The sequence below is a fragment of the Phyllobates terribilis genome, unplaced genomic scaffold (genome assembly GCF_046119375.1).
Source record: "Phyllobates terribilis strain yellow unplaced genomic scaffold, ASM4611937v1 Scaffold_1__5_contigs__length_1240528914, whole genome shotgun sequence".
NCBI lineage: Eukaryota > Metazoa > Chordata > Amphibia > Anura > Dendrobatidae > Phyllobates > Phyllobates terribilis.
The window spans coordinates 267,487,480-267,631,658 of record NW_027362761.1 but is presented as its reverse complement, the minus strand read 5'-3'; the positions used below and the strand labels follow the sequence as shown (position 1 = coordinate 267,631,658).

The following is a 144,179-nucleotide window of genomic DNA, read 5'->3' as shown; positions in this document are numbered from 1 at the left end:
TAACATATCTAGTTCTTTTTAATTGTGCCACTAGTACCAGACTAGAAAACCGAGACTAGAAATGCTTCTAGATACACTGACAAGCAAAAGGGTAACAATGTTTTGAACTTTTTACTTTCAGGCTCCATATCTCACCATCCAATACTGGTTCCAACGTGAAACTACCATCACTTTATAGACAATCATCTTGGCTATCTCATACATAAATTTAACCTTGTGACGTACATGTACGGTGCAATTACAGTGATACCAGATTTATATCGGGTTTTTATGTTTGGCAGCTGTCACACACTAAAAAATGCTTATTTTTTTTTGCAAAGACTAGTTTTTGCATCTCCATATTTTGAGAGCTATAATTGTTCCATACTTCGGCCGACAGATTCATGTAAGAGCTTGTTTTTTGCGGGACAAGTTGACATTTTCCTTGGTACCATTTTCGGGCACGTGACTTTTTTGATCACTTTCTATTTCGATATTTGGGAGGCAAAATAAACAAAAACCAACAATTTAAGAATTGGGGGTTTTTTTATGCCGTTCTTCGTGTGGTAAAATTGATAAGGCAACTATATTCTTTGGGTCAGTTAAGTTTACCATGATACTACATTTATATAATTTTTTTATGTTTTAGCGCTTTTACACAATAAAAACTATTTTATAGAAAAAAAATTTTTTTGCACCGCTTTATTCTGAGAGCTATAACTTTTTTATTTTTAAGCTCTGATGGAGCAGTGTGGCAGCTTGTTTTTTTGCGGGACAAGATTATGTTTTCAGTGGTACCATTTTTATTTACATACTTTTTGATCGCATTTTATTCCACTTTTTGTTCGGTGGTATGATGATAAAGCACCATTTTTTGCTTCGTTTTTTATTTTTTATTTTTACCGTGTTTACTGAAGGGGTTAGCTAGTGGGACAGTTTTATAGGTCAGGTCGTTCCGGACGCAGTGATACCAATATGTGCATTTTATTGTATATTTATTTTCTCATAATAATATTTATTTATGGGTACAATATATAGATTTTTTGCATTATTTAAAAAATATATATTTTTACAACTTTTTTTTACTTTTTTTTCACTTTTTACTTAGTCCCACTATGAGACTTCACTTTCTGCAGTCTGATCGCAGTTATAAGGTATAGCAGTGCAAGATCACTGCTATACCTTATGACTTGTCAGCCCTGCAGACACGATAGTTTGATCATGTGCAGTATATGATAAAACTATCTTGCTAGTGCCTGGCGACTGGATGTCGTCTAATCACCGAAGAATAAAGTCACTTAATCACTTTGACCGCATGAGGAACAGCGTAAAAAATAAATTAAACCAATTCTTTACCTGCTGCTGATTTGTTCATTCTGCCTCCCAAAAATTACACTAAGGCTCGGCTCACATGCATCCTGCGTTCTGCGCTGAGCGCTTACACCAGGGTTTCCAGGTAAATCTCTGAAATACGTGATTCAGATGGAACCCCCGGCAGAAGATTCCCTGTAATGAGGCTGATGGGGGCACCGTGGACGCCGTCTGGCCTGTGATCCAACAGTGTTTGTCTTTTTATTAGGCGTGCATAAAAGTGCCATCAGCCACAGTTTTGTGAACCTCTGAAAAAAAGGACACCGCTAAACAGAGGCCAGATGGAGTCGAGAGTAAGGCCGGTTTCACACGTCCTGATATTTCTGGTACCAGAAAAATCAGTAGTGGAGATATCCGTGTCCGTGTGCACCTGTGTGGTATACATGAGGCAACCGTGTGCCGCCCGTGTGCCGCATCAGGAGCACACGTACCAGTGCCTGGGAATCAGTGTACAGTTAGCGCTGTTCCCAAGCGCTGGGTGCTGAACGCTGCCCTCATGATTGTCCTCTGCCGGCGCTGCGATCAGCGCAGGCAAGGGATAATGTTGAGAGTAGTATTCTGCTTCCGCTGTGTCCTGGTGTATAAAAAAGAATAAAATAAAAAAATCTTTATACTCACCTGTCCGGAGATGTCGACCGCTGTAACCAATCTGACTGCTCACGTCCAGGAGCCGGGGAGAATGAGCGGGCCCCAGAGATGCACTCAGCGAGCGGTGTCCTATCACTCATTGAGCTCAGCGCAGCTTCGGGGTTCACTCATTGGAGCAAGTCATTCTCCCTGGCTCCTCTGCTTGAACGGTCAGGTGGATTACAGTGGGGGACATCTTCGGACAGGTGAGTATAAGGATTTTTTTATTTTATCATTATATTACACCAGGACACAGCGGGAGCAGAATACTACTACCCTCATCATTGTCACTTGCTCGCGCTGATTGCAGTGCAAGCAGGGAACAATGATGAGGGCAGCGTTCAGCACCCGGCGCTTGGGAACAGAGCTAACTGTACTCTGATTCACAGGCGCCGGTATATCAAATAAATTTTACCACTATCATGAAGTACAATATGTACTGAAAAAACAATCTCAGAATCAGTGGGATCCGTTGACTCGTTCCAGAGGTATTACCTCATAAAGTGACACTGGTCAGAGTTGTAAAAATTAGCCTGGTCTTTAATGTGCTTGTTACTTACAAAATTTTTTCCTACACTTAGGCAACCCTGGAAAAATCTAGAATCAACCAGAAATGCTAGCAAGGGATCACATGATGGCCAAAAAGACTAATGCAATACCAGTCTGCCCATAATATCAGTATGGAATGGAATGTATGTGTGTCTAATTCGATAATTTAAACAGGTGTGCCATAACAAACCTGCCCACAAACAGTAAGTACATTAAGTATAGAAAGTACATTTTAATCAAAAGAACTTGTAATAATAATAAGTTCCACAATTAGATGTGTTAAAAAAATGTTCCTGTGCTGAGATAATCTTACAAATGTTTCCCTGCATTATACTATTATTTCCTGTGTCTGACTCTGCAGAGCTGCTCCAGTTCATGGTCGGAGCAAACTACTGCTCCTGACCAGGTGGGAAACCATAACTGATAAATAAACATAAAGGCAAAGCAGTAGAGCATTGTAGCTGCTGCTTTCTCAGGTAACACATTTCCCTGCCTGAGGTAACACAAAAGTAAGTGTTTCTGCCATGTCTCCAGCCCTCTGAGCTCATCAAAAATCAAGACAGTGAGGTAGGAGCTGAGATTATGTTACTGACTTGATTTATGATAACTTCACAGGACTGGTGACATAACAGAAACACTCACTTCTGTGATGAAACAAAGAAAGGTGTTTCCTCTGGCAAGGAAATGTGTTACCTCAGAGAGTAGTTGTTGTGAGCCCCCGCTGTTCTGTTTGTATGTCCACTTTTCATAAGTTACTTCTGCCCCTTCCCCTGTGGTATGTGCTGACCTTGAACTAGAGGTGCTCTACATGGCCAGACACAGCCATTACACAGTACATACTAGGGGCACATTTATAAGATTTTCTCAGCACAGACACATTTTTTTATTATTTTGTAATACATCCAATTGTGGAACATATTATTATTCCAAGATCTATTAATTAAAATGTACTTGGTTCATGGGACAATCCTTTTAAATGTCTTAATTTAGTGTAATATAATTTGTTTGCAGATTGTTTGGTTAAAGTAGAATTATTCTCCCTGCCCAAAAAAGACTACGGAAAAACAAATGCCAAGAGGTAGGGACACCGTGAACAGTATTGTGGTGCACACAGTTTTTAAATTTGACAAGTAAAATAATTGAAATTTTTAACCTTTTTTGTATTTCATTTTAGTATTTATTCATTATTTTAATTATTCCTCCCTTAAAGGGAATCTGTCAGCAAGTTTTACTCTGTAATCTAAGAGCAGCATGATGTAGGGGCAGAGAGCCTGATTCCAGCAATGTGTCACTTACTGTACTGCTTGGTGTAGTTTGGATTATGTCTTCTCTCTGTTGCAGCTGTAGTAGTGGTCAGAATGTTGAGCTGTGTATAACCCTACCCAAGCCCCTGGTTGACAGCTTCCAGTGTACACTATGCATTGTCAGCAAGCTGCCAATCAGTTGTATGGACTGGGTTACACAGATTAATCTGACTGCGCTGTGATGGCTGTGACGCGCAGCTCCCCGCGCGTGCACAGTGAACCTGTGTTTAGTTCACTGCTTCAATGACTGTGTGTGCATGCGCACAGAGTCAGTGAAGCTGTGAGCTAAACACAGCTTCACGGCGCACGCTCGGGAAAGCCGTGCGTCACGGCACACGTGCGGGGGAGCTGCTTGTCACAGCGCACGCACGGGGATCCAAGGAACAATGCCCAAGCGCGGATTAAACTTACACATTGCACAAGCGCAGGTAAAGTCACAAACACACTGAGCAAGCTGGCTAATACAACAAAGTGCGCAAGCGCAGAATTAGAATTCAAATTGAGTGGGCAGCGACCAGCATGACTAAATACAGTAAAGAACACCCCTATGACTGAACGAGCAGGTAAGTTATAACTATATAAAGTGCTTTTGGCAAATGACTATAGCACTGATTTTCATGGAAAAAGCATGTTAGTGATGCACACTGGATCACTAATTGTGACCAGGGGACAGTTTACATTATACAAATTACATGACAGGTTCCCTTTAAATGCTAAATGCCAAGTAACTAAATGTAGATTCACACACAGAAAAAAAATATATGGCAACTGCATGCAGTATAGTTGTGGGGTATTTGGTTGCTAAATTGAACAAAGCAAGTGTTGACAAATGAGTGTTTTTTTTTAAGATTTAAAGGGAATCTGTAACCCCCTGGGAGATATCAGACCTCTACTATGTGCATACAGGTTATAGAAAAGTAAATCTATACATACCTATATGTCCCATAGTATAGGTCTGATTGCAGAGAAAAGTGTTTTTATCCACTCTGTTTTCCACAGGCTTGGCATCCGGGGGACGCCAAGAAATCCCCGCCTAACTGTTTATTATTCCCTGAAATCTCCGCCTCTCTGCTTAGTTACCATATTCCCCCACCCCTGCATGTCATAGGGCCCTGTGACGTGCACTGTGCTCCCTGACTCCCTAGGCATGCGCAAAGCGCCGCTCACATAGAGCGTGCTTTGCTTCATCCCTGCCCTGTCTCTCCATGCACTGCGCCGCAGGGTTCTATTGCGCAGGTGCCGGGGAGACACTGTCACTTCCCGGCGCCTGCGCAATAGAACCCTGCGGCGCAGTGCACAGAGACGGGGTCGGGATGAAAGCGGGCACGTATGCCCATAGTAGAGATCTGATATCTCCCAGGGGGTGACAGATTCCCTTTAAAGAAAAACAATAATACCCCACACCTTTATAAAAGACGGTACAAGAAAATCTAAGTAGGTTCATGTCCCTAAAACCAAGCATCTGTAACAGACTGTGTTGTTCATTTGGTGGGTATGGATCTAATATTGGACTATTACAAAAAGAAAGTGATCAAAACAAATGTTATTACAAAAACTCTTTTTGAGGTAGACAGTTGTGTTTAAATTTTTGGATTGTAAAGTTTTTTTGTCTTTTAACCAAAAAAATTGCTTGCCTGTCTGAAAAGCCATTAGGCACACTTTATGTGACACACAAGCCTTGGTTTCATGATTTTCTTTAGTAGCAATAGTAGTAGGATAAGGGTCACTTAAACTGTCCCTTTGTATTTGCAGTGTATGAAGAATAAAAATAAATGCTGTTAATAAAGTGCTGCTACTGCAATAAATACCGGATTAAAGAGGACCTTTCACAAAATTTTGGGTTATAAACTAAACATTCGCAAACATCTCTTTCTACTCATCTCTAGTAACTACCACTATATGGTCACTGTATAGGGGTAATATCAGTCTTATTATGTAGTGATATTTTTTTTTTCAGTAACAGCATTGTCATCAGCTGAGGTTCCCATTCACCCACTATAAATGGGGTGTGCCACCATATTTGTAAACATTATTTCCTAGGTTAGGGGCCTACTCAGATGTGTTTTGCTCCTCCCAGGATGAATCCATAGCTACGTCTCTACTATAGATACAATACATGTGGCAGCTTCCAATGTACAGTACAGACCAAAAGTTTGGACACACCTTCTCATTTAAAGATTTTTCTGTATTTTCATGACTATGAAAATTGTACATTCACACTGAAGGCATCAAAACTATGAATTAACACATGTGGAATTATATACTTAACAAAAAAGTGTGAAACAACTGAAAATATGTCTTATATTCTAGGTTCTTCAAAGTAGCCACCTTTTGCTTGATGACTGCTTTGCACACTCTCGGCATTCTCTTGATGAGCTTCAAGAGGTAGTCATCGGAAATGGTTTTCACTTCACAGGTGTGCCCTGTCAGGTTTAATAAGTGGGATTTCTTGCCTTATAAATGGGGCTGGGACCATCAGTTGTGTTGTGCAGAAGTCTGGTGGATACACAGCTGATAGTCCTACTGAATAGACTGTTAGAATTTGTATTATGGCAAGAAAAAAGGAGCTAAGTAAAGAAAAACGAGTGACCATCATTACTTTAAGAAATTAAGGTCAGTCAGTGCGAAAAATTGGGAAAACTTGGAAAGTGTCCCCAAGTGCAGTTGCAAAAACCATCAAGCACTACAAAGAAACTGGCTCACATGAGGACCGCCCCAGGAAAGGAAGACCAAGAGTCACCTCTGCTTCTGAGGATAAGTTTATCCGAGTCACCAGCCTCAGAAATCGCAGGTTAACAGCAGCTCAGATTAGAGACCAGGTCAATGCCACACAGAGTTCTAGCAGCAGACACATCTCTTCAACAACTGTTAAGAGGAGACTTTGTGCAGCAGGCCTTCATGGTAAAATAGCTGCTAGGAAACCACTGCTAAGGACAGGCAACAAGCAGAAGAGACTTGTTTGGGCATAAGAACACAAGGAATGAACATTAAACCAGTGGAAATCTGTGCTTTGGTCTGATGAGTCCAAATTTGAGATCTTTGGTTTCAACCACCGTGTCTTTGTGCGACGCAGAAAAGGTGAACGGATGGACTCTACATGCCTGGTTCCCACCGTGAAGCATGGAGGAGGTGGTGTGATGGTGTGGGGGTGCTTTGCTGATGACACTGTTGGGGATTTGTTCAAAATTGAAGGCATACTGAATCAGCATGGCTACCACAGCATCTTGCAGCGGCATGCTATTCCATCCGGTTTGCGTTTAGTTGGACCATCATTTATTTTTCAACAGGACAATGACCCCAAACACACCTCCAGGCTGTGTAAGGGCTATTTGACCAAGCAGGAGAGTGATGGGGTGCTACGCCAGATGACCTGGCCTCCACAGTCACCAGACCTGAACCCAATAGAGATGGTTTGGGGTGAGCTGGTCCGCAGAGTGAAGGCAAAAGGGCCAACAAGTGCTAAACATCTCTGGGAACTCCTTCAAGATTGTTGGAAGACCATTTCCGGTGACTACCTCTTGAAGCTCATAAAGAGAATGCCAAGAGTGTGCAAAGCAGTCATCAAAGCAAAAGGTGGCTACTTTGAAGAACCTTGAATATAAGACAAATTTTCAGTTGTTTGACACTTTTTTGTTAAGTATATAATTCCACATGTGTTAATTCATAGTTTTGATGCCTTCAGTGTGAATGTACAAGTTTCATAGTCATGAAAATACAGAAAAATCTTTAGATGAGAAGGTGTGTCCAAACTTTTGGTCTGTACTGTATGAGCAATAATGTCATCAGTGTAATGCAAAAGAAATCCAAAAAATGTGACCTTTTTGGGGGTACAAAAAAATTTAAAAACACTCATATGATTAGATTATTGTAAGCAAAAATACATTTATTTTTTTCTTCAGTTATATCAGAGATACCCATGAAGTCTCTGTCTAAAACCATTACTGATTTTTAGAGTGAAAGGGATCTATTAAACTTTTTTGATACTTCTAATAGATTTTATAGAATATCTGTCACAACACTCTAAGCAAAGGTCTAATCAAATCACCACTTGCCTAAGGCTTCTAAACTGTTTCTACTAGGGCCCCATCAGACAGACCAAGAAAAGATCTAGGCCTCAGGTTCTCAGAATTTTAATTATAAAATTCACCATTGTGATATTCTCACATACAGCTATGACATTTCAAAAGATGAATTTGAGTAATTTTCACTTATCGTCAATCCTGCATCTGTATTAAATTCTGTTGACATCCGCATAAATCAAGCAACTGATGTGTGGAAGTTAGTATATCCTTCACATTATACTCTTCTTCACATTATGAAGTCCACCCATGCAGCACTCACAAGTCAGTTGTTTTTTTATTTAGAATTAAAGGGAATCTCTCACTAGATAGAACCACTTAAAAGTTTTTCCATAACACTATATTTAAAATATCTGAAATCTTGCAATTTTCACACTGGCCACTAGACTTAATGCTAAATTTATACTTCGCATCCTTAACAATTACGTTTAGTTTTCAACGGTCTCTTTATCATTATAGGCATGTGTAGCACCCTGAGGATTCGGCTGCTACAGGGGTATTGCACCTCAACCCAGAGGTGTGATATTCCACTCCCGGGTAAGGATGGAGTGTGGAACTGAGCTCAGTTAGCTGCATGCACTACACACATCCCATTTCCGAGGGACAGACCGATGGTACTCCCACTAGAGAAATGTGCAGGTACGACAGTGTCTGTTCCTGGCTGGAGTGGGAGGGGGGTGGAACATCCCAGTAGTGTAGGGGCAGATAAGGGGAGCAGCCTGGGTAAAGCTAGGAGCTCATTGGGTGCTGGTCACCTGAGCTCACACATAGAGGGAGTATATAAGGTGGGAACCATCTTAGATCAGGGTCAGTCTGTCAGAGTTGAGTCAGAGAAGCAGAGCAGCTCAGCCAGCTCCAAGGCCAAGAGAGAGAGAGAGGAGAAAGAAGGACCCAGAGGGGGAGAAGAGGGAACTCCAAGAACCCAAAATTAGATCAGAGGGTGAAGAGTTGGTGTAGCACCCTGAGGGTTCGGCTGCTACAGGGGTATTGCACCTCAACCCAGAGGTGTGATATTCCACTCCCGGGCAAGGATGGAGAGTGGAACTGAGCTCAGTCAGCTGCATGCACTACACACATCCCATTTCCGAGGAACAGGCCGACGGTACTCCCACTTAGAAATGTGCAGGTACGACCGAGTCTGTTCCTGGCTGGAGTGGGAGGGGGGTGGTACATCCCATGTAGTGTAGGGGCAGATAGGGGGAGCAGTCTGGGTAGTGATAGGAGCTCATTGGGTGCTGGTCACCTGAGCTCACACATAGAGGGATATATAAGGTGGGCACCAACTAGAATCAGGGTCAGTGGTAGAGAACAAGTCAGTTGGAGAGGAGCCTGTCTGATGCAGAGAACAAATCAGCAGAGAGAAGGAAACAGCAGCCCTGGAGAGAGAGAGAGTGGAGCAGAGAAAGACCCAGAGGGGGAAGACTGAAGGGACCCAAGAACCCAAATTAGAGCACCGGGTGAGGAGTCAGCAAAAGGGTACCGGAACCCAAACTGGTGGGGGCAGAAAGCACACCCCAGCCAGAGACCGGAGACCGTGGGCAGCGTCTGCCACGGTCACCCATCACATCCACCCCGAAGGCACACCACATGAAGGGTCAGGGAACCCGAGGCCAAGGGTGTCCCAACAGAAGGCCCGAGGGAGCTGGACCTAGGTGGATCACTGGTGGGGACGGCTGAAGAAAGGACAGAGGGAGAGCTCAGGGCCACGCTCCGGACTTGTTTGGGGGTTGGCTGGATCCAGGACCTGGTGGACGCAGCACGGCTCGGGTGGTCACTAGCAGCTGGAGTGACCAGTACAACATCTGCAGTAAGTAAACACCCTTAACTGCACTACCCGACTCTGTCTTCATTGCCGTCTGCACTGCACCACCACAACCCCCATCCTCTGCACCTGTCCCCCCTGGGGCTATACCCCTCCCGTTGGGGGTTATCTCATCAAGCTGCGCACCCACCATCAGCCTCAGCGGACCCTGCTGCAGCGGCGGCCACAGTGACCGCATCACAACGGGTGGCGTAGTCGACACAAAAGAACTTTAGTAACATCTGTAGAACTGCCACATCACACTGAGCTTGACGCCCTGGGCACGGGACCGGGTCACAGCCGCTCGGAGACTACAACCCCCCATCTGATCCGGTGCCGGGTATTCCCCTCAAAAAGGAATATGTCCCAGGGGGCGCGTCATTGGCACAAGGGTACCGGATCCCAAGCTGGTGGAGGGCCCTAATCCTTAGCCAGAGACCGGAGGTCGTGGGCAGGATCTGCCACGACCACCCACTAAATCCACCCGGAAGGCAAACCAAGAATAGGGTCAGGGAACCCAGAGACAAGGGTTTACCAACAAGAGGCCCGAGGGAGCCGGCCTTAGGTGGATCCCTGGTGGGGAAGGCCGGAGAGGAGGACAAGTCAGAAAGGGAGCTCAGGACCACACTCCGGAGCTGCCTGGGAGTTGACCGAGTCCAGGACCTGGTGGACGCAGCACGGCTTGGGTGGCCACTGCTGTACACAGTGACCCGAGCAACACCAGTAAGTAAAACCCTGGAACTGCATTTTATGCCTCTGAGTCTCCTTGCTGCACCTTCACAACCACCATCCTCCACGGCTGACCCCCTGAGGCTATACCCCTCCCGTTGGGGGTTATACTACCGCAGCTGCACACACACCACCAGCCTCAGCGGACCATCTTGCAGCGGCGGCCTTTTGACCGCAAATCAACGGGTGGCGTAGTCGACACTAATAACATCTATAAGGACTGCCGCACACTGAGTTTGACACCCTGGGCACGGACCGGGTCACAGCCACTCGGAGACTACAACCCCCATTTGATCCGGCTCCGGGTATCCCTAACAACATGGCCCAGGGGGCGCGTCAACTTTGGCGTAGTCGGCAGGATCACGTGCCCGCAACTACCGGGTACTGCGTGCCTGAAGAAAAGTCTAAATGTACCGTAAAAAGAAGTCTCCCGCCAGTTCCGGAGGGTCCCCGCCATCGGACGCCATCTCGGATCATTTCCCGCCGGTTGCCCGCCATCTGCATCTTTTTCCCGCCATCCACGGAGTTTCCCGCCACTGGGAGACGATTCCCGCCATCTAAGAAGATTTCCCGCCCTGGCAGAGCGGACGCCATTATGGGCGTGCCAAAGGATGGCAAGAGGCCACCTCCCATCGTGGGCCAGGACCGAAAATGGCGCCAAAAGTGGAAACCGCCCCCACCAGCAGAGACTGTGATGCTTGAGATGTCCATCAGCGTGAGGGGACTGCCCCTGGGACTGACAATCACCAAGTTGCCCCGGGACCACCCTCAGTGTGGGCGGACCAAGAACAAAAGAGAGAAGATGGGTGCAACTTGGAGGAGTCTGGAGGAGACGTACCCGGAGATGGAGGGGGAGGCAGGCAGGACCGACCCAGCGGTCAGGAGCCTGCTGCAAGCGACAACCCCACTAGGCCTGGTGGAGATCCTGGCACAGCTCCCCCGAGACCGGGAGTGTGCGCAGACCGAGCTGGAGCGCCTCGCACGGAGGATGGCCCAGGTGCAGCGAGAAACGCTGACGGAGTGGAGCAGAGAGATGGCCCTGCAGGCAGGAACCCGCCAACGGAGCGCGCCACCCGAGACGAGGAGTCAGACCGCCTCTGAGGATGGCGCAGGAGGAATCAAGGCCGGAGACGACGCCGAGGAAGGAGCTAAAGAAACGGAGGCAGGTAAAGGGGACGTCACTACCCCGAGCCGAGAAGCCGTGAGCCTGCCCCAGCTCCCCGTCGCAGAGCCCGAAATTTCCCCTGCCGTGCCCGTCGTTGCACCGTCACCGCTCCCGACTAGGCCTCAAACAGAAGCCGCGGCCACGCCCCCTGTGACGTCACGCGCCTCAACCATGAGCGCGGCCAAGCGGGAGACGCCACCGGCCTGGTCGCAAGGCCGAGTACCCCCGGGCGCCGCAGTACCAACAGCGCCCTCTACCTCTGCCGAGCCACCGGCCTGGTCGCTGGGCCAAGTAACCCCGGGCGCCGCCGTCTTCACGGTGCCCTTCACCTTTAGGGTGCCCCAGGCCTGGTCGCAAGGCCTGGTGAACCCGGGCGCCGCTACCACCACCGCGCCCTCAACGTCCACAGCGCCACACCTGGGTGAAGACCTATTTGCCCAGCACACTTGCCCGGATGGGCAGCCCTTTGTGTGGCCACCGGAGTACCACCATCCCCGACTCCGGAAAGAAAGACCCCTGGATGAGCCCCTGATCCCGGCTCCGGCGCCCGCCAAGATCACCCCACTCTCGTTGGAGGAAGCGCAGTTTGCGTGGGACCCCACAGGAGAAGACCTCATCGGGTTCACCCAAGAGACCCGGGCGGCCGCAGCTGAGCGTGCGGAGTGCTGCCGGCAGCAGCTAGCGGTCTTTGACAGAGAAAGGAGAGAGAGGCGGGTCCGTGAGCAGCGGCTGCAAGTAAAGAGTGCAGAACAAAAGAGCCGGACCCGAAGGAACCCCCGTGCAGCCCACGGTCCCCGTGCCACCGGGACTGTAATTAAATTCCAACTGCAGCACGGTTGGGGCTTCATCAGAGACCATCACACCCCCGGCGACGTCTTCGTGACCAGAAGAGATGTCGAGTCCCACCTACCGGAGGGACACAGAGGTCGTGACCTTTACCTGGGTGATGAGGTCACCTTTACCCGGCACCAGTGTGCCAAAGGACCCTATGCACTTCATGTACATCGCCTGACGGAAGAGGAGTTGCGGTGTGAGGAGGAGCAAGAGGACCCGGACGGGTCTGAAGAATCTAAAGAAGGAGCAGGAGGACGCCGTCGTTGAAGTACGGTAGAGAGAGACTGTACATAGTTACCCGTCAGGGTATAAGAACTGTTCTAGTTAAAATATAGTCCCCGTTGGGACCAGCAGATTGAACTGAAACCCGTGTGTCCCTATTCCCACTGACCGAGGACTGAGAGCGGTCAATCCTCCCTAATACCTGGCCGAGGACTGAGAGCGGCCATATTTCCCTTGTATATAGTTGCGCTTCCTAAAGCGCCCCCTACCGGTTTTATAGGAAACTGTTTTCTTCCAAAAGAGACTGTCGCACTTTACCCGGTCACAAGTTGCACCGTGGCCGGAGGAACAAGAATGTTTCTAATGAGGAGTTTTATATGAAAAGTTTTATGATATATATATATTGTTTTATATGTTTATGATGCTTATGAAAAAAAAATTGTATGTTTTTGGATGTTTTGTTATTTTACAGCCCGAGGACGTGCTGTGATTTACCAGGGGGGAATGTAGCACCCTGAGAATTCGGCTGCTACAGGGGTATTGCACCTCAACCCAGAGGTGTGATATTCCACTCCCGGGTAAGGATGGAGTGTGGAACTGAGCTCAGTTAGCTGCATGCACTACACACATCCCATTTCCGAGGGACAGACCGATGGTACTCCCACTAGAGAAATGTGCAGGTACGACAGTGTCTGTTCCTGGCTGGAGTGGGAGGGGGGTGGAACATCCCAGTAGTGTAGGGGCAGATAGGGGGAGCAGCCTGGGTAAAGCTAGGAGCTCATTGGGTGCTGGTCACCTGAGCTCACACATAGAGGGAGTATATAAGGTGGGAACCATCTTAGATCAGGGTCAGTCTGTCAGAGTTGAGTCAGAGAAGCAGAGCAGCTCAGCCAGCTCCAAGGCCAAGAGAGAGAGAGAGGAGAAAGAAGGACCCAGAGGGGGAGAAGAGGGAACTCCAAGAACCCAAAATTAGATCAGAGGGTGAAGAGTTGGCACAAGGGTACCGGATCCCAAGCTGGTGGAGGGCCCTAATCCTTAGCCAGAGACCGGAGGTCGTGGGCAGGATCTGCCACGACCACCCACTAAATCCACCCGGAAGGCAAACCAAGAATAGGGTCAGGGAACCCAGAGACAAGGGTTTACCAACAAGAGGCCCGAGGGAGCCGGCCTTAGGTGGATCCCTGGTGGGGAAGGCCGGAGAGGAGGACAAGTCAGAAAGGGAGCTCAGGACCACACTCCGGAGTTGCCTGGGAGTTGACCGAGTCCAGGACCTGGTGGACGCAGCACGGCTTGGGTGGCCACTGCTGTACACAGTGACCCGAGCAACACCAGTAAGTAAAACCCTGGAACTGCATTTTATGCCTCTGAGTCTCCTTGCTGCACCTTCACAACCACCATCCTCCACGGCTGACCCCCTGAGGCTATACCCCTCCCGTTGGGGGTTATACTACCGCAGCTGCACACACACCACCAGCCTCAGCAGACCATCTTGCAGCGGCGGCCTTTTGACCGCAAATCAACGGGTGGCGTAGTCGACACTAATAACATCTATAAGGACTGCCGCACACTGAGTTTGACACCCTGGGCACGGACCGGGTCACAGCCACTCGGAGACTACAACCCCCATCTGATCCGGCTCCGGGTATCCCTAACAACATGGCCCAGGGGGCGCGTCACATGATAACAATGTTAGATTATACCTTTATGTACAGTAGATAACACACCATTCGCAATAGTTGATAGTCACATCTCACTTTCAACTTCCCTTCACAATGACCTTTGCTAAGATCAGAGCATGCCCAGAAAAAACTTCTATAGAAGTCAGTGAGTCAGAGCTAGTCTGATGCTGTCCATCCATGAGGCTCCTGAAAAGAACAGGAAGTATGAGCCTAATATTGAGCTTAGTGGTCAGTGTGAAAATTGCAAGATCTCAGATTTATTTTTATAGTGATCTGAAAATTAAAAAACAAAAACATCAAAATCTTTTTAAAAATACATGTACAGGGTATTTTTGCCTGAAACCCACCTAAAAAAGCACGAAAAAAATGACAAAAAAATGAATATATACAATTGAAACCAGAAGTTTACATACACTTTATAAAAAGACACATATGGATATTTTTCTCAATATCTGACATGAAATCAGAATAAAACTTTCCCATTTTAGGTCAATTAGGATTACCATAATTTTTAATATTTGACAAATGCCAGAATAATGAGAGTGAGAGAGAATGTTTTATGGCATTTTTATTACTTACTGCAAAGACAAAAGTTTATATACAATAAAATTACTATGCCTTTAAACAATTCTGGACTGCCCATATGATGTCATGTGTTTGGAAGCTTCTGATATGTTTTTTGGCAACATCTGAGTTAATTAGAGACACACCTGTGGATGTATTTTAATGCACACCTGAAACACACTGCTTCTTTGTGTAGCATTATGGGAAAGTCTAAAGAAATCAGCCAAGATATCAGGAAGAGAATTGTGGACTTGCACAAGTCTGACTAATCCTTGAGTACAATTTCAAGATACCTGAAGGTGCCTTGTTCATCTGTACAAACAATTATATGCAAGTACAAACAAGATGGGAATGCCCAGCCATCATACCACTCAGGAAGGAGACAGGTTCTGTGTCCCAGATATGAACGTGCTTTGGTCCGACATGTGCATATCAACTCAAGAACAAAAGCAAAAGGCATTGTGAAGATGATGTCAGAAGCTGGTAAGATTGTGTCAATATCCACAGTGAAACAATTACTGTATCAACATGGGCTGAAAGGCCACTCTGCCAGGAAGAAGCCATTACTCCAAAAGAAACATAAAAAAGTCAGATTAATGTTTGCAAATGTGCACAGAAACACAGACCTTAATTTTTGCAAACATGTCCTGTGGTCTGATGAACCTAAAATTGAACTTTTTAGGCATAATGACCATTTGGAGGAAAAAAGGGAGAAGCTTGGAAGCCTAAAAACACCATCCCAACTGTGAAACACAGGGGTGGCAGCATCATGTTGTGGGGTTGCTTTGCTGCAGGAGGGACTGGTGCACTTCACAAAATAGATGGCATCATGAAGAAAGAAGATTATGTGGCAATACTGAAGCAACATCTAAAGACATTAGGTAGAAAGTTAAAGCTTAGGCGGAAATGGGTCTTCCATAATGGACAATGACCCGAAGCATACTGCCAAAATGGTAACAAAGTGGCTTAAGGATACCAAAGTCAATGTTTTGGAGTGGCCATCACAAAGCCCTGATCTCAATCCTATTGAAAATTTATGGACAAAGCTGAAAAGGCAGGTGCGAGCAAGGCGACCTACAAACCAGGATCAGTTACACCAGTTTTGTCAGGAGGAATGGGCCCAAATTCCGACCTACTATTGTGAGAAGCTTGTGTAAGGATATCCCAATCGTTTGACCCAAGTCATTCAGTTTAAGGGCAATGGTATCAAATACTAATGAAATGTATGTAAACTTTTGACTTTGCAGTAAGTAATAAAAATGCCTTAAAACATATATTGTCTGTCTCTGTCTCTCTCATTATTCTGGCATTTGGCAAATATTAAAAATTATGGTAATCCTAATTGACCTAAAACGGGAAAGGTTTATTCTGATTTCTTGTCAGATATTGAGAAAAACATGCATATGTGTCTTCTTATATAGTGTATGTAAACTTCTCGTTTCAACTGTAGTATGCACAGCGATGTCAAAATGACTTGCTGTGCATATTTTCTGTCTTTTGCTTCAGGCCTCAAAAGCTGCAAAGAGGCTAAAAGAAGTGCCAGTCCATTTTTCTGGTGCTTTCTAGTGTTGCGCGAACATGCTCGGATAAGGGGTTATCTGAGCACGCTCGAGTCCTAACCGAGTATCTTCAGCGTGCTCGCAAAATATGTTCATGTCGCTACAGCTGCATGATTCGCTGCTGTTTGACAGCTGCGAGGCATGCAGGGATTTTCTGACAAACAGGCAATCCCTGCATGTGTTGTGGCTTTCTAACAGCCGCGAGACATGCAGCCGCGGTGACATGCACATATTTTCCGAGCACAATACACGGTTAGGACTCGAGCGTGCTCAGATAACCCCCTATCCGAGCATGTTCGCGCAACACTAGTGGCTTGGAAGGCACCACTACGTTATATATTGAAAGAAAAACACTTGCTGCATAGCCGCTACAAAAGAGATCAGAAAATACACTTTGTCTTCCTGCAGCATCTTTTGCATTAAAAACTATATGGTTACACCGGCATCTAAAAGACACATACCCTAAAGGGGTTTTCATGTTTCAGAAAGCCCTGGTTTCCTGTTACAGTTTGCTTTTAAGAAATGTGCTTTGCTCATCCTCTCTGGGTCCAATGCTGAGTCTCTGATGACATCACTTTGACATCACTGCAGCCAATCAGTTAGCTCAGCTTTAAGTGACTCATGTCTCTCAGGCAGAACTGCAGAGCTCACTTATTGGCTGCATTGCTGTAGAGGTGGCGTTGGTGGGAGCAGCATTGGAGACTCCGTGCTGGACCCAGAAAGAGTGAGTGAAGCACAGTTGTTGTTTTTTTAAACAAACTGAGTCTGGAACACGGTTTTTTTAAAACTGAAAACCCCCTTTAACGTAAAAACCTGCTTTCAACAATGGGTCATTTTCTGATTACATATTATCAGTGTTTTATTACACCTGCTGTATGCTACCATATTGCAAAATGGTCAATGGCATAGCAGATTCATTTTATCTATCCTACTTGTGAATACTGCTGTCATTTTTAGAGTCCATATCTAATTGATAAAAATACATTTTACCTAAGTCGTTCATGCTTTATATGAAGAACATTTGTATCCTCTTCACATTTGGTTGGATAGGAAAACCCACGCACTCCCCTGTCTATTCGTTTAGGTAATGCAGATGTTTATAAAAATTCTTCCTGCCACAAAGAAAAATTGACATCCCCCACTCTTTATCCTCTATCATTCACCCTCCTTTCTCCTTCTTCTACTGCTTTGGTTAAGATTTGACTGCTGTTGGCTCCCTCCTTCTGAAGTTGGTGCTGCCCGCAATGTGCGCAGCAATTTATCAGGATTCCACACTGCAGCCACACGTCCATATGGAACTAGTTCTGCTAGGATAAGGGGAGGGGACCAATAGGTAACTAAAGGGTCTAAGGAGGGAACTGCTGGCCTTTCCACTGGAGGGATCTGCTCAACATCAAATAGAGCACAGCTTTGCACATGGTTGCACTACTGTACTTTATACCCTTATTCATTTTTGTGTACGTGTTCAGTTCTTAGCCTTATCTGAACCAAGAAAGGTGGAGCATAAGACATTGAAAAGTCTTCACGGAACTGTGCGTTAGAAGTTTGATCATACTTGTATAAATGCTGTAAAATAATTCTTGATATGTTGTTGTTTTTTTTTCCTTTTTTATATTAATTGTTCATAAAATGTAACTCTTTCAGCAAGTCTTTTATTTATTCACAGCTGCCTATTCCTTTGAACCAATAGCAAAGGCAATTAGTAATCATTGTATAAATAGAGTGGATAACTGCTAGATATAAAGGAATATGAAAGAACATAAAATAACCCAAATACTACTAAAAGGAATATTACCATTGTGCATTTGTTAGAGAGAACTTGTTGCATTCAGGGTGTAGTCAAATCTGCAGCATCACGTCATATATCAGGAGATTGATGTTTAGTTGTCATTTACTGATCTAAATCTCCAGGAGATGGTCTAACTCAATGACTGACAATATTATTGGGCATTTATCTCTTAAATCTCCCCTTCTCATGTTCTCCCAGTTGTATATAAGAGTTGGCATTTGGGTAACAACAACTGAAAATATGTAAAATATAAAATAAGCATTACTCATTTATTTAATCCCCCCAACTCTTACACAGATGCTTTGGATGTCCTCACAGGTCTTTGCTTCTCTTCTGCAATGACGTGTTGTACATGTACGTAACCACTGCAGCCAATCACTGTACATCTTCGATATATGTTATATCTTTAAGAAAAGCAACTCTGTTCGAAAAAGTGAACAAGATAAAGAAAACAATTCCTCAATTGCTGTTTTTTTGTTCATTCTGTCTCCCAAAAATCAAAATAGAAAGCGATCATAAAATGCCATGTGCCCGAAAATATAAACATCAACTCATCCCACAAAAAGCAAGCCCTCACATGACCGTATTCTGAAATATACAAAAATTATAGCTCTCAAAGTATGGTGATGAAAAAAATTGTCTTTTTTTATAAAAAAAAAGTTTAGTTTGTGAAAGTAGCAAACCCTAAAAAACTATAGAAATCTGTTATCGCTATAATCGTAGTCACCTGAAGAATAAAGCACTTATACCGCACAAGAAACGGCATAAAAAATATAAATCAATTCTTGAACTGCTGTTTATTTGTTCATTCTGCTTCTCAAAGATCACATTTATCCTGCTCTCTGCGCTGAGCGCTTACACCCAGGATTCCATGTAAATCTCTGAAATACGTGATTCAGACGGAACCTGCGACGGAACAGTTCCTATAATGAGGCAGATGGAGTCATTTTGGGAAAAATATGCAAAGCTCTTGCAAGGGATGATATGCAGGAGTATATGGTAGAAAACAGAAATCAACATTATAAGTAGTAGCCAGCATGGCTTTACTAAGTATAGAAGTTGTTATAGCCCAATAAGTTTTATGAAGAGGTGAGTGGTAACCTGGACAGAGGGGTAACCATGGTTCAAGGCTGGTGTTGTGCATGCCTGTCTTAATGAATAGGTTTGCTGGAATATGATGTGCTTAATTCATTTAGAGGCACATGCCCCTTAGTGAATTAGGTGTATGCCTTAAGTGGCGTGCTCCACAAACATAAATGTACTCAATTCAACTTACAATCAGGAGTAAGTAACGATACTAAAGACGCATAACTTTTTGTGAATTTGACAGGCAGGCCATGCTACGTATCGGGGGTAGTTGGCCAAAACTGTCGTGTAATTGTCAAAGATTGCAATATCTTTGCGCAACGACTGAGTTCAATACAGGCTCAATACTGCACGCAGAGTGTTGTAGTGAATGACTGCTACTCTGAATGGTCAGTTATAAGTGGTGTATCCAACGGTTCAGTGCAGGGTCTACTCTTATTTAACTTATTTATTGATGCTAGAGAAGATAAGATTAATAGTGTTGTTTCTATCTTTGCAGATGACACCAAGCTATATAGGATAGTGCAATCCATGGAAAATATAAGTTACAAGCTGGCTTGGACTAACTGAGTGTTGTGAGTAAAACTCAGCACTCAGCAAAGTTATGTGACAACTAACGTGGTTTTTATTACAAACCAAAACAGTCCATAGCTATGATGTTTTAGTTCAAAATGGACCTTCATGAGAAAGGCGAACTGTGTCTGTATGAAGGATTAAAGCTATGTAGCGCTGAAGTATGGTGACAATATAACTCCCTCCTCCGCCCTCCACTGCCCCCTCCACTCCCCTCATCTCTGCTGCGGACTTTGCCACACACTTCAAAAATAAGATCGACCAAACAAGGCAAGTCTTTATTGTTCAACCACCACAACCCCTTTGTATACCAGACCAATGCCCTTCCCCTATAACCTCCCTCTCCAACATCAGTGAAGGAGAGCTTACTCGCCTCCTCTCCAAATCACACCTCACCACTTGTGCACTTGACCCCATCCCATCCCATCTCCTCCCCAACGTCACTACCACACTTATCCTGGCCCTAACCCACATCTTCAGCCTATCACTAATCTCTGGTACCTTCCCTTCTGCTTTCAAATATGCCACAATCATGGCTATCCTCAAAAAGCCATCCCTCGACCCGACCGCTATGTCAAGCTATCGCCCCATATCGCTGCTCCCATTTGCTTCCAAACTCCTTGTGCATCATGTTCATACTAAACTCTCTTCCCATCTCTCATCTCACTTGCTCTTCGTCAACCTACAATCTGATTTTCGTCCCCATCATTCCACTGAAACCGCCCTGACCAAAATTACTAATGACCTACTTACAGCCAAAGCTAACAGACAATTCTCTATACCCCTCCTTCTAGACCTGTCCTCTGCCTTTGACACAGTTGACCACTGCCTCCTACTACAGATCCTCTCTTCCTTTGGCGTCAAAGACCTTGCCCTATCCTGGATCGCCTCATAGGTTTCCAACCACACATTTAGCGTCTCCCACTCCCACATTACCTCCTCATCCCACCCTCTCTCTGTTGGAGTCCCTCAAGGCTCTGTCCTAGGACCCCTACTCTTCTCCATCTATACCCTTGGCCTGGGACAACTCATAAATTCCCATGGCTTCCAGTACCACCTATATGCTGATGACACTCACATCTACCTCTCTGGCACAGACATTACCTCTCTGCTGTCCAGAGTCCCAGAGTGTGAATCAGCCATATCCTCCTTCTCCTCTCGCTTCCTCAAGCTCAATGTGGACAAAACTGAACTCATCATCTTTCCTCCATCTCACGTATCTTCCCTACCTGGTCTATCTATCACAATAAACGACATCATGCTTTTCCCTGTACCGGACATCCGCTGCCTCGGAGTAACCCTTGATTCCGCCCTGTCCTTCAAACCGCACATCCACGCTCTTTCCAGCTCCTGTCGCCTCCAGCTCAAAAATATTTCCAGAATCCGTCCTTTCCTCAACCCTCAATCTACTAAGATGTTTGTGCATGCCCTCATCATCTCCCACCTGGGCTACTGTAACATCCTCCTCTGTGGCCTACCTGCTAACACTCTCACACCTCTCCAGTCCATTCTTAACTCTGCTGCCCGACTAATTCATCTCTCTCCTTGTTACTCCTCCTCTTCTCCCCTCTGCAAATCTCTTCACTGGCTCCCATTTCCCCAGCGTATCCAATTCAAACTACTAACACTGACCTACAAAGCCTTCCATAATCTGTCTCCTCTGTATGTCTCTGAACTAATTTCCCAATATTTTCCCTCCCGTAATCACCAGTCCTCCCAAAACCTTCTCTCCTCCACACTTATTTGTTCCTCACCCAATCGCCTCCAAGACTTCTCCCGAATATCCCCCATCCTCTGGAATTCTGTGCCCCAACACGTCCGACTATCCACCACATTCGGATCCTTCAGACGGAACTTGAAAACCCATCTCTTCAAGAAAGTTTACAGCCTGCTACCTTACCAACACTGGACCTGCACCTCACCAACACCGAAGCTGCTGTTTCCTTCCCCACCATCCTGTAGAATGTAAGTCCGCAAGGGCAGGGTCCTCTTCCCTCTGTACCAGTCTATCATTGTTTATTTGTTACTGTAAGTGATATCTGTATCTGACCTCACCCCTGAATTATTACAAAACACCAGTGATTGTCTTTCCGCCATCTCTAACATTATGTCTTCCCTCTGTCTGAAACTGAACTCATCAAAAACTGAACTTCTTGTGTTTCCTCCCTCCACTAACCTACTTATGCCCAATATTGCCATCTCCGTGTGTGGTTCCACCATTACTCCCCAGCAACAAGCCCGCTGTCTCAGGGTCATGCTTGATTCAGATCTTTCCTTCTCTCCCCAGATCCAATCACTTGCCCGCTCATGTCATCTCCACCTCAAAAACATTTCTAGAATTCGACCCTTTGTTACCTTTGACAATGCAAAATCTCTTACTGTTGCTCTGATTCATTCTCGTCTGGACTACTGCAACTCTCTACTAATCGGTCTCCCTCTTACTAAACCCTCCCCTCTCCAATCTGTTCTGAATGTGTGACGCCTCTACTCGGAAAGCCCTTTTCTTTACCCTGGGAGATGGGGGACTCGGAGTCGGGTCCTTTGATGGAGAGATGGGGTGCAGCCGTGGCCCGGACCCGACCCGTGCTCAGGGCCGTCAGATTAAAAAGGATGGTGTGGGCTTATCCGGGTTGAGTGGTGAGGGGCCACCAGTGCCGCTGCAGTCTGCTGAGGCATGGTGGTATGGCGGCCAAAGTTATTACTACTCCCCACAGGCAGAGCGAGGCCTCAGGGCAGAGGGACAAGATGGAGGGGGTAGTAATCCAGGTGGTCTGTTGCTGCATAGTGCGGTGTAGTGCAGAATAAAGAGTCCGGAGGCCATAGGGGTGAACTTCCAAGGCTTTACTCATGATAGAGATGGCTGTAGGAAGGCGACTCCCTGCTCCACGCGGAGTTCTGCGGTCACCAGAGACGAAGGGGGTCCGACAACCTCCGAGTAAGTCCAGCATTCAGTCGGAACCCTACACCAGAGTGTTCCTGAACTACAGACCGAATCCTTTCCTGTCCGTGTGTGTGCAAATAAGCCGGGTCTCCCTCTGAGCTCCTCTCAGAAAAAGGGCACGGGTGGCAGCGCCATTCCTTCCAATACCCGATGGGATCCTCAGGGCCTACCCGGGCTTCCCTGACCAGGACGTGGAGTAGCAAGATCAGGTGTCGGGGGCCGGTACCCCTTTTTGCAGCCTGAATCCCTCTAACTAGATCAGCATAGAGAGGACAGGTGGCGTACACCGCTCTGTCTGCATCGTCCCTGGGATCCATTTGCTATGGAGCTACACTCTTGAGCTCCGGGCCTTCTTGATTATGGTCCTTGACCGGGTTGAGACATTCATTATCTGCAACCTGCCCCTCGACCCCAAGGCTAAGGTACGAGGGCCGTGTCTCCGTCCTCTGCAGGTCCACACAGGATCCACGGTCAGTGATGAAGATCACCATGAAAATGACAGCCAAAAGACTATGAGCCAAGATGGCAATCTATTAAATATGAAATTATTAAGTGTAACTAAATTGTGAGTCCTCCACCCTCACCCACTGACTGGTTCCCCTAACTCTTGGTTCCCCAGTCTCCCTGTAACTAGGAGGGCAGCACCTAGTGCTTACTAGCCCCTCTGGTGGAGAAATGTGGTCTTGGATGCAAAGGTTGGGTCACGACTATCACACTGTTCTTACCTCAGAGGAGGAACACTACACTCCATTAGAGAAGTGCAGCATCCCTGTGGCGGTCGAACCCTCAGGGGCGCCACAAATGCAGCAGCCAGGATCATATTCCTCGCCAATCTCTACACCGATGCCTCCACCCTGTGCCAGTCATTGCACTGGTTAGCCATCCGCTGTAGAGTTCAATATAAACTCATCACCCTCACCCACAAAGTGCTTGATGCTTCAGCACCGCCCTACATCTCCTCCCTCGTCTCAGTCTACGACCCTACCCGTGCCCTCCGTTCTGCTAATAACCTAAGATTAACATCCTCAAAAATCCGAACCTCACACTCCCGTCTCCAAAACTTCTCACCTGCTGCACCAGTTCTTTGGAACGCACTACCCAGGACTCTTCATTTAGTCCCCAATACCCACAGTTTTAACGTACCCTAAAAACGCATTTCTTTAGACTGGCCTATCGCCTCACCTCACTTATCTAGCTATCCCTTTTTTTTTCCATACAACACTTCCTTCTAAATCAGGACCCTGGTATTATCTGTTCACACCCTCCCATGTACTTAACCCCTTAAGCCCCGCGGGTGGTTTGCACGTTAATGACCGGGCCAATTTTTACAATTCTGACCACTGTCACTTTATGAGGTAATTACTCTGGAACGCTTCAACGGATCCCCTGATTCTGAGAGTGTTTTTTCGTGACATATTGTACTTCATGATTGTGGAAAAAATTCTTCGATACCACTTGCGTTTATTTGTGAAAAAAACGGAAATTTGGCGAAAATTTTGAAAATTTAGCAATTTTCAAAATTTGAATTTTTAAGCCCTGAAATCAGAGCGATATGTCACACAAAAGAGTTAATAAATAACATTTCCCACATGTCTACTTTACATCAGCACAATTTTGGAACCAAAATTTTTTTTTGTTAGGTAGCTATAAGGGTTAAAAGTTGACCAGCGATTTCTCATTTTTCCAACAAAATTTACAAAACCATTTTTTTAGGGACCACATCACATTTGAAGTCACTTTGAGAGGTCTTTATGACAGAAAATACCCAAAAGTGACACCATTCTAAAAACTACACCCCTCAAGGTGCTCAAAACCACATTCAAGAACTTTATTAACCCTTCAGGTGCTTCATAGGAATTTTTTGAATGTGGAAGAAAAAAATGAACATTTAACTTTTTTCACAAAAATGTTACTTTAGACCCAATTTTTTTTATTTTCACAGGGGTAACAAGAAAAAATGGACCGCAAAATTTGTTGTGCAATTTCCCCTGGGCACGCAGATACCCAATATTTGGGGAAAAAACTCTGTTTGGGCGCACTGTAGGGCTCGGAAGGGAAGGAGCGCCATTTGACTTTTTGATTGTAAAATTTGCTTGAATAATTAGCGGACACCATGTTGCGTTTAGAGAGCCCCTGTGTGCCCAAACATTGGAGCTCCCCCACAAGTGACCCCATTTTGGAAACTAGACCCCCCAAGGCACCTATCTAGATGCATAGTGAGCAGTTGCAACCCCCAGGTGCTTCACAAATTGATTCGTAAAAATGAAAAAGTGAAAAAAAAACCACTTTTTCATTGTTACGAATCAATTTGTGAAGCACCTGGGGGTTCCAACTGCTCACTATGCATCTAGATAGGTGCCTTGGGGGGTTTAGTTTCCAAAATGGGGTCACTTGTGGGGGAGCTCCAATGTTTGGGCACACAGGGACTCTCTAAATGCAACATGGTATCCGCTAACAAATTGAATGGAAAATCGGCTCAAATTGTTAGCGGACACCACATTGCGTTTGGAGAGCCCCTCTGTGCCCAAACTTTGGAGCTCCCCCACAAGTGACCCCATTTTGGAAACTAGACCCCCCAAGGCACCTATCTAGATTCATAGTGAGCACTTGGAACCCCAGGTGCTTCACAAATTGATTCATAAAAATGAAAAAGTGTTTTTTTTTTCACTTTTTCATTTTTACGAATCAATTTGTGAAGCACCTGGGGATTCCAAGTGCTCACTATGCATCTAGATAGGTGCCTTGGGGGGTCTAGTTTCCAAAATGGGGTCACTTGTGGGGGAGCTCCAATGTTTGGGCACACAGGGGCTCTCCAAACGCAACATGGCGTCCGCTAACAATTTGAGCCGATTTTCCATTCAATTTGTTAGCGGACACCATGTCGCGTTTGGAGAGCCCCTGATGTGCCTAAACAGTGGAGCTCCCCCACAAGTGACCCCATTTTGGAAACTATACCCCTCAAGGATTTTATTAAGGTGTATAGTGAACATTTTGAACCCAGAGGTACGGCACAGAATTTGTTTACATTAGGTCATCATATTGAATAAGTTGTCATTATTCTTGAGCGCAAGTGCTCGCTACTTGAGTTTGCATCGGGTACTCAGGTATGCACCATGTACAGCGTGTGCTCGAGTGAAATGCTCGAGTCCCTGCTCCGCATGTTTCACGGTTATTAGACACCCAAAAAAAAACATGCGGGGATCGCTCGTGCATGGCAGGCAATCCCCGTAAAGTTTTTTGGCCGCGAAGCATATGGGGCAGAGACTCGATCATGTCACTCAAATACCCACGATACTCAATGCATACCAGAGCACCCGATGCAAACTCAAGTAGCGAGCACTTGCTCTCAACACTAGTCGCCATATCGTCATCTTTTTTTCTTACTTTTGAAAAAAATCCCAACCCCAGCCCTAACCCTAGCACAACCCTAACCATAGCACAACCCTAGCCCCAGCACAACCCTAGCCCCAGCACAACCCTAGCCCCAAACCCAGCCCTAACCCTAGCCCAATCCTAACCCAAGAGTTTATTTTTGACGCCGTTCCTTGTGCGGTATAAGTGATTAGACGACTTTATTCTTCGGGTCGGTGTGATTACAGCAATGCCAGAATCATATGGGGTTTTTATGACTGACAGCTGTCACACACTAAAAGACGCATTTTTTGTAAAATCTAGTTTTTGCATCGCCATATTTTGAGAGCTATAATTTTTCCAGATTTTGGCAGACAGTCATGTGACTGCTCGTTTTTTGCGGGATGACTTGACGTTGTTATTGGTTCCATTTTCAGGCACGTGACATTTTTTGATCGCTTTCTATTCCGATTTTTGGGAGGCAGAATAAACAAAAACCAACAATTCAGGAATTGTTTTTTTTTTTTTTTTTATTCTGTTCCGCGTGTGGTAAAATTGATGAGGTAGCTTTATTCTTCGGGTCAGTACGTTTACAGCGGTACCACATTTGTATCATTTTTCTATGTTTTGGCGCTTATACACAATAAAAGCTATTTTATAGAAAAAAATATTTTTTAGTATCGCTTTATTCTGAGAGCTATAACTTTTTTATTTTTCGGCTGATGGAGCTGTATGGTGGCTTGTTTTTTGCGGGACGAGATGACGTTTTCAGCTGTATCATTTTTATTTATATGCGTCCTTTTGATCGCGTGTTATTCCACTTTTTGTTTGGCGGTATGGTGATAAAGCATTGTTTTTTGCTTCGTTTTTTTTTTTTTTTTTTACCGTGTTCACTGAAGGGGTTAACTAGTGGGACAATTTTATAGGTCAGGTTGTTCCGGACGCGGCGATACCAAATATGTGTACTTTTATTGTTTTTTTTTATTTTTTTTATAATAATATTTATTGATGGGTACATTATATTTTTATTTTTGGTGTATTATTATTTTTTTTTTTTTTATAATATTTTTGCACACTTTTTTTTTTTTTTTTTTCCACTTTCACACAGTTTATACACTTTATTACTTTGTCCCCCTCTGGGACTTTCACTTTTTTTTTTCTGATCGCCTGCATGGCACAGGAATGGAGCACCATCCCTATGCCATGAAGGCTGTCAGAAGTGCACAGTGTGAAGATTGCTTGGAGATGCACTGCGCATGTCCAAGCAATCTTCCTGCTCTCTGGTGACCCGGATGTTGTCATGATGACATCGGGTCATCATGGCAACACCCGGGAAGCCTTTGCAGACTGCGCTGGAAGCCGGAAGAGGAGGTGAGTATCGCCGATCACCTCCCCTTGCCCCCGCAATGCCGCGATCGACTTCGATCGCAGCATCGCGGGGGTTAATGTGCTGGGAGCGGTGCAGGACCGCTCCCTGCACATAGTACCGGGTGTCAGCTGTGACAATCAGCTGACACCCGGCGGCGATCGCGCCCGCACAGCCTGTGTGCGTGCGCGATCGCGATGACGTACTAATACGGGTCTGGCTCTTAAGTCCCAGGGCACAGACGCATATTAGTACGTCAGATGTTATTAAGGGGTTAATAGACTTCTGTGTCTGTACTTGTTCACATACTGGTTGGTGACTTGTTCATTTAGCATTAGGTGATTGATTACCCTATTTATTACATTGATGGTTGATCGTACAATACAAGCAATTTTTACCATCCACCTTCCGTGTCTCCCCCATTTCCTCATAGATTGTAAGCTTGCAAGCAGGGTCCTCACTCCCCCTGGTATCTGTTGATTTATGTGATTATTGTTATTCTGTAATGTCTTTTATTGTCTGTACAAGTCCCCTCTAAAATGTAAAGTGCTGCGGAATATATTGGACCTATAGAAATAAAAAATATTATTATTATTATTATTATTATTATTATTAAGCCCTATACCCTTTAACCCTTAGCCTTGGTTGAACTTGCTGGACATGGGTAATTTTTCAACTGTACTATTCAACTATGTGTGAGAGTTCCTTAACTATGCTGGGTCAGCTGAGCATGGGTTAGGGAAGATGGAATTAGGTGTATGTGTGCTGCCTCCTGGTCTCTTAAATGGCCACTGTGCCACCAAGTTGCAGTACCGGAAGTCCCAACAAGGAGAAAACGCCAGTGGCCGTTTGACTAGTAGGAATGTAAGGTAAAGTAACACCCAGGATTAGAGATTTGTGACTGATGGCAGCCTTAACTGCTTGCCAGTTAATATACGGTTGGTAGTATCATAATGTATGAGGTGGGGTGCCCTCCAACCTGAATATAGCTTCCATTTCTTCCTATTTTCTATTTGTACTGCATCCTCATTTATTTTTATTTTTCTCCCATATTCATTAGCTACTGTCTGTCTGAGCCTCGCTTTGTAGAAATGCATCCAATGCCAGTGTGAGCTCATTTAAGCAATATCTGATAATGCACACTCCCAGCACATCTAATGATCTCTCACAACTGAGACTTTTCGATAAATCTTGGGATTTCATGAAGGTGGTGTGGTGGGGATCAGAGAACCTCCAAATAACTGGGGTTTTTAACTCGTGATCACAGCATAAATAAGGTCTGGAGCACATTCCAGGTTTCCTGATTCTTGGCTCATGTTGGCAGATCCATTGCTGTCTTTCATATTAAGTACCCCCATGAGAGATAGCTGTGGTTTTTTGTTTCTTTCTATGCCTGTCCATGTATGCTTAGTCACAAAAATCTTGAGGCAATCAGAAGTGATGATTGCTAAACTCCTTTGTCTATAAATTGTCACTGTCAGGCTGTATTAGTGGAAAGTTTTTCTCTGAAATATTAATTCGAAAAACAAAAACTTTTCCTTTATTATGTCTTCTCATAAAAAGGACTTTCTGGAACCTGTAAGATAAAGATCATACAGTCAATTCTGCATTTAAACGCAGACTACTTTTGTGCAGAAATATTTGCGCTCCACTGGTCCAGCATTCAGTTCAGTCCTCTTTGGCAGCCGGACCAGAGCACAAATCTTTTTGCTGAACTCTACTGCAAACCTTTGTCGGTAACTTCCTCAGAAAATTAAGATGGCAAGCTGACTAATTTTACTTTTGGTTTTCAGTTGTGTGTTTGGAGAGGTGAGCTCAAGATTGCACGTTACTGAATTATGGCATAATTGCAATTTGTTTAAGAAACTTTCCCAAAAAAAGATCAAGCAGAGAAAAATATATTATCTTTTATTATATAACAATGTCAACACAACCGTTAACAAACATAGCACAGCGTGTTTTTGGAGAGGGCAGGGATCCAATGCCCAAGCATGTTAGGAGGGTAGACTGGCATCAAGGTTCATGGGAAGTATCTCAAGTTTATCACTGCAAACTTAACAATGCATTGACGGTAAATATCTTTTAATAGACATGTTCTTTTGTAATAGTTTTTCAGTTAATACCATTTCATACTTAGTATGCCCAAGGGGTAAAGTTTATCCTGGTGCGCCAAGTCAGTGTAGAGAGACTTATAGGCCATGCAATGTTTCCCTGTGAATTTAATTACTATTTCCAGGCAATAGAGTTGTTGTCCTCTTTTTCTCTAAAGAGGCAATTTGCATATACAAAGTTTGGCCACAAGCTGTTAATAAAAGATGGGTGCCCACAAACAGAAAAAGAAAGCCGCCTCTCTGATTTCTCTGCATAAATACTCTTTTATTTCTTCATTCAAAATAAAAAAACATCACAACCACATGTAAAGCGATTTTACAGAGAAGACAGTGAGCCGGCTTTTTCATTTTGTGATTGTGAACCTGAGTAGCTGAGCACATGTGGATGATCAATGGCAGGTGTGGTGAGCTCTATGGAGACTTTTCCCCAGTTCATTAAAGGGGTTGTCCGGCCTTAGGGTACAAGTCTGCATTCACATTATGTGATTGCAGACTTGTGAATCCTCACATCACTCGCACTGCGTGCTATGAGGATTCTCCGGTGTCGGTGCTGGGAGCGGGCGGTCATGTGACCACAAATATGCGATTTGTATAACTCTGGCCACATTCCAACTAGACTTTATCCGACCTTGCTCAATACACTTGCATTGACCAAAGCCGTGGCCATAGAGGTGGCATGTGACCGCGTATATGCAAATAAAATCTTACGGTCACGCACCTGCTGCTCCTGGCACCAGAGAATCCTCACAGTGTGAAGTACGCACGATGTGAGGATTCACAAGTCTGCAGTCACATAGAGAGTCTACAGGCTTGTAGCTTAAGACTGGACAACTTCTTTAAGACTTGGGTTTTGCATGCCAGTCTTAATGAAGGCAGCATTTGAGTAGGATGTGCCTGATTCATAAAAAGGTCCTGTCAGCGGGACAAAAGTGGCCATTTTTTCTTTTCTTTTATTCCCACTTCTCCTCTGAATATGCTTTTTTTGATTGCTTGTTATTAATCCACCATTCGGTTGCAGAGATATGGGTCTTTTCATTTAGTGCTAATTTTTACAATGGGGGCGGCTATCAGGATTTTCTGAGGCGTATCTTTAGGCTTCTCTGCATTATTACCCTGTGAGCACAGCCCATTTAGTAAAGACCATAACAACTAGCACTAAATAAAAGAGCCATATCTGCCCATAAAAATGCATAATACTCAGGGAAGCAGTGGAAATAAAATACTGTGGTGGCCAAAAGTATTGGCACCCCTGCAATTCTGTCAGATAATACTCAGTTTCTTCCTGAAAATGATTGCAATCACAAATTCTTTGGTATTATTATCTTCATTTAATTTGCTTGCAAGGAAAAAACACAAAAGAGAATGAAGCAAAAATCAAATCATTGATCATTTCACACAAAACTCCAAAAATGGCCCAGACAAAAGTATTGGCACCCTCAGCCTAATACTTGGTTGCACAACCTTTAGCCAAAATAACTGCGAACAACCGCTTCCGGTAACCATCAATGAGTTTCTTACAATGCTCTGCTGGAATTGTAGACCATTCTTCTTTGGCAAACTGCTCCAGGTCCCTGATATTTGAAGGGTGCCTTCTCCAAACTGCCATTTTGAAATCTCTCCACAGGTGTTCTGTGGGATTCAGGTCTGGACTCATTGCTGGCCACCTTAGAAGTCTCCAGTGCTTTCTCTCAAACCATTTTATAGTGCTTTTGGAAGTGTGTTTTGGGTCATTGTCCTGCTGGAAGACCCATGACCTCTGAGGGAGACCCAGCTTTCTCACACTGGGCCCTACATTATGCTGCAAAATTTGTTGATAGTCTTCAGACTTCATAATGCCATGCACACGGTCAAGCAGTCCAGTGCCAGAGGCAGCAAAGCAACACCCAAAACATCAGGGAACCTCCGCCATGTTTGACTGTAGGGACCGTGTTCTTTTCTTTGAATGCCTCTTTTTTTTTTCCTGTACACTCTATGTTGATGCTTTTTCCCAAAAAGCTCTACTTTTGTCTCATCTGACCAGAGAACATTCTTCCAAAACGTTTTAGGCTTTCTCAGGTAAGTTTTGGCAAACTCCATCCTGGCTTTTTTATTTCTCGGGGTAAGAAGTGGGGTCTTCCTGGGTATCCTACCATACAGTCCCTTTTCATTCAGACGCCGACGGATAGTACGGGTTGACACTGTTGTACCCTCGGACTGCAGGGCAGCTTGAACTTGTTTGGATGTTAGTCGAGGTTCTTTATCCACCATCCGCACAATCTTGCGTTAAAATCTCTCGTCAATTTTTTTTTTCCGTCCACATCTAGGGAGGTTAGCCACAGTGCCATGGGCTTTAAACTTCTTGATGACACTGCACATGAAAGACACAGGAACATTCAGGTCTTTGGAGATGGACTTGTAGCCTTGAGATTGCTCATGCTTCCTCACAATTTGGTTTCTCAAGTCCTCAGACAGTTCTTTGGTCTTCTTTCTTTTCTCCATGCTCAATGTGGTACACACAAGGGCACAGGACAGAGGTTGAGTCAACTTTAATCCATGTTAACTGGCTGCAAGTGTGATTTAGTTATTGCCAACACCTGTTAGGTGCCACAGGTAAGTTACAGGTGCTGTTAATTACACAAATTAGAGAAGCATCACATGATTTTTCAAACAGTGCCAACACTTTTGTCCACCCCCTTTTTTAGGTTTGGTGTGGAATTATATCCAATTTGGCTTTAGGACAATTCTTTTTGTGTTTTTTCATTGAAGACAAATTAAATGAAAATAATAATACCAAAGAATTTGTGATTGCAATCATTTTCAGGAAGAAACTGAGTATTATCTGACAGAATTGCAGGGGTGCCAATACTTTTGGCCACCACTGTACAAACAAAAACTGGCCACGTTTGACATTGTGACAGGTCATCTTTAAGAGGTGTGCGCCTCAAAATAAATTAAGAGCATCTTACAATTGCTGTGCATATCCGCCAGAAATGTTATTCCAGCCAAGGGCTAATATAACATTCCTTGCGGAATTTACACCACTTTAGCATGATAAGTTATGATGGATCTGCCAGGTGGGCTTCACCACCCGCTGTACTGCCTCAGCTCTGTCCACTTGGGTGTAGCTGGCCGGCAAAGAAAAATTCAGTGACATTTCAAGGTGTTTTACATCAGATTTCTGGCAAAAACAACTTGGGCCCCTTGCTTCTATATGTCTGAAACTGGGTAGACTTTCGCCATTTGGATTTGTTATAGTCATCAAAAATGTAACAATGTTTTGTGTGTTTACCACAATTTGTTCACCTGAATTCCTCACCAACATACACTGTAGACTGTGTGTACATTTACGGCAGGATATGTAACTGTATTAGCCCTCTACCCATTAATAGAAAAAAAAACACCATAAAATCCCGGAAGACATAGTTTTATGATGAAATCATTTCCACTCTCCAATACAGCCTTACTGTGTCCAATATTTTGCTGACGTGTGTATAAACCCATAGGTTCCAGCCTCCACTATCACACAGTGTAACACACTGCAAACACCAATTATTCATGGCCGAGGCATGCAGGTGAATTCATGAAGTGCATGAGTTTTTCACTTTCGTATATGTGTATACACCATTATGGTGCAGCCTGTTGTGTGAAGTGCAAAGCCTATATATAGGCTCTTTCCAACAGGCTTATCTTTTTCATCAATTTATCACCCGTCCAACATTTCTTTCTGTCCTATTTGTGATCCTGGTGTCGGGAAAAAGTGAAAGACCAAAGTGAATGTCTGTTTAGAGAAGTTCAAGAAATAACAGTTCTTCGTACAAATCTTGTCCTTTCAACACATGTCCACTCTCTGTGGTCCTAGAGACAGTTTGCTTAGACTTTACCCAAAACTTTTGTCTCATGTCTGTTTTGTTAACTGTTATCATTCCAGTCTTGTACCATGCCCACTCCATGGACAGTGTGGTACTGATGTGGGGATAGGGTCCGTGGTACACCATGTGGGTAGATGAAGTCAGAGGACTGAAGTGATGATGCCTGTTGTAATCCAGACTGAGGAGCACATTGCCTCACAATAGCCTGATGAGAAGGTTGATGTTGGAACATTGTATGGGTATCGGCAGACTGTGAACTTCCATGGTTACCCAACCTGGGCATAAGTGAGCTGGAGGTAAAATGAGCAGAGAAGTGCTGGTAGGGCAATCGTTCCATAGATTGCATCCCTCCTCCTACGGTACAGCTGCTATAAGCGGGTACATTAGACCAACTATTACAAGAAATGTCTTCTATGCTTGAAACTTGTTCTGTGGCAGAAGTTGAATTAGCATACATGCAGGCCTGGCGCTGGGCAGACTCCGAGCGAAAGGGTGTTGAAGACGAAGAAGAGGAGGATGGCTGGGTGTACCCAGACCTGTAGTATGGGTCTTCTTCACTTGGAGACGTATCCATGTAGGGCTTCTTATAAGGATGCTCCGTTGATTCTTCACTCGCTGCAGAGAAAGTAAAGGTTTCTTATAGAGAACATATATATCATTTAGAAAAACATGTAATATACAACCATTATTTCTGTTATTATCGTAATTACATAAGTAAATATATTAACAGGTAAAACATATTCCTTTCAATGTTTATTAATTTATTATTTATCCTGGTTTAGAACATGTATTGGAATGCAATAACGTGTAAATCCAGTGACGTACATTACAGCTTTGGGGTTAGTTGGAAGGGGAAAGCCTGGTCTTCCTTACCGGAGAGATCTTTTTGCCTGAGTTAACAATTGGTAAATGCCTAATGGCAATTGTTAGAAGACGTCTGTCACAAGATAAGAAGGTCTGAACTTTGGTGATCCAATAAGGTTTTACACCCTTGTATTTGGTCCTCCTCTATTAAAGAGGTTTTACCAAGATTGAAAGTTATTTCCTATCCAAAGGGTAGAGGATCATCTACTGATCACTGGGGGTCTGATTATAGAGACCCCCATCAATCCAGACAACAATGCTCTGTAGAGTCCTATCTGAATTGAGCGGAGGTCAAGCATGTGCATCTCCGCTCCATTCATTATGAGAAAGCCGAGTACAGCTCTCGGCTTTGCTGAATTAAAGCGGATCTGTCACTAGAGCTAAACATATAATCATTGACCACCTAGCCCTGATGAAAATGGTGTACTTACTTTGCAAATCAACCAAGAATGACTTTTTAATCATTTCTGAATACACTGCCAGATTTTATCATTCCAAGCTCTGATTGACAAGTTCTTTTCACTGTCCTCTTGCCTTGCAACTGAATCTTGGCAAATGTTCAGTAAAATCTGCAGTCTCCATAACACTAGAGAATGAGAAATCCTGTCTCCCAGCACCACTTCCAGTGTGTAATAACAGTTTCTAACACCATGTATGGTAGAACATGGTAGATTTGCCCAGGCTTCAAAAAGGGCTAGGCTGTCAATCACCCTGCTGTGGGCAGGAAGAGATAAAACTGATTACATGTGAAGTGCAAGCCTGTTGAACCACCCCCTAACATGAGCTAAATATTACAGGAATTAAACTTATTTTAAAGAATAGAGGGAGACCAAAACCAACCCAACAAGCTTGGTGAGTAGAGTTTAATGACCCTGTGACACTGACACTGTGGTCACATTAGATGGGTTGTTCTGGTGACGGATCCAGTTAAAAGGTGATTTTTGAGCATTGTGTATGGATACCAGGCCATTTTTCTGCTTTAATTCATTTCAAACATAGTTTTGACACATTTATAGGTATTTTTTCATATTACAAGTCATAAACTGATCCTTGGATTTTGGAACAGCCCCAAAACACAAGTCCTGGGTTAATTCCATCCTTTATGCATGTTTTAAAAAAATCTATTATGAAATATCACACATATCTAATGTTACTCTCTAAACATTACTGCTCATGTCCACATACCTTTCCGTTTTGTACAGTGGTATATAGGACCAGGTTCGTGTGGCAAGGAAGAATAGGAGTTGGAAGGAGGTATTAGGTCCTGAGAGGTGCTGCTTACACCATTCTCACACTGATACTGAGAACTGAGGTTAGAGGAACTTGTTATATTTCGGGATTCAGAGGAGAATGGGCTATGGTTAGATGTAACCTTTTGTCGCACGGTGCTTCTTGGAACAACAGGGTACTCCTTGCTGCGGAGAAAACATACGTTGATATAGAATAAAAGGCATACCATACAATTCAATAAAGACTGCACACTAAGCTCTAAAAGCTTATTCATGCAAATTTTAATTGGTTTTAGGACATCTATTTATTCTGGTAAATAAAATGTTGTGCACTCTAATGTATCTGTTAGCATTTAGTACCCAAGAGGTGGTTATAGAGAGGAAAGCCTTGTTTATTACATGCATTCTATGAAGGATCACTTGGCTCGTCTGCTCCCTACATATATGATACATAAAAGTCTTAGTACACAGCAGACCATTCAATCCTTTAAGAGCTGAATATATTGTAAATAGCTACCTTCTGTACAGCTGCAGTCCACAAGACATTTTAGCTTTCAAATGGTATATTAGTGAACCATGGTACTGCGTGCTATGCTACTCAGCTAGTTTAACACTATATTAATAATCCTATTGTATCGGTCCAATATATGCACCACAGCTGATCATATCAATTAGAATGGTGCTGGCATCCACTGGCAGCATTAGATTTTGTGATTTCAGACTCAACAGATGTCATCACAACTGTCCAAAGTGAGAACTTTAATTCCTCATATATGCTAAACTAATACTTAAAATGGATGTGTGCTTTACCTCAGTGTAAGGGAAACATTGACTAAATGAATAATATGTTAATGGTACTCGTTATAAATATCTTTTTCACAAAAAGGTTTTATGTACAAAAAATTAATTGTTATAAAGCATATATAGTGTACAAATAACTAGTAAGCCTACAAAAGTATAATCCAAAAGTTACAGATAAAGAAAAAAATGGAGACCTGGAATATCAACATGTACTTCTTCCCCTATATGGCTTTGACCAATCATGAGCAGGTCGCAGCCTGCAGGGGAAAAAAAAAACATGCTCTCCCACAATAGGTTACAACAGGCTTTGTCTTATGTGAGTCAGGTAATTAAAGACAGCTCAACTGTCCTCACTGGTCTCAATGCAGAGCTGTGTGTGATTACAAAGTGCTTGCAGTAGAGTAGAAATGAGTGTGATTACTAACACTTTCATCTCACAGCAGTCAGTGTAAGGGAGGGGCAATATAACTGAGCTAAGCTTTGTCTCATTACAAACAGGTCTGGTGCTGCAGCTCTCCCCTCCTACAGCCGTCAGCTCAGCTGTTCTCCCTTTCCCACCCACACTGACTGCAGGCCATGTTTGCTGTTAATAGTTTGTAATCTATGTTGAGGGGGTTAGAACAGGCTTTGTCCTATGTGAGACCTATAATTTTTAGGGAAGGTTTGATCCCTATTTGAGTTAAGCAATATAGTTGTCTGGGCAGCAAAATGAAAATCATTAGGTGGTCTTTTACCATGAAATATATCATTGTATACTAAGGAGAGTGGGTGTAATAGAGAAGGGTCAAACGTTTTGTAGTAAAGGGCTGTAAGGCAATCAGCCCATAATTTAAGATGTTTGATGACATATTCAATCTCATCTTGAGATATTGATTTGTTTAGGTCAGAGAGTTGGGAGGAGGAGAATGTGGGTATTAGTATGGGATCTAGAAAGGATTCTATAAGGCTTGTTAAGTATGGTAAAAATTTAGGCCGAATGCAGTGGGGAATAAATTAAATTTATTCCCCCCCCCAGCATTTGGTTTCAGTCATGGGGGCGGGGGGCGCCGCGGGTTCAGTTATCGCTCTGAGAATACAGCGCACCTGGGGCGCAGTTACAGCCACCGCTCTGTATACTGAGAGCAGTGACTGAAGCAGCGCTGCCGCCGCCCCTGCCCCCATGACTGAAACCTGAATGCTGGCAGGGAGAATAAAGTTCATTTTCTCCCCACTGCATTTGGCTGAGTGCAGGCGCCGGGCAGAATAATAACGCTGCTATCCTGCAGATTAACCGCATATCTGCAGGTTAATAGCATTATTTCTGGTGACAGGTTCCCTTTAATATACAGTGGTGTGAAAAAGTGTTTTCCCCCTTCCTGATTTCTTATTCTTTTGCATGTTTGTCACACTTAAATGTTTCAGATCATGAAACAAATTTAAATATTAGACAAAGATAACACAAGTAAACACACCATGCAGTTTTTAAATGAAGGTCTTTATTTTTAAGGGAAAAAAAAATCCAAACCTATAGGGCCCTGTGTGAAAAAGTGATTGCCCCCTAAACCTAATAACTGGCTGGGCCACCCTTAGCAGCAACAACTGCAATCAAGTGTTTGCGATAACTGGCAATGAGATGAGTCTTTTACAACGCTTTGGAGGAATTTTGGCCCACTCATCTTTGCAAAACTGTTGTAATTCTGCCACAATGGAGGGTTTCCGAGCATGAACCGTCTTTTTAAGGTCATGCCACAGCATCTCAATCGGATTAAGGTCAGGACTTTGACTAGGCTACTCCAAAGTCTTTATTTTGCTTTTCTTAAGCCATTCAGAGGTGGACTTGCTGGTATGTGGTATATATCAATGCCTAACTTTATATTTACATCCCCTAAGACAAGTACAGTTCTGGCAAGTTATACAGCTGTTTGCTGGGTCCTCACGCTGTTGAGCTGTTACAGTTGTACATGTGAATGATTCCCCCCCCCCCTTGGCATTTTCATATTTTGCTACCTCACAACCTGATATTTCACAGTTTGATTTTTAGGGTTTGCATTAGTTCATGTAAAGAACATGCCTACAACTGTGAAAATTTGGTTTTCTTTCTATTGTGAAGCAAACAACAAATAAGATAAAATAACTGAAAATTTCAGTGTGCATAACTATTCACCCCCCTAAAGTCAGTACTTTGTAGAGCCTCCTTTTGCGGCAATTACAGCTGCAAGTCACTTTGAATAAGTCTCTATGAGCTTTCCACATCTTGCCACTGGGATTTTTGCCCAATTCTCAAGGAAAAACTGCTCCAGCTTCTTCAAGTTAGATGGTTTCCTCTAGTGAACAGCAATCTTCAAGTTTGACCACAGATTTTCAGTTGGATTAAGGCCTGGACTTTGACTAGGCCACTGCAAAACATTTACACCTTTCCCCTTAAACCATTTGAACCTTAAACCAGTTGCTTTAGCAGTATGCTTTGTGGCATTGTCTTGTTGGAAGGTGAACTTCCATTCCAGTCGCAAATCATTTGCAGAATGAAACAAGTTATGCTTAAGAATATCCCTGTAATCTGCACCATCCATCTTCCCCTCAACTCTGTCCATTTTCCCTGTCCCTGCTGCTGAAAAACATCGCTACAGCATGATGCTAACACCAAGTTTCACTGTGGGGATGGTGCTCTTGGGGTGATGAGCGGTGTTGGTTTGGAGCCAGACAGAGCATTTACATTGATGGCCATAAAGTTAAATTTTGGTCTCATGTGACAAAAGCACCTTCCTCCATACATTTGGGGAATCTCCCATGTGTCTTTTGGCAAACTCAAAACGAGCCTTACAATTTTTGTGTGTAAGTAAAGGCTTTTTTCTGCCCACTCTTCCATTAAGTCCCCCTCTATGGACTGTACGGCTTATTGTGTTCATATATACAGATACTCCAGTCTCAGCTTGGAAACTCAGCAGCTCCTTCGGGGTTACCTTTCGTCTCTATGCTGTCTCTCTGATTACATCCCTACTTGCCCAGGCTGAGAGTTTTGGAGGGCGGCCCTCTCTTAGCAGGTTTGTTGTGGTATCATGTTCTTTCCGTATGATGATAATTGATTTGATGGTGCTCCGGGGGATCATTGGAGATTGGGATTTTTTTATAACCCAGCCTCAGCTTATACTTTTCACAACTTTGTCCCTGACTTGTTTGGAGATCTCCTTGGTCTTCATGGTGTTATTTTGCTAGTGCTGCCTCTTGCTTAATGGTGTTGCAGCCTCTGGGTCCTTTCAGAAAAGTTGTGTGTGAAGAAACGGCAGCAGAGGGACCCCACAGAATCCCACCGCTGCCATCAATGTGAATAAATGGCAGCAGAGGTACCCCGCAGAATTCCACCGCTGCCACCAATGTGAAGAAATGGCAGCAGAAGGACCCCACAGAATCCCACTGTTGCCACCAATGTGAAGAAATGGCAACAGGGGCACCCCGCAGAATCTCGCTGTTCCTGCCGCTTGTGATGCTAGGAGGGTCTCGTAGGTGTCCCTGTTCCCCGCCTGGAGACACGCTAGGGCGACTTGCATGAGGGGGTCAGAGCCTGCCTGGCTGGGGGGATGGGCAGGTGGTGGGTGGCCAACTGCAGGACCGACCACTAGCAACTCTCTCTCTGGGAAGCCTGGGTGGGACTTCCCTTCTCTTAGAGCGACATCGTCTTCCACCTCCTCAACACCACCTGCAGCATCAGCCACATCCTTCGTTCTGGCCCTGGTGCCACTGGCCATCCTTGCACTCTACAGTCACTGATACCGAACTGCAACCTGATGCACCCACACACCTTACAGTATTTGCACTCTGACTGTCTAGTGCTGAGCTGATCTTAAGGCCCCAGCAGCAAAAGCTACTACTGGCAGTCCTTAGTGTCTGTGAGTATGCGTTCCACACTCAGACACACTATTATCTTGATCCCACACCGCTTGCTACCAATGTGAAGAAACGGCAGCAGAGGGCCCCCCCAGAATCCCACCGCTTCCACCAATGTGAAGAAATGGCAGCAGAGGGACCTTGCAGAATCCCACCGCTGCCACCAATGTGAAGAAATGGCAGCAGAGGGACCCCGAAGGATCCCACCGCTGCCACCAATGTGAAGAAATGGCAGCAGAGGGACCCCGCAGAATCCCACCGCTGCCACCAATGTGAAAAAACAGCAGCAAGGAGACCCCGCAGAATCTTGCTGTTGCCACCGCTTACGATGGATCCACACCTTGCATCCCGCCTGACGTCAGTTACATCAGACGGAGCAAGTGGTACGGACCCACCCTCTGCACCTACGTGATGTTCCGTACCCCCCTGCGGGATACATATGGTCAGGTTGGTACATTATGCACAGACACCCCCTGTCCACACAGGCACAGAAAGGCACCAGGGAGTGAGTAGAGGTGGCCCACTCAGTCACTGACATGGCATTACACTCGCCCACAACCCTGACAGGCTGAGAGGCTCCGCTCACTAGCTCCAGTGAAGCAGAGCCTAATCGGCCTGGGAGAGCTGCCACCAGTTTCTATTTGATATAACGGACTATATCGGGCTAGAAACCAGCCCAGTATCGTGTTCGTTGAACCAAACAACAGGCGTAAGGTTCGTGGATTGAGATAAAAGAGCAGCTCAAGATTAAATGATATATTTAATCGCCGTAAGGGCACATTAAACAGTACACTATATACATAAGGGTTATACATACACAGTGGTCAGAGTTGCAAGCACAAAAGCATGGGTACAAAAAGTATAAAGCAGTTATTACGAGTCAGTTACCGGTTTAGATGGATGATCTGGCTTTCGGGGGATGGGCTGCCACATGGGGAGGCTGTGGGCCCTCAGTTGGTTGATGTGCTTGTCCCACACAACCTCCCCAGGAACAAAGACTCTGGGATCGGGGCCGCTGGAACTGTTAAACTCTCTGGATCCTGCCCACTGCTGCCTCCAAGCTGGACTCAACTCACCTCCCCCTGGCCTCTCTCAGCTACAACTCTAAAACTAAAACAGGCTATACGTCCTTATTGGACTGTCCTAGGGAGCTGGTTCTGGTGTCATCGGATCCAGCCAGGCCCCTGCTACACGTGGAGACCAAACATAGTGGCCCTAGGGGCTTCTGAAAGGCTGTGCTGCATATCTCCCTATTGTTATATAGATTCTCCATTCCTTTCAGTTTCCAAAAATCTGGTTGGTTTATCACTCGGGTGTATCGTTTTCCCATAACTACTGTTGAATTATGTTTCTTGAACAAAGACGCACATACTGTCGGAGGAAGGGATATCCTGTGCATCTGGCAGCTGCTGTGGGGGATCTCACTCCTCGCTTCTCAACCCCCTCCTTTGCAAGCTGCAGTGTATTCAAGAGAGTCAGATTACACTGTGCATTGAAGATCTCTCTAGAACCTGGTAAACAGGTCGCCGTGATTGACAAGGGTTTATCTTGAATATTCTTCACAGTGTGTATATACTGACAGACTATGTGATGCTTAGATTGTACACAGGTGGTCTTCTGTTCACTAAGCATGTGCCTTATGAAGGTAATTGCTTGCCCCAAAAATTTCTAGGACCTTCATCCTGAAAGGGGTGAATATATATGCACATGCCAATTTTTAATTATTTGATCCTATAAATTAAATTTATGTCTATTTTTTCAATTCACTTTACCAACTTAGACTATTTAGTGCTGATACTCACACACAAATCGGATTACACAAATATTTAAACACAGGTATTAATGTTCCAAAGAAGTAAAAAGCCAAGGGAGTAAATACTTTCGCAAGCCACTGTATCATTCCCCTCTTCAAATCCTGACCCAGCTTCTCCTTCCTTCCCCATGTCAGGGACTTTTGCAGTGACTCATGACTCATGTAGTTAAAAGACATCCTGTTTCTACATAGAGCTTAGAAGGATTCAGCTAGTCAGTTTTTAATTATGTAATGTCATAAACCTAATGGAAAAAAGAAGAATTTGCTGGGTAGAAAGGCAAAATGAGTAATTGTAAGTACACAGTGCTATATAATATGATAATTGCAATATATTAAGAATATAAAAATTTTGATGGGAGTGCTCCCTTATCTCTTTTAGAACCAATGCCTCTTTCAACAGACATTAAAAAGCCTATGCCTTTGTATTATATATTTGTATTATACGCCACTTGTGTGCATGTTTTGGTGCTTCTGTCTTTTGAGCTACTCACTTCTCATGGGTTTTTTGATCAATTGGTAGGGGTCTCAGGACTCAGATTCCCACTGATCTGCTTGCAATTAGAAGGATGAAAAACTGTTTATAAAATTTACCAAAGGTTTAGTTTTCTATAATTGTTAAAATGCACGGGAACACAGCACTTACACTAATCGTTAGAGATATGCGAATGCAGATTTTTTTATAATTCGCTCCTGGACGCCATTTTTCTGAATTGCAAGCGGCATTAAAAGAAAATCTGCGTGTACAGGAAATTTTAAATTGTGCCTTATCCGCTCCTCTTCAACCAAAAGTAAAATTAGCCAGTGGGCTAAGCAGACCATCAGAAGGTTAAAAAAAAATTATTCTCACCCTGCCACTCATCTTACTGCCCTTCCGATCCTCACCGTCACTCCTCCGGTCCTTTACGTATTATCTTATCACCACTGCAAACGCTGAAAACCTTGGCGTCATGCTAGACTATCTCTGATGAGCTCCAGGACGGTTCTGTGCATGCACACGCAAGGTCAAAACATTCATCTTGAAGTATCGCTTGATCAGAACTGCCTCGGGCCTCATCAGAGTTGGAAGGCCTGGCCTGGCATAAGAGGCCAAAGAATTTCAGCACTCGCAAGGGACAGAAGAGGTGAGCGGTAAGGTTATAACAAGTTTTTTTTTTTTTTTTTTACATCTTACATTTATTATGCTGTAGGTTCTGGAGAAACCAGAGAGCATAATAAGGGACATTACATTTGCGGAGAATAACTTCTCTGAGAATCACATATGTAATTATTCTCCAGGTGGTATGTGATAAATGCAGAATTGGTGACTTGTTTCTATTATACCTTTTCTCTGATTGTTCCTCACCTGGTTTTGGCTGCCACTGCTGAGAAAAAATACTGACCAAATAAATACTGATAGTGGGGCCAATGGCCTAACTGGTGTGTGGGATATTTAAATGGTTATAAAACTGTGAACAGAAATGTTAAGTGTAATAAGTAAAAATTTATTAGGAATAAAAGCAAGTAGTAGTGTATGGACAAAAGTCACTGACAAAAAATCATTTCTTTTAAATGTTATCTACACTGCTCAAAAAAATAAAGGGAACACTCAAATAACACATCCTAGATCTGAATGAATGAAATATTCTCATTGAATACTTTGCTCTGTACAAAGTTGAATGTGCTGACAACAAAATCACACAAAAATCATCAATGGAAATCAAATTTATTAACCAATGGAGGCCTGGATTTGGAGTCAGCCCCAAAATTAAAGTGGAAAAACATACTACAGGCTGATCCAACTTTGATGTAATGTCCTTAAAACAAGTCAAAATGAAGCTCAGTATTGTGTGTGGCCTCCACATGCCTGTATGACCTCCCTACAATGCCTGGGCATGCTCCTGATGAGGTTGCGGATGGTCGCCTGTGGGATCTCTTCCCAGACCTGGACTAAAGCATCCGCCAACTCCTGGACACTCTGTGGTGCAAAGTGACGTTGGTGGATGGAACGAGACATGATGTCCCGGATGTGCTCAATCGGATTCAGGTCTGGGGAATGGACGGGCTAGTTCATAGCTTCAATGCCTTCATCTTGCAGGAACTGCTGACACACTCTAGCCACATGAGGTCTAGCATTGTCCTGTATTAGGAGGAACCCAGGGCCAATCGCACCAGCATATGGTCTCACAAGGGGTCTGAGGAGCTCATCTTGGTACCTAATGGCAGTCAGGCTACCTCTGGCGAGCACATGGAGGGCTGTGCGGCCCTCCAAAGAAATGCCACCCCACACCATTACTGACCCACTGCCAAACTGGTCATGCTGAAGGATGTTGCAGGCAGCAGATCGCTCTCCACGGCGTCTCCAGACTCTGTCACGTCTGTCACATGGGCTCAGTGTGAACCTGCTTTCATCTGTGAAGAGCACAGGGTGCTAGTGGCGACTTTTCCAATCCTGATGTTCTGTGGCAAATGCCAAGCATCCTGCACGGTGTTGGGCTGTGAGCACAACCCCCATCTGTGGATGTAGGGGCCCTCATACCACCCACATGGAGTCGGTTTTTAACCGTTTGTGCAGACACCTGCACATTTGTGGCCTGCTGGAGGTCATTTTGCAGGGCTCTGGCAGTGCTCCTCCTGTTCCTCCTTGCACAAAGGCGGAGGTAGCGGTCCTGCTGCTGGGTTGTTGCCCTCCTACGGCCCCCTCCACGTCTCCTGGTGTACTGGCCTGTCTCCTGGTAGTGCCTCCAGCCTCTGGACACTACGCTGACAGACACAGCAAACCTTCTTGCCACAGCTCGCATTGATGTGCTATCCTGGATGAGCTGCACTACCTGAGCAACTTCTGTGGATTGTAGAGTCCGTCTCATGCTACCACAAGTGTGAAAGCACAACCAACATTCAAAAGTGATCAAAACATCAGCCAGAAAGCATTGGTACTGAGATGTGGTCTGTGATCCCCACCTGCAGAACCACTCCTTTATTGAAGGTGTCTTGATAATTGCCAATAATTTCCATCTATTGTCTATTCCATTTGCACAACAGCATGTGAAATTGATTGACAATCAGTGTTGCTTCCTAAGTGGACAGTTTGATTTCACAGAAGTTTGATTTACTTGGAGTTATACTCTGTTGTTTAAGTGTTCCCTTTATTTTTTGAGCAGTGTATTATTTTGTTACTATTAGAAACATCTAATATTTTGGTAAGTAAAGATTTGCATTCTAGTGTAGAATTTTAACCTCAACAGGTACCTAGAGCAGACGCAAAATACCAAAACGAGGAAGTTAAATATATGGAGATTTCTGGTAAGATCTTTGAGAATTGTTTTTTATTTTATTTTTTTTTAATCTAGTCTGGAGTCTGATTTATTTAGAGGTTTAGCCTGGAGTTTGAATTTAAGGATGTGGTGTGGAGTCTGAATTTATTTATTTTATTTGGGGTCTTTAATCAGAATTAATTTAGAGGCATGGTGTAAGATCTGAATTAGTTTAGGAGTCTGGTCTTGATTGAGCGCTTTGGTCTGGGATCTGTATTTACTTAACCCCTTCACGACCTATAACGTATAGGTTCGTCATAGGTCGCTTCTCTCCCTTCAATGCGGGCTCCGGCGATGAGCCCGCATCTTTTCAGCACATTACAGCGAATCTGATCATCTGTCATGTGCCCCTAACAGCCGCAGTTTGAATCGTGATCCACCCGTGGCTGTTAACATGTTAAATGCTACTGTCAATCTGCCATAAGCGCGTCATAAACCACACCCATCGGCGTCCCTGTCACATGATCGCAGGGCGCCGATGGGTTGGCATGACAACCGGGTGTCTGCAGGAAACCTCTGTGCTTGTCGTTGTAGATCTGCTATGAGTGCCGCATCGTGGCCGGCATTCATAGCAGATGATGATTTTTGCTACACATAGCAGGGCAAGAGACTATTGAAGTAAGTAAAAAGTAAAAAAAATGTTTTAAGAAATATAAAAAAAATATATAAAAGTTCAAATCACCCCCCTTTTGCCCCATTCAAAATAAAACAATAAAAAAAATCAAAAATACACATATTTGGTATCACTGCGTTCATAAATACTCTATCAAAATATAAAGTAAATTAATCCAATCGGCAAACGGCGTAACAAGAAAAAAAATTAAACGCTAGAATTGCAATTTTTTTGGTTGCCGCAACATTGTAATAAATTGCAGTAACGGGCGATCAAAACATTATATCTACCCCAATAAGCCCTCACCCAGCAAACAGTGTTTTGGATCTGTGTGTCATCAGTGTTTGGTCCGTGTGTCATCAGTGTTTTGGATCTGTGTGTCATCAGTGTTTTGGATCTATGTGTCATCAGTGTTTGGTCCGTGTGTCATCAGTGTTTTGGAACTGTGTGTCATCAGTGTTTGGTCAGTGTGTCATCAGTGTTTTGGATCTATGTGTCATCAGTGTTTGGTCCGTGTGTCATCAGTGTTTTGGAACTGTGTGTCATCAGTGTTTGGTCAGTGTGTCATCAGTGTTTGGTCAGTGTTTGGTCATCAGTGTTTTTCACGGATGAATAACTAAATAACAAACAAAGCTTCTCCTATCCTTTGCAATGTTAAACACGGACCACACACGGATGACACACGGATGCCATCTGTGTGCTGTACCTGTTTTTCAAGGACTCGTAGACTTTATTTTCACTTTTCATCCGTGCTGCCAGAAAAAAATTGACATCGTTCTGTGAGTTTTCCACGGACACACAGTCAGTGAAAAAACTCGGACATTTGAACAACCCCACAGACTATTTTGCAACACGGATGTCTGAATGAGACCTAATTGAGTCTCTATGTTCAACTTTTATTTTTCTTCTTGTGTTCACTGCATGGCTTATACAGTATATGTAGAGAGTGACCCCGTCACTTTTTTATGCCCCACTCTTTAAATTTTGATCCTAGATTACCCCTTCTATCTTGTTATTCTTTAATAAACAGAAGATATAATGAAAACATACTGTACCTTTGCATTCTGGACATGCGATGCAGCTCCATATCATCACTTCCTCTAAATCCCTTGGCAAATGGATTATTTTCAATCTTTAACTGGGTTATCTGTTTAAAAAATGTGTATTATATGAATAAACACAAAGGTTGAAAATAAACTCAGAACTTGATTCCTATGTATATTCCTTTGTGACATAGCAAATTTACTACAGCACTTTGTGGTATGTAAAAGAGTACTCCTCTCATAGTTATTTAACCCCTCAAGCCCCGCGGGTGGTTTGCACGTTAATGACCGGGCCAATTTTTACAATTCTGACCACTGTCACTTTATGAGGTAATTACTCTCGAACGCTTCAACGGATCCCCCTGATTCTGAGATTGTTTTTTCGTGACATATTGTACTTCATGATTGTGGAAAAATTTCTTCGATATCACTTGCGTTTATTTGTGAAAAAAAACGGAAATTTGGCGAAAATTTTGAAAATTTTGCAATTTTCAAAATTTGAATTTTTAAGCCCTGAAATCAGAGCGATATGTCACACAAAAGAGTTAATAAATAACATTTCCCACATGTCTACTTTACATCAGCACAATTTTGGAACCAAAATTTTTTTTTGTTAAGGAGCTATAAGGGTTAAAAGTTGACCAGCGATTTCTCATTTTTCCAACAAAATTTACAAAACCATTTTTTTAGGGACCACATCACATTTGAAGTCACTTTGAGAGGTCTTTATGACAGAAAATACCCAAAAGTGACACCATTCTAAAAACTGCACCCCTCAAGGTGCTCAAAACCACATTCAAGAACTTTATTAACCCTTCAGGTGCTTCACAGGAATTTTTTGAATGTGGAAGAAAAAAATGAACATTTAACTTTTTTCACAAAAATGTTAATTTAGACCCAATTTTTTTTATTTTCACAGGGGTGACAAGAAAAAATGGACCCCAAAATTTGTTGTGCAATTTCCCCTGGGCACGCAGATACCCAATATTTGGGGAAAAAATACTGTTTGGGCGCACGGCAGGGCTCGGAAGGGAAGGAGCGCTATTTGACTTTTTGATTGTAAAATTTGCTTGAATAATTAGCAGACGCCATGTTGTGTTTGGAGAGCCCATGTGTGCCCAAACTTTGGAGCTCCCCCACAAGTGACCCCATTTTGGAAACTAGACCCCCCAAGGCACCTTTCTAGATGCATAGTGAGCACTTGGAACCCCCAGGTGCTTCACAAATTGATTCGTAACAATGAAAAAGTGAAAAAAAAAAACACTTTTTCATTTTTATGAATCAATTTGTGAAGCACCTGAGTGTTCCAAGTGCTCACAATGCATCTAGATAGGTGCCTTGGGGGGTCTAGTTTCCAAAATGGGGTCACTTGTGGGGGAGCTCCAATGTTTGGGCACACAGCGGCTCTCCAAACGCAACATGGTGTCGCTAACAATTTGAGCCGATTTTCCGTTAAATTTGTTAGAGGACACCATGTTGCATTTAGAGAGTCCCTGTGTGCCCAAACATTGGAGCTCCCCCACAAGTGACCCCATTTTGGAAACTAGACCCCCCAAGGCACCTATCTAGATGCATAGTGAGCACTTGGAACCCCCAGGTGCTTCACAAATTGATTCGTAACAATGAAAAAGTGAAAAAAAAAACACTTTTTCATTTGTATGAATCAATTTGTGAAGCACCTGAGGGTTCCAAGTGCTCACTATGCATCTAGATAGGTGCCTTGGGTGGTCTAGTTTCCAAAATGGGGTCACTTGTGGCGGAGCTCCAATATTTGGGCACACAGCGGCTCTCTAAATGCAACATGGTGTCCGCTAACAAATTTAACGCAAAATTGGCTCAAATTGTTAGCGACACCATGTTGCGTTTGGAGAGCTGCTGTGTGCCCAAACATTGGAGCTCCCCCACAAGTGACCCCATTTTGGAAACTAGACCCCCCAAGGCACCTATCTAGATGCATAGTGAGCACTTGGAACCCCCAGGTGCTTCACAAATTGATTCGTAACAATGAAAAAGTGAAAAAAAAAACACTTTTTCATTTTTATGAATCAATTTGTGAAGCACCTGGGGGTTCCAACTGCTCACTATGCATCTAGATAGGTGCCTTGGGGGGTCTAGTTTCCAAAATGGGGTCACTTGTGGGAGAGCTCCAATGTTTGGGCACACAGGGACTCTCTAAATGCAACATGGTATCCGCTAACAAATTGAATGGAAAATCGGCTCAAATTGTTAGCGGACACCACATTGCGTTTGGAGAGCTTCTTTGTGCCCAAACTTTGGAGCTCCCCCACAAGTGACCCCATTTTGGAAACTAGACCCCCCAAGGCACCTTTCTAGATGCATAGTGAGCACTTGGAACCCCCAGGTGCTTCACAAATTGATTCGTAATAATGAAAAAGCGAAAAAAAAACACTTTTTCATTTTTACGAATCAATTTGTGAAGCACCTAGGGGTTCCAAGTGCTCACTATGCATCTAGATAGGTGCCTTGGGGGGTCTAGTTTCCAAAATGGGGTCACTTGTGGGGGAGCTCCAATGTTTGGGCACACAGGGACTCTCTAAATGCAACATGGTATCCGCTAACAAATTGAATGGAAAATCGGCTCAAATTGTTAGCGGACGCCACATTGCGTTTGGAGAGCCCCTCTGTGCCCAAACTTTGGAGCTCCCCCACAAGTGACCCCATTTTGGAAACTAGACCCCCCAAGGCACCTTTCTAGATGCATAGTGAGCACTTGGAACCCCCAGGTGCTTCACAAATTGATTCGTAATAATGAAAAAGTGAAAAAAAAAACACTTTTTCATTTTTACGAATTAATTTGTGAAGCACCTAGGGGTTCCAAGTGCTCACTATGCATCTAGATAGGTGCCTTGGGGGGTCTAGTTTCCAAAATGGGGTCACTTGTGGGGGAGCTCCAATGTTTGGGCACACAGGGACTCTCTAAATGCAACATGGTATCCGCTAACAAATTGAATGGAAAATCGGCTCAAATTGTTAGCGGACGCCACATTGCGTTTGGAGAGCCCCTCTGTGCCCAAACTTTGGAGCTCCCCCACAAGTGACCCCATTTTGGAAACTAGACCCCCCAAGGCACCTTTCTAGATGCATAGTGAGCACTTGGAACCCCCAGGTGCTTCACAAATTGATTCGTAATAATGAAAAAGTGAAAAAAAAAACACTTTTTCATTTTTACGAATTAATTTGTGAAGCACCTAGGGGTTCCAAGTGCTCACTATGCATCTAGATAGGTGCCTTGGGGGGTCTAGTTTCCAAAATGGGGTCACTTGTGGGGGAGCTCCAATGTTTGGCCACACAGGGACTCTCTAAATGCAACATGGTATCCGCTAACAAATTGAATGGAAAATCGGCTCAAATTGTTAGCGGACGCCACATTGCGTTTGGAGAGCCCCTCTGTGCCCAAACTTTGGAGCTCCCCCACAAGTGACCCCATTTTGGAAACTAGACCCCCCAAGGCACCTTTCTAGATGCATAGTGAGCACTTGGAACCCCCAGGTGCTTCACAAATTGATTCGTAATAATGAAAAAGTGAAAAAAAAAACACTTTTTCATTTTTACGAATTAATTTGTGAAGCACCTAGGGGTTCCAAGTGCTCACTATGCATCTAGATAGGTGCCTTGGGGGGTCTAGTTTCCAAAATGGGGTCACTTGTGGGAGAGCTCCAATGTTTGGCCACACAGGGACTCTCTAAATGCAACATGGTATCCGCTAACAAATTGAATGGAAAATCGGCTCAAATTGTTAGCGGACGCCACATTGCGTTTGGAGAGCCCCTCTGTGCCCAAACTTTGGAGCTCCCCCACAAGTGACCCCATTTTGGAAACTAGACCCCCCAAGGCACCTTTCTAGATGCATAGTGAGCACTTGGAACCCCCAGGTGCTTCACAAATTGATTCGTAATAATGAAAAAGTGAAAAAAAAAACACTTTTTCATTTTTACGAATTAATTTGTGAAGCACCTAGGGGTTCCAAGTGCTCACTATGCATCTAGATAGGTGCCTTGGGGGGTCTAGTTTCCAAAATGGGGTCACTTGTGGAGGAGCTCCAATGTTTGGGCACACAGGGACTCTCCAAATGCAACATGATATCCGCTAACAATTTGAGCCGACAATTTGTTAGCGGATATCATGTTGCATTTGGAGAGTCCCTGTGTGCCCAAACATTGGAGCTCCCCCACAAGTGACCCCATTTTGGAAACTAGACCCCCCAAGGCACCTATCTAGATTCATAGTGAGCACTTGGAACCCCAGGTGCTTCACAAATTGATTCATAAAAATGAAAAAGTGTTTTTTTTTTCACTTTTTCATTTTTACGAATCAATTTGTGAAGCACCTGGGGGTTCCAAGTGCTCACTATGCATCTAGAAAGGTGCCTTGGGGGGTCTAGTTTCCAAAATGGGGTCACTTGTGGGGGAGCTCCAAAGTTTGGGCACAGAGGGGCTCTCCAAACGCAATGTGGTGTCCGCTAACAATTTGAGCCGATTTTCCATTTAATTTGTTAGCGGATACCATGTTGCATTTAGAGAGTCCCTGTGTGCCCAAACATTGGAGCTCCCCCACAAGTGACCCCATTTTGGAAACTAGACCCCCCAAGGCACCTATCTAGATTCATAGTGAGCACTTGGAACCCCAGGTGCTTCACAAATTGATTCATAAAAATGAAAAAGTGTTTTTTTTTTCACTTTTTCATTTTTACGAATCAATTTGTGAAGCACCTGGGGGTTCCAAGTGCTCACTATGCATCTAGAAAGGTGCCTTGGGGGGTCTAGTTTCCAAAATGGGGTCACTTGTGGGGGAGCTCCAAAGTTTGGGCACAGAGGGGCTCTCCAAACGCAATGTGGTGTCCGCTAACAATTTGAGCCGATTTTCCATTCAATTTGTTAGCGGACACCATGTCGCGTTTGGAGAGCCCGTGATGTGCCTAAACAGTGGAGCTCCCCCACAAGTGTCCCCATTTTGGAAACTATACCCCTCAAAGATTTTATTAAGGTGTATAGTGAACATTTTGAACCCAGAGGTACGGCACATTATTTGTTTACATTAGGTCATCATATTGAATAAGTTTTCATTATTCTTGAGCGCAAGTGCTCGCTACTTGAGTTTGCATCGGGTACTCAGGTATGCACCATGTACAGCGTGTGCTCGAGTGACATGCTCGAGTCCCTGCTCCGCATGTTTCACGGTTATTAGACACCCAAAAAAAAACATGCGGGGATCGCTCGTGCATGGCAGGCAATCCCCGTAAAGTTTTTTGGCCGCGAAGCATATGGGGCAGAGACTCGAGCATGTCACTCAAATACCCACGATACTAAATGCATACCAGAGCACCCGATGCAAACTCAAGTAGCGAGCACTTGCTCTCAACACTAGTCGCCATATCGTCATCTTTTTTTCTTACTTTTGAAAAAAATCCCAACCCCAGCCCTAACCCTAGCACAACCCTAGCCCCAGCACAACCCTAGCCCCAGCACAACCCTAGCCCCAGCACAACCCTAGCCCCAAACCCAGCCCTAACCCTAGCCCAATCCTAACTCAAGAGTTTATTTTTGACGCCGTTCCTTGTGCGGTATAAGTGATTAGACGACTTTATTCTTCGTTTCGGTGTGATTACAGCAATGCCAGAATCATATGGGGTTTTTATGACTGACAGCTGTCACACACTAAAAGACGCATTTTTTGTAAAATCTAGTTTTTGCATCGCCATATTTTGAGAGCTATAATTTTTCCAAATTTTGGCAGACAGTCATGTGACGGCTCGTTTTTTGCGGGATGACTTGACGTTGTTATTGGTGCCATTTTCAGGCACGTGACATTTTTTGATCGCTTTCTATTCCGATTTTTGGGAGGCAGAATAAACAAAAACCAACAATTCAGGAATTGTTTTTTTTTTTTTTTTTTTATTCTGTTCCGCGTGTGGTAAAATTGATGAGGCAGCTTTACTCTTCGGGTCAGTACGTTTACAGCGGTACCACATTTGTATAATTTTTCTATGTTTTGGCGCTTATACACAATAAAAGCTATTTTATAGAAAAAAATATTTTTTAGTATCGCTTTATTCTGAGAGCTATAACTTTTTTATTTTTCGGCTGATGGAGCTATATGGTGGCTTGTTTTTTGCGGGACGAGATGACGTTTTCAGCGGTATCATTTTTATTTATATGCGTCTTTTTGATCGCGTGTTATTCCACTTTTTGTTTGGCGGTATGGTGATAAAGCATTGTTTTTTGCTTGGTTTTTTTTTTTTTTTTTTTACCGTGTTCACTGAAGGGGTTAACTAGTGGGACAGTTTTATAGGTCAGGTTGTTCCGGACGCGGCGATACCAAATATGTGTACTTTTATTGTTTTTTTTTTATTTTTTTTATAATAATATTTATTGATGGGTACATTATATTTTTATTTTTGGTGTATTATTTTTTTTATTTTTTTATAATATTTTTGCACATTTTTTTTTTTTTTTTTTTCCACTTTCACACAGTTTATACACTTTATTACTTTGTCCCACTCTGGGACTTTCACTTTTTTTTTTCTGATCGCCTGCATGGCACAGGAATGGAGCACCATCCCTATGCCATGAAGGCTGTCAGAAGTGCACAGTGTGAAGATTGCTTGGAGATGCACTGCGCATGTCCAAGCAATCTTCCTGCTCTCTGGTGACCCGGATGTTGTCATGACGACATCGGGTCGTCATGGCAACACCCGGGAAGCCTTTGCAGACTGCGCTGGAAGCCGGAAGAGGAGGTGAGTATCGGCGATCACCTCCCCTTGCCCCCGCAATGCCGCGATCGACTTCGATCGACTTCGATCGCAGCATCGCGGGGGTTAATGTGCTGGGAGCGGTGCGTGACCGCTCCCTGCACATAGTACCGGGTGTCAGCTATGACAATCAGCTGACACCCGGCGGCGATCGCGCCCGCACAGCCTGTGTGCGCGCGCGATCGCCATGACGTACTAATACGGGTCTGGCTCTTAAGTCCCAGGGCACAGACGCGTATTAGTACGTCAGATGTTATTAAGGGGTTAAAGGGTAACCGTCATTTTAATTTTTAGTTCATAATTCAATAGTACACATGAAAATAAGCAACTTTGTAATATATTTCATCAGAAAAATGTGCTTCTTTCTCTGCCAAAATTGATCCATTATTATCAAAATTCTGTATTCATAGGTAAAATCTGTATTCAGTGAAGACAGACTTTCCCATTACTGAGATAAGAGATGGCAGTTGCTACCTACAGAATTCCCCATGTGGATAGTTCCATTTTTAAGGATTCTCCATTAGGTATTCACTAATTATAATCAGTCAATACCTGATACTGTTACGAATACTTAACAAGATAAAAAAAAATCCAAAAATCTTAAACAATTGATGGTTTATGGAGGTCTGGAGTTCAGAAATTCGCTTTATAATATTATAATCATAAATACATCAGAACAGATTTTAGATTTTTAATTTCACACGCTATCAGCTCCAATAAGTCTATTATATAACATTACCAGTGAGATTCTTATAGTGGGACCGTATTCTCCAGCAATAATCTGGAATATATATTTCACTATAGATATCAGCTTCTTTCTGAAAAATTACTGAGATTAATCTTGACATCAATAAGTGTGTTGGCTTCATGCAACAAACTTTAAGTAGTTAATTGATGTCACTGTGTAATATGATATCACTTATGTAACAGGTAAACCTATTGTACATTAAATAAATCTTTTTGACTTAATTAAATGGGAATAATCTCTGTAAATAATGGGCTCTAATAATGTCTTTCTTTATATATACACCCTTCATCATTGAAAAGTGGCTCCTGGGACACTGGAGAAATGGCCGTACCACTGGTTCCATGATCCATTGTGTGCTGCAAATTAAATTGCACATTAGATACCAAGAGTGAGGCCTCAAACAGTGTCTACATAAACCATCAGAAGGTGTTTGCATGACATTTTGCCACAAACCAGACATCTAGCTACATGTATTCGATTGACCTCATGCCACCGCTCTCAAAAGCTATCATGGTGCAGAGCAATACAGCAATGGAAGCCTATCCTCTTCAGCAATATGTCTCCCTTTTGTCTTGGAAGCAATGATAGCCTGAGATTGGTCTGTAGACCATGTGGGCAACACCATGAATAGGCGGTCATGACTGACGTCACACTGGTCCTACTTGCAGAATTATGGTGTGGGGTGGTGTAATGTATGGTGGCGTACCCCACCATTCTTCATGAAAGGTAAACTAACAGTTTGGCGTAACATTGATATGAACGTGGAACCAGTGGCACGGCCATTTCTACAAAGTGTCCCAGGAGCCATTTTTCAACATGACGTCAGGTTGCATACTTCTTGTGTTACTGTGAGCAGCCTGTGCTGCTACGTACTACTATCGCCTGCAGCGTCTCCGGACTTGTCACTCACCAAGCACATCTGAAACATAATTGCTAAGCAATTGCAAAGGGGGCTGCCAATCTTAATGATTTACATACCCAAGTTCAGAGCATTTTGCAGACAACCATTAACCCCTTCTGACTCAGGGACTTTGGAGCAAGCTAAGAAGCAGAGCATGGTCCACAGAGGGCAGATGCCAGCTGTATAAAATAACTGACATACGCCTCTAACTGCAGCGATTGGCACGCCAGCCAATCGTGGTTGTTAACCTCTTAAATGCGCTCATTGCAGCACTGAAGCACCACAATCTCCCCATTTCCCTCCCCCTCCAGCGTAATTGCGGGGAACCAATGGGTTGCTATAACAGCCTGTCTGTGCCCATCATATGATTTCTTCTGTGACCTCCAGCCTGTGGCTAGACATCCTTAAGGACTGTGATTTTCACAGAGATCGTAGGTAAGAGTTTGTTAAGGGGACTAAAAATAAAGTAAAAAGTAGAAAAAAAGTTTTTCAAGTATTTAAAAATTCAAATTACTGCCCTCTTTTTCCTAGTTAACAATGAAGAAATGTAAAAAACATACACACGTGGTCAAAATTGTTGGTACCCCTCGTTTAATGAAAGAAAAACCCACAATGGTCACAGAAGTAACTTGAATCTGACAAAAGTAATAATAAATTATAACTCTATGAAAATGAACAAATGAAAGTCAGTCGTTGCTTTTCAACCCTGCTTCCACAGAATTTTTAAAACAATTAAACTCATGAAATAGCCTGGACAGAAATGATAGTACCCTTAACTTAATATTTTGTTGAACAACCTTTTGAGGCAATCACTGCAATCAAACGATTCCTGTAACTGTCAATGAGACTTCTGCACCTCTCGACAGGTATTTTGGCCCACTCCTCATGAGCAAACTGCTCCAGTTGTCTGGTGTTTGAAGGTTGCCTTTTCCAGACAGCATGTTTCAGCTCTTTACAAAGATGCTCAATAGGATTTAGGTCAGGGCTCATAGAAGGCCACTTCAGAGTAGTCCAATGTTTTCCTCTTAGCCATTCTTGGGTGTTTTCAGCTGTGTGTTTTTGGTCATTATCCTGTTGCAAGACCCATGACCTGCGACTGAGACCAAGCTTTCTGACACTGGGCAGCACATTTCTCTCTAGAATCCCTTGATAGTCTTGAGATTTCATTGTACCCTGCACAGATTCAAGACACCCTGTGCCAGATGCAGCAAGGCAGCCCCAGAACATAACAGAGCCTCCTCCATGTTTCACAGTAGGGATAGTGTTCTTATCTTGATATACTATATTTTTCCATCTGTGAACATAGAGCTGATGTGCCTTGCCAAAAACTTTATTTTTTGTCTCATCTGTCCATAGGACATTCTCCCAGAAGCTTTGTGACTTGTCAACATGTAGTTTGGCAAATTCCAGTCTGGCTTTTTTATGATTTTATCTTCAACAATGGTGTTCTCCTTGGTTGTCTCCCATGAAGTCCACTTTGGATCAAACAATGACCGATGGTGCGATCTGACACTGATGTTCCTTGAGCTTGAAGTTCACCTTTAATCTCTTTAGAAGTTTTCCTGGGCTCTTTTGTTACCATTCATATTATCCGTCTCTTTGATTTGTCATCAATTTTCCTCCTGCGGCCACGTCCAGGGAGGTTGGCTACAGTCTCATGGCTCTTAAATTTCTGAATAAAATGTGCAACTGTAGTCACAGGAACATCAAGCTGCTTGGAGATGGTCTTATAACCTTTACCTTTAACATGCTTGTCTATCATTTTCTTTCTAATCTCCAGAGACAACTCTTTCCTTTGCTTCCTCTGCTCCATGTTGAGTGTGGTACACACCATGTCACCAAACAGCACAGTGAGTATCTGTAGCCCTATATACAGGACCACTGACTGATTACAAGATTGTAGGCACCTGTGATGCTAATTAGTGGACACAACTTGATTTAACATGTCCCTTTTGTCACATTATTTTCAGGGGTACCATCACTTCTGTCCAGGCCTATTTCATGAGTTTAATTTTTTTTTAATTCTGTGGAAGCAGGGTTGAAAACCAATGTCTGACTTTCATTTGTTCATTTTCATAGATTTTTAATTTATTATTACTTTTGTCAGATTCAAGTTATTTCTGTGACCATTGTGGGTTTTTCTTTCATTAAACGAGGGGTATCAACAATTTTGACCACGTGTGTACACATTTGGTATCTCTGTGTCCAAAAATGTTCAGTCTACCAAAATATAACATTAATTAAGCCGATCAATAAACACCAAACTGAGGGGGGGGGGGATCAAATTGCGGGTTTTTTTGGGTCACCACAATAATGCTAAAAAAATGCAATAAGAAGTGATCAAGGCATAGTATGAACCCCAAAAATGTATAAATAAAAAAACAGGTAGCCACGCAAAGAAAGAAACCCCCACACAGCTCCATTCATAGTAATATAAAAAAGGTATGGGTCTCGGAAAATGGTGACACAAAAAAAAAATTTTGTTTTACAAACTATTTTAATCCAACAAAATAGCAAAAAAAAACTATTCATGCTTGGTATCTTTGTATTTGTACTGACCTGGAAAATCAAGTTTCCAGGTATTTTTTTACTGCACAATTAACACAGTAAAATTAAAACTAAAAAAAATGGCAGAATTGCATTTTTTTTCACAATTTCAAGTTATGGCTATTTAAAAAAGGTGAGTGAAAAATGAAAATACAAGAACGAAAATTGTCTGAGGAGGGAAGGGATTAATAACCTCATTGATAGCGTGCCAAGGCAGAAAAGTCCATGCATTTCTGTGAATGTCAATCATATTTTATACTGAATGAATCCCAATGCTGTGAATCAGCCGTGCCCGCCAGCCTGTCTATCAGCCGTGCCCACCAGCCTGTCTACCTGCCATGCCCGCTGGCTTGCCTACCCGGATCACCTGTCAGGTTACCTGCTGTGCCTGCCTGCTTGCCTACCTGGATCACTTGTCTGGCTACCTGCCGTGCCTGTCTGCTTTCCTACCCGGATCTTCCATCAGGCTACTCGCCGTGCTCTTCCGCTGTACCTGTCAGCTTCAGCCATCTGACCTGTGGGAGTCGCCTGCTCTCACACAAGGTGGGTCCCAGAGTGGCAACTGGTCCACCGGCCCGGTCCCTCCCTGGTTCACGGAGTCGACTAAGCCGCCGTGTGACCAGGGTCGGTCCGAGTTGGCACTTAGTTACGCCCCTCTGGTCCCTCCTTGCATCTCAGCACAGAGGTTCCACCACCCGGATCCATAACAGTTTGCACAGGCCATGGAACCTGGTGGCTCCCAGGCTCCTTCGCTCTCTGACCTGTACCAAGAGGTCTCTCGCCAGAGATCCCAACAGGATACTATCCTGTCCTAATTGCGGACAGTCAACTCCCACCTGGACGCGCTGTCCACCCCGACTGTGGCCGCCTCTAACCGAGTGGCACCCGCTCCGGCGGCACCTCAACCCTGTGGCGCTGTGGCACCCGGCTTTGAACCCAGGCTCTCTGCACCTCCACGTTTTGGTGGTGACCCCGTCCTATGTCGGGGCTTCCTAAATCAGTGCATGCTGCACTTTGAACTCCTGGCACACCAGTTCACCTCTGACCGGGCCAAGGTGGCGTTCATCATGTCTCACCTCACCGGAGAGGCGTTGGCGTGGCTTAACCCTCTGTGAGAGAGAGGGGATCCTCTGGTGTCCGATCTTCAGGCTTTCCTCGGGCCTTCCGGAAGGTGTTCGATGAGCCCGGACGAAAATCTTCTACTGCCTCCTCACATCTCCGACTCTGCCTAGGGAGGCTCACTGTGGATCAGTATGCTGTACGTTTCCGAACCCTCGCATCTGAACTTGCCTGGAACAATGAGGCCCTGGTGTCCACCTTTTGGGAGGGCCTTTCCGGACGGATCAAGGATGAACTAGCCGGTCGTGACATACCTCCCTCTCTGGACGACCTGGTGTCATTAGTTACCCGGATTGATATGTTTCCTGGAACACGCTAAGGAGATGACCCGTGAGAGGAAACCTCCGCGCCTCGCTCCCGTCCCCCAAAGTTCAGTCTCACAACCTGCACTCCCCCGGGTGTCTTCTCCAGAGCTGATGCAAATTGACCAAGTCAAGATGGTCAAGTCTCGCCAGGAGACCCGTCGTGCCGAGGGGAGTTGCTTCTATTGTGGCAATATTGAGCATCAGATCCGCTCTTGCCCGGTGAGACCGGGAAACTCCAGTGTCTAGGACCGCTCGGAGAGGTCGTCCTAGGCACGAGTTCTTCCTCTTCGCCCTTGACTCTGCCATTTCCGTTACCAGTGGTGAGACCCGCTTCTTCGAGACTGCCCATCTGGATTCCGGAGCCGCTGGGAATCTTATCCAACAGGCCATTGTGGAGCGTTTTCAGATTCCTACCATACGTCTGGCGGACCCTTTAGAAGTTTCCTCTGTGGATGGAAAGCTTCTCCCTGAAACCATCTTGTTGGTCACTGAGCCGGTAACTCTTCAGGTGGGAATGCTGCACTCGGAGAAGATCTCCTTTTACGTACTGTCCGGTCGCTCTTATCCCATCTTGCTTGGTCTGCCTTGGTTACAGAGACATGAGCCCATCCTGAATTGGACCTCGGGAGAGGTGCTCCGTTGGGGTCAGGAATGCCATAAGACCTGTCTGGTTCCAGTTCGTCCTGCTTGACCCCCGTCTACTCTGGCTAATCTACCTGGCCTGCCAGCATCCTACTGGTCCTATGCGGACGTTTTTGAAAAAAAGGAAGCAGAGACACTACCACCTCATAGGCCGTATGATTGCCCCATCAACCTAATACCTGGTGCTTCACCTCCTCGCGGGCGCATCTACCCCTTGTCGCTGGCCGAGACCCGTGCCATGTCTGAATATATTGAAGAAAATCTTGCTAGGGGATTTATCCAGAATTCCACCTCTCCGGCTGGAGCAGGATTCTTCTTCGTCACGAAGAAGGACGGCTTTCTCCGTCCTTGCATCGATTATAGGGGCCTAAACCAGATTACCATCAAGAATAAGTACCCCCTGCCTCTCATCCCAGAGCTGCTTGACCACCTAAAGGGCGCAAAGGTCTTCACTAAGCTCGACCTGCGTGGGGCGTACAATCTGGCCCGGATCCGCCAAGGAGACGTGTGGAAGACGTCATTCAACACCCGGGATGGTCACTACGAGTACCGCGTGATGCCCTTCGGTTTCTGTAATGCTCCAGCCGTTTTCCAGGAGTTGGTAAACGATATCTTCCGAGATCTCCTGTATTCTTGCGTGGTGGTATACCTGGACGATATCTTGGTTTTCTCTCCGGATCTGCCGTCACACCGGAGGGATGTTCGTCAGGTACTGCTGAGGCTCCGGAAGAATCACCTGTATACTAAGTACGAGAAATGCCTCTTTGAGCAGACCTCCCTGCCATTTTTGGGGTATATCATCTCGGAGACCGAACTGCGGATGGATCCCGTGAAGGTGTCTGCCGTCTTAAAGTGGCCCCGACCTGAGGGATTGAAGGTTATTCAGCGGTTTCTGGGATTCGCTATCTATTACCTCCTCTTCATTCCTCATTTCTCCTCCCGGACAGCTCCCATCTCTGCTCTTACCCGTAAGGGAGCAAAGCCCAGAGAGTGGTCTCCCGAGGCAGAGAATGCCTTTATCTCTTAAACAAGCCTTCTCCTACGCTCCTGTGCTACACCGTCCTGATGGCAATAAACAGTTCTTCCTGGAGGTTGATGCCTCTTCCTCCGGAGTCGGAGCAGTGCTCACCCAGAAATCCTTGTCCGGGAGAATGGTGACCTGCGGCTTCTTCTCCAAACTCTTCTCTCCAGCCAAGCGTAATTACTCCATAGGTGATCAAGAACTGCTGGCCATCAAATTAGCGCTGGAGGAGTGGCGCTACTTCCTTGAGGGGGCTCTGCACCCGGTGGTCATCTACACTGACCATAAAGACCTTCCGTATTTGCAGACCGCCCAGAGGCTAAACCCGTGTCAGGCCAGATGGTCTTTGTTCTTTGCTCGATTCTGCTTCAATCTCCATTACCGCCCGGCAGACAAGAACATTAAAGCTGACGCTCTATCCCGCTGTTTTCTGTCTTCTGACCTGGAGGAGGAGCCTCTTCACATCATTGACGCCTCCAGAATAATGACTGTTGCTCTGTTTGACCTGTCTCATATACCTCCTGGTAAGACCTTTGTAGCGACTCAGGATCGGAAGAGGGTCTTACTCTGGGGCCACTCGTCCAAACTGGCTGGCCATGCCGGCAAGAGGAAGACACTTCTGCTCATTGCCCAGGACTATTGGTGGCTCACCCTGCACAAGGATGTTGCGGATTTTGTCGCGGCTTGTTCCTCTTGTGCCCGTAAACAGATACCTAGGCACCTTCCAGCCGGTCGTCTCCTTCCTCTTCCTGTGCCTTCCACTCCGTGGCAACATATTGCAATGGATTTCATCACAGATCTTCCAGTATCGGCCGGTTGTACTGTCATTTGGGTGGTCGCCGACTGCTTCTCCAAGATGGCTCACTTCATCCCTCTGCCTGGCCTTCCGTCTGCACCTGTGCTGGCTAAGGACTTTATCCGTCACATCTTCCGTCTCCACGGCTTACCCCTCCATATTGTCTCGGACCGAGGAGTTCAGTTCACTTCTCGCTTTTGGATAGCCACGTGCAAGCTGGTAGATGTCTCTTTGGATTTCTCTTCTTCCTATCATCCTCAGTCCAATGGTCAAGTGAAACGTATCAATCAGATCCTTACCAGCTTTCTTCGGCACTTTGTCAACGCTCACCATAGCGATTGGGTTGAGCTCTTGCCCTGGGCCAAGTTTTCCTATAACAACCATGTGAGTGAGTCCTCTGCTAAGTCTCCTTTTTTTGTGGTCTATGGTCAACACCCCCAGATTCCGTTTCCCGTCTCCGCTTCAGTGGACAATCCTGCCGCGGAGTCTCTCGTCAGTGAATTTTCCGCAATTTGGGAGGACACTAGATCTGCGCTTCTTCAGTCCTCCGAGCGGATGAAGAAGCATGCTGATAAGAGACTTCTGCATCCGCCTCAATTCCGTCCGGGAGACAAGGTCTGGCTTTCCTCCAAATATGTCCATCTCAAGATACCATCATATAAGTTGGGTCCGCTGTTCATTCGAGATTCTGAACCAAATAAATCCAGTGGCTTACAAGCTGAAACTCCCGGCCTCCTTACAGATTCCCAACTCCTTTCACGTGTCTCTCCTCAAACCTGTTGTCCTTAATTCTTTCTCTGACGATCCAGGTACCGCTCCAGCGCCAGTCTCCGCTGAGGACGTCTTTGAGGTAGAGAACATTTTGGCCATCAAGAGGGTAAGAGGAAAGACTTTCTTTCTTGTGGATTGGAAGGGGTTTGATCCTGAGGAGAGATCTTGGGAGAACATTCATGCCCCTCGTCTTCTTGAAAATTTTCTTGCGGGCCTAAAGAATAGGGGACGCAAGAGGGGGGCACTGTAGCGCCGGCGTCTCTGCCTCCTGCCAGGCAGAGACGCCGTTCCTCTCACCGCCGCGGTCCCAGTCCAGCATCCTCCAGCTCCCCAGCTCCTGCTGCTGCTGGTGCGCGCGACGCCCGCAGCTCCCCGGGCACTGTGCTTAGGGAGCGCACGTGCTCCCTCCCTCTTAAAGGGGCCGAGTTCGCCGTCCTAAAGAGTCCCCTGCCAATGGCCGGAGGACCATTCCTATATAAAGCACCTCCTCCAAAATGGAGGTGCCTGTGCAAGGTTGTTGTTTGTGTGCTAACACTCTCCTCAGCCCTCAGGTTCCAGTGCCCGCCAGCCTGTCTGTTAGCCGTGCCCGCCAGCCTGTCTATCAGCCGTGCCAGCCAGCCTGTCTATCAGCCGTGCCCGCTAGCCTGTCTATCAGCCGTGCCCGCCAGCCTGTCTACCTGCCGTGCCCGACGGCTTGCCTACCCGGATCACCTGTCAGGTTACCTGTCGTGCCTGCCTGCTTGCCTACCTGGATCTCCCATCAGGCTACCCACTGTGCTCTTCCGCTGTACCTGTCAGCTTCAGCCATCTGACTCGTGTGAGCCGACTAAGCCGCTGTATGACCAGGGTCGGTCCGAGTTGGCACTTAGTTACGCCCCTCTGGTCCTTCCTTGCATCTCAGCACAGAGGTTCCATCACCCGGATCCGTAACAGGGTAGCACAGCTGAGATTAGCTGTGTCACATTGCAAACTCTGCTATCAATGCTCCTCATCTAGCAAGGTCACCTCTGCTGTATCCCTGCCAACCCACACTGTCTTTACAGAGATGTGTCAATAATCACACTTATGTCTGTTGTGCTCAACTTGTTCTCATTCTGCAATGAAATCAGAGCAGGGTCTCATTACATCTCACACAGGAGGAGCCCAGAACAAACTGCTCCTGTGTAAGATATAATGACAGCCTGCTCTGATGTCACTGCAGAGCGATGACACAAGTTGCTGGAGCACAGCAGACATTAGTGTGATTACATATCACATGCTGAGAATCCTGCACTAAGCCATTGTGGTGCATGTTTGTGTTCTTCTTTCCTTTGAGTGTTGCTGCCTGCTTATGATAGGTCAGCATCATACAGGGAGAAGACATACACCCCCCAATTGAAAACTATGATAACACCCAGTTGGATTTAAAAGAAACTTAACAGATTAGGAGCTAAATGGTTTGATTGCTAATATCTCCGAAAAAGGGAAGCAAAATAATAAACAACAGCAGCAAAAAAAAATGTTTTATTCTGCTCTATGGCAATTATTACATTGTGTGTCCAATTTAACATTTTGTGACAGGTCCTCTTTAACATGTCTATCGATCCTGTGATTTCCATAATTAAACAACTTTTACTTCTTGGTGTTCTAATTTCATTGTTGAGGAGTGTATTTTATGAGCTGCCTCGCATAACTGTATGAGACTGAAGATAATCGTGACATTTTTAAATGCTAAAGTTGAATTTCCACTCGCCTGTTATTGGGGGGGGTGGGTTGCTGCAAATGGCCTCAAGATAAAGTTGCATGAAAAAAAATCTCATCTCAGGATGCACAAAAACCCAATTGAGAACACGTGTAAAGCACATTGCTAAGGAACACTGACGCATTAAATATATACTGTAGATAAGATAAAAATTATGCATTATTTGGCCCAGTTGTCAGTCCGTTCAGATTACAGTAGAGGCATTTTATAATTTTCCCTTCCAACGTTAACATAATACGTGAATATAGAATTCTTTCCAGGGGTCTGTATATATTTTTATTTTATTTCTTTCAACATTTTAACATTTCTCCACATGGGCAAAATAGTTCACTATATACAGATGTTAGAGAAGAAAAAAGGATTGGCTGGCTGTGCTTCTTTCCAGAAACCCGTAAAATGTGTGCATAAACCTAAGAGGCTTGGCAGCTCAGAAAAGGACCTTTGGATGAGAAAATTTTTCATTAACTCTTTCACTGCCTACCCAGAGTAACATAAATGAGTGTTTTATCTTTACACTTATCTGCGAGATCATTCGGAGATCAGGGTCTACGGTTGCAGCATCTTCTGTTTCTTCTGACGGAGGGAAGCAGTAGCACCAGCTGTGCTATTTCACGTATTTTCTTTTTTTTTTGTGCAACAAAAGTGTCAGTTTAATATTACCTGTATCAAGAGAACCAAGTTATTAGCAAGAAGGTTTTACCTTGTGGTTTTGGTAAGATGTTACAGCTATAAATGCAGTCTCAGGGAATACGTGGGTACAGAAAGCAGTGTTTTTGGACCCAAATCCATTGTTTTCATCTGCTTTAACTATATGAAGCCGAGGTTGGTATTTGTGCATGGAATTCAGGATGATCTAAAATAGAGAACACAACATTATTACATATTATCATCGTGTAATAAAGCAGAATGTTTTCTGTCCGGAGACCACAAGTTAAATTAGCAACTGACTTTTTTATCCTTTTATTCTAAATTTGATGGAAAGGAATGAAAGGAACAAATCCAACACCGATGATCCTGAAGGGCACAGAAGGAAGCTCTTACATGGTTACATGCTTGCATAACCATAATTCAAAGGATTAATGGCTGAACTGCAAGAGTCGACTTGTTTATAAAGTCATTAATATACAGTATATTCTAAATTTCTAACATATCAATGTAAGGCTACATTCACACATCCATTGTCCATGTCTGTGTTTTTTAAACAGACAACAGCCAGACCCATACAGCTTCATTGATCCATACACACGTTCCTTTTAAAAATGGGTCCATGTATCCGGTCCTATTCTCATCCGTTTTGTGGATCTCAGACTTCTGTGTTTCCATCTCTGTTTCATCCATTTTTCCCTAATCCATTGTAAAAGTTCAGACAGTCTATCACCTTAAATTTAAAAAAATGGATGAGAAAAATGGTTGCAAAATAGAAAAGAGAGAAAAAAATGGTCCGTTTTACCCAAATATAAAAATAGGTACGGACATGTAAATGTACCTAAAATCTGACTTGAGGTTTATAACAGTGATTAATGGTTGAAATCCTGTTTCACTCCTCCATTTGATCCTTCTTGGATTCTTCTTGAAAATAATTTGATTATATGTTTTATTTGATGTCAATAAAATTATTTATTTATAATAATTTATGGGTGGCTTATGGTTACTCTTGGGTAATCATTTGTATATTATATTGGACTACTCCACTTTATAACCTTTTTCATTGATGGGAGGAATTACACTATGATGTTCCTAACCGGTAAATCTTTTATGTCCTACATGAATGTTGTGGTAGGGATGTGTAAATGTAGCCTACAGGAGAAAAGGCAAAATGCACACTAGCATCAGAGCTCTCATTCTGGAAGAAAAAGCATTGCAAGCTGTGCTATTTTCTCTGTTTGAATGACCATAGGGTCCATCTGGTGACATTTGTGGCCATCATGGGACAAATTTGTTTCTTGGGAGAGTTCTGTTTTTCTTGTCTGTTATATGAACTCCAACGCTTATGTGAACCTAGCCTTATACTTGTCTTCTTTGGTGAAAGTAACTGCCTATATATGCCTACTTCCTATAAGTACTACAAGAAAAAGCATGTCCCAGTCTGTAACCATTTTATTGCTCTGTTGTTTCCAAAATAACACATCAAACAATTGAGTACAAACATCCCATGCAGATCTATGTGTCTCCAGGGTTACAGGCTACAAACAAACCTTAGGAAATCTGACTTAGGGTGCAGTCAGACTCCCGTATAACACGGACGACTTTCGAATCACAAACCTCAGACTGGCCGGCGGCTCTCCTGACCCGGGAGTGACAGCAGCATAGAAATACAGCCAGTCACACTCGGGTCAGGAGAGCCGACAGCCAGTCCGGGCATTGCGGTGCCATCGTCGTCCTTGTTATAAGGCCATCTGTCTGTGCCTTTAATGCCACAATTCCCTTCTATCTGTTTCCTACCTGGGCCAACCTACCAAATGATTTTTAACAAAAAATAGGTTTCAGTTTGAGGCCAAGTTCAGACAGCATCCAGTCATCATCCAGAAAACTCAGACGGTTTTCATCTATAATGTCACCCGTGTGTAAGTATTGTACATTCATATGGCATCCATCTGACATCTGTGTGGCACCCAGATTCATACATTAATATTTTAAAATGTAAATGCTAAAATATAGTTTCCTAGGTTAATAACAGCAATAATTGAATGCTAAACGGATGATCCATATGGGATCCAAATTTTTTTATTGCACCTTCAATCTTGTATAGGCAAGCCTCATCCGAGGTACGGAGAGAACAGTGCATACTGTGCTTTTTTTTCACAAGGACACTCCGTCCGTGTGAAAAAACTGTCATCTGAAAAAACTGTTATCTGAACAGCCCTATTGAATTACATGGGTCAGTGTGCTGTCAGATATTTTGCTTGGATAACACACATCCATATAACATGCTCATCTGAAGAAACCCTGATGGGAATATCTTTTCAGGATCAGACTATGCAGGGTTTGCTCATAGTAAGTAACTATTGAGACAGAGAGATCAATGTCAACATTATTGCACCATAATCACATGCGGCATTTTTGCAGAAAATTTGCTAAATGATATAACTACAACATGTGAGTACATTATTGCTAGTGTTACCCAATTCTTAATAGCTACAAGACAAATTGGAGGCATATTAGACTGCACATAGAGGCAAATAGATTTTTTTCTACCATTGTACATAATAAATTGGATGAAAATCTCATCATTATTTTTGATTAGTACAGATGTGATTGACCACAGGATATAGATATTTCTATAAGAAACTTTTAAGAAATTATGTGACATCATTCAATCTTCCTTTTGTTATGGGTTAACTGATGTCAACCAATGCCCCTTTTTAGCGCTGTAAAGATTTCCATTTCTGAATAGGAAAATCCATAAAGTTTACAGAATCTGGAAGAATAACCATTCTTAGGGCTAGGTGCCAGTTGTAGAAATAGGCTTTTGCCCTCTCTTCCAAGGCAATTATGTTAACTTTAAAAAAAAATATTGGCGATTTGAAAAGAAATGTTAACTCATTGATGGCACATCCCCTGTAACTGTGCACTGTAACATGTTTTGCATGCTAGAGAGGGAATACAAATTTTCAGTATTCAATAGTGACATATTGGTAATAAAGAAAAAGTATGAAGGGGTTGTCCAGCCTTAAGCCACAAGTCTACAGTCACTCTGTGTGACTGCAGACTTGTGAATCATCACGACGTGAGGATTCCCCATCGTTGTCGGGAGCCGTGGGCGTGTGACTACAAGTATGTGATTTACATGCCGTTGCATGTCACTAGATCGGCGTGACCTCGCTCAATGCAAGTGTATTGAACGAGGCCAGATACAGTCTAGTTGCAGAAAGTATGGAAATCGCCGGCATTGGAGAATCCTCACAGCTCACAGTGCATGCGATGTGAGGATTCACAAGTCTGCAGTCACATAGAGGAAGGCGCGCAGTATGTCAGTGCCTTGTATCTTGAGGCCCCATCACACTTAGCGACGCTACAGCGATCCCGACAACGATACGACCTGTCAGGGATCGTTGCTGCATCGCTATGTGATCGCTGGTGAGCTGTCAAACAGGCAGGCTCACCAGCGATCAGGGAAGCAGCGACATCGTGGAAAGAATCTTTCCACGATGTCCTGCTCCTGGTTACCAGCCTGCTGAAGCAGGAGTAGGCTGGTAACCATGATAAACAGCGGGTTACTAGGGGCACACGCGCACTTGGTAACCCACTGTTTATCATGGTTATGAGCCTGCTACGGTGAGCGGGAAGTTACCGCTCACCGTAGCAGAGTGGTAACCATGATAAACAGCGGGTTACTAAGTGCGCGTGTGCCCCTAGTAACCCGCTGTTTATCATGGTTACCAGCCTGATCGCTGGTCCCGCTGGTCACACACAGCGATGTGTGCTGACCAGCGGGAGGGCAAAGACCAAAAAATGGTCCAGGACATTCTGCAGCGATCAGCGACCTCACAGCAGGGGCCTGATCGCTGCAAAGTGTCACACATAGCGACATTGCTGGTGAGGTCGCTGTTGCGTCACCAAAACCTTGACTCAGCAGTGATCTCGCTAGCGATCCCGCTATGTGAGACGGGGGCTTTACTGTGAGGAGGGTGGGGTTTATATAGATGAGGTAACTCTCTGTCTTAGGTTATGTGCCCACGATGCTGAATTGATGCGGATTTTTCCTGAGCCTTTCTGCTTCTCCCTGTCAGAAAAGACACATGCGGATTTTATATACATTTTTTCTGCCAGGGAGAAGCGCTTTTTCAGCGTTTTTGCATGCATTTTCGCATGCGTTTTTTCAAGCGCTTTTCCAAGCGATTTTGAGCATCACTTGGAAAAGGGCTTGACAAGTTGGTCACACAATATAAATCCATGCAACTGGCATGGATTTATATTGTGTAACCAACTTATGCTGCTTTAAATGCAGCATCAATATTAAAAAAAAAGAATTAAAACGTAAAAAATAAAAAAAAAACATTATACTTACCTCTCCAGTGGCGTCCTCTGTCCTCGGCGTCCCGCGGTGTTCTGAAAGGACCTGCAGTGACGTCATTTAGTAAGCTGACAGGTCACGCGACCGTTGATGTCAGCGGTCGCGTGACCATCACATGACTAAATTACGTCACCGCAGGTCCTTTCTGAGCACCGCGGGACGCCGAGGACAGAGGACGCCACTGGAGAGGTAAGTATAATTTTTTTTATGTTTTACGTTTTAATTCTTTTTTTACTAATAGTACCCGGGTCTGGATGAGAGTCGGGTATCATCCGCGCATTGAACTGCATAAGATCCGCATGCATACATGTATACATGCGGATGTTATACGCTTCAATGCAAGCCAATTGCGGCAATTTCGCCACGATTACGCACAATAAATGGTTGTGCTGCGGATTTTTCCGCAATGATAATCCGCAGTGGAAATTTCTGCAGCATGTGTATAGCACATGCAGATTATCATTGAGAAACATGGTAGACAACTTAACAAGCTTTTTTAATGCGTTTTCGCAGTGGAAATGCTGCCGCGGAAATGCATTAAATCCACATTTTGGGCACACAGCCTTACTCTCTCTCCCTCTCTCTCACCATAGGACTAGAGGAAACATCACCAAACCCTCCTGCCCTGTTATAATCACTGTTCTATAATGCTTTATTTAACTATTACTTGTATACTAATGAATGCTTTATTGTATTTGTTGAATTAGCCATTGTACAGTACAGACCACTCTTGGCATTCTCTTGATGAGCTTCAAGAGGTAGTCACCGGAAATGGTTTTCACTTCACAGGTGTGCCCTGTCAGGTTTAATAAGTGGGATTTCTTGCCTTATAAATGGGGTTGGGACATTCAGTTGTGTTGTGCAGAAGTCAGGTGGATACACAGCTGATAGTCCTACTGAATAGACTGTTAGAATTTGTATTATGGCAAGAAAAAAGCAGCTAAGTAAAGAAAAACGAATGGCCATCATTACTTTAAGAAATGAAGGTCAGTCAGTGCGAAAAATTGGGAAAACTTTGAAAGTGTCCTCAAAAGCAGTTGCAAAAACCATCAAGCGTTACAAAGAAACTGGCTCACATGGGGACCGCCCCAGGAAAGGAAGACCAAGAATTACCTCTGCTTCTGAGGATAAGTTTATCCGAGTCACCAGCCTCAGAAATCGCAGGTTAACAGCAGCTCAGATTAGAGACCAGGTCAATGACACATAGAGTTCTAGCAGCAGACACATCTCTTCAACAACTGTTAAGAGGAGACTTTGTGCAGCATGCCTTCATGGTAAAATAGCTGCTAGGAAACCACTGCTAAGGACAGGCAACAAGCAGAAGAGACTTGTTTGGGCTAAAGAACACAAGGAATGGACATTAGACCAGTGGAAATCTGCGCTTTGGTCTGATGAGTCCAAATTTGAGATCTTTGGTTCCAACCACCGTGTCTTTGTGCGATGCAGAAAAGGTGAACGGATGGACTATACATGCCTGGTTCCCACCGTGAAGCATGGAGGAGGAGGTGTGATGGTGTGAGGGTGCTTTGCTGGTGACACTGTTGGGGATTTATTCAAAATTGAAGGCATACTGAACCAGCATGGCTACCACAGCATCTTGCAGCGGCATGATATTCCATCCGGTTTGCGTTTAGTTGGACCATCATTTATTTTTCAACAGGACAATGACCCCAAACACACCTCCAGGCTGTGTAAGGGCTATTTGACCAAGAAGGAGAGTGATGGGGTGCTACGCCAGATGACCTGGCCTCCACAGTCACCAGACCTGAACCCAATCGAGATGGTTTTGGGGTGAGCTGGACCGCAGAGTGAAGGCAAAAGGGCCAACAAGTGCTAAGCATCTCTGGGAACTCCTTCAAGATTGTTGGAAGACCATTTATAAGGCAAGAAATCCCACTTATTAAACCTGACAGGGCACACCTGTGAAGTGAAAACCATTTCCGGTGACTACCTCTTGAAGCTTATCAAGAGAATGCCAAGAGTGCACAAAGCAGTCATCAAAGCAAAAGGTGGCTACTTTGAAGAACCTAGAATATAAGACATATTTTCAGTTGATTCACACTTTTTTGTTAAGTATATAATTCCACATGTGTTAATACAGAAAAACCTTTAAATGAGAAGGTGTGTCCAAACTTTTGGTCTTTACTGTATATCTTGTACCATGCCCAATTTTATCATGGCTATAAAGAGTTAACATTAGCATTAACCTTCTAAGCCCAAGGGAAGGGCAATCCTTCAGCCATGTTTCCCTAGAGGTTTCCTCTACAGGGGTTTTTTCCTCTACTGAGCGCTTTAAGATGACTCTTTGTGAGTCGGAGTTTTGCCAAGTTTAATCTCCTTAATGCTTTTGCAGGGGCATCTACTTTATAAGTTTACCGAAGTAAAATAGGTGTTTAATTAAAAAAAAATGGCTAAAAGTGACACATGTGACTTGGAATTTATAACACATCAAAGCTTTGCGGTTTAGGAGTCAGGTGGAAGTTGCAGACAAGTTATGGTGGACTCATTTTAACTAACAGAGGATGTAAAACCTCATGGTGGTGAAGAGGCTCAGCTTTGGTGACCAGCCTGAAGGATGTTGTAATGGTAACATCAATCAGGGGTGGGCACAGTGGTTAAGCACACGAATGAGGGTCATTCGTGCCCTGAACGTTTACTAGCTCTGTTTGAATGGCAAACCAGTGCGTGCGGCCCTTTTATGTCTGTCTGTCCTTGGGCTGTATGTCAGACATCTGGGGATATCACAGGACTTGTGAATCCCAATGTACTAGCACTTCACGTGACTCCTACTGTGATTGTTTTAATCCTGTGATTTAAATAAAGTTGTGGCCATTTTGACAACCAAAATAATGTGTTTTGTGTATTTAATCCAGGGTCTACTGTAGGTTTACTGTAGTTATAGTTGTTTTAAGGTGGAGTGTGGGTCCGTCCCATAGCCAAAAGTCATGAAAGACTACAGCTCCAAGAAGGAATAAAGGTAATTTTCTCCTTGTAGCCGCACTTTTGTTGTAACGCTATTAACCTGCAGAAAACGCTTATATCTGTGTTTTAGAATATAACAGGTTCCCTTTAATGACTCAGGCTCATGGTTTGCATACCTTGTCCTAATGAGGACTAACATACCTGAAACATAAGTATGTAAGTTGGGATGAATAGGCCTACTATTTCTGGTTGTATCTGTGTTCATTGTTCTGCATGGATAGTTGGTCAAATTCATGCATGTCATCCTCACTTTTCTAAAATTCTGGATTATCCCGTTAGAATTATGTATGAACTTTTTGACATAATGACAATGTAATTAATTCCTTGAATATGTAATAGAAACTTCATATGGGCTATTGGGAAGGTATATGATTACAGCAATTGCTCCAATTGAAAAGACACAGCACAGATACACATTGGTGTTATAGAAGGTAAATATATTTCTTGATATTTATAGACTAGGCAAAGCTGTGAAGTTTCTATAAAATAAAAACAGATTTTATTCTGTGATTTTACTGCTGTTCTGAATGTCTCATAAAAATAAGACATCTAATACCTTCAATTACATAGGTGTAAAGAAAATATCTCTGTTGTCATTAAAAATGAATGGCTACGTGTACATCATCACTATAACATTTGGCGTCAGCAGAAGCCAAGTCTCGCCAGCCACTGCAACAAGGGAGACATCCTAGCTCACGAGGCCCCTCTCATCCTGTTGGCTTAGCCAAATTCCTTTGACATGTAGGTAACTTGCAGGCCTCAGCGGTGAATGATCTAATGGCTTTTAATTTCATTAGAGTGACTCTAATTGAGAGGCTACCGCTGCACTTTTGCTCTCGGGGGGCATGCTACCCTATTCCCTCAGTCTCTTCTCACAGTAGGGGCACGGCTGTTACCCCCTTGTGTCTGCCCCACCCCCAGTCTCCCTCTTCACCTCCCACCACTTTGCTGCAATAACTACATGCTTCGTTACACTCTGACTCTTTGTAGCCTGTAGAGATGATGCATCTCTCTGTGTATCTGCCATCCGGATAATTCACTGTCAGTTACCAACATTGTCCAAGTTTGCATTGTCAGGTAGAAATTCCTTCAATCTGTTCATAATGAAAGCAATATGGAGATACATCAGGTATAGTAGTAGATAGTAGAATTATGTAGGAATTCTTTAATTATAACATCAGGATAGATTGCTAATGAAAAATTATTGTAAAAAAAATTGCATAAGGCACAGTATACTGTACTTTATTTGAAAAAACAGACATTTCTTTTTCCAGTATACTTCTTCCTAAGCTTAGTCTACCATGTATACCAATTACGCATACCAACTATCTTGGCACAGGGGAGGCCAATTGCATAGCTTTCCATGATGTGAAGACTTACAAGTAATGAATCCTTTTGAGTTGTGATGTTTACTGAGAAGCAGTCTCGACTCTCCATAAGTGACAACACTCTTATCTTCATGCTTTCCGGATATTTGCCATTATCACTTTCACTGAGTACAGTGGTTGAATGTATTTCACTGCATGTCATGTCAGGTAGAGGACGATGGGAATATGGACACAAGTACAGATTCATGGTTTGCTTGTAATTTGGTATCAAAATTGGGAAGGCTGACAGAAAACATCAGCAGGGGGCCACTTGACTAATTCCCAGGTCAAGTAATGTGTATTAACTAGAGATGATTGAATTGATCCGCTGTGAATCGATTTTAAAGCACCACTCCAATGGGTTTTTCTATTGCAGGGCTGGAGTGGTGCTACAAATTTAAGCTACCAGCACTTAGCCTCACACTTACCAGACGTCGTCTTCATCTGTTCCCGGCGTCGGTCTCCAACAGTTGTGATCTGCCAGATCTCTCCACTGTTTGCTGGGCGATCCAGATGCCACAACTCAATGGAAGTTTATGAAAGTCAGGAAAAGACTTTCAAAGACTTAAACTGAGAGCTTGTGACCGTTACCCATGAATTCACCTCTTCACCTCTGACCTTTGTCAGAAATTTTGGTCGCAACATGGCAGAACAGAACCAGAGCGGCACCGGGAAGAGGTGAAGATGGTGGCTGGTAAGTACAAGACTAGGGGCATGGAACTTAGGTTAGTAGCACCACTCCAGCGCTGAAATTAAAAAAAAAACTTGGAGTGGTGCTTTAAGTCGAATTTCATTAAATTTGCAGTTCTCAACGAACTCAAACAATTCACAATTGGTCTTGTGCCATTTCACACATTCCCAAAGACATCACATTACGTGCAAGCGACCCCATGATGCTTTCCTGGGATAACATCATGTGGTCTAGTACATCCAATCAAGGGGGACTATCATAGCCACTGTAAAAGATGAGGCAAAGAAAGCTGCCTAGGTAGAGGTGGCCAGAGTGTACAGATCATCATTAGAGACTGAAAGAAAAGACTAAAAGAGTGGAGAACTACTGTAAACAGAGTGTGGTGTGTTACTGCAGTGCTGAGGAACATAGAAAATGGGAGTGATAGTCATTGAATAATACACATAGATTAAAGTGGTAAGGGGACATAGTGATAGGAGAGGTGCAGGAGCTGCTGAATCTGTGTGACTGTGAATTGACTGATCCTGTGAATTTATTAATTACACCATGTTTTCTCATTCTTGAAGCACTACAAAGGAGTATGGTTGTTTAAGTCAGAGTAATATTTTTCCTACTGAAGAAAAATACTGAAAGTAGGCTAGACTGAGAAAGTGTGCTTTTTGGCTTGTGACGTCGAAAAGCCCTAAGTGACATATTTTTTAGATTTTTTACATTTCTTTTTGTAAAGAGCTGTCTTTCTTTTTTTGTATGTATGCTGGAATGCATGAGGGTTGACAGCCATATCCTTGCCATCAAGCAAAGGGATATATTGGATAGCTTTTAGACAGTCAATGTACAAGCAAAATGGGGGAAAATTTTGCAGCTTCCAAAAGGAAGTCTAATTTGGCATATTGACAGGATAAACTGTTCCCTGCTCGGTAAAGCTTTTGCCAAGAGGACACCTGCCAACTGCACAAGCAACGAGGAGACTCTTCTCTACTGCATGCAGATTCAATGCTCCACTGCCTGTGCCAGCACTAGGGCCGGAACAAGTAGCTGAGGCGGCAGCAGCAACTATAGTATTATTGACACAATATAACAGATGTTTCATACGCCATTACACCAACCTAATGCACTTCAGCACACAGAGACATATCAGCTGAACATGCAGATTCAGTCATACGTGGACTGTGTACTTTTTCTGGCAGATACCCTGAGCCCTGATCCCATGGACTTCTGGGCCAGCAGATTGGACCAGTGACAAGAACTGGCCTCGATTGCTATGGGTATGCATTATGTCCAGCTTCCAGTGTAGTGTCAGAGAGGGTATTCAACATGGCCAGTGGCTTTGTCATGTCCAAGTGGACAAGTAAGCCTCAACAAATGTGGAAAACCTTACATTTGGCTAAATGAGTCAGGCATGGATCAGTGCCAACTTTCATTCACCTATGGCTGATGCCAATGATAAGATCAGCCTGGCATCTACTCCCTGTCCATCTTGTCATCTTTACTATGCTTCTTTTCCTATGCTTGCCTGTGCTGTCCCTACACTACCAGATATTTCCTTGCCTTCTCTGTCATATTCCTATACTTTGTGGTTGCTTCAACTTCCACTGCCACTATACTGTACTGCTACTTGGAAGCATACCCTCTTCAGGGTGCACAAAAATGAAACTGCTCCCAAAATAGGGATAATTTTTTTTTGGTAGACAGCCAAACCAGTCACACATCTCCTGCCAGCTGCCCACTGTACTATGTAGGGCTGTATTATACTGCTGCTGCAGAGACTGCCAGAGATGGATTTACATTGTCAGGCATACTATTATTCTATATTGTGTAATTGCTGCCAATGCCACTTCCACTGCACTGCTGCTAGATGCCCACACACGTCTCTTGCTTGTCCAATGTGTTATATAGCTATACTGTACTGATGCTGAGAAGCATACTCTCTTCCATGTGCACAAACATAAAACTACTACCAAAATAGGGATACTTTTTTCATGGCTTGCTGACAAGCTATTTGCTTCTTCACTTTAAAAACAGTTTACATGTGCATGCTCCCTAAATAAAGGACCGATTTTTTAGATGGCTTGATAAAAAGACATGTAATTGTTTATTTTGTGTATAACAAACTCGTGGATCTCAAAAAAGGTACAATTTTTTCACTTCTAGTTGAGAATCCATTGCTTCTTCACTTTCAAAACAGCATACCTGCTTCTGCTCCTTAAATAAAGGGATCATTTTTGCATAGCTTACGAATATACCATTATTTCTTCATTTTGTAACTAGGAAACATCTACTGGATACTGTTTGTTAAGAAGCCATGTTGCTGATACCAAACAAAGGTAATGTTTGGATGACTTGTGAAAAAGCTATTACAATCTTTTTGAAGCTCACAAACATGTAACATGTTTGCAGCACCCTTTGGGAAACAACAACAGTCTCTTCCATGTGTACTGCATATGTGTAAAAACCAGGAAGGCAGGTAACTGCCCACAAAGAGGGATAATTTTTGGACCCTTTTTTACAAGTAAAATAGATTAGTGCGGTAGGTTGTTAAAAAGGCTGTTGGTCAACAAATAGTTTTCATTCTTTTATATATAGTGAGGTCACCTTAACATTTTTACAGCTGAGTTTGCAATAAAGAGGTCAGAAGCATTTCAATACAATCCTTGGAGACCTCAGAGTGTTACACATCTTTTACTGGGCAGTCAAAGGCTAAGCAGTACTTGCGATTGTGAAACTATTCTCAGCAAATCAAATTGAACAATGAATTGTGAATTATACCAGCAAATTTGAAAGGGAAAATGTCAGGAAATCTGTCCATCAGCTGAATCTCAAGGAACCATGGGTAATGCAGCAAGACAATGACCCAAAGCACACAAGTTGTTCTAATAAAAATGGTTAAAGGGAATCTATCACTAGGTTATTGCCACTTAATCTGAGAGCAGCATAATAAAGAGACAGAGACCCTGATTCCACTGATATATCACTTACTGTGCTGCTTAGTGTAGTTTTGATAAAATCACTGATTTATCAACAAGAGATTATCATCAGAGGACTGGTAAACCTGCTGCCAGGTAGACAAGCATATTCATGAGCTCTGTATAACCCCATCTTCACCACTGATTGGCAGCTTTCTTTGTACACTGTACATGGGGAGAAAGTTGTCACTCAGTGGTGGGGGCGAAGTTATACAGAGTTCAACATTTAGATAACTGCTTGATCTGCATCAGATATAACTGTAATTTTATCAACATGTCAGCAATGATCACAATAAGTGACACATCACTAGAATCAGTGTCTCTACCCCTACATCATGATGCTCTCAGGTAGAGTAAAAGAAAACAGATTCCCTTTAAAGAAGAATAAAGTTAAAGTTCTAGAATGGCCTAGTCAAAGTCCTGACCTTAATTTTATAGAAATGTTGTGGAAGTACCGGAAGTGAGCAGTCAGGGGAAAAACAGAGTTAAAGCTGTTTGGTAGGGAGAAATTGGCTAAAACCCCTCCAAGCGGATGTGCAGGACAAATCAACAATTACTGAAAAGAAACATTTAGATGCAATTATTGCGCTGCACAAGGGTGTCACATAAAATACAGAAAAAAAAAGGTTCATAAACTTTTGCCACTCTCAGACGTGTGATATTTTCCTCAATAACATATGACATTTTCCTCAATAAAAAAATGATACATTCTAATATTTTTGACTCATTTATTTGATTTCGTTTTCTTCATCTACAATGAGGACTTTGTTGAAATGTTGAAAATCTGATGTACTTTTAAGTTAAATTGTGCAGAAATATGAAAAATTCTGAAAGGTTCACAAACATTCAAGCCCCACAGTATATCCGGTTGTTTTACTGGATATAAGCGCCATGAGATGTGTTTCGGAACAGCTCTGCCCACTAACACTATGGAAGTAAACATGCATGCATGTATAATCATGTTTATGGTGTTTAGAAATGTTAAAAAATGTGAGAGAGACAGCCTACTAGTAAGAAATTGTCTTTTTTTTCCAACAGTTGAGAATAAACTGGGAGCATGCATAATAACTTGAGGGACACCCAAGGGTTTTACAACAAGTATCACACATGAGGTTAAAATACCCAAATTTTATTTATTACATATTTAAAAATACTGTTGGTAGTGTGAGTAGTTTCGATGCATTTCGAGCAATGCTGGGCTTTGTCATGTTTTAGCCAAAATGCGTGGCCCCACCTGCTACCGCCAACAGTATTGTTTAAATATGTATTAAATAAAGTTTGGGGATTTTAACCTCACTCCTGGTGCTGAATGTACAACTCCAATTTAAAAAAATGGGGGTCATTGTGTAAAATGTAAAGGAAACCAGACCGCAATGATTTGGAAATCTCTTATAACCATATGTTATTCACAACAGATCATAGAACAAAGATCAGAAATAAAAGTTAGACATTTTCCATTTCATTTGAAGAAAATAAGTAATTTAGAAACTGATGGCAACAACACATCTCAAAAAAGTTGGGACAATGCTATGTCTACCATTATGTAGCATCTCCTCTTCTTTTTACAACAGTCTGTAAATGTCTGGGAAGTGAGGACAATTGGTTGAGTTTTGGGAGAGGAACGTTGTCCCATTCTTGTCTGATGTAGGATTCTAGCTTCTCAACAGTCCTGGGTCTTTGCCAGATTTTTAATTTCATAATGCGCCAAATGTTTTCTATTGGTAAAAGGTTTGGACTGCAGGCGGCCAGTTCATCCTTCTCTGAAGCCATGCTATTGTGATGCATACAGTGTGTGGTTTAGTATTGTCTTGCTGAAATATACAAGGCCTTCCCTGAAAAAGATGTCCGGATGGGAGAATATGTTGATCTAAAACCTCTATAAAATGCTCAGTATTGATAGTGCTTTTCAAGATGTGTAAGCTGCCCATGCCATCGGGTCTAATGCAAACTGATACCATCAGACATGCAGGTTTGTGAACTGTACACTGTTAGCAAGCTTGATGGTCCCTTTCCTCTTCAGTCAGCAGGACACGGCATCTGTGGTTTCCATAAAAAATGTAAAAATTTTACTCATCTGACCACAGAACAGTTTTCTATTTTGCCTCAGTCCATTTGAGAAGATGACAGCATTTCTGGATTGTGTTGGTATATGGCTTTTTCTTGGCATAATAGAGCTTTAACTTGCATTTTTGAGTTGTACGTGGAACTTTGAACATAGATAATGATTTCTAGAAGCATTCTTTAGCCCATGCAATGATGTTCATGACCAAATCATGCCTGTTTTTAATGCCTGAGAGCCCATAAATCATGAACATCCAATACTGAGCATCAGCCTTGTCCCTTGTGCAAATGGATTTCTCCAGAATCTCTGAATCTTTTGATGATATTATGTACTGTAGATGGTTGGATATTCAAAGTCTTTGCAGTTTTTTTGTTGAGGAACATTTTTCTGAAATTGTTCCACAATTTCTATATGCAGTTCACAAATTGGTGGACCATCTTTGCTTCTGAGAGTCTGTGCCTCTCTAACATGCTCTTTTTATATACAGTCATGAGAATATGTTTAAAATGGATCCCCAGCTGCTTTTCAATGACACTTACTCTTCAAGCCATTTTTAACCCTGTCTCAACTTTTTTGAGATGTGTTGCTGCCAACAGTTTCTAAATGAGTATTTTTTTTCAAATGAAATGGAAAAATGTCTAACTTTCTGATATGTGTTCTATGTTCTTCTATGTTCTGTTTTGAACTTCTTGAAAACTTGGCTATATCTTTAAATCATTGCATTCTTGTTTTCTTTACATTTTACACGGCGTCCCAACTTTTCTGAAATTGGGGTTGTACAACTCTTGGATTCACTACTGCCTTGAATGTTTATGTTGTGGTCCAAGTACATAACTCTTTGCTGAATGACCATTAATATCTTTAGTATTTATAGAAGTTTATATATTTCTTAAAATTGGCTGTTTTTATGAAATATTTGCATGAAGCTAAGTTCAGTGTAATATACATGCAATCTATATGCCAAAAAAGCAAAGGCAGTGTGTGAACAATTGAGTACACCTTTACCATTTCCATAAGAATTATGAGGTTTAGCAGCAGCAAGGTACTGAAATTCAAATGTGCTTGATTAATTGTTCATCAGCAAGTGCGACTTCCTCTATTAAAGCAGAAGTTTGATGTTATATACCATTCATGCATGCGTTAATACTATACTAAGAAGGAAAGACATTACCAATGATCTTATAGAAACAATTATTGTTGCCCATCAGTCTGGGAAATATTATAAGGCCATTTCCAAACAATTTGGAGACTATCATTTTCCAATGAGAAAATGGTAAACATTCCAGACAGTTGACAATGTTCCCAGGAATGAATGTCCCAAAAAAAATCACCAATGCAATTCTCCAATGCTCATAGAAACTGCAGCTCACACCCTAAAGGCTTCAATTAGCATGTTAAATATTCAAGTTCATGACAGTACAATTAGAAAAAGATTGAACAATTATGTCTTCTTTGGAAGGGTTCTGTAGTGCCGGTGTCTCTGCCTCCTGCCTCCCTCTCCCGGCAGTGACACCGAGCCCCTCACCGGTGCGGCCCGCTCCTCTGTCATCCTCGCACGCTGATGCTGCCCTGGGTACACGCGCAGCACACAGATCCCCAGGCACTGAGCTTAGGATGCGCACGCTCCCCACATCTTGAAGGGGCTGCGTGCGCCGTCCTAAAGTGTCTCCAGCCAATGGCCAGAGAACACTGACTATTTAAGGCACCTCCTCCAACATGGAGGTGCCTGTACAATGTTGTAAGTTTGTTTCCTAACACTTTTGTTAGTTCTTAGGTCCCAGTGCATGTATCTCCATTTACTTGCTTGTATACCAGCCATGACCGCCTGCCTGTCTACCAGCCGTGCCCGTTAGCCTTTCTATCAGTCTTGCCCACCAGCCTGTTTATCAGCCGTGCCCGCCAGCTTGTTTAACAGCCGTGCCCGCCAGCCTGTCTATCAGCTGTGCCCACCAGCCTATCAGCCATGCCCGCCTGCCTGTCTATCCGCCGTGCCCACCTACCTGTCTAGCTGCCATGCCTGTTTGACTGTCTATTAGCCGTGCCTGCCTGTGCCTGCTCCTTCCCTTTGGGGGTCAGCTTCCATCCACTCGAGGTCAGTCCAGGAGTAGCACCTGGTCCGCCTCCCTCTTCTCTCCTTGAAACATGGAGTCGTCAAGCCACCGTTCATCCGAGGTCAGACTTGGTAAGGACCCTAGTTACGCCCCTCTGGGCTCTCCTCAGTCCACGGTTCCACTACCTGTCCCGTTACAGGTTACCTGGATAAGGCCACTTCTTTCTCAAAAGAACATAGCTAAAGTTTACAAAGTTGCATCCCAACAAGCCAAAAAAAACTTCTGAAATAATTGTCCTTTGAATTGCCAAAATCAAAGTGTGAAGTGTAATTGTTTGATCATAATTATCTGCACCTTGTTGGCAAAAACCAAACACAACTTATCAACACAAATACTTCATGTCAACTGTCAAGCACGATGGTTACAGGGGTGATGACATGGGCTTAATTTGCAGCCACAGGACCTAGCCACCTTGTAGTTGACCGTGAATTCCTTTGTACACCAAAGTATTCAATATAAGCCAATCTATCCAAAAGCTAAAGCTTGGCCAGAACTGGGTAATGCAACCAAATAATTAACCCACTCACACCAGCAAATCTGCTTTTGACAAAAATCAAGGTGTTGCAATGGCCTAGTCCAATCCTCAACCCAATTGAAATGCTATGGAGAGAACTTAACAAAGCTGTGCATATATAAATGCTGACAAACCTTAAGGAACTTAGGCAAAATTGTAAAGTGAGCCAAAATTCCTCTAAAACAAAGCTGGGCAACTGCAACCGGTGAGCCACATCTGGCCCTCTGACTGTTCCAATCCAGCCCTCTAGCCGAGACAGCCGAAGGGCTGAAACAGTGGCCCACGGGGTGCACCATGCCCTCACCCACCTCCCGTCCGCTGCCACCAACTGTCACCACTATCCGCATTCTCAGGTTGCAGATAGCAGTGAATACCTTAGTGCAGGACGGGGCCGCCGGCCCCTACTTCCACCAATCAGCGTGTGCAAGTGAGCCAGTTGATGCGATGATTTCACTTCATCGCATCAGTGGTGCAGAGAGTCAGTGCACTGGAGACAGGAACAGATCACCAAGGCAGGAGAGAGGTTGTGTGTGTGTGTTGTTTTTTTTCATATATGTGTATGAGATATAGTGTATTCACGTATATAGGGAGCTATATGGGGGCTCACACTGTATATAGAGAGGCTATGTGGGCTCATACTGTATGTAGGTGGCTTTGTGGGGGCTCATACTGTATATAGGAAGCTATGTGGGGGCTCACACTGTATCCAGGGGAATATGTGGAGACTCATTCTGTATATACAGAGGGATATGTGGGGGCTCATACTGTATGGAGGGGGCTGTGTGTGGGCTCATACGATATATAGGGGGATGTCAACATACTTAATTCTGCTCAATATTAAGTGATACAATTAATATTACTATAAAATAATTATAATTAATATTTTAATATTAATATTGAGAAGAATTAATTTCAACCTATGGTTTGGCCTCCACAACAGTCATGGTCTCTAATGTGACCCCTCTGAAAAAATTAATTGCCCATCCCTGCTCTAGAATAATGTGAGGGACTGATAAAGTTATACAGAAAATGATTACTTCAAGTTATTCTTCATTTTATTGATTCATGGGTTGTACTTATTTTTTACCTACTGCTTTGGCAATTTTGCCTATTTTTTTTTTTATAAATAATGACATGGTATAATTTGTCAACTGTTGTTATTAATCTATGGTTGTATTTACCTAATTTTAAGACCTTATAAAGACCCTAATTTTTTTTATTATGTGTAATTGTAATTTGTATAATTATATTTAATATGTAAAACCACACAGTTCAAAAACGGTGTCCTTAATTTTTCTCATAATTGTATTTCTGAATGAGAAACATTATCAGCTGTTTATACAACCAGAATTTTGAAGTATTGCATTAGATTAAAAAAAATTTCCTTGCATAAAAATGAACAACATATTGGTTATTAAAGTGTTATTTCTAACATTGAAAAATGTTACCTATCCATGGTATAGGTGAGAACTTTCACGGGGACCCTCACCAATTCCTAGAACGAGGCTCTGAAATGCCCTGTTGAAATGAAACTTTCTATGGGTGTGCAGGAGGTAGCTGAGTTTAGTGCTCTGCTTTTTTCAGCAGATTTATCATTAATTAATAAAATGAAATGCTCGGATGCATGTCATCACTCCAATCTGACAAGGGATTTCAGAGTCCAGTTCTTGGGATAAGTGGGGGTTTCAGTGGTCGGACCCTCACTCATTAGAAAGGTATTATTATTATTATTTATTATTATAGCCCCATTTATTCCATGGCGCTTTACATGTGATAGGGATATACATAGCAAAAACATTTACATAATCTTAACAAAACGAGTCAGCGACTGGTACAGGAGCGAGGACCCTGCCCGCGAGGGCTCACAGTCTACAAGGGATGGGTGAGGGTACAGTAGGTGAGGGTAGAGGAGGTCATGCAGTAATGTGGTGGGGCGGTGGTTACTGCAGGTTGTAGGCTTGTCGGAAGAGGTAAGGTATAACACATTCTGTGCTGGGTATAACCCTTTAAGGCAATAATGGTTCTTCATGGGGGTTCATATATTGGCAGAATTCTCATTTATATTTAACAATGTACTAAATCTTAAATCAATGATCATATTTCCCAGACATTTCAGATACCACTCAAATATTATTCTTTCCCTCATTTGTTTCCTTTCCACATGTATATGCGTGAAAGTTCTGGCATGTCATGGCAGCACAGTGGCTCAGTGGTTAGCACTGTATCCTTGTTGTGTTGGTGTCCTGGCTTCCAAGGACAAGATCTGCAAGGAGTTTGTATGTTCTCCCCGTGTTTGCGTGGGTTTCCTCCGGGTTTTCCGGTTTCCTCCCACACTCCGAAGACCTACTGATAGGGAATTTAGATTGTGAGCCCCAATGGGGACAGCGATGATCATGTATGTAAAGTGTAGCTGAATATAATAGTGCAATAGAAATAAGTAAAATAATAAATAAAAATAAAAGTTGATATGTCGTGTATATGCCTGGAAGAGCATATTAGGGTGCATAGATTGTACTGTCCGGTTGAGTGAAATTTTGTTGGAAACCAGAGCTTAAGATTTACACTTTAAATGTAACATAAATCTTTATCTAGACATATTCACAAACAATAAAACTACATGGAAACATGCTAGTGCTTATATTTGTCTGTTCCCTTCACAGACCAACGAGGACACACATTGTGTTCAGCAGTTGCTCTACTTTTTCTATCCTGCAACTAACTGTATTATGATCTCCAGAGTAAAAACAGAAGAAAAATCTAAAAAGATGTGTCAGTATTTATTACTATCTACAATCAAGAAATTGCAAGTCTTTCCTAGTTGATGGTCATATCAGTGTATTCTAATACATGTGTATTCTAGCGTGAGTGGTAGAATGTGTGCCTTTAACCATCTCTCCAGCCGTATATTGAGCATCCCTGAGATTACTGCTGATTTGTTATAGAAATTATTTACAGGAATTTAGTTATGCCATCTTTATGGATAATCTAAGCGCATATAGAGGTGAAAGGGTTAAAGTAGACAAGTTATGTTGAAATGGAATTTCCAGCCATTCTAGCGGATGCTGATAGAATTTGCCTGTTGTCTTATGATAAATATACAGGCTCAAAGCAGGACTTATCTGTAGAAGCCTTTGAAGAGTGACTTAACCCCTGCAAGAGTGACTGAGGTTTGGAAGGAGCTGCTTGCACTTCCATCCGGCCTCATGTTGCCCTCTGCTCTCCCCAATGCTTAGATCTCTTTGTCTCTGGAACTCCTTATCCAATAGTGGATGTGAGCTGGATTTGATCCTTTGTTTATTGCAAGAGATGTCTCTTTTGTCTCTTTGTCCATACAAATTGAGAACCCAAGTCAGTTTAGCTAATGAGGGTCATGCATCAATTCTTTGATAGCAGTAGACCAGACGGTCTAAAGGTTTTATGTGAACATTTTACCTGTTTAGTTTAATCTTTCTTACTTTAATAAATACTAAGATTAATTATTCTTGCATACAATACTTAATTTTTTTACTTGTCTTATTAAGAGCCAATACACATTGTGGGTATTTGTTGAGGATCTTGTTGCAAAAAGTTCTTCAACTTTTCTATTCATTTGAGACAATATTGACGTGAATTAGAAATATCTGCAAGAAAATCTGCTATAAGGGTATGTGCACATGTTGCAGCAAATGTTTCTGCAGAAAAACAAGAGCGTTGGCAGTAGAAATGCGTTTTTGATGTGGTTTTGCATGTATTTTAAACTCAATTTACTTTTTCCACATTCATTTGAATGGGTGAAAAGCGCTGCAAAAAATGCTGAAAGAATTGCCATGCTGCAGATTTGAAATAAGCTTAGATGGTTAAAACCAGCCGTGGATTTTCCGAAATCTCATTCACTTTGCTAGTACTATAAAACGCTTCATTTTTGCTGGATCAAAAATGCGTGGAAAAAAAACATTGCAAAATCGCAGCATGTGAACAAGCCCTATAGGTATAAAAGTATGGCTAGAATTGTACTATGTGTGTAAATAGCCAATTTAGCTTATTGAAATCTGATTGGTAGTACTTATAAACAATCGCAATGATTGTAACATAATATAAAGGTTTTACCTATCAGTTTTAACTATTTGATTTGATTGACTTTCTATCCTGATATATAATGATGTTAACTTGAAGTTGAAATTGCAATTAAGATAATTTAAATGCCATTAGTAAACATACGTTATTGTAATAGAATGTGTGTGTTTAAATATGTATATTTAAATATATATATGTATATATAAAATTTTTACATATGCATATATATATATGTATATATATATATATATATATATATATATATATATATATATACATATTGAATTTGCTGCACAGCCAAATGTAGGTTATCAGTGAGGTAACAGTAGATTAGTACATGTGGAATGATATCTCCATGTGAAAGGCCCAGGAACTCCAAGGTTAAATCCAAAGTCACTCTCTCTTATCTGCACACTCACAAGCAGTATTCATTGATAGCGCACAGCACCGTTCTCAGCGCTCATCCCTGCCTTTGTGCTTCCCATAGTACAAATAAACATTCTGGTGATGCAATCATCTCTGTGTTCTCCATTGATGTCTTAAGGTTTGTCCACACTTTAGGCCCTTTTTACACTGGAGATGATTACTTGAATGTGAGTTATTCTGCATTTATTCCAGCCATTAAAAGATCACTGATTGGCTTGCATATAGAGAGGCTGACTGCACTTGCATGCACACAGAACGATCTTTAATAGAATTGTTATGTACTCATCTAATATCGTGTTCTCGATGGCACATGTCCTGTTTACACAGGATGATACGCTGCCTAGAATGGTGACTTTCAAGCAAGCTTAAAAATCATCTTATCTGATGAATCAGTGTTTTGCTTGTTCAGCAGGTGAATGCCAGCCTGTAAACAGGCCTATAATCGGGAAAATGCTCATTCAACATGAAGATTATCAGGAAACGCTTATTAGTCCTAGGAACATTCATTCATGATTATTGGCCCGTCTACATGCACCACAAGTTTGCCCAGTGATTGAAAGACACCAGCAAAATGCTCGTTTGTGGCTGAACACGTTTTTTAGGTGGAGATAAAAATTATCAACAACTGGCATCATATCCTGTCATGCTTAAAGGGTGTCCTGCCAACATTAATAAAAGGGGGAACAAGTATATTAATGAATGATCACTCATATAAACCTCTTGATCATTGTCACACAAAAATGAAATTAAACAAGCAGGGATTGACTTCCTATATCAGCAGTCGACATGAGTTTATTGGGACATGTCTAAAGACCCTTAGGGATTAGACTGTTACGTACCTATCCAGGGTATCCCAGACTCTGCCTCCTTCTACTGGGGCTGCTGCTCTCTGTTGTGCTCCACGTTGGGTTTTATAAATTGCCCAGCATGGTTCTATGACATTATCTCTCTAGGCCTCTTAAGACTCACTAGGACACACACCTCCATGTTACAATTAACACTTCTAGTCCTGAGTTTGGTGTGCTTCATCCTTTATGCATTCTGTGCTCTCACACTGCAAGACCTCTGAGTTGCTGCATACCTTCAGCCTTGCTGGCTACCAGTCGAATGCCATCTCCTGCATTATCCTCAAGCCACATTAGCTCACAGACTATATTTGACTTTGTTCATACTGTTCACTCAGCCATGCTATACATCTGTGGTTCTTTTGCCTATCTCTGAGTGTTGCTCTGTACTGGCTATGTTCTCTCTACATCTGTCCCCCTGTGGTCTCCAGTGTACCAACTCCTTTGTCCCCACATGCCTTTCTGCCTACTGCACCATGCCTGGGGTCCGTTTGCCCTCTTGTACCTGAGGTTTCATATATTCACGTCACCAGGTGAGCTTAATATAGACAAAAGCCTTTTGTTTGCCATATACATTATATTAAGCTCCTAAGAAACAAGCTATTACAATACTTCTTTCAGGGGCCGAATACTGTGCTCAACAACCATGGGTTAGCCTTTGTGTCCCCCCTGACTCTGCGTATGCATGAGCAGTTCGTGTTTAAGAAATAGTATTTTTCTTCTCTTCAGTAAAATGACTAATATGAACAATGTATATGATATGATATTGAATATGTACCATATTTACCAAACTGGACTTGACTCTCTGCAACTCATTTTTGCAGTTGTTCACATCAGTTTAAAAATTCCTACACCATAATTATGTGATATATGTTGGCCCTTTTTGTACAGCAAATAACCATTAGGCTAAGTGCCCACGAAGCTGAAATGCTCCGAATTTCTTCTGCATCTCCCTGGCAGGAAAAACGCATGCGGATTTTACATGCGTTTTTCCTGCCAGGTAGAAGCGTTTGTGAAGCATGCATTTCCGCATGTGGGTTGTAAAGTGATTTCAAAGTGATTTTAGCATCACTTGGAAAACTGCTTGACAAAGTGGTCACACTATATAAATCCATGCAACTGGCATGGATTTATATAGTGTGACTAAGTTACGATGCTGAAAATGCAGCATCAATAGTAAAAAAAAAGAATAAAATGGTGAAAAATAAAAATAAAACATTATACTCACCTTCCTATGGCCCCCAATCTTCTTCTCCGGTGTCTTCGACGGCTCATGGTGGTGTAAAAGGACCTTCCATGACGTCATTTAGTCATGTAACAGGTCACGCGACCGCTGATGTCACTGATCGCGTGACCTGTCACATGACTAAATGACGTCATGGAAGGTCCTTTTGCACCACCGCGAGCCGCCGAAGACACCGGACGCACCGTACAGGAGACCGGGAGCCATCAGAAGATGAGTATAATATTTTTTTTATTTTAATTCTTTTTTAACTACAGGTACTATGGTACCCGTGTCTGGAGGAGAGTCTCCTCTTCTCCAGACCCGGGAACAATCCGCGCATTGAATCGCTTAATATCCGCATGTGTACATGTACTCATGCGGATATTATGCAATTTAATGCAAGTCAATGGTGGCAATTACATTGCGTTTCCGCAAAATTAATGGACGTGCTGCGGATTTTTCCGCAATGATAATCAGCAGCGAAAATTTCCGCAGCATGTGCACAGCACATGCGGATTATCATTGGGGACCATGGGGCACGTATTATAAAGCGTTTTTTAAGCGTTGTCGCTGTGGAAAACGGATATATCGCTTATCCATATATACTATGCAAATTGCCTCTTCAGAAAGGAAGTTCTACTTTGGTTTCATCTGACCATATGACATTCTCCCAATACTCTTCTGGATCATCCAAATGCTCTCTAGCAAACTTGAGACGGGCCCGGAAATGTAATGGCTTAAGCAGGGGGACACATCTGGCACTGCAGGATCGGAGTCCCTGGCGGCGTAGTGTGTTACTGATGGTAGCCTGTGTAACGTTGGTCCCAGCTCTCTGAAGGTCATTCACTAGGTGCCCCCATGTGGTTCTGAGATTTTTGCTCACCGTTCTTGAGATCATTTTGACCCCACGGGGTGAGATCTTGTGTGGAGCCCCAGATCAAGGGAGATTATCAGTTGTCTTGTATGTCTTCCATTTTCTAATTATAGCTCCCACAGTTGATTTCTTCACACCAAGCTGCTTGCCTATTGCAGATTCAATCTTCCCAGCCTGGTGCAGGGCTACAATTTTGTTTCTGGTGTCCTTCGACAGTTCTTTGGTCTTCACCATAGTGGAGTTTGGAGTGTGACTGTTTGAGGTTGCGGACAGGTGTCTTTTATACTGATAAGTTCAAACAGGTGCCAGTACTACAGGTAATGAGTGGAGGACAGAGCAGCCTCTTAAAGAAGAAGTTACAGGTCTGTGAGAGCCAGAAATCTTGCTTGTTTGTAATTGACCAAATACTTATTTTCCACCAAAATGTGAAAAAAACTTTCTTTCCAAATCAGACAATGTGATTTTCAGAATTTGTTTTCTCATTTTGTCTCTGATAGTTGAGGTCTACATATGATGTCAATTACAGGCCTCTCTCATCTTTTTAAGTGGGAGAACTTGCACAATTGGTGGCTGACTAAATACTTTTTTGCCCCACTGTACTTCTTCCAAGACAGGATTTAGCTGCCTGCCATAGCAACTGTCATGGAATTTTCTCTGTCATTCGGTCACACTTTTTTTCTTAACCTTACCTTATGTCTCCCTGATAGTCAGTCACAATGATACAACCCTCCCTCTGTGTTTCTTCTCCCTCTCCAGAAACTTGTAACATTAAATGTATAGGTGAGCACATACATATTGACTAAATGTTGGCCAGAACCACCAATTTTGTTAGGACCTACCAACCAAATAGTGTGTATGGGCATGTCATGAGAGAGAGCTGGGGGGACAAACAAGTGCAATAGGGCGTTATCCAGACAACAGCGTTATAGGGTGATGTGGCTATGCTCACCTTGTGGTGTTGTGAGCACAACACTTAAGAGGACTCAAAACAGAAATCTAGCTGCTGCTCCTCTGCAGGTTGGGGAATCCAATGTACAAATCAAATATAGGAGATGTGGGAATACTGCACTGCTGTTGGTATTAGATAAGAATATCCAGAGAGTCCAGAGTACTGTAGAATAATCGCGGTTTTATTCTCAACGCGTTTCAAAGCATCTATAAATTCTTCATCAGGAAAAACTAAAGAAAGTCTTTCTGTGGTCTTTCCTGATGAAGAAGTTATAGGCATGTCATGACTCTCTCTCAAGAGCAAATGTCATTGAAAAGAAGGTTCAGTCATGGTGGATTTTGACATGTCCAATCCTTTATTCTTACTGCAATTAACCACTGCTGAAGCGTCAATAACTATGACTTATTCCCCTTCATCTATTGAGAACACCTATGCTTGGCTGAGACAAGAGAGCATGTACATAGGGAGTTGGGAGGGATACCTGTTGGTCAAATATTTGTTTGTCCGACAACTATTTGGGGTGTATGATGTCTAATGTCTGAAAAGAATGACCGATAATATTAATCAGAGATGTTTTAGAACGTCCAAATCCTTCACCCTACAGCCAGAAACATTTATTGTATATACATAAGATAGGAAGAATGGGGTGTTCTCTGGTCCTTGATTTGCTATTCAAACCGGATAGCTAAGGAGATGCAAGGAAGCGCTGGCTGCTATCCATTATACTCTATGGGAGTTACAGTTAGACCTTTATTTACAAACAATTTTCATCTTTTTAAGCATATTTAGGGTCCATGCACCTAACACTGAAGCTGTGGGACGTTGCGCTATCATATGATTCATCCATTATCAAAAAATTACGTCATTCCAAAACAACGTAGTTCTCTCATGTCAATATATTTTAGGGATCTTTCAGACAAACATATTAAATCTTTTGTGTTTGCTGTCTGTATGCAAAACGGGGAGCATACTGACAGCACAAAACCAATGCAAGTCAATGTGGCAGTTCACATGAATGTTTTTACACATGGATCGATGGTCTGCATGTAAAAAATTTGAACATGCACTACTTTGATCCATATTCCGGATCAGACTCGCCCATTATAATTCATTGGGTGCGCAAAGAATAGATCACATACAGGTTATCATCTGTATGTCATGCATTTTTCATGGATCCATTCCAATTATAAAGATAGAAAACTGTATTTGTCTTTTAATATTTATAAAATTGTTCATGTAAAACCTAAATGCCATACAGATGCACAAAACGGACATATGGATGGCACGCGGATGTAAAAAACAGACAGATGGAACATAGTATGGATGCCGAAACGTCAGTCATTTGTGGACGAATAATGGATGATTTTGCATACACGCATGTGAATCTGGCCTAACACTGATATCATGTGATCGGTTTTTTGGCTCTAAATTCATAGTAATATGACTGTGAATGAGTCCTAGTGTTATCTACTTCATTCGTTCTATGTGTACATTATACGGGGATGCCTGACCTGTGGACATACAGCCTGTGCTATAGCTCTCTCCATGCCTCCGCATGGCACCTTAATGCTCCTATAGAAGAATAAACCTGTTATATGCAATGTGGTGGAATTTGAACATGGCACTTAATCTATAGATTTCTTTGGTTGGCATACTATTGTTTTATATCTTACCCATATAGGTTAATTAATAAAATATAAACTTTAATGGAGGCTATTTGTATATGAGTTTTGACAACATCTTACTTTGCCAGTGATGACAGGCCAGGTGACCATTATGGGGTCTGCCCATTTCTTCCAAAATCAGCCATATACAAGTATGTATGTCAGAAGTTGGCAGGATTTGTATGGAAAGGGCTTACATGCTGGTTTCATTCCACAAATGGCAGGAATTGCTGTGATTGATCCCAGAAGCTTAACCCATTTGAAACCATGGTGTATAGTGATCATGGCTTCTAAGTAGTTAGTGAAGCGGGACCCTCTGTCACTTCCATTGTGACCCTGGGACAGAACTGAGGAACTCTGATGGGTTGTTTAATAGCAGCCGTGGACCCCAATTCAGACTTATTGAGCTCCTAAATTTCTATGTATGTTCATGACAATATGACAAATATTTTCATGATATCAGTGAACAGAAACATTTATTGTTTCTATTCAAAGAATGAAAATCTGTTTTCATATTGTCTAATAAATACAAAAAAATCGCTGCACACCCTAATGTGGTGCTCAAGAAGGGACCGTGCCCTGTCACATGTGAAAATAACCTTGGCACTCAAAAAATTCTGCTTAAGAAAATTTATTGCAGTCCATATTAATATACAGTGAACTGTATATTAATGTGGACTGCAATAAATTTTCTTAAGCAGAATTTTTTGAGTGCCAAGGTTATTTTCACACTTCATATTGTCTAATGGCCCCCATAAAAATTAGACTAGTGTCAGCTGAACCCCCTAATATCGATGGGTTCGGCCGACGGTCGAATGTGTATAGGCATGCCAGCCAACTAATAGTCGGTAGAAGTGTCGATCACGTATGTCCGATTTAGGACAGCTGTCCATATTGTTCTCCCTGTGATAAGTCACCAGTTGATGTGTAAGTCTGTGGCTTTCTCTTGGAGAACATAGGAGTAATGATGAGCGCAAGTACTTGTTACTCAAGTTTGCCTAAGGTGCTCTGGTATGCACAGAGTATCGTGGGTGCCAGGCAATCCCCACATGTTTTGTGGCTGTCTAACAGCCGCGAAACATGCTGCCGTGGGGACTTGAACATGTCACTCTAGCACCCGCGATACTCTGTGCATACCTGAGCACCCTAGACAAACTTGAGTAATGAACACTTGCGCTCATCACTACACAGGAGTGCTCAGCCGAGCGAGCACTCCTGTGTACGGGAGAGTCGGCTGAGATGGCCAAACGATCGGCCAAAGCATTGTTTGGTCAACAGCCATCTACTATGTATGGCCAGCCTAAGTGATCTTCCCATAATAGGCCCACTTATTGAAGCAGCAGATTTAGGTCAAATGTGTTTTCAATCGCTGAGTGTAAACAGGAATGATTTAATTCACTGCCAGCAAACAGAATGTGGTTAGGAAAAGAAACACAAAGGGCCCGATTCATAAAGGTGTCTTTGCTAGTTTTTTGGTGTAAAACACCTTCAAATATTGCAAAATTTTTGCACAGCACAATATTGCAATAAAAGTTTATGACTTTTGGTGTTTTTACACCAGTCCCAGCCAAACTTACCAAAATGGGCAGAGCTGAGGCGGGATGGGGTGTGACAAAGCCTGCCCAACAAATTCATTAATATGTATGCCACTAAATTTTGACAGAAATGTACTCCAGTCTCCAACAAATTAGGAGCACCTTACTCCAGCGTTTCCTTCATAACGCCTGGCATGAAAAACGCAGTCTTAATAAACCAGCTCCAAAGTATATTAGTTTTCATACATTACTTGTGTCTGGTCAGTTTTTTTTGGTATCTGAGGTGGATACAACTGATGGACCATAGCCAGATCAGAAAAACTCTGCGGTTAGTTTTCTGATCCAGATCTAGTACCCATTAGATACAGCAACTGTTGCATCAAATGAAAGGAAATGATCCCATGGAAATCTATGGGATTGGTTCCATTGTCAATTTCTTTCCACCAAGAAGAAAATAAAAATTTGATGGCTGCGCATACATGAAAAGGAGCCCTAAAAAAATTACATACCTTTCCATTATAAAAAGTTCTCTAAATAAAATCAGAAATCCCTTTTATGACTTTGGTCCAACGGACTCTGATTTAACCGTCATGTTCTCTCCTTTAGTTGTGTGGCAATTCATTCATATATGAACTCTAATATTCCTCTTATTTTTCCCTTTTTCAGTCTTACATCTGCACTGTTTTTTGACACTAACTGTATTGCAGCATCATTTTTCCAAGTATGTGTAATCCGTTTTTTGATGTTACTTTTTACATAGGGCCTTTTCTCTTTCTTTGTTAGACGCAGTTATTTGAGCTGTTGAGAACATTAAACCTTTGATTGTCATTTCCGTTGCGGATTGCATGCTATTTAAGCAGCACATGAAAATATGTATCGTTGCGGGTAGAACAGCATATACAGTTAAATCCCAGAAGCCCTCCCCTTTTGTGTGGTTCCTGTCTCCCTGTAGGATTCTATCCCTCTCTGCCTTTTTTCCAAGACAACCATTCCATCAATCCTGAAAAGCCGCAGAGTACAGCCCTGCCAAACAGCAGTGTGCATATAAAAAACTCTGTTCATTCATACACTGATGTATGAGTGAGATTTAATCTGTTCCTCCATTGGCATCAACAGCAATAACCACCGTCTGATCACGCAGCTTACCCCATGGCTGCTTAAATCTTACTGCACCGAACCCTGGAAGGACGTACGTAGCACGCTGCCTGCAAAGTAATTCTCCACAATTACCATCTCAACATTACAACTTGGTTAAACCAACAATGTGTGCCAAGTAACCCTTTCATGAACAGACACTCTGCAATGTTAAAACGTATTCATAAAAATACTAACAAGCTAAATGATGTGGATGTTTGTAACTAACGCCAATACAAATGGCTAAAGACATTACAGGTGTAATTTTCTAACTTTGCAATACTATTGACAACATCTCTAATATTCCCATCTGCTTTATCACAATCCTTTTTTTGAAGTTGAGTTTACAAGGGCATAACCACTGGAGGATTAACTGGGCAACTGCCCTTGGTCCCATCAGGGAGCCAGGGTGACTTCCTGCAGATTTACTGCTTGTGAAATTTAATTATATACAGTACAGACCAAAAGTTTGGACACACCTTCTCATTTAAAGATTTTTCTGTATTTTCATGACTTTGAAAATTGTACATTCACACTGAAGGCATCAAAACTATGAATTACCACATGTGGAATTATATACTTAACAAAAAAGTGTGAAACAACTGAAAATATGTCTTATATTCTAGGTTCTTCAAAGTAGCCACCTTTTTCTTTGATGACTGCTTTGCACACTCTTGGCATTCTCTTGATGAGCTTCAAGAGGTAGTCACCGGAAATGGTCTTCCAACAATCTTGAAGGAGTTCCCAGAGATGCTTAGCACTTGTTGGCCCTTTTGCCTTCACTCTGTGGTCCAGCTCACCCCAAACCATCTCAATTGGGTTCAGGTCTGGTGACTGTGGAGGCCAGGTCGTCTGGCGTAGCACCCCATCACTCTCCTTCTTGGTCAAATAGCCCTTACACAGCCTGGAGGTGTGTTTGGGGTCATTGTCCTGCTGAAAAATAAATGATGGTCCAACTAAACGCAAACCGGATGGAATAGCATGCCGCTGCAAGATGCTGTGGTAGCCATGCTGGTTCAGTATGCCTTCAATTTTGAATAAATCCCCAACAGTGTCACCAGCAAAGCACCCCACACCATCACACCTCCTCCTCCATGCTTCACGGTGGGAACCAGGCATGTAGAGTCCATCCGTTCACCTTTTCTGCGTCGCACAAAGACACGGTGGTTGGAACCAAAGAACTCAAATTTGGACTCATCAGACCAAAGCACAGATTTCCACTGGTCTAATGTTCATTCCTTGTGTTTAGCCCAAACAAGTCTCTTATGCTTGTTGCCTGTCCTTAGCAGTGGTTTCCTAGCAGCTATTTTACCATGAAGGCCTGCTGCACAAAGTCTCCTCTTAACAGTTGTTGTAGAGATGTGTCTGCTGCTAGAACTCTGTGTGGCATTGACCTGGTCTCTAATCTGAGCTGCTGTTAACCTGCGATTTCTGAGGCTGGTGACTCGGATAAACTTATCCTCAGAAGCAGAGGTGACTCTTGGTATTCCTTTCCTGGGGCGGTCCTCATGTGAGCCAGTTTCTTTGTAGTGCTTGATGGTTTTTGCAACTGCACTTGGACACATTCAAAGTTTGCCCAATTTTTCGGACTGACTGACCTTCATTTCTTAAAGTAATGATGGCCACTCATTTTTCTTTACTTAGCTGCTTTTTTCTTGCCATAATACAAATTCTAACAGTCAATTCAGTAGGACTATCAGCTGTGTATCCACCTGACTTCTGCACAACACAACTGATGGTCCCAACCCCATTTATAAGGCAAGAAATCCCACTTATTAAACCTGACAGGGCACACCTGTGAAGTGAAAACCATTTCCGGTGACTACCTCTTGAAGTTCATCAAGAGAATGCCAAGAGTGTGCAAAGCAGTCATCAAAGCAAAGGGTGGCTACTTTGAAGAACCTAGAATATAAGACATATTTTCAGTTGTTTGACACTTTTTTGTTAAGTATATAATTCCACATGTGTTAATTCATAGTTTTGATGCCTTCAGTGTGAATGTACAATTTTCAAAGTCATGAAAATACAGAAAAATCTTTAAATGAGAAGGTGTGTCCAAACTTTTGGTCTGTACTGTATATGTCTTAAAGGGAATGTCTGAAATGGAAAAAATATAAAAATATTTTTAATATATTTTAATTTAAAATTTCCTAATATTCCCTCTCTACTTTAGCTTCTTGTCTGTGTTTTTTTTACTTGCAACAACGATTTGTTTGAGTCTCCAAGCATGCACTGGGTATTCTCAAATAAAGCATCATCAGAGGGTGGCGCTGCAGTCACTTACCAAAGCTTCTTTCTCTGCAATCCTCTGTTGTCTTGTTTCAGTAGCAGTGAGGTGTGACTGCAGCTTCATCCCACACCTTCAATTTACACTGCTTCTATCCCTGTCACCTCGTTCCCTGTAACAAAATGTCATCAGGGATGGTGATAGGAGCAGTGTGAGTGATGGCAGCGCTGCCCCACAGTTTCTGTCACTGTCCTAAAATGAATCACCATCAAGGGTAGTGATAGAAGCATTGTGAGTGACAGCAGTGTTGCTCCTTGATGACAATTCATTTCAGGGCAGTGGCAGAAGCTGTGGGACAGCACTGCTGCTGTCACTCACCCTGCTTCTATCACCCCCCTTCCTTGATGACTTCTTATTTCTGTGAATGAGGAGCTTGAAGCAGAAGCAGTGTGGACTGAAGATGGAAGGCAGCACGAGAGAAGTAGCACTCACGTCTGCATCACCGCTACTGAAACAGGTCGTCATCAAGGGACAGCGCTGTAAGAAGCTTTGGTAAGTGACCGCAGCGCTGCCCCCCAATGAAGCTATTTTTCAGGGAGGAAAAGGAAGAAGTGGAAATGACAGCAGCTCAAATAGCCTAATGACGATTCGTTTGAGAATACACAATGCATACTAAGAGACTAAAACAAATTATCATCGGAAATAAGAGAAATAAAGCAACAGGAAGTTAGGGAATAGTGGGAATTTTTTTTAAGTACATTAGAAAAGTGGTTAGATTATTTAATGAAATAGTTAGACATATAGTATGAAATTCACTTAGTTTCGGACAACCCCTTTAAAGGCGCATATATAAATGAACATAGCAACAGTGCTGCAGGAAACCATCCTTGGCGACTTTTCTATGATGCATGCAGAACAATCATGTCATTGCACTTCCTGCATCATTCAGCTGGATCCTGGCAAAAAGAGGCCAATGCCGCTTTCACGTGGGATCGTCGGAAGAGTGATTATTTTGTTTTAAACGGGTACAGTGGGTAATGAGTTGAGCAAGTGGGGGTGGGAGAGGCCCAGTGGGTAATGAATTAAAAGGGAAAGAGGTATAGTAAGTAATGAATTGGGGAGAACTCAGTGGGTAATGAATTGTGGAGATAGCTCACTGGGAAATTAAATGGGGAGGACAGTGAGTCATGGATTCTTTATGTACTGTATAGTGCCATTCCTCATTGCATACAGTGGCCTCTATTATTATGTATAGCACCTTCCATTATTACATAGTGTCTTCCCTAATTTTGTAAGGAGTGCAATGCGCAGAAATACACACACATACTGTACATGCTTGGCATGTTATCAATGAGGTTATTTTTGTCTGTTTGAGGAATATCCTGCCACTCTGAATAAACTTAGTTGAGAAAATCATCAAGATCCGCTGCTGGCAGCTCCCTTTACAATTTCCTTCTAATGACATCCCAAATGTGTTTGATAGGAGATGAGTCCAGAGACACTGCAGGCCAAAATATCATATTTAGGCCATAAAGGCTGCTCACAATAGCACAAGCATCATGGCCTTGTAACATTGGAGAAATGGCCTTACCACTCGGTCCACCACCAAATCAAAGTACTGAAGTGCTAGTGTAGTTGCAATGAAGACTAGAGAGGTCTTGCTACATCTTGCTTGTAGCTCAATGTCATTTAAACAAACTAATGGTTTGTATAGACATTGTTGACTGCTTTAGCTTGGTATGTGATGTCCAATTTCACTTGCAGTACAGAACAGAACCCTATGCATAATTCTTCTATACTGACGATCTGTCCATGCAGAGGTTTGCCTCTATGCATCTCTTGCTTTCATTCCAGGTTGTGATTGTTCTACAAACCACTGAAACATGCAAAGTTAACATCTCGGCCTATGCGTGTTGCAATCTGTTGGAGCATTAATTAAGGCCTCTCAGTTCTAGGATTCTGCTCTATCAGTTTGCAACAAGTGGTGAACTGAAAAGGCAGGTCACAGGCACGTCGAAGAGCAGGAGGCATCGTACAATCATGTCACAAAACTTGGATCTGATTTTTGAGATTCCACGTGGCTAAAAAAATTTGCTTTCAAGCTGGCTCTTACGCGGCTCCCACATGCCACAGATTAGAGGTAGGTGGTTTAAAATGTGATCACTTGCAGATCTTAGTGACCTCCTTGATTGCGTAACCTTATGGCTTGCCATTCTTGGTGTCCCAATTTCAATGTTGGGAAGTGTATTAAAAACTCTTATAAGTTCTATTTGACTAGTACTTACTGTTCCTACCATACTTGGGAAGTAATGGTAAATAAGCAATAGAGATACATATATTTGCAAGCCCTCTTTCCTTCAAAAGTTGCCTTTTAATTATAGAAGGCATTTCAAGCAAGAGATTCCTCTATAAATTTCAAAGAGGTTCTAAAACTGTCCAGCTAATGATTTTTTATTTTTTGCCTTAATATCAAATATGGCAGCATGCTGTCAGAAATTTGGGCCTTTTTTAAGTGCTAATTTTTATGGTCTTTACAAAGGGGCATGGGCTCATAGGGTAAGAATGCAGAGTAGCCTAAAGATGCTACCCCATTTAATCCTGTGTGCACTGCCCTCTTTGAAAAGACCAGAAAAATTGGTACCAATTATTTTAAACAAATAAAAAACAGATTACTAAAAGGAGCAGATGAAATAAAATAAGAGGAAATACTGGCGACTTCTGACTTGGCGACAGGTTCTGTTTAACTATTTGTTTCTAGAGTGGGACGATTTTCTCTCCGTTTTTTTACTCAGGCTCTATTACTCTTTTACGGGACCATTTACTGTTTCCTATGCTGCAGAATTGTAATGTATCCTTTAAAAATCGGATGCTAAACTGATGGTCCTCATACAATGCAATTTTTTTTTTTCTTGCACTCATCCGATTTCGGAGTGATATCGCAGCATGCTGTGATTTTTTTATCACGCCAAATACAGCTGAGAAAAAATATGCAGATCTGCACGGCCTCATTGAGTAGCATTAGTCCAAGTGCAATCTAATTTTGCATCGGATTGCACTTGACCATTTTATACACAAGTGTGAGCGAAACCTTACCCTGAGGTTGGGGGTCAGACGACAGTATAAAGAAATCGGTCTTGGGGCCCGCTCACATAGGCAAGTAGCCAGCGTATAACTCAGACGAGTCCTATTCGATGTTTCATCGGATAGCACTCGCTCCCATGTTATACCATGGAGCAGTGCCAACTAGCGTTTATTTTCTCATGCCGAGTCGGCATGAGAAAAAATCGCTACATGCTGCGATTGCTTGCATATATCAGATGGTGTGCACCCATACAAGTCTATGGGTGTGTACAAAACATTGGACTGCACCCGGATGTCATCCGAGTGCAGTCCCATATATGCCGAGCCACACAATGAAGAAGATAGAGAAATTAAGTTCTCTATTTACTCCGCACCTGTGATCTGATTCTCGCATGTGAGAGAGTCGGATCACAGTAGAAAGACACTTGGCTCATGCTCACAGCAGAGTTTGAGCAGAGGGCCATTTGCAGATAGCACTCGATTCTGGTGTGAGTAAGATCTTATTTTCATTAAAGAACACTGGAAAGATTTTTTTCTCACTTGTCACCCATATGCAATCCATTTTTTTAACTCAGCAGTTACTAATCTTTGACAGGACCATTTACAGTTTCCTATGCTACAGAATTGTATTGTATCCGTAAAAATCGGATGCCACACTGATGGTCCATATGGTATCGGATTTATTTCTTGCACCCATCCGATTTTGAAGTGAAATCACAGTATGCCAAATCCAGCTGAGAAAAAAAAAACACAGATTTGCACTGCCTCATTGAGTGGCATTGGTCCGTCTGAGTGCAATCGCTTTTTTAATCAGATTTCACTTGTCCGAGTTATACGCTTGTGTTGTGTGAGCCCTGAGAGTGAGGCGAGCAGAGGACAGCCTGTGTAGCAGTGGAGACCTAGCAGAGAAAGCTACCCACTTGATGCTGAGGAGGAAGCCTACAGACTGTGGAGTGGAGGTCCAGCAGGTGGGAGCGGGAGGTTCCCCACCTGATGCTACTAACACAGCCCACAGAATATGATGGCCACAGAAGATATGGCCTTCAAAAGAGAGTGAGCCAGTGCCTGAATGATATGGAGTGTATGCCTTGTTTTGAAGATGACTAGGGGTGAGGACCACAGCTGGAGAAAGGATTTCATTGACGTGTGCTTGGGGTGTATTTCTGCAACAGTGAAATGGCCGGTAGACGCGCGCCTGCTTCCATAAGCCTCCCATGACACGTTCGCAGGGCACCAATGGGTCACTATGACAGCCTATTGATAGTCCCCATTGCTGACGTTTTTGTACTCATTTGAACTTCAAAGGAGATGGCAATGTATACCATATGCTGCAATATTGTGGTATTACATATTGTATTACTGCAATATTGTGGATATAGTATAAGCAATCAGATTATTGCAGTTTCAAGTCCCCCAAGGGGACTAACAAAGTAAAAAATAAAAAAAAGGTTTTAAAAGTATAAAAAATATAAAAAATGAATCACCCCATTTTCCCTCATTAAATATAAAGAAATAAAAAAAAATAAACATATCTGGTATCACCACATCCAGAAAAGTCAGATCTATCAAACTATAAAAAGAACTAACCCAATTGATAAACGCTGTAACGAGAAGAAACATCAAAATGCCAGAATACCATTTTTTCAGTTACTCATCATTCCTAAAAGATACAATAAAAAGTAATCGAAGTTTCACATAAAACCATGAAATGGTATCAATGAAAATGTCAGCTCGCCATGCAAAAAACAAGCCCCAGCACCATTCACGGAAAAATTAAAATGTTACAGATCTCGGAAAATAGAGATACTGACCAAAAATGTTGTTTTACAAACTTCTGTCATTTTTTTCACCACTTAAATAAAAAAAAACATATGCAAGTATGATTTGGTATCTCTGTCATTGTTCTGACCTGCATAATCATGGTACCAGATCATTTTTACCATTTAATCAGCACTGTAAAAACAAAATCCCTAAAACAGTGGCAAAATTGCATATTTTTCACCATTTCATCTCACTTGGAATTTCTTTCCCATTTTCCTGTACATTAAATGGTAAAATGAATGGTGTCATTCAAAACTACAAATTATCCCACAAAAACAAGCGCTCACATGTCTATGTGGACAGAAAAATATAAAGGTTATGGCTTTTGGAAGAGGTGAGAAAAAAAAGAAAGCGCAAAAAAACAGAAAAATGACCCTGTCCTGAAGGGGTTAACAGCCCTATCAGTGCCAAAAAAAATATTCAAAGAGGTTAAATAGTTTCCTATGAAATTGACCCATGTGTATGTCTAAAATAGGGAAACGTAGTCTGGGAGCCGCATTGGGAGCAGGGACTGATGTCAGTGGTGAAACTTTTTGTACTGAGCTGCTGAATATGTTGGCGCTGTATAATGAATGCGTAATAAATAGCAGTTAGTAAATGAAGTTAGTATACCTAGAATACATTTTAAAATAAACCCATTAAATAGACATTTTTAGCATATCCACTGTCCATATTGTACATTCATTTAGTATAGTGAAACAATGTGGAGTGGCGGTGAATTTCGTTGCAATATCTGAGATTCTTTTTGGCAGTGTTCCCAGTCTGTCACTATGGTAACCTGCATGATTTCACTAACAGAATGTAATCAGGCACTGAATGCATAGCCATCATGCCTCATACATGTTACAATTGTGCGGTAAGGAATGTTTAACTATTAGCGTTTTGCAGTATATGTCCGTTGCATTCTTACTGATCGCTGGTTTTAGTCTACTAAGTCCCAATACTTGCTAGGAACTTACTATAATTTCACCACCAGTGTCACTACTTATTACACAAAATAGTAGAAATGTTGGCATTTTTGCAATAGCCACAAAAGTTACTTGCACCTCTTAAATGCAGATAACAATTTTTGCACAATTTGCAATCAATAATTATAGTAATTTTTTGGCACCATGTTGTATCAGGAGAAGAAGGCAAGATCCAGCTCCTATCCAGGTATACATAAAGGGAATTTCTTTACTGTAAAAATGTTAAAATATTTGACAAGAAGATGAACAATTGCACACCAACAATCTAAGGTGTGAGGGTGGGACTTGGGGGTCTCATCACCAGACGCATTTCGAGCGCTACCTGTGCTCTTAGACTTGGTTTGAACCACAGGTAGCGCTCAAAACGTGTCTGGTGATGAGACCCCCCCCTCACACCCCCCAAGTCCCCCCCTCACACCTTAGATTGTTGGTGTGCAATTGTTCATGTTCTTGTCAAATATTTGTAACTTTTTGCAATAAGGGAATTTGTTTTATATATACCTGTATCGGAAGCTGGATCTTTCCTTCTTCTCTTGCATATACTGGGCGCTGAGCAGTGGCGTCGATCATGGGCGTCTGTGCTGATTGTTCCTAGAAAGGGTGAGCTGGTCTTTTTTTCCTTCTACATGTACCATGTTGTCCCAGCCTGAACATCTGTATTCTGCGCACATTGGAGTTTATGCATGTAATGAAGTGTTGAACTTAGTTATAATGCCATGATGACTAGAAAATGAGCAATGGACATTATCCTAACAACAACAAAAAAAACTAAAGGCAACACTGACGTACCAACGGCAAATAGTTTTCCTTTTTTATACAGGGATGCGGATGATTGTTCGCTAATATAACATTCTGTAAAATAAATAAAATGGATGTAAATTTGGTATAATGTTAGTGATGAACCAGGTGTATTAAAGGGTTGTCCAGGGGATAAAAAATAATTTGTAAAAGGCGTTAGACTAGTATGAAATGAAAAAATTCCCCACTCCTCCCATTCCAGCCCATACCTGGTGGCCCCTGGATTCTACCTCCTGGTCCTTTCTCAGTGGTGGCCCACCTCCATCAGTGATTGGCTGAGAAGGCATTTCCCACAATTTCTGGCATGTTTACAGAGGACCAGGAAGTTGAGAGCAGCTGGGTCCAGTTAAGCTTCGGAATGGGTGCGGCGGGGGGATCAGTAAGGTGAATATCAATTCTTTTACTTTTGTTAAACCAAGATAAGCCCTTTTCAAAATATTTTTGTCTGGAAGAAACAACCACTTTAAGATCTGGCAGCTATAACATGAAAAGTTCTGAAATTACCGGCTTATCTATGACAAGATATACGACGGGTTTGAATGCATCATCCCACCAAAGGTGTCTTGCTTTTAATACACGAACTTCTTTGTGCATATGTTTGTAATATTCAAAATAAAACCAGGTATCAAAATTTACACATAGTAGTAAAAAAATATTTAAATATCGATACCAGGACACAGTGCTTTAGTCCTCACACTGGATAAATATAGATCACTGTGTATTATTGTATGTAAAATCTATGTTTATGTATATTTAATCTGACTTAACATATGGTTCTACATACTACTGCATGCCATAAAATAATGCTTTATGTACAGTAAAGACATATAGACAGTCATTTCCATACTTCACTGGGGTTTAGAAAACAAGAGAAGAACTATTAAAATAATCAAAAACTAATAGATGTATTAACAATCAATCTATATGATAATCACTGTGATTAATTATATCACCTATTAAATAATTAAACTAATGGTAGTTAATCCATTTCAAAATGAATGCTTATTGTCCCATTTTCTAATGTTGTGTGCATTTAGTGGTTGTAAGAGTTCTTTCCCCGTGAGGCCCATATTGCCCATTTATGCTTAGACAAATTTTAATAAACAAAATTGACAAATATGTCCAAAATCTTTCACTGTGGTGCAAATAACTGTTCCCTTTGATTTTTTAAATTGTGTAGATTGGCCCTGAAGTCAATGTATCACCTATTATTTTATTTACTTTTTAATTAACAGATGGAGATGATTCATTGACTTGCATAGAAGAGTTGTCAGAGAATGCTTTGTGATCTGTGTCAGGGGACAATATATATATATATATATATATATATATATATATATATATATATATATATATGTATGTGTTACTTTAATCCTGTCTACGATGATAATGAAATAACTGCTGAAAGGTAATCTGGGTTTACTTTTGAGGCTTACTTGTTTTCGAGTGAAAACTGCAAGATTTCAGGATTTTTAAAAATTTGAAAATACCTTGGAACATTAGAGAAAATGCACCACGTTTCTTTAAGTATATTAACATGAATACTTAATTTAAATATGAGATAATTTTCTGACTATACATTCTCTTTAAACAGTAGAAAATGATACTTACATGTCCAAAAGGATCTAGATGGTTATTTGTGAGCTTCAGTTTCTGGAATGACACCAGCTGCCTCATCCAATGTGCACCAGTAGCTGGAGAATCTGGGTGAACATACAAACGGCCGGGCATTGCAGGCTCAGCTTTCCCAGTCACTGACCTACATCAAGAATACAAATAAAAAAAAATCCATTGAATTGATATAGGATCAAGTAAATTGGCTAGTTGCTTACAAACTCCTAATTCTAACTTTGTTGCCCTGGCATCTTTAGCAACCTTAATCTGAGCTTTCCTACAGCATTAAAGATGATTTCTGATGACGTAAGTGTTCACGTCTCTCATGGCGTGCACTTTATGCCTCTGATTAGCAGCATTATGATGGTATTTCACTGGCGCATGCTCAATTAATGTTGTTTATTATGGAATGCCCTTCTTTTGTCCATCATTCCTATTTTAAATGTGGATATTGAGTCTCCTATGGTTTTAATAGCTTTTGATTAGCATTATATATATATATATATATATATATATATAATCTGATGTCCTCATCGAATGGATAATTAATGCTCTGTTGTTATTGGTGATTGGGGGAATAAATATGTGGGCTTATGCAATGCTATTTTTATGGCTTAACAAAGACTTATACGTTTGTTGTGGTTGAAATTTTTCCGTTATCCTATGATGAAAGAATAAAAAAATGTTGTACTTTGAATGCTGTTGCCATTTTTATTTACTTCTTGGCTTAGGCACAGATGAGGAACAATCAGAGAAAATGTATAATAGAAACAAGTCACCAATTCTGCATTTATCACCCACTCCTGGTTTTGGCTCCCACTCCTGAGAAAGAATACTGACCAAATACTGATAGTGGGGCCGTGGCCTTATATTGAGTACTTGGGATCATCCTACAATTGGCGCACCTGCAAGCTTGGACTACCTGTGACACATAATGGGTTGATATCCTATCAGTGATTTTGCCTATTGCACCTGAGATCTTTGAGAAAAGTTGTTTTCATTATAAAACAGTATAAGTTGTCTGTAAGTTCTTAGCCCCGTAGGGAAAAATACGCAAAGTCCCAGATAACCCCTTTAATTCTCAATACTGCTATTACTACAAAAAAAAATAACACAACAATCTTTAAACTTGACTTTTGCAAAAATAAACAAAAATCTGGAGCCTCTATATCAGAATCAAATATTATCCTAATGCTATTCACATGAATGTGGTCATGTCCCGTGTACTACAGTGGTAAGTGCAAGCAGGGTCTGAAATAATAGCAGCATGTTTCATGTATGCAATTTATCAGATCACATTCTTACACCTTGTTGCCTAGAAACTCTGAATTAAATGCTTCTAGTGGAAAACTGGATCAATGAAAGAAACGTTACTCTGAACTAATCCTCTGTTATAGAAATGATAGACTAGCTACTGTAAATGCCTACTTTACAAAATGAGAGCAAAAGAAGAGGTGGATACAGCCAAATAAATACAGATCCAGCTGTTGGAAATGCAGACATATAAAATTGTTAGATTAAACTCAATGGATTCCTTTTTAACCCCTAAACCCCCAGGCGATTTATCAGTTTTTTTTTTTTCCTCCCCTTCTTCCAAGAGCCATAACTTTTTTATATTTCTGTCAGTATAGCCGTATGAGGGCTTGTATTTTGCAGGACGAGTTGGACTTTTGAATGACATCATTGATTTTCCAACATAGTGTACTAGAAAACAGGAAAAAAATCCAAGTGTGGTGAAAGTGCAAAAAAAGTGCAATTCCTCAATTGTTTTTTTTTGCTTTTTTTATTTACCATGTTCACTATATGGTAAAACTGATCTGCCAATATGATTCCCCAGGTCAGTACGAGTATGCAGATACCAAACATGTATAGGTTCTTTTTATTTAAGTGGTGGAAAAAAATTCCAAAATTTGAATGAGAAAAACGTTTTTGTGTTTGTCGCCATTTTCCGAGACCTATAGTGTTTCCATTTTTTGTGATCTGGGGTTGGGTGAGGGCTTATTTTTTGTGGCTTGATCTGACATTTTGTTGATTCCCTTTTTGAGTAGTTATGATGTTTTGATCGCTTCTTATTACATTTAATTGCAATGTTATGACACCCAAAAAAAATAATTCTGGCATTTTGATTTTTATTCTCATTACGCCGTTTACCGATCGGATTACTTTTCTTTATATTTTCATAGATCGGACATTTCTGAAATCAGCGATACCAAACGTGTATTTTTTAATTTTTGTTTCATTGTTTTATTATTAATGTGGCAAGAGGGGTGATTTGAACGTTTGTTTCTTAAATTTTTTTAATATACTTTAAAAGTTTTTTTTAACTTTTTACTGTGTTCAGTAGTCCCCTTTGAAGACTTCAAACTGCGATCTTTCCAATTACCTGTGCTATAAATAGCAGTCCTTTAGCACTGCTATGTATAGCAAAAATCATGATCTCCTATGAACGCCGGCCACAGGTCGGCATTCACAGGAGGATCGTGATGACAGGCACGGAGGTCTTCTGCAAACCCCTGGCTGCCATGACAACACATCGGTGATCATGTGACAGAGGCGCCGATGGGTGGGTCAGTGATTAACAGTGGCATTTAACTGGTTAACAGACGCTAGTGGATCTCAGATCCACCCACGGCTGTTAAGACGCTCTTAATGGCTGAATAAATCAGCCATCAAGTGCGGGGAAAGATACGGGCTCAGCACTGAAGCCCGCATTGAAGGCAGGGACATGGCCTATGACTTATATATACGTCATAGGTTGTGAGGGTGTTAATTATACAACGGGCTTCATCAAAGGAACAGTGCAAACATACGCCGTAAAAAATAATAATCAGACTGTGTACCACAATTACATTCGTACATTATTTGGCAGTGTTGTCCCGATGTCCAATAATTCAATGAAAATATATGTGGCATACATTAAACTTATGTGTTTTTCAGCAGTGTTGAAAAGAAGCAATTGTAAAAGGCATCATGGCATGCGCCATATTGGACGCTAAATATTGGTGTATATGCAGAACAGGTGTAAGATGTCACGAGGATAGGAAATGTGTTTAATACAGTATATATTGTAAGTATGGCAAATATATATATATGCCAAGTGCACCATTTTGATAAATTTGGGACAATTTTCTACATTATCGATGTAGCTGATTGAGTTCAATAGGATATCCTACAGCAAAGGGCATATAAAACGCTGCACCAGATCCCAGGGTGATTGATTCAGTAATTGTTACTTACATAGTGTACTCTTTTCTCGGTGTATATTGCATAGTTGAATGAGGGGCGTGATATTGATTATAGAGCACATTGGTTACGGTAAACAATTACCAACAGAAGCATTTCCCATCAACAGTTCTTACTGAGAGGGCTCCTCTGCTTCTTCGCCAAGAACACATATTTAAACTGTGGCTTATGTTTGGAACGCCCATTCCTAAATAGAACAAGATGTGATATACACTAAAACTGTCTGAAGTATCAGAAAGCCATCCAAGCAGCACAATTGTATCCAACTCCTATAAGACATTGTTACAGTCAACCAAATGTGACTGTTAATGTTTGACCAGATTATTCATTTTTTTTGCCAAAACCAGGAAAACTCTCTAATACAAAGCCAATGACAGAAAGTAGCATCCTGCTGTAAACCCTGGTAGCAATCAGTTCTCATTTTATGATGCCACTTCTGTTTTTTTAGAACCAAAATGTAATTAATCCAATAAAACATATGTGATCTAGATTAATTGCTATAAAACTGAACTCAAAACAATATTAATACTTTAGGTTACTAGTAAAAGTTATAAATATATTTTTTATTACATGAGGATGGCAAAGAATGACTCCAGACCTGAAATGCTGCCTTGTGCAGGCCTGACGCATCTTTATGTTATGCCTCTTAACTCTATGGAAAATATTTCTTCCAATCACAATGTAAAATTATATTGTAGACATGAATTAGTGGTGCTGCCCATAGTAACAAACCATATTCTAGCTTTAGTATATTAGAGGAAATTAAAAAATAAAAGGAACTTTCTATGGTACTCGAAGAAAAGTCTCCAATAGGCAAAACTGAAGATGAAGTTTGAATAAACTTTTTGCCTTATAAATAGTAGTATGTTAAAGGAGATATCCAGGATTTTTTTTATTTTTTTTTTTACTATGGGCCTAAAAAATAACAGGCAAGCAGTTTCTAACTACCTGCCTGTTCTACCCGGCGCCAGCTCAGGGAGGTGACGGACCACTCCTGCCGCCGATCCTGCTGCTTCACGTCAACAAAGTAGCTCTTCCTCTTCTGGGCTGCTCTGTCCAATTGACAGCCGGCTTCCTGCAGTTAATCTGTGACCACTCTGATCTGGCAGAGATCGGCAGCAGGCAGAACAGGCAGGTAGTTAGCAACTACCTGCCTGTTAGTTATTGTAGTAAAAAAAATCTTTATTGTGCCATCATCTCATTCATTTAATTTGAAAAACGAAGTCATGAGCCCCGATTCATCACGCCAGTCTTGATGAGGGTGCATGTTGGAGTCAGAGACTCCTGATTCATTAAAAGGGTTTTCCAGGATTATTTTATTGTTTTTCACCATGGGACTATGAAATAACAGGCAGGTAATTGCTAGCTACCTGACCGTTCTATCTGGCGCCGGCTCGTGCTGGAGATTCTGCTGCTCCACATCAACAACAGCTCTTCCTCTTCCGGGCTGCTCTTTCGATGGGACGTGACTGCCAATGTCTTGCTGATTGACAGTCGGCTTCCCACAGGTTGACCGCTAGGAGCCAACTGTCAATCAGCAAGACATTGGGAGTCAAGTCCCATCAACAGGGAAGAGAAGCAGCTGCTCCATCAATGTGACATCAGCGGAAGCGGTCTGTGACCGCTCTGAGCTGGCAGAGATCGGTGGCAGGTAGAACAGGCAGGTAGTTATCAACTACCTGCCTTTTAATTCTTAGGCCATAGTAAAAAAATAAATTAGTCCCATATAACCCCTTTAGGAGGTGAATGCCTCTTATAGGATCATGTGCTTCTGACAAGAAGCATGTCTGCATTTATAATAATGGTAAAAGAAGAAAATGTAAAGTCCTGGTAAGGCCGCTGCCTAATGGAAGGTAAGATATCATTACAAGCTCAAGGAATGGTAACCACATAAAAATCATGAATCACGTAAAAAGTAGATGTCAGGACAATGGGCAGGATGACTAACAGAGATGAAGACAGTTAGGAAATGATGAGATGGGCAAAAACATCTTCTGCATCAAAGTCATCCTCAGACTGAAATGTTCACATAGTATATCTGCGGCATTTTATATGTAATGGATGTCTCTTTAGGTCTGTATCATATTGTGTAGATGTCCAATATCCAATTTTCCTATATCCCCAGTTGTGTATTTGAAGAAACACATTGCCTACTCATAACATGACACCACATATAATGTAACATGTAACATATGTTGCAAAACTGAATATTCCTTATAATAAAAAACATGTTTTTGAATAAGACAAATATTGCATCTAGCAGTGGTGGCCATCAAATGACATAAGAAAGTTTTAGAAGAGTCATAGAACCTCAGTTTCTAATAGCAGTTGATTGCAGGACATCTCCTAGTTTCTGCTTCAATTACACAGTGACAATATTTACATTTTCCACGCTTCATTGGCATTTAAACTGGTAACAATTAGAACATTAACGAATCATTGTCACCTGCATTATTCACCCACGGTTCAGAAGGTGTCACATAGACAGCCCTAACTTCATCAGGTCATTTTTTCCGCACTCTTTGGTACTCTTTTAAAGACTCTCCCATTTGACAATGCAACAGATTACTTATGGCAACTGACCCTTTTCAGGGTAGAGTAACACTCATACAAGTTAGAAACATAAATTCATATAGCTTGTTACATTTCAGCATTCTTCTGCTCTATAAAGAGTGCTCAATATACTGTCCATCCCTAGTACCCAGTACAGATACAGTGCATGGTTGGACACATTGCTTTAAAAGTTGGCAAGAGAGAGTGAGAGGAAGATAAAAAGAGAGGAAGATAAAAAAAAGAGGAAGAGAGAGAGTGAGAGGAAGATAGAAAAAGGAAGAGAGAGTGTGAGAGTAAGAGAGAAAGATAGAGAAAGGAAGAGAGGGGAGAGAGTGAGGGGAAGATAGAAAGAGAGAAAGATAAAAACAAAGAAAGAGTGAGAGAGAAAGAGAAAGAAAGGGAGAGAGGGATAGAGAGTGAGAGGAAGATAGAAAGAGAGAAAGAAAGGGAGAGAGGAAGGAGCGAGACAGAGAGGAATCAAGAGATGAAAATAATTTTATGCCCAAAAAAAGATAAAAGTACTCAAAGAGTGATACCTTTATTGGCTCACCAGAAAAAAATTATATTTGCAGGCTTCAGAGCACAGAGGCCCCTTTAGGTACCACAATATAATTTTTTATTGTATATAGGTATAGAGAGAAAGGAAAAAAAAAAAAGAGGAAGAGCGAAAGTGGAAAGAAGAGAGAGAGGGAGAGGAAGGGGGAGATAGACATATTGTGGAAAACATTTTGGCAATACAGTGATTTCCACTGGCCTTAAGGCAGATAGAATAAATTTTGGATGTTTCCTAAATTGTAACTTGTAAATAAGGTTCTACTATTTCTAATTCAAGTAGTTAAAGAAAAAAAAAAGACTCATATCATAAAGTGTCAGAAGACTCTTTCCAAGCATGTACCATATTTGTGGAAAAATATCTACATTCTCCTGTATCCTGATAACCATCTATGATAGAAGATTGACATATGTAGAACAAGCTGGACCTTCAATTCCAAAACACATTTAATGACGTCATACTAAATGATTGGTCCTATACACCACTAATGATGAATAACTTCTTGTGTCTTTTGAAAACTACATTATAAAGCAAACTAAATTATAAAACAAAAAAAGCCCTCAAAAAATCAGCATGAACTAGCTGAGCACACTTCACATAAGGAGAGGAAAAACAGCTTACCATTTGTTATCAGCAAACTTGTATCTGTGGTCATCCGCTGGCACAATATCCATGAGAAGGATATACTTGGTTTTCGGATTGAGGCCAGTAACTTTCACCTTGTAGCTTGGAAACATACGCCTGGAACAAAACAATTAAGGAACATGAATATAAGAGGAAATATTTTAAAAATCAAGACTTAAGTCTTAAGCACATGCACAATCTCCCTTAACTTTAGTGGAAAATCGAAATGAAACATATTTATGATTTTACACATTCTTTCCACTTGAGCCCTACAGGCCATATTAATTTTATTATTTAGGGTGTGCCCTCTGCCCATAAATGCAGATTAATTGGTGACTCTGTCCTCCCTGTTTAATAATTATTACCCATATTTATCAAGACATACCATTCTCTATTACACAGGAAAGAAACAGTTTTTCTTTTGGCGCAAAAGTTTAACAGTACATGATAGCCTTCCTGTGCTGCTATTTCAGAGGAACAGAAAATAACTGTGTTTCTGATTTGTCATACCTACTATTGAATTTGGAGCAAGCCCAGTACTATTAGAGGTTTAATAATTACAGAGGTTGACTCCAGTTTATACATCATATTCTCCCCCATCTTTTCCCATAACCACTCTTTGTGGTAAACCTTTGTTCAGTGATTGTATGAAAGAGATAACATTGGGCTGGTTATAAATCATGCCATAAAGTTTCTTTTATACAAAGTGATCATCAAGTAGTGTTATCATCCTGTTCATTACCTTCTGTCTACACCTAACAAGTAGAATGATAAACTTTGTGAACAAGAAACCATCATTTTCTCATTTATCATTTGGTTTTTCTCCCCATTCACAGAGAGACATTATTGTTACATTTGGTCATTTTTGTTCCAACCTTACCCATAATTGATGGATATTGCTTCCCCCTGAAGCATTTTTACACATCTCTGTTATCGTTATTATTAGTTTTTAAGATAGACAATGTTGAAACTTCTGTTTAGCATTAATTAAAATTGATCAATAATATGTAAAAAAATATTCATTAGTGATTGAGGAACATGTAATAACATATAAATGGCTTTTTAAACTGACTATATATCATGTAAGTCTTATAGCTTATAGTCAGGGATTAGCTATGTGCCTGCTTAGTACAGTACAGACAGAGTGTTTATGCGCCTAGTTATCTGCAGCCTAACAATAAAAATACATTATCAATAATATTGTGATTTATGTGATCTACTGCTCAGTGATCTAACAGTAATTAAGAAAATTAGGCTGAGATATGTATAATCATACAATATATACATTGTGATAAGTTTTAGAACTTTTTTTTCCCCATTAAACAAGAATTAAAATAAATGTAGACTTTCACACAACAATTCCCTATTCCTCAGCAAACTGTTTTCTCTTAAGAAATTCCCTTTTCTGTGATAAAATTGGTGCTGAATTTATTGCTGGAGTTGTTCCATCTGTGCAGTTATGAGAGTTTAGTAAACAATAGGAGGATATCATGTACCTAGACATAGGATGGCTAATGGCTGCACAAAAGTGAAAAATGGATTCCTATTGCAGGACTATTCTTGGATCATACAGGAAATTAATTCTGTTACAACAGTGCTGTAATTATTTTGGAATCATCTCAAATATTTGTATCATTATTTTCAGAATCGTTACAGAAGGTGCAGGATGTGTTTGTAGCAATAAATGTTTGTTTATTTTTATTTTTTTTACAAAAGTTTTATATGTATTGCTTCACATCACATAATACATCTAAACCCAGTACAATCAATACAAAGTCTTCCAGAAGAAGTCCATACTAAAGTTAGTGAGCTTTATTCTCTTTTTACATGGAATTTTTAGGGGTGGCACTAATAAAGGGGATAATGCTCAAAATGAAACTTTATGAAAGTTATGGAATTGTATGAAACTCATGGAATTAGGAGGGAAAATTAAGTTATCCGTACAAAATCTCAGACACATAATAGCTTCACAGCATTTTAAAATTAGGAGATATGTGTTGTTGTTTTTTTAGAGATAGATAGATAGATAGATAGATAGATAGATAGATAGATAGATAGATATAGATAGATAGATTATCTGAAACATCTCATAACCCACCTACTTGATATCATCTGTAAGAGATAGTAAATTGAAGATAGCACTTTCTTAACTGATAATTATTTTTCTGCATACATGGTGCCCTGGGCACGATATATATTGCTAGCTGGTGGTTATTGCATATTTGTAGTATATTCCCCATAGATTTACATCTTATATATAAGTTGCATTGCACTGAGGCTACCTTGTATTGGAAATAACTTTACAGTGCCACAAACAAAGCAAATCACTTGAGTAGAAAGACATCCCCTTGTAATGTGTATATTCCGATTGATTCCACTGCAGTTCGGCCGCCATAAATCCCCCTCTATAGATTATTATGAATATGTATATTGCATAGAGTTTATAATGTGAGCACTGAACCCTGCTCTCTCTTTTTTACACATTTGATCTAATATTCCCATGTGGTCACATTCATTACAAAAGCTCTCGACCCACTATGTATGGAGAGGTTGTTACATTTTACTATTGTAAAACATACAAAAATTAATAAAAACTGTAATAAAGTAAAATGTATTTAAAAAGTAAAAAAAGTCTTAATAATAATAACAACTATTATCACTAGCATTAATAATAATATCGATAATGCTCATGTCTTAAAAATTAGCCGGTTTTAATCTGAAAATAATGGGAACCTTAATAAATAAAGGGTACAATGAAGTACTATATATTTCAGAATCGTTGTAGCCTATAATAATGTAGTGGAATATGTTTAGTAGAAAATCTACTCTTCCGACCCCCTCCTCCCTGCAGAGGCGCCCCAATGTTGTGTGCCCATGAGGCTGTGTCGCCCCTATTTCTGGCACAGCATTGTAAAGGCGATTTTGCTATTTTAGCTCTAAACAAAGTGCAGTAAAAGTCATTTATTTCCAAGCTCAGGAAACCGGATCCTACGGACCATCCATCAGCTGAGGGCTGTGCGTGTTGTGCACGGCCCCGCTCCTTGCTGCACGCACAGGGCTCGCACTTGTCACACACACAGATGATGGAGACACGAGGTCCAGGCTAACAAGGGGCTGCACAATGGCCGCAGTGTAATGCTCAGCACACCCCTCCACAAAACACCAGTATAATCCATTACTAATGAAATGTCTCTATGATTGTACTGGGAAATCCTGAGGATCTGCCAGGCCGCATCCCCGATCTCCTGGATCCAGTCCAGAGCACTGGGGAGAAAGCTGCAGGGACAGTGAGCTCCCGGCTGCGGATGGCTGGGGATGGCTGGGGATGGCTGGGGATGGCTGGGGATGGCTGCGGATGGCTGGGGATGGCTGCGGATGGCTGGGGATGGCTGGGGATGGCTGGGGATGGCTGGGGATGGCTGCGGATGGCTGGGGATGGCTGGGGATGGCTGCGGATGGCTGGGGATGGCTGGGGATGGCTGCGGATGGCTGGGGATGGCTGCGGATGGCTGGGGATGGCTGGGGATGGCTGCGGATGGCTGGGGATGGCTGGGGATGGCTGGGGATGGCTGGGGATGGCTGGGGATGGCTGGGGATGGCTGCGGATGGCTGGGTCTTCCTCCTCCTATTACTTCCATACTCAATAGTTCCTATTTTTGTCGTGTGTATTTTTGTTATTATTATTTATATTCACATAGGTTATGTTCACAATATAGACATACAAAAGCTCTTATAGCAGGATCTTTGTTTTTTTTTGTGAGTCTCTTTCTTACGCCTTTTTCTGGGAGTACCTTCTATGTAGCCTTCTATTTGCACCCTGTTTTGTGCCCTCACACTAAATCTATTTTTTTATCCCAACTTTCCTCTAGTCTAGTGGGAAACATTTAATCTCAGTAATCTAACATCCATATAGAATTAATAAGCATATTGTTCTAGATCATGGGTCTAATAAAGGATTGATGAATAGGATAATAAAAGTTGCCTATTGAGTTATCAAACAGTGTGAAGTCCTTACCTTCCTGCCTTGGTGATTATCATCTCCGTGCCCACTTCATGGAACTTCATCCATAGCTCCCGTTCGTGCAGGAACACCTTGATGCCTTCCATTCCCTGTGCACAGAGCAACAGTGATCACTGCAGATCTCTACATGGCTCCCTGTCTACAGCTGAATCCTGAACATTGCTACTTGTAAACTGCTATGTACAGCTAATAATTCCAATCCAGCACTAAATATGGCAGTAATAAATATCTCCTTTCGGGCTATAAACAAATCTAGCGTGCATAAATGCCTGCACTACTTCAGAAATGTATTACTGACAATTTTGTGTTTTATTTTATGCTTATATTTGTGTGTGTATTCATATATATTACATGTACATATATGAATATATATATATATATATATGTGTGTGTGTGTGTGTATGTGTATACATATATATTACATATACATATATGCATGTATCTATATATATATATATATGTGTGTGTGTATACATATATATTAAATGTACATATATGCATGCATCTATATATGTGTGTGTATATACATATATATATATACACACATCTATTACAAGTACGTATATGCATACATCTATATATAATAATAATATATGTGTGTATACATATATATTACATGTACATATATGCATGCATCTATATTAATATATGTGTGTGTATGCATACACACTCATGCACACAAATATAAGCACAAAATAAAACACACATATCTATATTAATTTATAGATATACGTGTATATGCATACATGTGCATGTTTCATACATAATACATGTATACACACATACAAATGCCAGCACAAAATATAGCACACATATATATAGACACACAAAAAATATAAGCACAAAATTGGCAGTAAATGTATTTCTATATATATATATATATATGTGTGTGTCATTGAAGTAACGTTATTATATTTCTTCTATAGAAAACTACGTGTAGTAGCCTGTATACAAGCATAGGCTGGCACAAAGTCATGAATCATGAGGGCAGCAGAATACTTGTTTTTTGCAGGGTTGTAGATATACAGTAACTTCCGAGTTTTAGAAAAATGGCTGCTGGCTTCTACATATGACCTGACTTTGTGTTTTTGTGTAGTCACTTTCACACATGGCTGCATACGTGTATATGTCTATGTCTATATACGTGTATATGTCTATGTCTATATACGTGTATATGTCTCTACTGTTATATTCCACATCTCTCAATATATCAGACCTAAAGGACTTCTAGAAGAGACCAGGCTGCTTACCTGCTGAGTAAAGGCCGCTTGTGGGGAAGTGGGGGTCTTGCTGCTGGCCCCTAGCTGGCTGTCCTGCTTAGGATCACACTGCAGCTCCTTGGGGTCTGGTTCCACTGGAGTATCAGGCATCCCATATCCCTCATCGGTGTCCGCCATATTACACAGGGGCCCTGCTCTTCAAGCAAATGTAGGTCGTATTATGTGTTTGGATGTCAGGGTCTGTGTCCACATTATACAACGTTGATTTCTAAAGGGAGTAGGAGGCCCTATCCGTGCTAGTAACCATCCCATTACTCCATTTATTAGTTAACACATTTCTGAGAGTTCTACATTTAATACAAGACTGTCTGTCTTCTAACTCTATGTGTACTCCTTATATTAACAGGAAAGTTTTTTAAAACTTAGTTGTTGCACTGGTGTCTGTAGTGCTCCATATAGTAACACACTTAACTCTAACCGTTCATCAAACAGGACACTATTCTAGAGCACATCTAAACATTCATATTGCTATACTGCGAATACATTCATGCCGTGCTCAATTTTATATATATACATATATATATATTATATAATAGTATATATCATATATAATACATATATTATATATATATAATTTACATATGTATTTATAGTGTGTGTGTATATATATTTATATATATGTATGAATGTTTTTGCAGTACAAAAGCACTACTCGCAATAGAATTCACAGGATCACAAAATAGCCTTTAAATATGTTGCTTTTATTTGTTAAAATAAAGTATCCCTCTATCTAATTAACCCCCAAACTATATCCCGCTGACATTTATAGCAAGGAGCCAGTGAGCAGATAACTGACATTCTTTCTGTAGGCTAAAGAAGACACTTTTTACTGTCTTTGGTAGTGGGTGCAAATAGAAGTGCTCCTTATGCTTAATACTAATGCTATACTATATTGTAATACACTACACTATACTATACTATCTAATTATTATCCTTATGCTGAATACTAATATATATATATACATATTACATTGGGAACTATATATAAATATGTATATATATTACATATTTATATATACACACACATATCTATTCATATATAGATAGATGTGTGTGTATATATATACATATAAATATACATATATCTCTATCTAGTCTATCTATCTATATATATATATATATATATATATATATATATATATATATATATATTTCCCAATGTAATCATTATCCATATGACAGGTAGCAGGTAGAGGACGATGATACTTTTACAATACTTTATATTGTAATATAATTTTGCAGTGTGCACAGCGAGCAGACAAATTCCCCAATGTACTTAGATAATTGTTCTGTATTATTAGGACCAACCATCGCTTTATTTATTTACTGCCTCGACCTAGAAGTGCTAGGGATGAGCATTGTCAGGCAACTTAGTAACAGATCATCATTTTTCTTCCTTACACTTGTATTTGGAGTTTGACACCTGTAACTATGAATCATGTGAATAGAACCATGTGTATGAAGGAAAAATTGCAGTAAATTTCACATTTATTATTTGAGCAGTATGTGTTTCCTGGCATAATATTTTTACAGTAACCATGCGAATCTTGGAACAATATTGTTTATGTGTCTGGACAATATATTTAGTTACTTAGGCCTGTAGTAAAACTAGGAATCTACCTTCCAGTAAACTATACAAATGTTCAAAAAAGCTATTCTAATAGTAACAGAAGTGCGAGTAGTTGTAATAAAGAATACAAAAGAGTAGTGATGGCAGTAGAAGTAAGAAGCAGCATTCTAACAATAACACTAATGACAATACTAATGCTACTACTAATCCAGAAGGGTAGGATTTGAGGGCTGAGCTCAGCCTCGTGGACACCACAGCACAGGGGGCCCGGGGATCTGGCCCCGCAGAGGGGCTGGGGTAGGATTTCGGGTGCACGGTACCTGGAGTCCTTTGTCGGCTGGAAGGCCCTTGTTTATTCCTGCAGATTGCAATTTGCTGGTTCTCTGAGCTCTTGCAGTAAAGATGGTGAAGGCTGGCTTCTCGCACAGGAATGCATGCAGCTCTTATCTGATAGTGGGGAGCAATAATGTGTTAAATGTGGTCACAGGGGCAGAAGGGTCTTCCTCATCTCATCCCGTGCTAGATTTGCTGTGTGGCTGGAGCAGGAGTCGGGCTCTCATTCCCAGACACAGCGGATCCTTCCCTGGGAACACTCAGATTGTCAGAGAAGGGAGATAAATCCTGGAGCTTGTCTTATCGCCTGCATGGAGGCAGCAGCAGGGTCTTCTTCCCACTAGAGATGGGGACACGGCTGTAGTGATAGGGTTACAGGAAGGGCAGCCGTGTGATGATGAGGATGATGAGGATGTCTGAGCTAGATCTACACTGTGTGTCTGACTCTCACTGTGTCTCTCCCTTCCTCTGTGTGTCTGTGGATCTTTCTCTGGAGGGCAGTGTGCGCTGGATACACAGAGAAATACAAGCACACAGCCTAGTGTATTGATGGGGAGGAGGGGAAAGAGTGGGAGCAGTGCAAGTGTAGACACTGCCCAACCAGCGCCTACACCGCAGCCACACTCACTACTACTGACTCACTCCTACTCCCTGGATTCCCCACTCACACTCACATTCACTCTACCTTCCAGACCTTTGTGTCTCTTGTGTGTATCTTTATAACCTTATTTCCCAAGCTGTGGTTACCCCTTACTGCATGACTACTTTAGCTAGTCTTTCCTAACCCCTGCTTGGTTAACCCCTTCATTGCCACTTGTAAGTACTGTGCATCATTTCCACTATACATGAACATCACTTTTCTTCCAGCACTAAACAACAAAGGCACTGAAGTGTATTATCTCTAATAATAATAATAATAACAATAATTAATAATGTGACTGTACAAAGTACCTCTGTCTCCCTCACCAAGAAGGGAGCTACAGAATGAGACATCAAAAGATGTAAAAATAGAGTCCTCAGTCCTTGGAATGCTCTAACTATTTAACTTGATGGTACAATGTATACAAAGCAGCAGGTCCGGCTATAATAAAATAATCAAACCGTCATACTGCAAAGGAGATTGGTTTTATCTGGATATTTCTTCTCTGCTCCTTCCCCCTCTTTCTTCCTGCAGTCCCCTTTTCAATATGGGCCATCACTCTTTTCTTTCTTTCATTCTGTCTTTTTCTCTTTCTCTTTCTTTTTCTTTCTTTCTTTCTTTCTTTTTTCTCTCTCATAATTATTATCACAATTCACTTTACCATCATCTGAATGTCCATGTAGACCATGTTAGCCCCTTCTGATTCTAGACCTATCCTAAACCCACTAGTTCCATCCCAGTATTGCCTATTGCCGCCATTGTATAACTTTTTTTTTATACCACTGTCATATGCAACATTTTGACATTTTTAATCTTAAAATGAAATGAAGGACGCTTCGCAATCAGCAATAAGAATACGGGCTAAACCAGTAATACTAATGATAGTGTTGTGCAGTAAATAAATGACATGATGGATTCACATTGCGGAGTGTGCTGTTTATTTATTGTGAGAAGGTTTCAGGTGAACATTTCCCTCCCATCCCTCACACTGACAGCAGTGGAGCACATCTCAGCTCAGAAACACACAGGGAAGACCTCTCTGCTGTTATTGGCATCCATAGAGTCTCCCTAAATCTATCCTCAACCAATATTAGGGCTACTTAGCTGCAAGTGCTGGATAAACACTTCTCTGCACTGGATTGATTTTTTTATGTGTGTGTCTCTCTCACACACATACACACACTGCAATATATATCTATCTATATATCTATCTATCTATCTATCTATCTATCTATCTATCTATCTATATATATATATATATATATGCTCCCATACAACAACTTTACAATTTTGCAATGTGTAATATATATATATATATATATATATATATATACATACATATATACACACACACATATATATAGTATACACAGATACATACATATATGTGTGTGTGTAATATATATATATATATATACATATATTACACTTACACTCACATATGACACACTATAGGTATGTGACACAAGATGATATATATGTAGCAATGAGTAAGTACATATTCCATATGGAGCAGCAGTCCGCAGCGAATTCTTGGCTCTTACCGTGGATCAAGTGGCACAAGTAATCCAGGTGAGTGGCACAGTGGTGGCAGCCCTAATACCAGGGGGTCTTGACTTTTGGATACAGCTAGTACCAATGAAATCCTCCTCCCTGACTGAAGCAAAGTTAGGATAGTAGAAGTCTAATCTACTTTCAGATGCCTGCAGAAAAAGAAAATGAAATCTTGATGTTTGTGGCTGGTGAAAGCAGAGCACAGAGAGAGCAGACAGTGCACCTGGTGACGTCATCACATGTACCCTGCTGGGCATGCCTGGTGCAGAGATGGCAGTGGTCAGCCTTCACCCTATGCCAGTCCTAGCTCTATACAGAGGGTGTTTTTTTTTTTAAATCAAGGCTCTGCTTTACAAGTAGTGCATTTTAACACAGAAGAGGGAATAGAAAGTCTGATGGATCCTTTTTTTATTTCACTACTTGGAACGTCAAATGAATGTCCTGACACCTATCATGCCTCCGCTATATATAGCCAACGATAACCTGCCTGAACCTTTTCTCTTTCACTGACTAATTATTTACTGCGATAAAGACTCGTCCATTGCTTCTGCCTAGATAAACTCTGCATTAACCCATAATGAGCCACAGCCCATCGCCAGCCTGCAACAGTCACCCACATTTAGCCCTTATCTCTGTTTATTTTCTCTAGTGTGACTGATGTGTTTATCCGTTATTTTCTTACGGTATTCTAGAAACCGGATAGAGAAATAAAACGCACAGAGACGTGTGTATGTAGTACATGTTATTCGTGCGATCAGATACCACATGACATGCAGTCTCATACTCTGCCGTGTATACATAGAGCTGGGACTAAATACAAGATGATCCATCAGGGCTGACACGAGTGCCAGCAGTCATCCACAGCAAATTTTATGTCACAAAAGCCAAACTCTTTTTTATTTTTATTTTTTTAATTTAGCTGCAGCCAATGAAGAGAGTTTCAATCCAATCTTGATTATCCATCATAAAGAAAAAAACAAAACAAAACAATAGCCTGAATGTGTAGAGTAGCCTTAATATTCATGGGATCCCTATGGAATTGGGTATGAATGAACTCTCCAATTTTCTGTCTCTCCCCCTATTACCTATCTCTGGCTTAGACACAGTATCTTAATATCCAGCTATTCTTGTCCCTATTTGATTGCCCCTTAACCCCTGCGCTCTCCTCGTTCTTTGATATTCCAGTTGGCAACATTGGGAATGTCAAGACATTATTTGTTCTAATTCTGACATTAACTTGACTTGGGCTGCCAGATTGTCTGCAGTATGAAAGAGGAGTCACCAGGCTTAGCCACGAAGATTTACTGATTGGTCTTACTAAGAAATGATGGAACACATGTAACAATGAAATCATGTGAGGGGAGAATGGAAGGGTGAGAAGGCATTTCCTTCATTTACTGCACCACACATTCATTACTCAGCAAATGGTATTTTAAATATTTTATTCAACACATGGGATTTACTTCCATATTCACAATTACTGTATACATGTATATATATATATATATGTACATTTACACACACATATATCTATCCATATATATATATATTAGTATATACATTTACATATATATTACTATATACACTTACTATATATGTAAATATATGTTATTAGTTATAAATGTAATCATTAATAATATTCTTTCTTGCATCATGACTTTTGGCACAAGGAATGACTTGCATAACCTATATTGTTATATTCCCATATACAGTAGGCTTTTGTAATCGATGTTTATATTTGTTAATATGCGTTTCTAGTTGATCCTGATGACAAGTTTGCATACCAGGCGCAGTTTTGCTGATGTTGAACTTATAAAGTGAAATACTTACTTTTACTTTGGACGGAGCATATACAGAATAGTCTGTGTAAAGCGAAAAAACTCATGGCAGCTAATGAACACTCCAATAAGTAAGGGAGCATTTTTTGTATAAACGAAAATAGGTAGGGAAGCTGAAAATCCATCGCAGATAAATCTTGTCTAGGTGGGCTACTCAAGGGGGTGGCCTTCAGTAAGGAATCATAGCGAGTGCATATATACCGTATATACGATAGATATATGTATATTTGTGTGTACATATATGTATATATATATATATATATATATATATATATATATATACATACACTATTTGATGGGTCCTAATTATTCTAGAATGCTGAACTGCTCGCTTGGTAAATCGCAGCCTGTAAATACACTCTCGTCTGGAGTACTCCGTGCACTGGATTTCCTGGCTTCCAGTCCATGCTCCCACGAGGGTGAGTGGATAAACACTTAGTCAACACCTGGATTAAGATTTTAGACCGTTAATGTAAAACAAAAACGAGCTCTTCACATTGTAAGCAGGAGAAGTGAGAGCCCAGGTGGGTGATTTAACCACATATACACACCTCTCTCCCTCCTCATATCTGTCACATTCTCTCCATATACACACAATATATATACATATAGGACATGTCTCTCTCTGAGGCACAGGCTGTAATCTATTCTACATTCCTACAATTATTCCCCCTCCTCGCTCTCGCACACATAATACCAAGTTAGCTCCGTCTGGACTCCAAATGGAACTTCCCCGAACGAGTTAATTTACTGAGACCCCTTTTCCCTTTAGTCTAGGGCAGAAAAGCCCTCTGCTACACTTAATTAAAATGGTTTACCAGAGAAAAAAAATTGTTTTTCTGGTTAAACTGAAATCCAAGTTGATAGCCAGCAGTCGGAATAGGAAATAAATGGATGCTTGTCAAAGGTTATGGAATATATTAGGTATGTTTGGGGGAGATGCAGTGGGGATGTAGTTCATAAAGTCGAGGTTTTTCCTTAATCCTCCATAATAGGTGCATTCTGCTTTACATGTGATTGAGGTTATTACACCGATTCAGCTCATTATGGGGCTCTGCATTCAATGGCCGGTATTCTGCATCCACACACTCCCACATTGAGAAGGGCTGTGTAGGCCTGTAAATCACCACTTGTGTGCCAGAGAGGGTGGAATATGTAGGAATGGGAAAGCAAAGCTAGATCGATCGATCGATCTATCTATCTATCTATCTATCTATCTATCTATCTATCTATCTATCTATCCCATATCTATCTATCTATCTATCTATCTATCTATCCCATATCTATCTATCTATCTATCTATCTATCTAATATCTATCTATCTATCTATCTATCTATCTATCTATCTATCTATCTATCTATCTATCCCATATCTATCTATCTATCTATCTATCCCATATCTATCTATCTATCTATCTATCTATCTATCTATCTATCTATCTATCTATCTATCTATCCATCTCAAAGTGTGACCCTTGGGGACATTACATACAGAGAGACCCTTCATCTCAGCTCCAGAACCAGCATTTGGGCATAGTTCCTGCCTCTGCTTTTATTACCCATCACCCAGGTTTCCTGTGCACAGTCCCACAGCCTCGCTGGCTGCTTTGATCGTCCTCACAATGAGGGTGCAGTGCCCAGTCCAGTGCAGCTTCTCCCATTAAGTACCAATAAAAAGAGGGTAGGTTTGGTGGGTTTCAATCTGCAGCAATTTGCTTTTTATGGTTCACTTCTACAAGACCGAACACATGTTCCTGTGAGCAGGTTCATAGATGCATTGTAAATCAAATGAAAAAGAGTCTTTTTATGAGTTTAGCAGGAAATGGAGGCACAAAATCAGATATATCACTGCGTCTTATGTTTTTTTTATTTTAATTTCCCTGGGTTAACCCATTCCGAGCTGTGCAAAAAACGACGCAAAAATGCCAAAGACTATGGAATTGTAGGCACAGCTTCTAGACTCAACCGTTGTTGGTCAATAAGAAACATGTAATCCAAATTGCCTAGCGATTGTACCAAATAATCCAGCTTTTTTTCTGTCTATAAATAAATGATGACAACAGTGTCACCGTGGAATATTGGTGCAGACCCCCGGACACCGACCTGAGATCCACTCAATATAATAAATAAAGTGCACAAAAAGGAACGTTTCGGTTCCAGGAAAAAAAATCAACAGTGAGCCTTTCTCCAGACTCACAAGTTCTTTTTTTGTGGAGCTTTTTTGTAAACTTTACTTGAAGTGCTGCCTGCTTTTTTACTGATCTATCTATCTATTGTATTTATCTCGTCTATCTATCTATCTATCTATCTATCTATCTATCTATCTATCTATCTATCTATCTATCCCATATCTATCTATCTATCTATCTATCTATCTATCTATCTATCTATCTATCTATCTATCTATCTATCTATCTATCTAATCTAACGATGTATGTATCATCTATCCGCGTTTATGCATGTTTCAGACAGTAATACATAAATGACAGCTGTCAGATATTATGGTCCTTTATGCAGGAATATCTCGACAGGTTTACTACTGTTTGAAAAGTGAATTTATATATTTATACTCGCTAAATCTTAAGTATCATCTTTTTCATCTTCAACCCACCTCAAACATGTGTATATGCAAAATAGTTAAGATCAGCAGAAGATCAAGATTACTAAGAGGTATGACCTGCTGCATTCATTTTTAAGTACTGTGTATATATATATAATACACATTGAAAGTTTCTATATAAATCCTAGCATTTATCTGTGTATATATATATATATATACTATGAATTTATGGCTGCTGTATATATATATATATATATACATATATACACACTATATATGTCTGTATATATAAATATAAATCTATATATATATATATATCTGTATATATATATATATATATACATATAGCTATAAAGGTTAATAGTATATATATATATATATATATATATATATATATATATATATATATATATATACACACCTTTATAGCTATATGTATATGGCTACTGTATATATATGTCTGTACACTGTAGCCATATACATATAGCTATAAAGGTGTGGATATCTATCTATCTATAAAATCTATAAACAAAATATTGCTAAGTTCCTCACCTTATACTTTGCATATGACAAATATTAGTTACTATTCACTATAAAGCATGGAGGAATACAGCACATACAGCACAGCAAGCTGCTAACACTTTCCTGAATCCATCCCTCTGCGTACTGGGACATATGCAGTAATATTACTGGGCTGGGCAGCAGATACAACTTTTTGACTTAAGAAGAGCAGATATTGTACTGTCAATCCCCAAATATTCTACTGCACAATCAATGGTGCATGCGTGTATGCTGCATAATAAAATCGCACGTCTCCTTTAAAACAAAGTTTATAAGAAGAACCGTACAGCAGTTTTTTTGCCGTGATATTTGTCTTGAACAATCATTCCTTTGTATACTGAATATATTCCTGTACACATTTACACATTTCTCTTTCCCTGTATTGTTACAGTTTTTTTTTTATTTTGCATATAATTCTAACAAATTTTATCAACTAATTGTTCCTAGAACTCCAGCATTAGATCCGACAGTTTATCCAGCCTGAATTGGAATACAACTACTTATATTTCAAGAATTTGTGGAACATTCTGGTATTAAATTGTGATTCAAACTATTATAACTTTTTAAAGCTTTTTTAATCATTGAATTAAAATTACTTTTACTTACAGTTATGTGCTCTCTTGTTATTACACATTGCAGACTGGAAACGAATGCATTGTATATAGATGTAAAAATAAATGAACAATACAAATATTTATGTGTGTAATTCTATAAATGTATTTTATGTGTGCAAGTTATTTTATAGGTTCGTATTTATGTCACATGATTATGTTATTTTTTGGGTGTTTAATGTGTTTGTATGCATTTGTGATTGTTTCTTGTATTTGTTCGTTTCAGTTTCACGCTTTAAAGCTACTCCATATTACTTCTAAAATATATTTGTGCATGTATATGATATATCTGTGCATGTATATGATATATCTGTGCATGTATATGATATATCTGTGCATGTATATGATATATCTGTGCATGTGGTGCAGGAAAGTACAACCTGATTCCATGCCGACATTGTGTGCAGCGCTTAGCGGCGGGATTGTACCTATATATCCGGCTCTGCATTGATCACACAGCACCAAATATTCTGAAGTCTGGAGATTTTACTATTCACTTACTTGATTTCCTTCTTTTAATCATGAGAATAGAATAATATTAGCTGTTAGGTATCAGTCTGGAGTTCTGCAAACTTTCCCCTTTGTCCTGATACAGAATTAGCCGGAAAGTTTTGGAAAACTTTTTTTTTTTTTATTCTTTCACCTTTGACTCCACTATTGACTCTTAGTATATTCTTGTAAATATAATTTGTGTTCATCTTGGTATTATTTTATTTAATCCCATAGCAAGAAAATCAACGATGCAAGGTAAACGATGTGTAATATGTACATGCATAGGCTTAATTGAAATGTTAGTTACAAATGGAAGCATTTTCTGGCTGCTCTCCCTTCCTTGTGAAATGTTTGATTTGTATAGTAAAATATATATATCCGTTCATTATTCCTGGATTGTAGAGACAGTGAATGATTGACACAATCCACAGCAACTGTTAATGATGCCAACCAGCACTGGATTTGCTCTCAGTCTTTTAAAATTCATTTTATGACTACAATTTGGAAGCTGTGGAGGACATTATTATAAAATGCCCATTAACACTCCTAATATGAGACCGATGGGAACAGAGCAGGAAGAGAATACATTGATTAAGCTCTGATGTCTTCCCCCAGCAGTCATTCTACTATCAGTGTTGAGCGCATCCCTTCCTTATCCAATTCACTACCTCCCTCCCTATCCTCACCACCACCTCTACCATCTACCATCTACCTTCAGGTCTCTCTTACCATCTCCTCCTTCTGTGTTGGTGTCTCCCTCCTTTCCACCTCTCTCCTCACCTCCACTCTTCTACAGTTATTCTCTATCTACCTAGTCCACAAAAGGTCTATTTAAGATCAGAGGTGGCTTATTTTTCCCCAATGATATATTCTCTGTCTGCCTAGCTCCTGACCCCAAGACCCTCATTAGTGATATCTGTAGGCCTTTTCAGGAATAGCTTGTGCCTCAATAACAGAACTTATCCCTGTAACAGGAGATCAACACAAGTCAACTCTGGCTTTATGTGACATGCAAAAACAATGTTGTGGTTGTAATTAAAAGCTTAAAAAGATATGGCAAATAATTTAGAGAGTGCCCTTCAGAAGAGAAAATACTACTTTAAGCTGCGGTAGAACCCAAGTAAGTGCTGCCTTTCATTGTTAAAGAGCAAAAATCTACAGTGATTTAAAAAAAACCCCAAAAACTAGCATATTTGTAAGTGGGATTTTTTTTTTTTTACCAACATTTTTTTTATCAGCATTTATTTCCAGTTATGTTAAAGATTTGTACAAAATGACCAATGGGAATGTAGGTAGATCAAAATGACTGTAAATCTCTATGTATATCTTACATAGCTAACCAGTGTTTGTTGTGTATATGCCCTGTAAAAGAATGTATATATAAAAATGTTCATGAATAAAGAAATTGATATTTGTCTTTGGTAAATCTGTTTCTTTTCTTTGGGAATAGTAAGTTATTATTGTGTTGATATGTATTATTTGCCGCCAAAAGTAATAGTTGTACTATTAGTTTAACCCCAATTTTAACGCCAAAAAGTTGTAAAGGGAGTCCTAAGAAGGATTATATGTTCATTCTCACTGGCCAACAATTGTAATACCAACAAGATCGCATCATAAGCTCAGAACTACTGATTGGCATGTGCGTATCTGTGTTTTTAGGAAATGGAGAATGGTAAATGCTCGTGCACGCGACCATAGTTTCGGTCCGAGTGGATCACACTCAAATGTTATTCAATGGGGCAGTGAAGATGAACGGTTTTGTTCACCCACTGAATCTGCATGTGAAAAAAATTGCAGCATGCACGATTTTCCTCCAAAACTTGGATGAGACTCACCCATTCAAGTCTATGGGTATGAGAAAAAAATCAGATGCCATACGGAGCCACAGTATGGCCTCCGATTTTTACAGATATATTGCATTTCTGTAACACAGGAACTGTAAATGGTCTTGTAAATGATTAATAACTGCTGAGTAAAAAACAGATTGTATACGGACTGGACACGGATTATATACGGATTTCACACGGATGAAAAGTGAGAAAAAAATTGTCTCACTTTTCTGGATGAAAATCGGTCCAATTGTTTATGCTGTTGTATGACCCTAGCACAGGGGTGTGAAACTCAAATACACTGAGACCCAAAATGAAAAACTTAGACATACTCGCGGACCATCCTTGATATTTATTGAAAAAATGTGTACAATTGAGGAAGTTTTTCCTTATCATGAAATATAACGATTACCCATTTCATATGGAAACAAAATTAAGTTTTGCTTAAATATTGAATCTAGAACAAGCAAAGCGTAATACCATAAACACATGTGAAACGCAGAGCAGAAATGCGGGATTTGTAGTATTAGCGGTGCATGCGCTGTCTATCTCTGGGCCAGCTCTAGTAGACATTTGCTATTTTCTCATGGGCCAAATATAATTGCACAGAGGGCAGATTTGTCCCACGGGTCTTAATTTGACATCTATGCCTTAGAAGAAGCAATGGACAACTACAGCACAAAGGACTAGACTTACTATGGCTTATGCTGAAGAATTCTGTGGCAACTTCCACCAAAACTTAGCATACATGCCGTGTGTCAGATTTGTTACATACTTTTTGACCATCACAAGACACTTTTTAAAAGTGTCTAGCAAAGGGGTATAGTAACCAAACTCCAAAATAGTGCTAGAATTAATAATTGTGAGTGGCATACGTTTGGTGCAAAGTATTGATAAAAAGTAAGCAAACCAAGAGGTGGTGTAAGTAAAGGAATAATGTCTAACATGTCTATCAAGATGCATCAGATCAATTTCGCAGTGTGTACCAGTATTATAGATTTTGCACTTCTTCTGCCTGTCCTCTCTAGGCTTATGTTGTCTTTATTTTAGACAATAAATGCAATTGTACCCCAGTGGGTTCCTTATGTTACACTTAAACAAGTCGCATCTGACACTGGAGAACAAGATTTCTTCATAAGACCGTTTGTTTTCGGATGGTACTGGTGTTTATTCATAGATTATAATTCTGGATCTTTTATCATCTATTCGCCATGACTTGCTATGTCCCTTATGCAGAGCTGGGTTCACTACATTTTTAAGCACTTTTTGCTTTTTTATTAATTACTGATCCAAATGGATTGAACACGTAATGCATAAAAATCTATTTGCGTTAGGTTTCTAGGTTTTTGGCTGATGTTTAAAGGGAATCTGTTAGTAGGATCAACCTTCCTAAACCATCTGTATGGGTATGTAGGTCATAGGAAGCTGAATAAAATGATACCTTGATATCTATGATAAGCTCTGGGGGCAAATTCTCAAGGAGATCTATTTCCTACCCATAGATCTTAACTGCTTATTTACATATTAGGAAAAACATGGATTTCTCTAGAATAAGCTATCAGATCACAAATATCAAGGTATAATTTTTTAAACTTTCTATGACCTGCATGCCTATATAGACTGATAGATTCCCTTTAGGGCTGAATGCACAGCTCATTGCATTGCTTTTGTCCATATGGATTTATCCTTGGATCCTATTCATTTCCATGGATTCCTGATGAGATTAATGCATCATCATTAGTGATGATCGAGCGTGTTCTATTAACCCCTTCAGTGAGCACGCTTGGGTGCTTGCCGAGTATTTTGGCGCGCTCGGCATTTCTTTTAATGTTGCAGCGCCTGCAAGTGTCATGGCTGTTTGACAGCTGTGTTCTATGTAGAGATTGCCAATCTGTCAGGCAATCTCTGCATGTGTCACAGCTGTCAAACAGCTGTGACACTTGCAGGCGCTGCAACATTAAAAGAAATGCCGAGCGCGCCAAAATACTCGGCAAGCACCCAAGCGTGCTCACTGAAGGGGTTAATAGAACACGCTCGATCATCACTAATCATTATGATAGTGATAAAACATACCAATATAAAATACTATGCTTTTTATGATTTTTGTACTTTGTAATTGTTAGAAGAAAAAAAAAAACAATAAAAGCTGGAAAAGGCATGCCAATGTGGACAGAGTCAAATTGGGTTGTTGGGATGCTGTAAAACAACAGATTATCACTCAGTGGGTGGATCTGCTGCATTTATCATCAGTTTGCATTGTAAAAGTAAAGAAATTGTCCCGTGAATAAATACTAATTTTCTCTGATAGATCACACAAAGCATAATTGTTTAGTTGGAGTAATTTAAAATCATGTTTCTGCGTCTAGACATTTCTGCTACATATTGTTGTGGAGCCCTCTGTATTACTTTGATGTCCTTTCGATTCCCTCTCAGAATTTTTACCTAAAGGGGGTATTGTTTTTCCTTGTGGACAATGCCAAACCAGCATAAGGAGACTCATAGGCATGGCAATGCTCCCCCGGGAAAAAGGTACACAAATTAGCTTTCCTGGAAAGGAACAAATCATAGCTCTCATATGTAATATCTTGACACAAGAGATTTTTTTTAATTATTCTTATTTAAAAATTAATATGTTTTGCCTGATATAACACATAAATGTACTATGCAATCAGATTACAACTCCCCCTTTTCCCTAGAGTCGGGGCTCCCTTCCCCCCTTTCCTTTGTGTTGCACTTAGTCTTTCCTACACCTTCGTGACAATACGTCGATAAGACTGCAGTCACTCTGTGTGATTGCAGACTTATGAATCCCCCCAGCACACGCACTGTGCGCTGCTGGAATTCACCGGTTTCAGAGCCGGGACCGGAGGGTATGTATGAGTCATACCTACTCCCGGCCAGAATCCGTCCAATGGGCGCGGCCTCGCTCCATACACTTGTAGGGAGCAAGGCTGCACCCTCTAATCAGCCACGCCCACTGGACGGTGACATCACTAGTCGGGGCGCAGCTTTACGCTACAATTTTATGCAGCTAGGCCACGCCCACTAGATGGTCTGTTCCCGGGAGTATGTACAACTCATACATACCCTCCAATCCTGGCTCAGAAACCGGCGAATCCCCACTGTGCCAAGTGTGCGCACTGGGGGATTCATAAGTCTACAGTCACACAGACTGACTGCAGACTTATTGATTTGGACCGGACAACCCCTTTATTGTGTGTTCATTGCAATTGAACTAAATGAAAAAAAATATATTTTTGTTAAAATTGGTCAAATAAATCCTTGGGATTGACAAAAATGATCTGTTTGTAAATTACACTGAAGGGCTGTTGTGATTTCAAGATGTAATGCATTTTGGAAAAGTACTTGAATGTTTTATTACTTTTATTTTCGTTGGCATCATTCAAAAAGTTGAATTTACAAATTAACTAACCTGAAGAAGAGCCCTATTCAAAACTATTAGCTATTTTTTGCATATTTGTAAATCAACCTTAGTTCCTTCATGTGGCATAACTATATAAACACAACCACTCTCATGTGTAACGTAGAATGGGAAGGAGAATGGGGCATCCAAACCAGCCACGACTGCATTTACTAGTAAGGACTCGTACATGAGAACACTGATGAGCAGCAGGGATGTTTTATAACATGTTTGCTTACTTGAAACCAAGAAAACAAATTTAAGTTTAGAGCATCTCTTAGAATAATATCAAGATCCTGTGTATACCAGTACACATTTCTATGCAAGTTAAGGGAACTACCATCCATCAACATAGCTGGCGGATATGGAAATCTCTTAGGGCAAGGGACATGATTTTAGGATAGAGTCACGTGTCCCTTTATTCATCAATTCAAGATAATCAAAACAATAGAATATAACCCATGGAAAAGGTTTAAAAATGTAGGCACCCATAGATGTATATTGATAGTAGATTTTATTAGTGGCCTGTTTGCAATCCAATATGAAGTTGGTCAGACGCATAGCATAATTGTCCGACAAAAGTTCTTCTGATGCACATTTCACTATGAGTAAAAATCCACATTTGGCACAGTTGCCAACTCGAAGTGAAAAATATAGTAGACATAACAGAATAAACGCCTGCTTACATATGTTAGAAATGAATCCAGCAGAACTTATTCATTTGGCATGTTACAAGAACATGGTCTATTGCTACAAATGATCCTCAGAGTCTTGAATCCTTATACACGGTTGCATTTCATAAATCTGAATATGAATGGGAAGTGTGATACACACAGTATTCTAAACTTTGCACTGATTATTCAATAATTTTAAATATTTTGCCTAGCCTGTATATGTCTATAGGATAAGTTCCGTCTTGCATTAAGAGGAGGATTGATTGGGCTTCTGACCTAAAACTGTTAACTATTCATGAATCAGATCAATTCAAAGAGTGTGTCAGACCTCCAGTTTAAAGAGAGAAATTGAGAGCGAAAAGATAAGAGGGAGAAAAGAGGATACAAGATCACATCTAAATCCATTGAACACATGGAGTGATTTTTCTTCTAAAAACATGCATGAAATAATTCTACAAAAAAAACAAAAACAAAGAGATAATAAAATCAGGTTGTGATGTTATCCAAACAGACCAAAATTTACTACATAGTATGTCACCTATTTCGTAACGATGCATCTCACAGGGACATTTTCAGAAGGAATGCTTTTATTAGTGTTCCCTCTACATACATCTCTCTGCTATACTAATCTTTAGCCATATTCAGAGTAGTATATAGTGGTGCTGGAAAGTTTGTTAGCACTTCCAAATTTTCAATTTTTCTGCATAAATTTCACCTAAAACTACATCAGATTTTAAAAGTAGATAAAGAAAACCAAATCAAATAAATGACTCAAAATATTACACTTCGTCATATTTTTTTTTCCTGAGGAAAGTGATCTAATATCACATGTCTTTGAGTGGCAAAAGTATGTGAATCTTTAGGATTGTTTTCAATCAATGGGATGACAATCAGATGTGAGTGGGTGACTTGTTTTATTTCAAGGGCTCTACCAAATATATCAAAGTCTGATCTTTACAACACATGTTTGTAAAAGTGTATCATGGCACAAAAAGGGAGACTTCTGAGGACCTCATAAGGAGAATTGTTGATGTTCATCAGGCTGGAAAAGGTTGAACAAGGTTCGAAAAACCATCTCTAAAGGCCCCGTCACACTACGCGACGCTACAGTGATCCCGACAACGATACGACCTGTCAGGGGATCGTTGCTGCGTCGCTGTGTGGTCGCTGGTGAGATGTCAAACAGTCAGATCTTTCCCAACGACGCAGCAACGATGCAGCGACCCGTAACGATCTGTATAACGATGCACGCCTATGTGTTTCTGTGTCTGAGTCGTCAACAAGGTCATTGGTAAGGTGTCAAACACAGTGATGCATGCTACCCAGCGGGACCTCAACGATCAAAGAAATGTCCAGACCATTCCGACACGACCAGCGATCTCACAGCAGGGGCCTGGTTGCTGCTAAGTGTCAAACGTAGCGAGATCGCTACTGAGGTCGCTGTTGCGGCAGAAAACTTGTGACTCAGCAGTGATCTCGCTAGCGATCTCGCTTAGTATGACGGGGCCTTAAGGTGTTTGGACTTTATCAATCCACAGTAAGACATTTTGTGTACAAATGGAGGAAATTTAAGACCATTACTATCCTCCTCAGGAGGGGTCCACCAGCAAACTCACTGCAAGAGCAAGGTATATAATAGTCCACGAGGTCACAAAGAACCCAAGGTAACCTCTAAGCAACTAAAGGCCTCTCTCACATTAGCTTATGTTAATGTTCATGAATTATGCAATATTTTAGCATTTGGAGCCCCACTTTGTCTAAAATCAGCCCTGCTGTGATATTAGGTAATTTTCCTCAATTTAAAAACTGACAAATCCTAATATTTTTTACTTATTTGTTTTCTTTATCTACTTTTAGGCCTTGTGTGAAAATATGGTATAGTTTTAAGTAAACTGTATGCAGAGATATGGAAAATTCTGAAGGGTTCACAAAAAACATTCAAGAATCACTTTAAACTAGAATCAAGCTTAGTTAAAAAATCAAGAAAAATTATAACTTTTATTAAGGAACTTTTTCTTTCTATTAAAAATTACAAATAAACTGAAAAATGTGTGCGTGTAAGGTGGAGCTTGGATGACCTTCAGACAAAACAACTGGGTGGATTTTTCTTATAGCAAGGTTCCTCCTAGCAAGAGATACTACGACACTTTTCCTATATTTATTATTATTTATATTATTATTATTATTAAAGCACCTATAATTCCAGGAAGATGTACATGTGAAAAAGGGATACACATATAGTCCTTATAGTCCTACAAATGAGGTGTACATATGTATATATATATATATATATATCTATAATATAACCGGGGATGCATGTCTCTGTCTGAAGCCTTTATAGACTGCGCATGCGCGATGCACAGTCTGGCTCCAGACAGAAGACCGCATCCAGCCGCCGCTACAGGTAAGAGGAGTGTATGGCGCTGGAGATCGCAGTATGCGTAGACACTGAACGCATACCGCGATCTCCGGTGCCATACTTAGATACTTCCCTGACCGGGAGGAGCATTGACGCGGCGCCTCTCTTCGCCGGAGACCAGGGCAGGAGTGAGGTGTCGGATCGGCGCATGCGCATAGCGCTATCCGGCGCCATTTTACTGAAGACACATTTGCAGTGTGTCTTCAGCAAAATGGCGCCGGACAGCGCGGTGCTCCGGTGCCGCACTCCTCCCCCGGCCTCCGGCAGAACAGGACACAGCAGCGCTGGAGCACAGGGAACAAAGGTGAGTATAAGTGTTTATTTTTTTGTATGTGTGTACAGCGTGAAAGGGATGAGGGGGCCACACATACCAGGATTGGGGGGTAAGGAGACCATGCATTCCAGGATTGGGGGGTGCGAGGACAATGCATACCAGGATTGGGGGGTGAGGGGACCATGCATACCAGGATTGGGGGTGAGGGGACCATGCATACCAGAATTGGGGGGTGAGGGGACCATGCATACTAGGATTGAGGGGTGAGGGGACCATGCATACCAGAATTGGGGGGTGAGGGGTATCACACATACCAGGATTGGGGGGTGAGGGGACCATGCATACCAGGATTGGGGGGTGAGGGGACCATGCATACCAGGATTGGGGGGTGAGGGGTACCACACATACCAGGATTGGGGGGTGAGGGGACCATGCATACCAGGATTGGGGGGTGAGGGGACCATACATACCAGGATTGGGGGGGTGAGGGGACCATGCATACCAGGATTGAGGGGACCATGCATACATGGATTGGGGGGTGAGCGGTACCACACATACCGGTATTGGGGGGTGAGGGGGCCATGCATACCAGGATTGGGGGGTGAGGGGACCATGCATACCAGGATTGGGGGGTGAGGGGTGCCATGCATACCAAAATAGGAATGTGGGGCACCATGCATACCAGGATGAGGGGTACCATGCATACCAGGATAAGGATGAGGGGTGCCATGCATACCGGGATTGGGGATGCGGGTTGCCATGCATACCGGTATTGGGGGTATGAGGGGTACCATACATACCAAAATAGGAATGTGGGGCACCATGCATACCAGGATGAGGGGTACCATGCATACCAGGATAAGGATGAGGGGTGCCATGCATACCGGGATTGGGGATGCGGGTTGCCATGCATACCGGTATTGGGGGTGAGGGGTGTCATGCATACCGGGATTGGGGGTGAGGGGTGCCATGCATACTGGGATTGGGGGTGAGGGGTGCCATGCATACCGGGATTGGGCGTGAGGGTTGCCACGCATACCAGGATTGGGGGTGAGGGGTGCCACGCATACCAGGATAGGGGTGAGGGATGCCACACATACCGGAATAGGGGTGAGGAGTACCAAGCATACCAGTATTGGGGATGAGGGGTCTCACGAATACCAGGATTGGGGATGAGGGGTGCCCTGCATACCAGGATTGGGGATGAGAGGTGCCACGCATTCCAGGATTGGGGATGAGGGGTGCCATGCATTCCACGATTGAGGGTGAGGGGTGCCATGCATACCAAGATTAGGGGATCAGGGGTGCCATGCATACCGGGATTGGGGGTGAGGGATGCCATGCATTCCAGGATTTGGGATGAGGGGTGCCATGCATTCCAGTATTGGGGGTGAGGGGTGCCATGCATACCGGGATTGGGGGTGAGGGGTGCCATGCATACCTGGATTAGGAGATGAGGGGTGCCATGCATACCAGGATTGGGGGTGAGGGGTGCCATGCATTCTAGGATTGGGGATGAGGGGTGCCATGCATACCAGGATTGGGGGTGAGGGGTGCCATGCATACCAGGATTAGGGGATGAGGGGTGCCACGCATGCCAGGATTGGGGGTGAGGGGGGCCATGCATTCCAGGATTGGGGGTGAGGGGTGCCATGCATTCCAGGATTAGGGGATGATGGGTGCCATGCATACCAGGATTGGGGGTGAGGGGTGCCATGCATACCAGGATGGGGATGCGGGTGCCATGCATACCAGGATAGGATGTTGGAGACAGGATGGGGGCAACGCAAATACCAGGAGGGGGCAGCACATACCAGCATGGGAGACCATATACCAATAAAAATGCTTGCCACCCGGGCGTAGAACTGGTTCAATTGCTAGTATATATATATATATATATATATATATATATATATATATATATACCGTATATTTTGGACTATAAGACGCACTGGACCATAAGACGGACCTAGGTTTTAGAGAAGGAAAATAGAAAAAAAAATTAAGCAAAAAATGTGGTCATAATGCACTGTTATGGGGGAGGGGGTCTGCTGCTGACACTGGTATAAGAGTAATGTCCCCCAATTCTGTTAATATCCTCCATCCTGGTATATATGGCCCTTCCTTCCTGTTATACGTGGCCCCCAACCCCATCCTGGTATGCATGGCACCCCTCATCCCCATCCTGATATGCATGGCACCCCAATCCACCATCATGGTATGTATAGCCTCCTCATCCCCATTCTGGTATGCATGGCACCCCTGATTCCCAATCCTGGTATGCATGGTACCCCTGATCCCCAATCCTGGTATGCATGGCACCCCTCATCCCTATCCTGGTATGCATGGCACCCCTGATCCCCATCCTGGTATGCAAGGCACCCCTCATCCCTCTTCCTGGTATGCTTGGCACCCCTCATCCTGGTATGTATGGCACCCCTCAGCCCTCTTCCTGGTATGCATGTCACCCCTCATCCCTCTTCCTGGTATGTATGACCCCCTCATCCTGGTATGCAATGGCCCCCTCATCCTGGTATATATGGCACCCCTGATCCCCATCCTGGTATGCATGGCACCCCTGATCACCATCCTGGTATGCATGGCACCCCTGATCCCCATCCTGGTATGCATGGCACCCCTGATCACCATCCTGGTATGCAAGGCACCCCTCATCCCTCTTCCTGGTATGCTTGGCACCCCTCATCCTGGTATGTATGGCACCCTCATCCCTCTTCCTGGTATGCATGGCACTCCTCATCCCTCTTCCTGGTATGTATGACCCCCTTCATCCCTCTTCCTGGTATGTATGACCCCCTCATCCCTATCCTGGTATGTATGGTCCCCTTCATCCCTCTTCCTGGTATGTATGGCCCCCCTCATCCCTCTTCTTGGTATGCATGGCCCCCCTCATCCCTCTTCCTGGCATGTATGGCCCCCCTCATCCCTCGTCCTGGTATGTATGGCCCCATAAACACTTCTACTCATCTTTCTTCCCTGTGTTCCAGCGCTGCGTCCAGCTCTGCTGCCAGCATGGAACTCACAGTGTGAGCAGCGCATGGCGTCACCCCCATGCGTGCTCACAAGGTGAGATGCTGTGCCGGAAGAGTCACTGCTCCCCACGCCGGGACTGTGTGCGTGGGGATCAGTGACCATTCATTCTGCCTAATAGTGCGCACACTGTACCTGCAGCGCGGCTCCTGCAGCAGCCGGCGGTCTGTGTGCCCGCTATTAAAGTGCATGAATATTCTCTACAACCCATGGGAGTGAGTTGTAGTGTATATTCATGGACTTTAATAGCGGGCACACAGACTGCCGGCCACTGCAGGAGCCGCGCTGTGGGTACACTGTGTGCCGGCTATTAAGGAAAATTAATATTCACTGCTCTCCATGCCCATGGCCGTAGGGAGCAGTGAATATTCATTTTCTTTAGTAGCGGGCATATTGAAGGCTGCAGCAGGCGGTTCCTGCCTCCTGTGCCCGCTCCTCTGCTACTGCCGCAACCCCCCCACTCACAGCCACAGTAAATACACCCCTATATATTCGGACTATAAGACGCACCCCCCACTTTCCTCCAAAATTTTGGAGGAAAAAAGTGCGCCTTATAGTCCGAAAAGTACAGTATATACAGTGTATATATATAAAAAAAGTAATCAAGCTGGCAGATTAGTACTGAGGGGTAGAGGACCCAGCTCCCAGCTCTCAGAGGCTTACAATATATAGAGGCTAGCTTCATGTGTCCAGGTTTCATGGTTTATGTATGGACCATGATTTTTGGAGAAGGTGAAGATCTCCTGATATGAACTCAACATTTTCATACAGTAAATAGCTATGAGGTTATGAAGTTTGGATCAGTGGACCCGCGGCTAGTTTGATAATTACATTGTGTACACAAATTGTGAAACACAGTTGTATTAAGCCAGCCTTTCTGTTCACATTTAAAGGACATCTGTGAGTAGGATCAACCCTTCTAAGCCATCTATATAGGAATGTAGGTCATAGAAAAGTTTAATAAAATTATACCTTGATTTCTGTGATCCAATGTCTAATTCCACAGAAATGCATGTTTTTCTTATATGTAAATGACCCATTACAATCTATGGTCCGGACACAGATTTCCCTGAGAAAATGAAAGTAAGCATTACCAGTGTGAGACATGTAACTAACACAGAACAGGAGACCTGAAGTTTGTCTTCTTACAAACATATTTTCTGCAGCTCTCACAGCTCTGCTGTATTATAACATTGGCTGCCTGTCATATAGAAGCTGAAGCTGGGAGGAGCCTGCAGATGTGTCAGCTATAATCACCCACAGCTCTGCAGTGAGATCAGGAGAGCAGAGAGCGGCCATTACACATCACACTGGTAACTCCACCTTTTATTTAAAATAATCTCTGGGGCAGATCAGTGTCCGGCCACTAGTCCTGAGAAACTCATTTACATATAAGAAAAACATGAATTTCTCTAGAATAAGACATTGGAATACAGATATCAAGGTATCATTTTATTCAACTTCTTATGACCTGCATGCCCATATAGACGGTTTAGGAGGATTGATCCTACTGACAGATTTCCTTTAATACAGCGGGGAAAAAAATAGATATCCCTGGATCACAAAAAAATATGATACATGACAGTGAAAAAAAAGGAAGAGAAATACATTAATGTACAAAAAATTTAGGCAAGTGTGGAAAACATACTGTAAAGTAAGAAACTTTCAAAAATAGAAGTGTTAATACTTCATTTTTATAATTTAAGAAAATGCAAAGCAAAGTGAAATAACAGAAAATAAATCTAAATAAAGTCAACAAAATGAGCCCCATGCAAATATTAACATTTCACTTGGACACAGAGCAGTCAAATTAAAGAGGTTGTCCATTTTCAACAAACATATCCATAGACTCAGTTATATTAAAAAATAAACAAACTGAGCTTTATTTGCCCTCCCCAGGTCCAGTCAATCACATTCACAGAGCCACTGAGCTTAGTAATTGGCTGTAGTGCTGCAGCCAATAAACAATGACTTCACTGATGCAACCAATTAACAAAATTAACAAAGACTGGGGCAGTAGCGGAGACAAAGCACTGGACCTGGGGAGGGTGTTTAAAGATCAGTTTGCTTTTTATATCTAACTGAACCTTAGAGTAAAATTTTGTTGAAAGCAGATAATCCCTTTCAGTAACAGGCACAATGCAATTGTAAATTGCTGTACTGAGAGCAGCTGTCATCTGCCTCCGTCTGACTGTCAAATTGCCTATTTCACTGTCAGTGGTTCCTATTTCCCTTTCTTAATTCTTGCTATTAAATCTTTCTGTTCTCTTCTCCCTACAAACTAATCTTCACACACTACACTGTGTTCCAAATTATTATGCAAATAATATTTTCTCAGATTTTCCCAAATTACCTATGTGAATTGCAGTCATTGTAATTTTCCAGTCAAATAACTATTAGAGCACAATTGAAAGGTTTTTGTACAAACTGCCTATGATAACAGTATATTTTAAAAAAAATAAAACACTCAAACTGCACTCAAAATGCATGTTCCAAATTATTATGCACAGCAGAGTTTTCAACCTTTTCATTTTAATAAAGAACAAAAAAATGGTCATTTTTGAAATTATAAGCATTAGCAGGTTATTACAAACTGAAATCAAACAGTTTTCAACTCAAAACTTTATTCTAGGTGATGTTACATTTGCACATAGGACCCCTTGTTCGAAAGGAGCTTCTGAACTCTCTCGTCCATTGAATTTGTCAGGTTTTGGATGGTTTCTGCTTCAATTGTTTTGCATGAGGACAGAATACCCTCCCAGAGCTGTTGCTTAGATGTGAACTGCCTCCCGCCATCATAGACACTCCTTTTGATGATGCTCCAGAGGTTCTCAATGGGGTTGAGGTCAGGGGAGCATGGATGCCACACCATAAGTTTGTCCCCTTTTATGCCCATAGCAGCCAGAGATGCTGATGTGTTATGTGCAGCATGAGACGGTGCATTAACATCTCTGACTCCCAGGGCACTGCCTAAAACTGTGGTTATCTCATAAAATGTGATCCTATATTACTGCGGTAATAATAGACATTTTTGGCAATGTAACAAATCTTAAACTCCATTTAAAATGAGCAAGGTGTGAGTCAAGGGATGGGGAAGTGGACGTTATGGTGATGGTGATAGTGCACGCAGAGGCCTTGGGCAAGATGAAACTGTGCCTGCTGAGGGAGCACAACAAACACCCACGTCATGTCAAACTACCTTCCTGTCCCAATTTCTAGGGGGCTGCGGAACACCACACCAGAGCAGTGTTAAAAGGTTGGTTGGATAGCAGATAAAGTTTCCAGTTAGTTTGCCACCACCACCACCCTGTGTTTCACATGGTCCAGTCTCAGTAGATGTGAGTCTGGATCACATTATTATTATTATTATTTATCGCCATTTATTCCGTAGCGCTTTACATGTGAAAAAGGGGTATACATCGCAAAAACAATTACAATAATCTTGAACAAATATATGACAGTGACTGGTACAGGAGAGGAGAGGACCCTGCCCATGAGGGCTCACAGTCTACAAGGCATGGGTGAGGATATAGTAGGTGAGGATAGAGCTGGTCTTGCAGGTATGGTGGAGCGAGGGTTACTGCAGATTGTACGCATGTCGCAAGAGGTGGGTCTTCAGCCTCCTTTCAAAGGTTTCAACAGTAGGCGAGAGTCAGAAATGGTGGGGTGGAGAGTTCCAGAGAAGGGGGGATGTACGGTAGAAATCTTGTATGCGATTGTGGGAAGAGGAGATAAGAGGGGAGTAGAGAAGGAGATCTTGTGAGGATCGGAGGTTGCGTGCAGGTAAGTACCGGGAGACTAGGTCACAGATGTATGGAGGAGACAGGTTGTGGATAGCTTTGCATGCCAAGGTTAGGGTTTTGAACTAGAGCCAGTGAAGGGATTGACAGAGAGGAGAGGCCAGGGAATAGTGAGGGGGGACAGGTGGATTAGTCGGGCAACAGAGTTTAGGATAGATTGGAGAAATGCGAGAGTGTTAGAAGGGAGGCCACAGAGCAGGAGGTTGCAGTCGTCGAGAAGGGAGATGATGAGTGCGTGCAATAGTGTTTTTGTAGATTCGTGGTTGAGGAATGTGTGGATCTGGGAGTTTTTTTTTACTTGGAGTCGGTATCTTCCTCACCCTGAACCTCCTTCCTCCTACCATTCCGAGTGCCCTGAGGCAACTGATCCCATAATTGGACACTCCGAAGAGCTGTTTTATTCATCTGTCCATTTATAGATTCTGGCCTCTAGCTCAGTCCGCTTGGAAGTGGAAAGAGCATGGAAATGTGGTTTGAAGGAGAGATTAGAGTCCAGGGTTACCCCAAGAGCTGTTCACTTTTCCATCGATAAATTTTGGGCTCTCAACCGGCCAGTTTTGAGCAGGGCAACAGAAAAGCACATGTAGCGATTTCAGGAGCCATGGTCACCCGAAGGTGACAGTGGGAAAGTGCAAATACTGTCGCAAGAGGTGGATAATGAGGAGACACAATGGACAGAAAGTCAGGAGGAGGACCAGGGTGTGGAAGTGGAAAACGCAGCGGTGCACGATGAAGTCACTCACCCAACCTGGCAAGGGGACATGTAGAGCGAGGACAGCAGCAAACAGGGGGAGGGAGGTGTAGTACCACAACAGGCAGAAACAAGCAGTATAGTGGCCACAGATACAAGGTGGGCAACTGCTCCCCGGGACACCAACAAGACGGAAGTTGCCAGTACAACTGTTAGGTCTTCCTGCGTCTGGTTCTTTTTTAAAGACTGTTTAGATAACCCCAAAAAGGCC

At 41.9% G+C, this 144,179-nt stretch overlaps 1 protein-coding gene across 1 annotated transcript; it reads right to left on the bottom strand.

Annotated features, from left to right (window-relative positions):
* Window positions 1-32,798: 32,798 nt before the first annotated feature.
* Window positions 32,799-120,002, bottom strand: TBX5 (T-box transcription factor 5). Its single transcript, XM_073653898.1, has 9 exons — window positions 119,484-120,002; window positions 117,564-117,724; window positions 116,308-116,402; window positions 112,290-112,409; window positions 105,317-105,464; window positions 65,102-65,254; window positions 47,054-47,145; window positions 35,577-35,806; window positions 32,799-34,142 (listed from the first exon to the last, which is right to left on the bottom strand). The coding sequence occupies exons 2-9, from the start codon at window positions 117,708-117,710 to the stop codon at window positions 33,568-33,570; spliced, it is 1,560 nt and encodes a 519-aa protein (XP_073509999.1). The 5' UTR covers window positions 117,711-117,724; window positions 119,484-120,002; the 3' UTR covers window positions 32,799-33,567.
* Window positions 120,003-144,179: the final 24,177 nt, after the last annotated feature.

Excerpts from the sequence above, each read along its gene's own strand:
- TBX5 (XM_073653898.1), bottom strand. The coding sequence starts at position 117,710 with ATGGCGGACACCGATGAGGGATATGGGATGCCTGATACTCCAGTGGAA. Across the intron at positions 65,255-105,316 it reads ATCTAGATCCTTTTGGACAT|ATCATCCTGAATTCCATGCA; the intron begins GTAAGTATCATT and ends TCTCTATTTTAG. Across the intron at positions 47,146-65,101 it reads CATCTTACCAAAACCACAAG|ATAACCCAGTTAAAGATTGA; the intron begins GTAAAACCTTCT and ends TTTTTTAAACAG.